A 139,985-nucleotide genomic window follows, 5' to 3' on the forward strand; every position below is an offset into this window, starting at 1 on the left:
GTGACCTAACCCTAACCCTAAGTGGAATTTTCCTCCAATGGGGTTTTCCCATGTATTTTACCAGGAAACATAGATAGGGCAGCCTAGAAAGGTCAGTGCCCTCCTAACCATCCCCAAGCACTCCCGATTTGTTGGCAATGTCCATTTTCCTCTCTGAGTTCATGGTGACCTAACCCTAACCCTAAGTGGAATTTTCCTCCAATGGGATTTTCCCATGTATTTTACCAGGAAACATAGATAGGTCAGCCTAGAAAAGTCAGTGCCCTCCTAACCATATCCAAGCACTCCCAATTTGTTGGCGAGGTCCATTTTGCTCTATGTGTTCATGGTGACCTAACCCTAACCTTAAGTGGAATTTTCCTCCAATGGCGTTTTCCCATGTATTTTACCAGGAAACATAGATAGGTCAGCCTAGAAAAGTCAGTGCCTTCCTAAGCATATCCAAGCACTCCCAATTTGTTGGCGAGGTCCATTTTGCTCTATGTCAGTGGTTCTCAACCTGTGGCGAGGTCCATTTTGCTCTATGTGTTCATGGTGATCTAACCCTAATCCTAAGTCAGTGGTTCTTAACCTTTCTAATGCCGCGACCCCATAATATAGTTCCCCATGTTGTGGTGACCCCCAACCACTTATACATCACCGGGTGCCAGGGGCATGGCCAAAGAAAAGGGGGAAAAAAATGGCGGACAGCCTTGTTTGGCGACCGCCATGAAATGGTCGTTCGACCCCAAATGGGGTCCCGACCCACAGGTTGAGAACCACTGACATAGAGCAAAATGGACCTCGCCACAGGTTGAGAACCACTGACATAGAGCAAAATGGACCTCGCCAACAAATTGGGAGTGCTTGGATATGGTTAGGAGGGCACTGACTTTTCTAGGCTGACCTGTCTATGTTTCCTGGTAAAATACATGGGAAAACGCCATTGGAGGAAAATTCCACTTAGGGTTAGGGTTAAGTCACCATGAACACATAGAGCAAAATGGACCTCGCCAACAAATTGGGAGTGCTTGGATATGGTTAGGAGGGCACTGACTTTTCTAGACTGCCCTATCTATGTTTCCTGGTAAAATACATGGGAAAATGCCATTGGAGGAAAATTCCACTGATAGAGGTATGGGTAGATGGAATAGGTAAGAAAAGAGATGGATAGATTAGATAGATGGAGTAGATGATTTTCGTGCCTATGGTGTGACTAGAACTCACCGTCTCCTGCTGATTGGTCCAAAGTCACCCAGCCGGCTTTCATGCCTAAGGCGGGATTAGAACTCACCGTCTCCTGCTGATTGGTCCAAAGTCACCCAGCTGGCTTTCATGCCTAAGGCAGGACTAGAACTCACCATCTCCTGGTGATTGGCTCAAACTCACCCAGTTGGGTTTTATGCCTAAAGTGAGATTAGATCTCGTGGCTTCTAGCCCAATATGCCTTAACCACTAGACCAAACTTTACGAACAGTCCTCATATTCACAAATTTTGCAGCTCCGTCCAGCAAAAAGAACTTGGAAGTCAAATCATAAGCACAGTTGTGGTTTCACTTTAGCCACTTGCTTCGCTCGACAACCAAGTTGCCAGTCCCAATTGTGGCTGCTAATTGAAGACTCCCCGTATAAACTAAATACGGCAAATAAACAAAAACAAACCAGCCACCCACCTAGCCGTAAGATAAACAAACGCAGTATGAGGTCAGCCACGCGTGAGAGCCGTTGGCACACATCCACGGCAGCTTCACAGCAACACTACGGGTAAATAACACATTTCCCAAAGATTGATTTTAGAGCCGGTGGATGCTTTCACAAAAGATACAGAGATGATCTGATGCTGCCTATTTTGGTCCCACACGTCTCTCTAACTGCAGTTTAGTGAAGAAGTCTAGTTGTTGGTGTTTTCACACATGGCAGGTTGCATCGTAACTTGGGAGGTGTTGGTGTGCATTGCCTGAATGAAAAAAACAAAAAACCCTGCAGACAACGAGTTGGGGTGGAGCAGACTGCTGCCCTCCAGGCCGAGGTGGGACAAAACAGTTCCCGGAAGCCACAGCTACAACTTTGGCATTTAGAAGAGCACCAACTTTAACGGGAAGAGGTGGTGAGAAAACCATGAGAACGGTATGGAGATTCTCAATCACCCAAGTTACGTTGGGTTTTTTGTTTTGAAAAAACAACTGGGCTTCCTAAGAGGGTTTTTTCCTCTTTGAAAACGTCGTTTTTTTTTCCTTTGAAAACATTTCGCTTCTCATCCAAGAAGAAGTTAGAACCGAAGAAGCTTCTTGGATGAGAAGCAAACTGTTGTAAAAGGCGAAAAAAAAAGTCTAGCTGCCTTTTGAAAAAAATTATATCCCATCTTTGGGACACAAAAGCACCAGGAAGGGTCCAGCCACATCTCCTTTTGCAATGGAGACCATTGGGATTAGTTGACGGTGGGCACCAGCCTGCCCAGGTGGGTTGCTTGGTGCTTCTCTCTGGTGGAGGAGGAGAAGAGGAGAAGAGGAAGAGGGGGAGGAGAAAAGGAGGAGAAGAAAAGGAAAGAAAAAGAAAGACAAAAGAGAGAGGGAAGGAAGGAAAAGACAGAAAAGAAGTGAAAGAAGAGGGGGGAAAAAAGAAAGAAAGAGAAAGAAAGAAAAAGAAAGAAAGAAAGAAAAAGGAAGAAAGAAAGAAAGAAAGAAAGAAAGAAAGAAAGAAAGAAAGAAAGAAAGAAAGAAAGAAAAAGAGGAAGAAAAAACTACTGCAGAACAAAGTCTGGACTTTAGCATCATCCTGGGAAGATGCGAAGAGCATTTGGCAGGGCGGTGGGGGGGGGATGTCAGAGGCCCCTCACCCATTTTGCCAGGACCCCCTTCCCCTCCTCTCCCCCTCCCAGCAGAGGGGCCTTTGCCCCTTCCCCATCTCCCCCCCCCTCCCGCTCCCCTTTCCTTAAAAGACGGGGCAAAAAGGCGTCCGCAAGGCCGGCTCAGGGACTATTTCTTCCTCGGAGGACCCCCTTCGCTTCTCGCGGGCAGGTTGGGCGGAGGGATCTTCTTCCGCACGGGGGCTGAAGCCTTGAAAAAGGGGAGGGGGGAGAGAGAGAGCGCGAGCGAGTGTGAGAGCTCCGCGCCTGCGCAGTGCCGTCCTCGGCGGAGAGCGGCTCCCCACCCCTCCCTGCCGGGCGCGCGTGAGGGGCAGCGAAGCGGCGGCCGTTCCCGGAGCCCCCCCCACCCAAAACCCGGTCTCTCGGCCCAGGAGCAGCCCTTTCTGCCCCCCCCGCCCGCCCCCTCCCGCTTCTCAGACTCGGGGGGCGCAGAGGGCCGCCCCGTCGCCCCCCACCATGGCTCAAATCCTCCCCATAAGGTTCCAGGAGCATTTTCAGGTGAGATGGGGGGGGGCGGGTGGGGGAGGGGGTGAGAATGAGAAGCATAGGGATGGGGGGGCTTCCTCTGTTCTTTGCCTGAAAGCCCCCCTCCTTTGGGGGGGGATGAAAATAGGGGAAAGTTGGAGGGGGGCTGCGGCCTAGTAGGGGCAAGAGGGGGGGGTTGGAAAGACCCCTCTTTGGGGTCCCATGGGGGGGCTGATCCCCTCTTCTTGCAAAGGGGGGGTCAGTCTCTTGGGGGGGCGATGCAAAGGAGGGGGAAGCACCCCTCCTTGGTCTGGAGGAGAGGCATTGCTCCTTGGGAAGGGGGGGCTTTTTGGGGTCTCCCCCCCTCTGCGGCCCCTTTTTTTTGCATTGCTTCAAGAGGGGGGAGCAGAGAGGGACGGGGGTGGGAGGTGTAAATTCTTTTATAGCCATGCACCCCCCCTCTTTACCCATCTGCAAAGGGGGGGGGAAGAAGAGAAGGACTTGGGGACCCTTTTTTTTAAAAAAAAATTATGGCTTCTCCTGCTGCGGGGGGGGGCAAGCTGAGGGAGGGGGAGAAAGTCTGCTGCCGCCCTGAAGGTGAGGAGTTGATGGGGGGGGGAGAAATTCCTTTATAGTTTGGATTGCAGAGATTTGTGCAGAGTCACTGGATGACTGGATCCCTCCCTCCCCCTCCTCCTCCCCCCCCCTCTTTTTTGGGTGTGGAGGGGGGAGGAGAGCAGCTCTGGCCTGCATTACTACACCATCAAGAATGAAGGCGCGGTGGGGGGGAGTGTGATGTAGAAGAGACAGAAGCTGGGGTTCAGCCTGCTTGCCCCCATCAGTGTCCTCCTGGGTTTTTTGGGATCTGCAAAGTTGGGGGGGGGGGTGCAGCAGCTTTAGCTCCTGGACTTTCCATTTACCCCCCCTCCACCCCGAATCAGCAAGACCCGGCTACTGCCCAGCTCAGTTAATTCCCCCCCTTGGTGTCCCTCTTTTTTTCAGGGCATCGTCCCATGATGGGGCTTTAGCAGAGGAGGGGGCAGATTATAAAGACCCCCCCCCTTTCCCCTTAAGTGGGGAGGGTCTCCGTTATATTAAAGAGCTGGTGTGTCGAAAGAGGGCAGAAGAGCCCAGCCGGGCAGACCCAGGTTGAAAGAGGAAAGGGGTGGAAAAAAAAAAAAAACCAAAATAGAGTTTGTGGCAGGAGTTAAAAGAATTGGCTAAATGAACAAGGGAACCGGAAGTGGATTTCCCAATTATTTTCCGTCTGCCCCTCCCTTGGCCACTGAGTCCATCCATTTCCAATTCCCCCCCCCCCGTCCCCTGTTATTGTCTCATGTTTAGGACATTTTTTTCTGCTGGACCCTGGCGAGTTTTATTTCAGCAGGTTTAGGGGGTCCCGTAATGAGATGTAGCATCAGCAGATGGGGGGGGGGGCATCCAGGCACAGGGAGGGGGTCTGGGGATTGCTCTGGTTGAGAAGCAGCGTATTTTAAACCTTTCAAGGTGAAAAATGTAAGGTGTGATGCACGATTCCAAACTGTTTTTCCATCCTGAGTCTAAAACGTATTGATTTGGAGATAGGTCCTACCGGATTCACAAAACGTATTCGCCTTGCAGCCCTAATTCATTTTTATTTATTATTTGTCTTGCAAATGTCTACAGCGCCTAATTTACACACATGGGTGATTCTGGGTGCCGTACAAAATGTAAAGTTTTGCATTTTCAGCGGCTTGAAAGCATAAACCAACAATTCTAGGAATGTTGCCTTGTTCTGGGTTTCTTTCCAGTCTAAAATTCTTGTCGATTATGGAGCATATGATCTTTTGGGATGAAAGCACAAACCCAAAGTAGTTTTTTTTTTTTTTTTTAAAGAAACGCGACAAGTTTAATTTAGAGTTTATCCCATGTTTTCTTTTTTGGAATGTTTGGGTTCTGCGTCATTTACTCCGTCTCTGCTCCTAAACATTTCCGACTCTGCCAGTTCGTTTCTTTTTCCTAAAATCTGTTTGTGATTTGCCTCCTCCCTTGTTTCCACGATAACACAGGGAGGATGGATCCCAAATTTATCTGAATGGAGATTTGAGCTTGTTTCTCCTTACTCTTAATTTGTTAAGGATGTGCAGAATGATGTCCTTTAAGAGTGGTGATCTTGATCAATTTAGCTAGGGCAGCGGGGCATTTATGTACTGTATAAAATAATTGCCATGTTGTTGCCATATTATGGTTTTTTTTTTGGGGGGGGTGCCACGTTAACTACTGCTCTGTGATCACTGTTTTGCCCTGCCTGCAAAATATTTTCTGCAATCTCTTGCAATTTCTTTCCTGTTTTACCTCACGGTATAACAGTAGCCAAACTGTCAGTCAGTTACAGAGTCTGGATTAAAAAACAGCTTAGTATTCCTTGAGCAACTCAATATTCCAGAGCATCCCTTATTTTTTACAGAGGGAGAGCCAAAGTAATGAGTGCTCATTTATACTGATTTAAAATGATCACAAATAGTTCTGATTTAATTCGAGGGATGTGACCTGAACATAAATCAGAAAAAGCTCTGGGAGGAAGCCTAAATATGGAAAACTAAAATTCATGCTTCTAGTGAACAAGCTTGTCGATGTGAGAAATAATCACTGTTGTAACTGAATATTAAGGCCAATACTATATAGTAAGAACTCCTGGTTGGCTTGATGTTCCATAATGCAGTCTGGGCTTTTTTTTTTTTTTTGGCCTTTTTTTCTCTTCTTAGCAATTGACAGCTACTTACAAATAGATTACTAGGCGCAATTATTAAGCAGCCTCCACGAAACATCTTTAATATTAAGAGAGCAAAATGAATGTACATTTGGAAAGTCGGCCTCTAGTTTTTCTCCCCCCCCCCCCGTCAGATACTAGATAGTTCCGTTCTGCCCTTTACTGCATTCCTGTCCTGTACAAATCTTTTAGTGACTAATTCAGAAGTTCACAAACACAACACGTCCCTTCATTTGTCCTCTGTATGCTTTTTGGTAAATCATTGGGTATTTACAGAGCATTGAAGTCACTGGAGAAAGAATGAACTCCTGAAGACCTTCTGCAAGGCGTGCTTTCTGAATTCGGTACCTCCCTGGAACATCTGCATTTAAATCTCCCAGAATTCCCATCTAGCTTCCTCCCCCCCCCCCCGGTTTGGAATTCTAGGAGGTGACATCACATTTGGTGGAGACCCAGTTTGAAATTCCTGTCCATTAGAACTCAAGAGGCTTGTTTTTCTTCTTCTCCACCCTCCAAAAACGAGCTCAAGAGATGACTGGACAGAGGAAGCCTTTTGGACTAAACGGTTCTTGTTGCTGTTGTTTTTTTTTCTAGCTCCAAAATCTTGGAATTAACCCAGCCAACATCGGGTTCAGCACCCTGACGATGGAATCGGACAAATTCATCTGCATCCGAGAAAAAGTTGGGGAGCAAGCCCAGGTGGTGATTGTGGACTTGAGCGATCCGACGACGCCCATCCGGCGCCCCATCTCCGCGGAAAGCGCCATTATGAACCCTGCTTCCAAAGTCATCGCTCTGAAAGGTACGTCGGCCGACCGGTTCTCGCCCGAGATGGAACCGCGGGACAAGAGTAACACGAAAGGGAAACTTAGCCCTGTTCATTTTTGTATGGTTCATTTTTTAATAAAAAAAATTATTCACCGCGTTATTTCTTCGCCTCCTTTTGGGGAGTTTTGTACAGGCAGTTCTTGACTTATAATACAGTTGAGCCTCAGCCGTTCTCCTACTAAGCGAGACATTGGTTAAGTGCCGGTTGACCCGCTTTATGACCTTTCTTGCCACGGTTGTTAAGTAAATCGCTGCAGCTGTTAAGCTACTGACACGGTTGTTAAGTGAATCCGGCTTCCCCATTTTCTTTGCGGGTCAGGGGGTTGTAAAAGGAGATTGTAGGACCTCCCCGGGACACTGCCACCGTCATAAATACGAGCCAGTTGCCAAACGCCTGAATTTTGGTCATGTGACCGTGGGGATGCTGCAACGGTCGTAAGTGTGAAACATGATCATAAGTCAGTTTTTTCAGTGCCGTTGTCACTTTGGGCAGTCACTAAACGAACCGGATGTAAGCTGAGGACCATCTGTACAAACTCCCCCCCCCCAAAAAGGAGAAGAAAAATAAGAACAGAACAACAAAAGAAGACATGTTTTTTTTTAAAAAAAAGTGCATAGGAAAAAAAAAACATACGCATAAAAGGCTTTTTTTTAAAATGAAACTTAGCCTGTTAATTGTGGACAGTAAGTTGAGAGACTGGAAATGGCAGTTGTGGAATTGGTTTGTGAGGAAGGGATTGGGGGCAGCCTGCTCAAAATTCCCAAAGGGAATGATTCAAAATTAACCTGAAGGTTAGAAAAATGGATATTCCAGGCCCCCCGAGGATTTCAGAGGCTGCCATTTCCAAGTTTCCAGAAAGTTTTGCTCAGCCAAGAACCACTTCTGTGGGTTAGTTTGGTTCAGAATGACGAATTTAACATTTGGTTAATGAAAGCGTACTTGGTTTTTTTTTTTTTTTTTTTTAAAAAAAGCTTAGATTATGCATCCGTTCTAGCTATATAGCAAATCAAAGTGACATCTGTTGCTTCTGTGAGAGCTCAATTTTGGCTTGCACAGTAATCCGTAATCCAGATGCTACCTGATCCGCACTTTAAAAATGTCCCTCTGCAAGTAGGCACACAATCTCTTTTAGATATAAAATCATTTCACTGCCAACTGATTGTGTACTTTTCTTCCTGCATTCTTAATACAGACGGTGAGTTCATTTTACAATGGCAAACTTTTATGTTTTTAACAGTATGGAACGGTCTAATCTCATAAAAAGTACTGAAATCTGGAAGAGGGAAAAAAATAAGCAATTGGGCATCTCCGTGGCGGAATTAATTGGGAATCTAGATGCGACGGCTCGAATTTGCGGGGGGAAAATTTGTTACCTTCCTTTGGGATATATACCGCTTGCTGGTTATAACTGTACCAAGGAATGGGTCTGTGCACATCCATCCCATCGTCGTACAGTTAATGAATAGCAAGGAATTGAGTCACAAATATTTTTATGAGAGACCTTTGCTAGCATGGTGTCTTGTGTGCTAGTCATCTACTTGATTCTAAATGTGGTTTTGGGTCCCAGGGATTCGGGGCAAAACTCGCAGAGGTCCACGATTTTATAGATAATCAATTATATTGGAAATTTATCAGCCTGAGCTATGTAATAGGTGTGGGCAACTGTTAATTTGCGAGCTTGCTAAAAATTGCCTAGGGTTATAAATGAATACGCAGCAAAGGGAAATAGCCCTACTAAAAACAGTAATCAAAGATTCAGCATTCATAATGCTTCAATTCCAATTATCGTGGCCCTCTGCGAATCGGTCCATTGACCAGGAAAGCTAATACTTATTGAAGACCCAGAGGTCTTCAAACTTGGCCCTTTTATGACTTGTGGACTTCAACTCCCAGAATTGCTCAGTCCACAAGTCATACAAGGACCAAGTTTGAAGACCACTGAACTAACATGTTAGTTTGTAGGTACACAGAAGTAACTAAGTGGAGAAATATACGATCACTCAAAGCCGGAGTCTCCAACCTTGGCAACTTTGAAGATTTTTGGACTTCAGCTCCCAGAATTCCCCAGCCAGCATGGGTTTTTAGACTGACTGAGGAATTCTGGAAGTCCACAAGGCTTAAAATTGCCAAGTTTGGAGACCCCCTTGACTTAGAGTACCATCAGATTTATCAGGGTGTTTGTTTTGTTTTGTTTTGTTTTGCCTCTTTTCTTAAATAGGGGAAACCCTGGGAAATAGGTATGGTAGATTCTTTCCCTCGGTAGCTGCAGAATTGTAGTCTGTCCCAAACCATTAAAGGCTGAAAGACCCACGGATCAAGGTCTGTTCTAATGAACTGCAGATGTTCTGGGCCGATAGAGACGGTGGTGAACCCACATCGTATGTTTTGCTTGAAGCTTGTTTTTCCATGGCACAAGCAACGAACGTAATAACGCCAGCCTTTCAGAAATGTAACGTCTTCTCTGAATGGTGGTTAAGAGTGTGGTTGTGTGCCTACCGATTGCATTCCCGGACTGCATGTGGCATTTCCCAGTGATTGGCGCATTCTTGTCCTCGTATTCATGTCACCTACGTTGTGCCGTGACCCCAACAGCACTTTCTGTTTGCACCAGCACTTTCTGTTTGCACCGTCTCATAAAAGGCGCCTCCGTGTTAAACAAAACAGGGAAATGCAGCACCTCATTTCCATACACTCGCATGGGAATGCAGAAACCACACTTTTTGTGCTCTTTGTCGCACAGATGTAAAGCTTTTCTTGCCCCCCACTTCCTTGGATGTGACCCACCTATTCAGGCTGGTCTATGTTTGTGTCGGTGTTTCGTTTTTGTTTTTTTTTAAGTTCACCTGAATAGAGAACAGATGCCTGCCTCCCCGAGATAAGCAATGTCATTCAATTGTGGTACTTTGCAGCTTTAGATTAATCCTTGTTAGAGGCTAGATTCTATTGTGGTTAAGTTTGATACAATGGCCACTTGCAGCACAATCAGCTGGAAGGCACCTGGCCGAAAGGCTGGATGAAATTGTCTCGCTTTGCTGATCCTTAAATTCTGTGGGCCCACTCTGGTCCTTAACGTAATCAAATCTTAGGGCTCCCTTGCTGGTGGGGAACCTCTCTGTTGCTACCCCAAAAGTTGAACAGGTGACTGGTACACATACAGTCACTTTTTTTTCAATGTAATTTGGCCTCTGCCTGCTGTTTATTCCCCAGTACCAATATCCATCCATCCATCCATCTCTCTCTCTCTCTCTCTCTCTCTCTCTCCTCTATCTATCTATCTATCTATCTATCTATCTATCTATCTATCTATCTATCTATCTCTATCTCTATCTGTATCTACCTACCTCTATCTATCTATCTATCTATCTATCTATCTATCTATCTATCTATCTATCTATCTATCTATCTATCTATCTATCTAACCAACTATCTAACTATCTCTATCTCTAATTTTATCTATTATCCATCCCTCTCTATCCCCATCCATCCATCTAATTTATATAGCTGCCCAATTCATTTTGTGTTTTTTGTGGAGCAAAAATATTTAAAAAGCAAAGGTTAAAAAGGGTGTGAAGGTTCCCCCCCCCCAATTGATCATCGGGGTGGAGGTTTCCACTTAAAATCTTTTCTCCTCAATAAAGCCTTCTAAGCTTCTTGGACTTGCAGCTTCTCCTGTTATTTTTCTCTTAAGAAAGCCCAGTTAATTTTACAAGAGGCCATTTTTCCATCTGGGTCTGGTTTACTCGCTGCCTCTTGTAAATAACCCAGTGCAGAAGTGGATGGGGATTTGAAATTCACTCGTAACTGCTTCGTTTATGGGTTAAGGCCTTGGGGAATAGCTTTTCACCAGACCTTTATTTTTTTGGGGAGCCTTTATGCTTCTTTCTCCGGCTGTCCCAGTCCTTCCATTGCTTTGCAGTCATAACTGAGAGAAAACCAACAGAGGCAGAGAGCTTATAGATTGGAGGAATTATTTCATTTGGCTCCCTTTTTCTTACGGAAGTGACACATTTTCCCGCAAAGCTGTTTCCCTTAGAAGTGGTCGTGCAACACCGGCCACAAGACTGAATCAAAACACCATTCGTGAACTTCGTTCTTGCAGTATGCAGACAAAATAGGGTATTTTATAACCTGATGGCTAATTTAAACACTTTTGAGATGATTTATGGATGTTGCTTAATAAGTGCATTCCATTTGGGGTAGGGTGGGTGGGGTTACAGCTAGAGAGAAATGGAAGAAAACCCGAGGTGCAAAGAGGCATTTTAACATTATTGGAAGAAATCTATTTTAAGCTACTGATACATTACCAAAACATTTCCCCCCCCCCTCCTTAGTGTTCGTTCCTCATAAGGCTTTGCAAAAAAAAAGGGCAGAGTTGGTTACTTAAAGAGGCCAATTGTCTGTAGATTATAGAATTATAGGATAACAGAGTTGGATGGGACCTTGGAGGTCTTCTAGTCCATCCCCCTGCTCAAGCAGGAGAACCTATAGCTTTCTGGACAAATGGCTGACCAATCTCTTCTTAAAAACCTCCAATGATGGAGCACCTACAGCTTGTGGAGGCAAGTCGTTCCGCTGATTGAGTGATTGATTGATCCCACTGTCAGGAAATTTCTCCTTCATTCTAAATTGGATTTCTCCTTGATAATCTTTCCTCTGTTACTTCTTGTCCTGTCTGTTTGGAGAATAGGTTACCCTCCACCCCCCTTCCCCTTGACCGCCCTTCAAATATTAGATTGGATATTGGAAATACTGGATGATTGTTTGTATATCCCTCTTCACCAGCTATCCTTTTTGAGCTCTGAATATGTCTGCTTAAGGATCAATAGTTAAGCCTTCGGCTCCATACGCAGCGAGGTGAAAGCACTGAAGTAGATGATCCTGGGGTTGAAGTGTTTTCCCATTAGATAAGAGCGGGTCATCCAAATTCATGCTTTGAATCCTGAGTGCTGCGCATTGCGTAGCTCGAGATGGTAAGATGAACGGATCCCTTTCAGCCTGTCCTGAGACAGCTTTCAACCTTGTTTTAAGCCGCTGTCTGAAGTGAGTGACTTCCTTTTTCTTAGTATGTCACTTTTCCTGCATCTGTTGCCAAGGAGCAGTCTTAACCCTCTTGAGAAGGGAGCGCTCTTTAGATGGTCCAAAGAGGGCAGAGAGGAGAATTAAATCTGGGTGGAATGTTTGGGAGATCCGTGATTCTTTTTATTTTATTTTATTTTGTCTTCCGGTCTTGTCGCCCACCAGCGGGGAAAACCCTCCAGATCTTTAACATAGAGATGAAGAGTAAAATGAAAGCGCACACGATGGCCGAAGAAGTGATTTTCTGGAAGTGGATCTCGGTGAACACGGTGGCTTTAGTGACCGAGACGGCAGTCTATCACTGGAGCATGGAAGGCGATTCTTTGCCGCAAAAAATGTTTGACCGGCACGCCAGTCTTGCGGGCTGCCAAATCATCAACTACAGGACGGATGAGAATCAAAAGTGGTTACTCTTAATCGGCATCTCGGCTCAGGTAGGCACACCTCTGGGAGTTTGTTTTATTTACCCAATTTTTATCCCACCTGCCTTACTTTATAAGTAACTTGGGGAGAGGGTGAACATACACGATAAGCCTTCCTCCTCCTATGTTCTTCAGAAAAACAACCCTGTGAGGTGGGTTGGGTTGAGAGAGAGAGAGAGAGAGAGAGAATGAGAGAAGAGAATCAGAGAGAATGAGAGAGAGAATGAGAGAGAGACTCAGAGACAATCAGACAGAGAGAGAGAATGAGACCAAGAGAAAGAGAGAGAGAGAGAGAGAGAATCAGAGATACAGAGAAAGAGGGGGGGGGGACTGGCCCAAAGTCACCCTGTTAGTTTTCATGCATAAGGCAGGACTAGAATTCACCATCTCCGGGTGATTGACTCAAAATCACCCAGCTGGCTTTCATGCCTAAGGTGGGACTAGAATTCACTCTCTCCTGGTGATTGTCCCAAAGTCATCTAGCCACCTTCCATGGCTAAGGTGGAACTAGAACTTGCCGTCTCCTGGTGATTGGCCCAGCGTCACTAAAGTGTCACTAGAATTCACAGTCACCTGGATAGTTTTCACGCCTAAGGCCAATACCAGGACTTAGTCACCCGGTTAAGATGCCTTAACCACTCGCCGATTGCTTTAACAATACGTTAATCACTGAAGCATCTTCATTGAACAAAATGAAAGAATTCATTTTTGAATCACTGAGGCGAGGAATCTTTGGCAACGGGAAGGGCATGGGACGCATTGACGGGTTTTGCAGCCCTTTGTGGTAACACCTTTTGGCTTTGTCCTAGCAAAACCGCGTGGTGGGCGCCATGCAGCTCTATTCCGTGGACCGCAAGGTCTCCCAGCCCATCGAGGGGCACGCGGCCGCCTTTGCTGAATTCAAAGTCGAAGGAAACGCCAAACCTTCCACCCTCTTCTGCTTTGCGGTCCGTAGCCCTGCAGGAGGCAAGGTAACAAAATGGGACTTTGCGTAAACTTTGGCCTCCCCCCCCCCGGGGTAAGTTGCCGTTCAGCTTTCCCCCTATTTGGATTGTCCTTCCATGGTTTTTTCCAGCTTCACATCATCGAAGTGGGCCAGCCCGCCACGGGAAACCAGCCCTTTGTCAAAAAAGCAGTCGATGTCTTTTTCCCTCCCGAGGCTCAGACCGACTTCCCGGTTGCCATGCAGGTAAATGAAAGGGGAAGCAGGTTTGAAATCCTCTCCAGCCCTTTATAACCTCCCTTCCTCCCCCGGGCAGGTATTTAACAGCTAACCAGTTTATGCAATGTAAGATGTAATGATGGGAATGCCTCAGCAAGCTCTGTGTCTCTTTAAGAGCCTTTGTGTAAAGGGAAGGCTCTGCTGATGTGTTCTCTCCCTTCCATTTCCTGCTGTAATTGTGGTTTGTTGGATCCTGCTGTATGAGCACATGTACGTGTATTGTTCCTGGTGTTGTAGATCAAGGGGTCTTCAAACATGGCCCTTTTATGACTTGTGGACTTCAACTCCCAGAATGCCTCAGCCAGGCACGCTGGCTGAGGAATTCTGGAAGTTAAAGTCCACAAGTCATAAAAGGGCCACGTTTGAAGACCCCTGTTGTAGATAGTGTAAGATAAATCACCATTTAATACAAGCTACTGTTTGCTGCGTTGACTCCTGGGTTATCTCAGCGCAATAAGACTGTGCTGAATTAAAATGTACAACATGCGAAATCTATATATTTGCTTGAGATATAATGTTGCTGGTATCCTCTGCTAAAGAAACAGTCTCTTTTCAGACCTGACCTTCTCACTTGGAAAGCTGTGAGTCTTTAGGGCTTAAGGCGCAGTCTTTCCGGACGAGAGATAATAGCGTCCCCTTCTCCGTCATTTAACAGATTGGGACAAAGCACGGCGTGATCTACCTGATCACCAAATACGGCTACATACACATGTACGATTTGGAATCCGGGGTCTGCATCTACATGAACCGAATCAGCGCTGAAACGATATTTGTGACATCGCCTCACGAACCGACCTCTGGAATTATTGGGGTGAATAAAAAGGGACAGGTAAGATGGTTGCTGGAAGGCTAGAAATGGATGGGTCTCCCAAGGAGGGCCATCTAGCGCAGGGGTGTCAAACTCGCAGCGTCACGTGACGTGCCACTACGTATCGAGAGTTTTCTCCCATTGCCGGAGCTGGGGTTGGGTGTGGTTTCGGTGTGACGCATCTGGCCCGTGGGCCGGCAGTTTGACACCCCTGAACTAGTGGGATCCAGAAGAAGGGCCTTCTTTGTGGAGGCTCCCTCCCTGTGGAACATCATCCCTGCAGAAATAAGGTTGGCTCCTATTTTGACGCAAAACCTGAAGACCTGGTTTTGCTGAGGGACCTGGGGGCTCCAGAGTGGGATGAAGCCCATTAATTGATTGTTGTCAGTAGGGAGTGGTTGTGTGTTACTGCCTTTTTACTGTTCTTGTATTGAGCTTTTATCCTTGTAAGCTGCCTGGAGTCACTGAGAGCAAGTTGGGCAGCCAAATAATTTTTCATGACAGACAGATAGCAGATGGCAGATAGGAGAGAGAGAGAGAGAGAGAGAGAGAGAGAGAGAGAGAGAGAGAGAGAGAGAGAGAGAGAGAGAGCAGAGAGATAGCAGAAAGAGAGAGAGCGAGAGAGCAGAAAGAGAGAGAGAGAGAGAGAAATAGCAGAGAGATAGCAGAAAGAGAGAGAAATAGCAGAAAGAGAGATAGCAGAAAGAAATAGAGAGAGAGATAAAAGAAAGAGAGAACTAGCAGAGAGAGACAGAATAGGTGGATAGGTAGGTAGATAGGTAGATTAGAGAGAGAAAGATGGGCCAAGATGGTATAAGATCTCCTGCCTTGAGTAGGGGGCTGGACTAGAAGATCTCCAAGGTCCCTTTCAGCCCTATGATTCTATCACCCAAGGCACAGGATTCCCTAGCCCGGCAAATCAAAAACGGCAAAGCAATATATACTTGCAACGCCTATTTTTTTTTTGAAGGTGTTATAATTCTGGATAGTTTTCTCATTATCTTGGCTGTAGTTGTCACGTTTCCTCACCTGCTCTCTCTTGATAGGTCCTTTCTGTTTGTGTGGAAGAAGACAATATTGTCAACTACGCCACCAACGTCCTTCAGAATCCTGATTTGGGCCTGCGGATGGCTATCCGAAGCAACTTAGCCGGAGCAGAAGAACTCTTTGCCAGAAAATTTAATACTCTTTTTGCGCAGGGCAGCTACGCGGAGGCAGCTAAGGTAGCCGCGTCCGCACCCAAGGTAAATAATTTTTGAAGCGATCTGCGTCTTCAAAACATTATCTACTTCAGGGGTCTTCAAACTTGGCCCTTTGATTGACGCGTGCCTGGCTGAGGCATTCTGGGCGTTGAAGTCCACAAGTCATCAAAGGGCCACGTTTGAAGACCCCTGATCTACTTAATTCCTGCGAGTTGATGGCCTTAATTCCACTCTCTTGTTGCTTTTGGCATTCAAAAATGGGTTGATGGATTGCTCTTGGTTTCCTCTCTTGGAACAACCCATAAATCCCATTAACCATCCAACTTCAACCTTAGGGCATCTTGCGCACCAGCGACACCATCCGGAAATTTCAGAGCGTCCCAGCTCAAGCCGGACAAGCTTCGCCCTTACTACAGTACTTCGGGATCCTCCTTGACCAAGGACAGCTCAACAAATTTGAGTCTCTGGAGCTCTGCCGTCCCGTCCTTCAGCAAGGCCGCAAGCAGCTGCTTGAAAAATGGCTGAAGGAAGACAAGGTAAGCCAGCACCGTTTGTTAGTGTGGTTCTGTAAACTGTAAGCCACAAACAAGGATGCATCACTAGGCCTAACCATGACATGTGGTGAAGTTCTCTAGACAGCCCATTGGACAGATTCATGCTTCTCTCACTTCAGATGTTATAATAATAATAATAATAATAATAATAATAATAATAATAATAATGAGAGCTATGCTAGAGGTTCAACCATACTGGACAGGTCTCATCAGAGGAGTCAGACAAAGAGTGTCTCTCCCATAAAAAATATGGTGAGACGTAAATTTCAGAATGCCATACCGGCTCGGACGTCGCCCGGGTTAACAAGGTCCGCACTAGATATTGGAGTTCCTGGATATCTGGTGAAAAATGGGTTACAGGACTCAGGACTGTTGGCTGAGCAACCAGGGCCAGCAGCTGCAGAACTACTGGAAGAAAAGGTGTTTACCCGTCGCAGATACACAGTGATGGAAAACAAAGAAATAATGATCTGTTACTACAGATCAAGTCCAACAAGAAGAGGATATCTAAAACGAATGCACCAGTTCTGGAAAGAACAACATCCAGAATCAGAAATAACAGAACAGAGACTAGCAGATCAACGCCGATTTATAACACGAAATAAAGTATTTACAGAAACAGAATTGGACGAACTGCAAAGGTTTACCCAGGGCAAAGAAATCAAAGCCTTACCAGAAGTAATTCAGAATGTAGAGGCAAACCAGGGGGAGTTGGCAGTGAAGGAATCTAGCAGAGATATACAACTGTTCTCATTTGGAAACCAGGCACCTCTACCTCAGGAAGAACAAAACCCTCTAACTAAAGAAATAAAAGAATTGAAACAAAGAATAACTGAGCATCTAGAACAGCACAAAAACAACAGAATAAGGCTACCTGCATTGAAGCTTGTTCCAAAGAAACAGCTAGCACAAGCATTAAAAGATGCAAATATTGCAATATCAAGTATAAGCACCAATTCATTGCAAGAAACAAACCAACTAATGTACAGCACAGCTGCAGTTATAACAGAATACCTGGGATGCAAAATCAACAAAGAAGAAAAACAAACAAACAGTGCACCAGAAAAAAAATGGAAGGTTAGACTAGAAAATAAGATCAGCAAGTTAAGATCACATGCAAGCAAGCTAGAACAGATGAAAGAAAAGAAGCTGAAGAACAAGAAGACCAAAGAATACCTAATCAAGAAATACCACTTAGAAACAAGGAAGATCAAGGAAGCACTGGAAATAATAAAGCAACAAATAACAGCTATAGCCAGGAAAATCAGTAGATATGAAGCTCGAATTGCAAACTATAGGCAGAACCTCCAATTTCAATCCAATCAGAAACGTTTCTACCAATCCATCAATGGAGAAACTGCAAGGAATCAGTCAGTACCTGACAAGGAAGAAACAGTGCAGTTCTGGAAGCAGATATGGGATAACCCAAAGAAATACAACAAGGATGCGGCTTGGTTAAAAGAGGTGGATGCAAATAAAACAGAAGTTGAAATGAAAGAACTAGTAATAACAACAAAAATGGTAGAAAAAAGAGCAAGGAAAATCAAAAATTGGTCAGCACCAGGTGAAGATGAACTGCATGGGTTTTGGTTGAAACATCTAACTGTTATACACCCACTCATTGCCAAACAGTTCAACAATATACTACAAGGAGGAGAAATTGAAAAGTGGCTAACAACTGGGAAAACCTACCTAATAATGAAAAATCCAGCAAAAGGGGCAACACCAGGTAACTACAGGCCAATTACCTGCTTACCAACAACTTTCAAATTACTAACTGGTGTAGTAGCTGATGCAGTGCAACAGCATCTAGTTGAAAACAATCTCTTTCCACCTGAGCAGAAAGGAAACCGCCCCAACAGCAGAGGAACAAAAGATCAACTCCTAATAGACAAAATGATCTTGGAAAACTGCAAGAGAAGGAAGACCAACCTGAATGTGGCATGGATTGACTACAAAAAAGGCATTTGACTCTCTGCCACATGATTGGATAATAAAGTGCCTAGAAATAACAGGAGTCAGTAGAAACATCAGAAAATTTGTGCAAAGATCGATGGCACAATGGAAGACACAGTTGCAGATCAATGGTGAGAGAGCTGGGAGAGGTTAATATCAAGAGAGGAATATTTCAAGGAGATTCATTATCACCATTACTATTTGTTATTGCACTGTTTCCTCTGTCAACAATACTGAATAACTCAGGACATGGCTATCAAACATCAAAAACATCTGCCAGACTATCCCACCTCCTTTATATGGATGATCTGAAGCTGTATGGAAAAACATCATCTGAAATAGAATCGCTGCTCAACACTGTCCGTATATATAGCCAAGATATTGTAATGGAGTTTGGCTTGGACAAATGTGCCACACTTACTATCAAACAAGGAAAAATAATGAAAACTGAAGGAATCAAGATGCCCCACGAAAATAACATTAAGAGTCTGGATGAGGAAGAGTACTACAAATACTTGGGTATCCTTCAAGCTGACAACATCAAGCACACTGAAGTCAAGCAAAAGATTAGAGGTGAATACATCAAGAGAGTGAAGAAGATCTTAAAATCCAAACTCAAGGGAGGAAATACCATAAAGGCAATCAACACCTGGGCAATCCCAGTCATTAGGTACACAGCTGGAATAGTGGACTGGACTCAAGCAGAACTAAAAGCAATGGATAGGCAGACCAGAAAAAATAATGACAATGAATCATGCCCTTCATCCACGCAGTGACATTGATAGACTTTATCTACCAAGGCAAATAGGTGGGCTTGGAATGCTACAAGTACATCAGATGGTTGAAGAAGAAAAAATGGCTTTGGAAGAATATCTGGAGAACAATGATGAAGATGCACTGAAATTAGTATTATCAGGAAGGCTTACTAAACTACGAGAGACCCAAACTGGCCTTCAAGAAAGACCAAATGAAGAACAGAATAGAGGCTATGGGAAGACAAAGCACTACAATGGCCAATACATGAAAAAAATAGCTGGAAAAGCAGATAATACCAAGACCTGGCAATGGCTAAGAGCAGGAAAATTGAAGAAAGAGACCGAGGGACTAATTCTGGCTGCACAAGACCAAGCCTTAAGGACAAATGAATACAAAGTCAAAATTGAGAAGACAGCAACAGACAGTAAGTGCCGCCTATGCAAAGAAGCTGAAGAAACAGTGGACCACTTGGTAAGCTGTTGCAAGAAGATTGCACAAACTGATTACACGCAGCGGCATGACAAAGTAGCAACAATGGTGCATTGGAAGATCTGCAAAAAAATATCATTTGCCTGTAAGCAAAAACTGGTGGGATCATAAAATAGAGAAAGTCATAGAAAATAATAAAATTAAACTGCTCTGGGACTTCAGAATTCAAACAGACAAGCACCTGCAACATAACACCCCAGACTTAACAATTGTCGATAAGAAAGACAAAAACGTCTGGATAGTGGATGTGGCAGTGCCTGGAGATAGCAGAATAGAAGAGAAAGAACTGGAGAAGATAACAAAATACAAAGACCTACAAATAGAAATAGAAGACTGTGGCAAAAGCAAGCAAGGGTAGTACCAATAGTCATAGGCTCCTTGGGTGCAATCCCAAAACAACTGGAGCACCACTTGAACACCATTGGCATTGACAACTTCGCTATTAGTCAATTGCAAAAGGCGGCCTTATTAGGAACTGCTTCCATCCTGCGACGATACCTGTAATACCATCAATCATCCACATCTGCCTATCCCAGGTCCTGGGTAAGGACTCGATAGGTAGACAAAATGCCAAATCCAGTCTGAACATCTGGCTGACTGTGCGATGATCGATAATAATAATAATAATAAGGCGGCCTTATTAGGAACTGCTTCCATCCTGCGACGATATCTGTAATACCATCAAACATCCACATCTGCCTACCCCAGGTCCTGGGTAAGGACTCGATAGGTAGACAAAATGCCAAATCCAGTCTGAACATCTGGCTGACTGTGCGATGATCGATAATAATAATAATAATAATAATAATAATAATAATAATAATAATAATAATAATAAGCACAAGACCAAGCCTTAAGGACAAATGCATACAAAGTCAAAATTGAGAAGACAGCAACAGACAGTAAGTGCCGCCTATGCAAAGAAGCTGAAGAAACAGTGGACCACTTGGTAAGCTGTTGCAAGAAGATTGCACAGACTGATTACAAGCAGCGGCATGACAAAGTAGCAACAATGGTGCATTGGAAGATCTGCAAAAAATATCATTTGCCTGTAAGCAAAAACTGGTGGGATCATAAAATAGAGAAAGTCATAGAAAATGATAAAATTAAACTGCTCTGGGACTTCAGAATTCAAACAGACAAGCACCTGCAACATAACACCCCAGACTTAACAATTGTCGATAAGAAAGACAAAAAAGTCTGGATAGTGGACGTGGCAGTGCCTGGAGATAGCAGAATAGACGAGAAAGAACTGGAGAAGATAACAAAATACAAAGACCTACAAATAGAAATAGAAAGACTGTGGCAAAAGCAAGCAAGGGTAGTACAATAGTCATAGGCTCCTTGGGTGCAATCCCAAAACAACTGGAGCACCACTTGAACACCATTGGCATTGACAAATTCGCTATTAGTCAATTGCAAAAGGCGGCCTTACTAGGAACTGCTTCCATCCTGCGACGATATCTGTAATACCATCAAACATCCACATCTGCCTATCCCAGGTCCTGGGTAAGGACTCGATAGGTAGACAAAATGCCAAATCCAGTCTGAACATCTGGCTGACTGTGCGATGATCGATAATAATAATAGTTGGAAGAGACAAGGAAGGGAAGGAAAGAAGGAAGGAAGGAAGGAAGGAAGGAAGGAAGGAAGGAAGGAAGGAAGGAAGGAAGGAAAAAAAACAGCAATACCACTTCACAGTGCTTTACAGCCCTCTCTAAGCAGTTTACAGAGCCAGCACATTGTCCCCAACAATCTTGAGTCCTCATTTTACCGACCTCAAAAGGATAGAAGGCTGAATCAACCTTGAACCGGTCGGGATCGAACTCCTGACAATGGGCAGAATCATCCTGCCATACCGCACTCTAACCACTGCGCCACCACGGCTCTTGATAACTTGCCTCCTTGCGCAGCAGAGTTGCCCACTGAAATGCAAACAACAGTTTGCCAACAGCAACAGTTGTGGTTGTTGGGACATGGCGGGAGTGTGAAAGTATTTTCGGAGGCTGGCCCGATGTCAATAACTTGGAAAGGCCGATTCCGTTGGCCTCGTGTGCCAAGCCGGCCTGCCGTTTTTCAACCTTGGACGGGCGTTGATTTCTGGCATCTTTTTATTTCAGCTGGAGTGCTCGGAAGAGCTGGGAGACTTGGTGAAGGCTGCGGATCCAACCCTCGCCCTGAGTGTTTACCTCCGCGCGAACGTCCCAAACAAAGTCATCCAGTGTTTTGCGGAAACCAGCCAGTTCCAGAAAATCGTCCTTTATGCCAAAAAGGTAAAATTTATCTTCTCTTTCGGTCTGAAAGCGCCAGCTTGTGCAATGAGCTCACCTTGCAAGTCAACACATTTTTTTTCTTTTTTTAATTTTATCTTTCCTGAGATAAGACAAAAGTCTCCGAACATTCCAATAGGTTAGAAGCACGAGGTGTAACCGTCTCAACTTGCTGAGTTTCTGTTTGGGTTGCAGGCTCAGACATGACTTATTTTGACATATAGGGCGTGCTTGACTTAACGGTTGCAGTGGAGCAAAAATTTCGGCTACTAAGCAAGACAGTTAAGTCCCTTTTGCCTCGGTTTACGTCCTTTCTTGAATCACTGCTTTGTTCAGTTAAGTAACCTGGTTGTTAAGTGAATCTGGCTTCCCCACTACTTAGTTTGTCAGAAAGTCACAAAAGGGGATCACATGATCCCAGCACGGTGCAACCGTCGTAAATATGACCCAGTTGCCAAGCCATCTGAATGATCCCATGACAGTGGGGACGCTGCAATGGTTGTAAGTATGAAAAACGGTCGTAAGTCACTTTGTGCAAGGCTGTGGTTACTTTGAACGGTCACTAAATGAATGATTGTAAACCGAGGACTACCTGTACCTAGCAAAATGCCCAATAGCCCAGTAACTGAAGTCACACAGGTCATTAAACCCATAAATCGTGATTTAGAGGCCACAGCAGTTTTGGCCTGCTCCTTATATAAACTAGATAAGCCAGGTTATGGTTTAATGCAAGAGTTTTCAAATTTTTTTCATTAAGTGGCAAATCTCTGAGCTGCAAATCCTTGGGCCAGTGGAATCTTTCACAAAGTTTCAGATTGCTCATTGACCCCCAAACATTTATTGTATAAAAATAATTTAAAATCGTGACTTTTAACTAATAGTTGAGAACAATAAAGTCATCTGGTCAGCATTTGTGACCTTCCTATCTTCCAAACAGTAAAGTTAGTGGTAGAAACTGAATTTGCTGAATGATTGCATGATTAGCAACTTAACAACGGTGGCAAAAATTGGTTGTAAAATCGGGCTTAACTCAGTATTTTTCTTCCTTAGCAGTGGAAATTTTGGGCCCTATTGTGGTCAATTATCTGTAAGACGTTCTTGAATTTCTCTTTTGTGGACGTCTCGGTCACCGTTGGTCCAAATCAACTAACGTGATCTCTTATTTTAAAGGTTGGCTATACCCCTGATTGGATTTTCCTGTTGAGAAGTGTAATGAGAGTCAATCCAGATCAAGGACTTCAGTTTGCTCAAATGTTGGTCCAGGATGAAGAGCCTTTGGCCAACATCAATCAGGTAAAGAGCACTTCCAGACTCTGGTGGTTCTAGAACAGGGGTTTCCAAACTTGGCACCTTTAAGCCTGGTGGACTTCAGCTCCCAGAATGGCTCAACACAGCTGGGGAATTCTGGGAGTTGAAGTCCACCAGTCTTAAAAGTTGCCTAGTTTGAAGAGCCCTGTTGAAGAAGATAATTTGAAATCTATTATGGTGTTGAATTTACTTCGACTTTGTGTATCTCGTCGTCTCTGAAGCAAACAAACTTGGAGTCTTCTCTCATCCTTGTTATGAATGGGTAGATATTTTGTGGAAAGTGCAGGGAAGCAATAAAGATGCCTGCGCTTTCATAGGACCATCTGATCTCAGAGATCTAACTCTGAAAGGAATGAGAATTGTTTCGTCAGCTTTCCTTCCGACAATGGAAGCTGGGCCATTTCCAGGGTGCAGAAAGCTGAAAGTAATGTAATTATAACCTTTTGTGGTGTGATGGTTGACACAACAGAAAGATAGGTGTTATGTGGGTAGAAGGCAGTATTGAAGGCTGACTCTGCCCACTGCCGGGAGTTCGATTCTCACCGGATCAAGGTTGACTCAACCTTCTATCCTTCCGAGGTCGGTAAAAGGGGAGCCCAGACTGTTGGGGGCAAAAGGCTGCCTCTGTAAACCGCTTAGAGAGGGCTGTAAAGCATTGTGAAGCAGAATATAAATCTAAGTGCTGTTGCTATTGCTGTGTCCTTCCGCAGATTGTCGATGTGTTCATGGAGAACAGTTTAATTCAGCAGTGCACTTCCTTCTTGCTGGATGCGTTGAAGAACAATCGTCCTGCTGAAGGCCACCTCCAGACCCGTCTCCTTGAGATGAATCTCATTCATGCTCCGCAGGTAACTGCTTCCCCCTCCTGCAACAGGATATGACATCATCTCGTTTCCTCTTGAGCAGGACAGTTGACCCTCTTCTAGATATAGCTTCAGCTTTACACAGGTGGTCCAAAATTGGACAACTGGCCGCCGGACAGTTCTACGTGGGATCTAACCCGGTGCGAAAAACATTGCCCGCCAGTTCCTTCGACATTATTTCCCATTGATAAAAACGGAAATAATGTTGGAAGAAGCAGTGGCAAATAATATGGATTGTCCAGTCTCTTCTTAAAAACTTCCAGTGTTGGAGCATTCACCGCTTCTGGAGGCAGGTTGTTCCACTGGTTCATTGTTCTAACTGTCAGGAAGTTTCTCCTTAGTTCCAGGTTGCTTCTCTCCTTGGTTAGTTTCCATCTGTTGCTTCTTGTCCTGCCTTCAGGCGCTTTGGAGAATAGCTTGATTCCCTCTTCTTTATGGCAGCCCCTGAGATATTGGAACGCTGCTATCCTGTCCCCCCTCGTCCTTCTCTTCCCGTGTGGAATTGTCCCACAGCGAGTTGGTCATAGCGAGTTAATCACGACCCGGGCTAGTCAGTTGGCTTTTTTATGGTGGCTTTTTTTTTTTTACATTCCACATAGGATTCGTCTACGTATAAATGCTATTGGTGTGCTTCTTCGGTTCTCTTCTTTTAGGTTGCCGATGCCATTTTGGGAAACCAGATGTTCACACATTACGACCGAGCCCACATTGCCCAGCTGTGCGAAAAGGCTGGCTTGCTGCAGAGAGCTTTGGAACACTACACGGATCTTTACGATATCAAGCGTGCCGTGGTGCACACACACCTCCTGAATCCAGAGGTAAAATATATAAAAATAAATGTAATAAAGCAAATGCCTTTTTTTTTTTTTGGCTTAATATCCTGTGAATCCATCTAGGGCAGAGGTTCCCAACCTTTTGGGCGCCAGGGACGGTTCCAGGGAGAGAGGTTTTTCTGCGGACCCGAGGGTGTGTGGTTTTGTGTGCTGCCTGCATCTCGCGGATGGGGCTTTGCTTGGTTGCTGGCATGCCGCGGCTGGTACTGGTCAACGGACCGGGCGTTGGGGACCCCTGATCTAGGGTATTGTCTAATTGAATGGTTCTGAAATATTCAACCTGAGATAACAGATCTTAGTTCTTTAATTAGTACTTGTTCCTAATGTAGTAGAAATCCTCGATATATATTCAGAAGACAAGATCACGAAGGGTTGGAGAAACAGGTTTATTTGCACAAAAGTTCAGAGCATTAGCATGACAAATTCTCAACCCCGGGCTACTATACCCTTATGAGCTATAGCAGGAGGTGGGAGAAAGAGAAGTTTATGTAATTGGCTATCATACTATATTTCTCTATAAGGATATTATCTTACACCAGTGTTTCCCAAACTTGACAATTTTAAGGCATGTGGACTTCAACTCCCAGAATTCCACAGCCAGAGTTGCTGGCTGTGGAATTCTGGGAGTTGAAGTCCTCATGCCTTAAAATTGTCAAGTTTGGGAAACACTGTCTTACACCATCTGTGACTTTCAGTATCTTTCTTACGATATGTTCCGTTACAGTAAATAACTAGCACACAGGTCACACAGCTAATTGTTACGTGAAGGAAAGTTCCTTTTTTCCTCAAGCTTACAACATCAGAGCAAGGAAGTGTCTCCTAATATGTTCAGCTACTATTGAGTATGTATTTTCCATTACTATGAGTGTGTTTTTTCCATTCTGCCTCACTAAGGCAGGTGTTTGGGTTGCGTGTTCTAGGTTATACATGCATCTCTTTTACATATTTAACTTTGGAGAGGTTTTTTTTCTCTCTCTCCCTCCTCCCCCCCCCAGTGGCTGGTGAATTTCTTTGGCTCCTTGTCCGTTGAAGACTCCGTCGAGTGCCTCCGCGCCATGTTGTCCGCCAACATCCGACAAAATTTGCAGCTCTGTGTCCAGGTGGCTTCAAAGTACCACGAACAGTTGGGCACCCAGTCTCTTGTGGAACTCTTTGAGTCCTTCAAAAGCTATGAAGGTACATCTGAGACAGGGGTCCCCAACACACGCACACCCCCTGATCCTTTATCACTGTTAATTGGAGGAAGGAATTGTGCTTTGAGGGGAGGGGAATCCAGCTTTTGGCTTCAATTGTGTTAGTGCCGACGCTATGCTTCTCAAATAAAGATTCTTTAAGGTAAACCGTGCCTCGAAGTTGTTTGAAGAGTTTCATTCGTCGGAACCACGACCTTAACACTAAATGCCAGAGACATTCACATAATGAGTTCAGCCTCTCTGGCATGTCAGAATGTAAAGCAACTGAGTGGAAAACTGGCGTGACAGATTAAAGAGGATCACTAGAAGATCAGGATTAGCCTGATAAGATTAATTGACTCAGTATTACAAGAAGAGCAGTATCCTATACTTGGTTTAAAGGAACCAAAACAAAAGTGTGTGTTTTAAGCTGTAGTCAAACTGCTGAAATGCCTACGTGAGTTTGGGAAATATTTTCAACCTGTTTGGCTTGTTTTTATAGCCCAAATTAAAGCCAAAAGACCTGGTGCAAGCATATTCAATTAAACTGGTTCCTGAAAATTTTCTGACTTGTGCCAAGAAAAAAAAAGGGGGGGGGACTTTAATTCTTTGAACTTACTCATCTCTGCATCTCCGCTAACGACTTGTTTCTCTGCCCGTCTAGGACTCTTTTATTTCTTGGGCTCTATTGTCAACTTCAGCCAGGACCCAGATGTCCATTTTAAATACATCCAGGCTGCCTGCAAGACAGGCCAAATCAAAGAAGTTGAAAGGATCTGCCGTGAAAGCAACTGTTACAATCCAGAACGAGTGAAAAATTTCCTGAAGGTAAAATTCTGGGCACGGCAGCTTCGGCAACTTTTAAGATGGGTGGACTTCGACTCCCAGAATTCCTGGGATGCTGGCTGGAGAATTCTGGGAGTTGAAGTCCACCCATCAAATTGCTGAGGTTGAGAAACAATCTTTTAGGCTGTTTGTTTGCTTGTTTGTATCCCATCCTTACTATTTTTATAAATAAGTCAAAGCAGTGAATGTATCCAACATATCTTCCTCCTCCTACTTTTCCCCCAAAACAACGACCCTGTGAGGTGGGATCTATCTCTCTTAACAGTCTCTGATTTATGTCTTGTGTGTTTCTTTTGCTGCCCATCTAGGAAGCCAAGCTTACCGACCAGCTTCCCTTGATCATCGTCTGCGACAGATTTGACTTTGTTCACGACTTGGTCCTTTACTTGTATCGCAACAACTTACAGAAGTATATTGAGATATATGTTCAGAAGGTACGGTTCACTTCCTCTGGGTTTGAACTGAAGACTCTTGATCGTGTGATCGTGGGGAGGCTGCAGTGCTTCTGAGTGTGAAAAAGCAGTCATTTAGACCGACTCGTCAGAGGGTGGGATTGCAAGCCTCGAAACTAAACAATCGGTCCCGCTTTAGGTGAACCCAAGTCGCATTCCCGCGGTCGTGGGAGGACTCCTGGACGTGGATTGCTCCGAAGATGTGATCAAGAACTTGATCATGGTGGTGAGAGGTCAGTTTTCGACGGACGAATTGGTGGCCGAAGTGGAGAAAAGAAACAGGTGAGAGCCAGAGGGATCTTCAGAATATTTTATTTCCCAAGAGCGATTAAATTAGCTTCCCTGATACCAGAGGTCCCCAACCTTTTGGACATCAGGGACCGGTTCCGTGGAGAGAGATTTTTTCCGTGGATCGGAGAGGGGTGTGGTTCCATGTACTTCCAGCATCCCACGGATGGGGCTTTGCTTATTTGCACGGACCGGTTTTAGGCATGTCACAGCCCGGAGTTGGGGACCCCTGCACTATACAACCTCAGGGCACATATAGGTCGTGCTTGACCTGACAACCTTTCGTTTAGTGACTGTTTGAAGTTACAGCGGCAGTGAAAAAAAGTGACTTATGACCATTTTTTACACTGAACGATGTCAAGAGTGAAAATCTGGCAGCTACATGACTCTCTGTTTTCATCTTGCCATCAGTGTAAGGGCAGATGGGAGGCGTTGCTTTCGAATGGGTTAGTTTGAGAAACGAAATCTCTCCAGTTTTACGGAAGAGTCCGCAGTCTGGAAACCTTTCAAGGACATTCTAGCAGGCGTGAAGAAGATAGCAGAGGGTTCCCATAACAAAGAAGATAGGTTTACATGAGATAGGTGGACATCTGGGGGTGGTTTGTCTGGGAAAGTCTGATGCCTTGGGATTTTAGAGTTTTACCTCGCTTGCACCACGTCACCTATTCAATAAACAGGAAGCATTTCAGAAATGAAAATAATCCTGGACTTTTATTTGGCTGCTCGAGGTGGAGATTTGACGTAAGACCATTGCAGCCGCTCCATGGTCACGTGATCAAAATTCAAATGCTTGGCAACTGGCCTGTACTTACGACGGTTGCAGTGTCCCCGGGATCACGTGATCCCCTTCTGAGAAGCAAAATCAAAATGGGGGAAGCCAGATTGACTTAAAAGCCGTGTTACCAACTGGTAGCAAGAAAGATCATCAAACGGGGCAGAAGTCACTGAACCACGGTCTCCCTTAGCAACAGAAAGGTTGGGCTCTGTTGTAAGTCGAGGACCTCCTGTACCTGCTTTTTAAAACCAGCAGGTAAACCACAGCAGTTGTTCCAGGCACTGGGGGGGAAAGGATGTGTTGCTTCCTGCCTTGAAGATGTTTAGACTGATGTGGGTTTAGGCTGGAGCTGCTTCTCTGTAAGAGGGTGTCCTCTTCTTGAGAAAGACTTTGCAGAAAGATAAACCAGGATCAATTGTTTAAAAGCTGGCTAGGACCAGCGACAGAGCGAACTAAGGATCCCTGTTCTTCTCCAAAGGCTGAAATTGCTCCTGCCTTGGCTGGAATCTCGGATTCACGAAGGCTGCGAAGAGCCGGCAACTCACAACGCCCTGGCTAAAATCTACATCGACAGCAACAACAACCCCGAGCGCTTCCTGCGGGAGAATCCCTTCTACGACAGCCGCGTGGTCGGAAAATACTGTGAGAAGAGAGACCCTCACCTGGCCTGTGTGGCTTATGAAAGGGGGGAGTGTGACCTCGAGCTCATCAAGGTGAGCATGGTCGTTGGAGACGAAGCAGCAGAAGGCTGTAGTGTAGAGGCTAATATGAATAAAAAGGGTTTTTTAAAATAATAATAATCCACCATGTTGTTTATGGAGATTCTCAGTCCTCCAGGTCACGGTTGTCCCAAAAGTGCTTCCCCCCCCCCCCCCAGGAAACAGCTGGACTTCCTTCTTTTTCTTGGAAGACATTTCGCTTCTCATCCCAGAAGCTTCTTCAGTTCTGACAAGATGGTGGGGAAACTTTCCTTCCCCACCATCCATTCAGAGCTGAAGAAGCTTCTTAAATGAGAAGAGAAATGTCTTCAAAGAAAAACAAGAAAATCCAGTTGCCTGGTGAAAAAAAAAACATCTTTGGGATAATCCTCCATGTTTGCAACGTGGCTGCTGCCAACCTTGAAGTTGGAAAGTGTCCGTTTAAACCTGCTCCTTTTTTAAACAAAAGCCTCTTCCTTTCCTATCGCTCCCTTTTTCAGGTGTGCAACGAGAATTCTCTGTTTAAGAGTGAAGCGCGTTACTTGGTGCGAAGGAAAGATCCAGAATTGTGGGTCAGTGTGTTGGAGGAAAACAACCCCTTCAGAAGACCCCTCATTGATCAGGTAAAGTGTGTTTCTGGTTTTTTTTCCCCTTAACTAGGCCAGGATTGTGCTGAATGATTGTTCAATGGCATTGTGATTTCCCAATGCCAGGTGGTCCAGACGGCGTTATCAGAAACTCAAGATCCAGAAGAGGTTTCTGTGACGGTTAAAGCCTTCATGACGGCTGATCTGCCCAACGAACTGATTGAGCTGCTTGAAAAGATCGTCCTGGATAATTCAGTCTTCAGCGAGCACAGGTAGGGAAGACCGGTTTTTTGTAACCTTCCAAAGGTCACCTTTCTACGACATTAATCGATATTTAATTTCTCGTGAACGCATTTGTACGGCGCTATCTGCAAGGCCTCTTAAGTAACAGCAACCCTTACTACAAGCGGTCCTTGACTTACCACCCCAGTTGAGCCCCAAATGCCCATTTTCTAAGCAAGACAATGTTAAGAAACTTTTTTTGGCCCATTTTACGACCTTTCTTGCCACGGTCGTGAAGTGAACCTCTGCAGTGGTGAAGTTAGTAACACCCTTGTTAAGTGAATCCGGCTTCCCCATTGGCGTTGCTGATCAGTCGCATGTGGTGATCACATGGCCCTGGGACAGTACAACCGTCATAAAGAAGAGACTAGACACTCGCCTGTCTGAGATGGTATAGGTTCTCCTGCTTGAGCAGGGGGCTGGACTAGAAGACCTCCAAGGTCCCTTCCAACTCCTGTTCTATTCTATTCTATTCTATTCTATTCTATTCTACTCCATATTTATTCTATTTATTCTATTCTGTTCTATTCTATTCTATTCTACATATTCTATTTTACGTATTCTATTTTACGTATTCTATTCTAATTCTATTCTGCTCTATTCTACTCTACTCTATATTTCTATTCTATTTATTCTATTCTACTCCATATTCATTCTATTCTACTCTATTCTATTCTATTTTACATATTCTATTCTAATTCTATTCTACTCTACTCTATATTTCTATTCTATTCTACTCCATATTTATTCTATTCTACTCTATTCTATTCTATTTTACATATTCTATTCTATTCTAATCCTATTCTACTCTACTCTATATTTCTATTCTATTCTATTCTCTCTTAGTCTATTTTATTCTGTTCTGTTCTGCTCTCTTCTATTCTATCTATTCTAATTCTATTCTATTCTATTCTCCTATTTTCTTAGTTTTATTCTATTTATTCTGTTCTGCTCTGCTCTATCTATTCTACTCTTCTATCCTATCCTATTCTATCCTATCCTATCCTATCCTAAATACATGCCAGTTGCCAAGCATCCAAATTTTGATCACACAACCGTTAGGGATGGTGCAACGGTTATAAGAGTAAACAACGGCCCTAAGTCCCTTTTCTTTCCGTGCCGTTGTAATTTTAATCAGTCACTTCATAACAGGCTTGTAAGTTGAGAGCTGCCTGTACTGCTGGAATCTGCCGGCTTAACCGTTTGCTTGTGCGCGCTCGCCAGGAATCTGCAGAACCTCTTGATCCTGACGGCCATCAAAGCCGACCGCACCCGGGTGATGGAGTACATCAATCGGCTGGATAACTACGACGCTCCGGATATCGCCAACATCGCCATCAGCAATGAGCTGTACGAAGAAGCCTTTGCCATCTTTAGGAAGTTTGACGTCAACACGTCTGCCATTCAGGTGAGGCTGCCCTTGGCAGCTTGCCAGCCTCCGAAGATCTCTCCCCCAGGTGCTTTTTTTTTTCCCCAGGAGGCAACTGGACTTTCTTGTTTTTCCTTTGAAGAAGTTTCGCTTCTCCTCTGAAGAAGCTTCTTCTGCTCTGACTGGATGGTGGGGAGTGGACGGATGTATACACCTTGCAGACCGCTGGCCATTTGCATCCTTTTAGAGAGTGGTTGAGGCCACCGGGAGGTTTACCTGTGTCCTCAGGGTCACCTGAGTGTGGAGCCTTCCTGGCTGCAGGATGGGTCTCTTCCCTGTTGAAAAGAGGCACGGGCAGTTGGGGATGAGTCTGTGTGGCCTGCCTCTCAAACTGAAGCCCAAATGGTTCCTGTCGTTTGCAATGAGTTCTGGAAATCCGTTCAGACTCCCACACCATTCGAAGGGGGTCCATCCCCAAGTGCATGGCTAAATGGAGATTCTCAGTCCTCCAAGTCAGGGTTGTCCCAAAGGTGCATTTTCAGGAGGCAACTGGACTTTATTAGTTTTCCTTGAAGACGTTTTGCTTCTCCTTCAAGAAGCTTCCTCCGCTCTGACTGGATGGTGGGGAGTGGAAGGATTTATACTCCTTGCAGACCGCCGGTCCTTTGCGTCCTTTTAGAGAGCTGTGGAGGCCACCTGGAGGTTTACCTGTGTCCTCAGGGTCACCTGAGTGGTGCAAATGGGTGGGGAGCCTTCTTGGAACAGCCAAACCTTGGATGAGAGAGCGAAACGTCTTCAAAGAAAAAGAAGAAAGTCCAGCTGACTCGTGAAAAAGCACCTTTGGGATAACTATGACCTGGAATGACTGAGAATCTCCACAGACTTCAAAGAGCTCCATTTTTCTCCTTTTCTTCCTAGTGTTGGCTTAGTTCTGGGTTCTCCAAAGTTGGCAACTTTATCACTCGTTGACCGCTTCAAAACCTGGAGAAGAGCTGGAGAAGCGAAGCGTCTTCCAAGAAAAACGAGGCAGTCCGATTTTGCCTCCTGGAAAAAAAAAAGCACCTTTGGTTTAAGACTTTGTGGTTTTTCAACTCCCAGAATTCCTCAGTCAGGAATTCTGGGAGTTGAAGTCCACAAAGTCTTGAAGTGGCCAACTTCGGAGACCCCCCCTCCCCGTTTAGATCTTTGACCTGCTCCTCCCTTTAAAAACCTGGACCAGTTCTCTCCCTTCTGTTTTCTAAGAGAGGGGGTTCTGAAATCTCACTTTGCACCCTTTTATAGGTGTTGATAGAACACATTGGCAATTTGGACCGTGCCTATGAATTTGCCGAGAGGTGTAATGAGCCGGCCGTCTGGAGCCAGCTGGGCAGAGCACAGCTTCAGAAGGACTTGGTTAAGGAAGCGATAGATTCCTACATAAAAGCCGATGATCCATCTGCCTACATGGAGGTTGTGCAGGCAGCCAACAGAAACGGTGAGCCATTTTTTTTTTAATTTCCACCTGAATGTCAGAAAATGTTTTGCCCTTTTTTCGGTCAGCCGGCATTTGATAGTAATGGATTCTAATCGCTCCAGTCTCCTGTTTTTCCAAACCTCCGTGTTAAGAATATACATTACTTTTTATTCTCTCTGCACATACAGCGTGCATATTACCTCAGCGTCCATATTTTTTTTTTATTATAATTTTTGCAATTTTACAATAAAAACCCCTTTCCCAATCCTTCCCCAAAACCCTCCCCCGTTCTTCCCAGAGCTAGATACAGAGTTAACTAAAACTTAGTAGAAAAAGCTTATAAACTCAAATAAACCACAAACAAATATGATTATATTCAATGAACAAATTGTTAAATACATTAACTCCATTATATATAAAAAAAACAGAAAAAGAAGAAAAGAAAGAAAATTAAAAAAATAATAAAAGGGAAAAAAAGGAGAAAAACTAAACTATTCTACACTTCTAAATAATATCTTAAACTTTAAATATAAATTATTCAAAAGCTAAATAATATTTTCTAATATCATACCTATATTGTATAAAATTTATCCATCTTTTCCACACCAAGAGCGTCCATATTTTGATAGGTATATCTATTTAAAATACACAGCTTGGCATATGGAAAGCTGGGAGTCTGCTTATAATTCAGAAATGCAAAACATTTTTAACGTGCATATTAGTTTAAGTTAGTTGCATTGGTTTGGTTAAAACTGTGATCATGTAGAACAGTGGCTCCCAACCTTTTCTGTACCCCGCACCCCTACAACGCTTCTGATATATTCTCGCACCCCTTACAAAAGTTCAAAATAATGGCAACAAATGGTGCATATACACTATAATTTTGAAAACCCAAGTTTTTGCACCCCCTGGAATATCGTCTCGCACCCCCAGTTGGGAACCCCTGATGTAGAAGCTGGCCAGAAAAATCTCTGCGTGACTCTCTAAATCTGTAAGTCTGTCATTCTACGTGGCGATGTACACAATTGTTTAAATTAGCTTAAAACAGAAAGATACCAAAGAAATAAGTTTCCTAAAATATTTTTCTGTATGCGATCAGTTTGTCAGTATACTAGTAAGCCTCCCGTGGCTATGTACAGTATTCTTCCGTTCATTCCACTGCTGCTTTTTGCAAATGCCTGACATCCTGAAAATGTCATCGTAAAATAAATTATTTGTTCTCTCTTTTTGCGTCCCTTCAAGATAACTGGGAGGACCTGGTCAAATTCTTACAGATGGCTCAGAAGAAAGCCAGAGAGTCTTACGTTGAGACCGAGCTGATTTTTGCCTTAGCCAAAACAAACCGACTTTCGGAGCTAGAAGAATTTGTCAGCGGCCCTAACAACGCACACATACAACAGGTATTTTTATGTATTTATTTACTTATCCATTCTTACCGCAGGTTAACGAGGCGGCTTGCAATATTAAATTTTATTTGGAGGTTAAAACCTTTAGCCCAGTTAAATTAAACATAATTCCTAAGAAATGACATAGTGTAGTGATTAATAAGGATGATAATTTGATTAAGTGCATCAGTCCTCTTGATTCCCAGAGAGTCCGGGCAATTTGCAGATGGTTAAAAACATTTAACAACTAGGAAACCACAGAAACGCAAAACTGAACAAAACTCGGGTTGCACCGGTAGGTTTTCCTGTGTGAGCTAGACAAGTGCAAGGCCAAGCCAGCAGACTTTGTCACTAGGTGGGGCCAACCCTGAGAAGAACAGCAAAAACTAACTCTAAATCATGGTTTGTTGCTTAGCACACCGATGCTGGCATTCACGTTCTGTTGCTTTGTCATTGGCCAGTTTTGTCCTCTCGTCTCTTTTCAGGTTGGTGATCGCTGCTACGAGGAAGGGATGTATGATGCGGCCAAGCTACTCTACAATAACGTGTCGAACTTTGCACGCCTGGCCTCCACCTTGGTGCACCTGGGGGAGTACCAAGTAGCTGTGGATAGCGCGCGCAAAGCTAACAGCACCAGGACGTGGAAAGAGGTGAGTTGCTTGGCATTCTTCACGGGGAAAGATATTTTGACTTAAGATTGTAATTGAGCCTGGGATCAAGTTGTTTAAACGGATCATCGTCACCCGATTTTACGATCCCAGTTGTGGCAGTCGATAAGCAGTTACAGTAATCGTAAAGCAAATCCCTTGTCCGCAATGGGTGGTGGGGGGTTTTGGGCCAGAAAACAGAAAGAAATGCAGTTTTCTGGAACAGCTGACATCTTGCAACCTGTAACACCATCAAACATCCACCTGTGTTTATCCCAAGTCTTTGGGAAGGACTGGTTAGATGGGGGGAAATGCCAAATCCTGTTTGAACATCTGGATGATTGCAATGAGCCCTTATTGTTGACATTGACGAAATCTCCATCGGTCAATTGCAAAAGGCAGCTTTACTTGGAACGGCTGACATCCTGCGAGGAGACCTGTAACACCGTCAAACAATATCTGCGTGTCCCAGATCCTTGGATAAGGGGACAGAAATGCCAAATCCAGCCTGAACATTGGGATGACATCTGTGCAAATCAACGGATTCGATTGTTCCCTTTTGCTAAGTGTGTCTTTTGTTGCAGGTGTGTTTTGCCTGTGTGAACGGAAAGGAATTCCGGCTTGCGCAGATATGCGGCTTGCACATCGTAATCCACGCAGATGAACTTGAAGAACTGATAAGCTACTATCAGGTTGGATTCCTTTAACTTTGATGGCATAAAAGTTACCGAAGATATTTCTGTCCCACTTCCTCCCATTGAACTGCTAATGTTAAAAACAGCTGTAGTATTTGTGGGTCAAATGAACCCACACACTAGCATCCTTTTAGACAATAGCCTTTAAAAAAATAATAATAATCCCACCAAACCCTAGAAACTGAGAACAGTTCCTGGAGGATACATACATTTAGCTGAAATTTTATTTAAATTTTAGGATGAAATCTGACATATCATAATCAGTTTTTAATCTCCGTGATGAATAAGCCTCTATTGCTCATTTTTAGTTCGGTCCAAATACAATTAGTTTTCATTGTTTACGTCTGCACACAACCACTTTAAACTTAATACAAATCCAGTTCTAAACTCGTTTGCAAAAAAAATTTGATTTTTGTAACAGAGTTCTCAAAGTTTGGAATATCTGACCTGATTCAGTTGTCTCTGCCATTAACTTTCGCAGTTTTCATTCTAACTTAAACTCTGTGGACCTAAATTCCATATTTAAGAGGTCCCTAAGTGGGCATGTGTAAATGCACTAAAGGGCCTATTGTGACACTTTAATTTTCTAACTTTGTTTGTTGGAATTTATATTTTTTGCCTGATGGATTAAATTTTAAAAAATGTTTGGAACCTCTCCTCTTTAATCAGAGTTGCCCCTTAAGCAGTTTCCTTCCGAAGTTGTAAGAACACAGACATTTTTGAAATAATAGAAAATATTTGCAATTCCAGTTTTAGATTTTGGCTGTGGTTTGCTCTCCAAATTAGTTTTCAGAACATTTCGTTACCAGGCTAGATAACCTTAACAGCAGGATTTTCTTCTCCTATTCCTCTTGAGTTTATATAAGGCTTGTGTGCTAGGAGGTCTGTGACGGGTTGTTCGTTTGGGGCTATATTAAATTTAAATTCGGAGCAGCTCACTGGTTTTCTCGTTGATTGGTTAATTCGGATGGTCTGGATTCTTACATATTCATAGGCTGGAATGGAAGTTCATGGGATTATCTGCTGATCTTGTTCCGCTGCACAGGTGGTCTAAGCTGCTTTAACCTGCTTGTGCTCTCGACTTGCAGGGCCGTGGTTACTTCGAGGAACTGATCGGTCTCTTGGAAGCAGCTCTGGGTCTGGAACGGGCCCACATGGGGATGTTCACCGAGCTTGCTATTTTATATTCCAAATACAAGCCCCAGAAGATGAGAGAACACCTGGAGCTCTTTTGGTCCAGAGTCAATATCCCAAAGGTATCTGATATTCCTGAAGTCAAGTAAATAACTGAAATTGTTCCGTTTTCCAGCTAGCTTCGTAAAATACACAAAAAGTCAAATGGTTTGGGAACCAGTAACTTTATCGTGCCTTGGACTCTTGTCTTCCTTTTCACTGTTGGCTTTCAAACCCTCCTGTGTCTTCAAGGTCCTCCGAGCTGCAGAACACGCCCACCTGTGGGGAGAGCTTGTCTTCCTCTATGATAAATACGAAGAATATGACAATGCAATAATCACCATGATGAACCATCCGACGGATGCTTGGAAGGAAGGACAGTTCAAGGACATCATTGCCAAGGTGAACGGCTATAAAGGGAATAGGAATAGAATAGAATAGAATAGAATAGAATAGAATAGAATAGAATAGAATAGAATAGAATAGAATAGAATAGAATTTAGTACCATAGTTCCCTGAATATAAGTCCTAACAGAAAAATAAGCCCTAATGCGTCTTTCGGAGCAAAAATTAACATAAGACCCGGTCTTATTTTCAGGGGAACACGGTATCCCTCCTGTTCGTTCCTCACGGTTGAGTCTTTGAAATAGATCTTCAATTTTGGATAATTAAATTTAATGTACCATTTTCTTAACCCATTCGTATCCTCCAGGTTGCCAACGTAGAGTTGTATTACAGAGCCTTGCAATTTTATTTGGATTACAAACCGTTGCTGATCAACGATCTCCTCCTCGTATTATCTCCACGGCTGGATCACACCAGGACAGTCAGCTTTTTCTCCAAGGTAACTTAAACCCACTTCTGGAAAGAACTGGCCAATACCGGGTTCAGATGGGATGGTCTAAGGCAGCGGTCCCCCCCCCACATTTTTGGCACCAGGGACCGGCTTCATGGGAGACAATTTTTCCAAGGACTGGTGGAAGGGGGGAAGCCTCTCTCTCTCTCTCTCTCTCTCTCTCTCTCTCTCTCTCTCTCTCTCTCTCTCTCTCTCTCTCTCTCTTTCTCTTAAATGTTTGCTTTCTCCCGTAGGTTAATCAGCTACCTCTTGTGAAACCTTATTTGCGCTCAGTCCAGAATCACAACAACAAAGGGGTCAACGAGGCACTGAACAATCTTCTCACAGAGGAGGAAGACTACCAAGTGAGTTTTGGAAGTCGATTTGCACACCTAACAACAGTGTGAATACAATATGGGCGTCGCGTGATTTGCAGCTCGCTCCAGCATACGTGATGATTCAGTATAAGAAATAGCTCCCCTGAGTTCTCGTGGGTGGACCCCATCGATGTGTCAACACTTCCTTAATCAATAGCAGCCGTCTAAAAATGTTGGAATTACCGTTTGTAGAATTCACAGTTCCGTTCTGCATGGAATACCAATAGCAACAACACTTAGATTTATATTCCGCTTCATAGGGCTTTACAGCCCTCTCTAAGTGGTTTACAGAGTCGGCGTCTTGCCCCCCCCCCAACAATCTAGATCCTCATTTTACCCATCTCAGAAGGATGGAAGGCTGAGTCAACCTTGAGCTGGTCAGGATCGAACTGATGGCTGAGGGCAGTGAGTTAGCCACTGTGCAGGAGGGAGGGAGGGAGGGAGGGAAGGAAGGAAGGAAGGAAGGAAGGAAGGAAGGAAGGAAGGAAGGAAGGAAGGAAGGAAGGAAGGAAGGAAGGAAGGAGGATTAGCACTTATATACCGCTTCACAGTGCTTTACACCCCCCTCTAAGCGGTTTACAGAGTCAGCACATTGCCTCCCAAAATCTGGGTCGTCATTTTGCCGACCTTGGAAAGTTGAGTCAACTCCTGGCAGTGAGCAGTGACTTAGCCTGCAAAACTGCTTTCTAATTGCTGAGCACCATAGAATTCTGGAAACTGTCATTTCAGCAGCCCCAGAAGGCATCAATTAAAACTGTTTTGGGCCAAATCTGTCTTTCCCCAAAGAACGAGGGTCAGATGCATAGAAACAGACCTACTTCTGAACAGTTTTGAGCAGAAGTGTCTAGGGAGATGCTCCATCATCCCACAGGTGCATTTTCAAGAGGCAACTGGACTTCCTTGTTGTTGTTGTTGTTGTTTTGCCTTGAAGATGTTTCGCTTCTCATCCCAGAAGCTTCTTCAGCTTGGCATGAGCACTTCCCCGTCATCCAGTCAGAGCTGGAGAAGCTTCTGGGATTTCTTTTCAGCCAGGGTCCCTAACACCTGCCTGGGCCTTTTCCTGTCTTCCCAACAGGGCTTACGAGCATCGATTGATGCTTACGATAACTTTGATAATATCACCTTGGCTCAGCGTCTGGAAAAGCACAAGTTAATTGAGTTCAGGCGGATCGCCGCTTACTTGTACAAAGGCAATAATCGGTGGAAACAGAGTGTGGAGCTGTGCAAGAAAGACCGGCTTTATAAGGTCAGTTCACGTCTTTTGCAAACTGGGTGGGAGGGTGCTTTGATCCCAAGGCGTAAGTGCCTTTTATTTAGGATCCGTCCCACCTTTTTAACGGTCGCTAAAAGACCTGTTGTAAATCAAGGACTCGCCCCAAGCACCTGAGGGCAGAGCAGGAAGCAACGGATGGAAACTAAACAAAGAGAGAAGCAACCTAGAACTAAGGAGAAGCTTCCTGACAGTGAGAACAATTAACCAGTGGAATAACTTGCCTCCAGAAGTTGTGAGTGCACCGACACTGGAATGGAATAGAACAGAATACAATAGAGTAACAGAGTTGGAAGGGACTTTGGAGATCATCTAGTCCAACCCCCTGCTCAGGCAGGAAGCCCTACACCATTTCAGACAAATGGTTGTCCAATCTCTTCTTTAAAGCCTCCAGTGTTGGAGCATTCACAACTTCTGGAAGCAGTTGTTCCACTGATTAATTGTTCTCGCTGTCAGGAGATTTCTCCTTAGTTCTAAATTGCTTCTCTCCTGGCTTTGCTTTCCACTGGGCCTGTATGGATCTGTCAGTAAAGTTACACTCTTGGTAAAATTAGGTCCCAGGAGTTTCTTCTCCTGCCTGTGCCCATGGGATGGTTGACAGCTATTTCATAATAAAAATAGCAAACATCCATTCTAAGTGCCGCGCCTTGCTTTTTCCTTAGGATGCCATGCAGTACGCGGCCGAATCCAAAGAGGCCGAACTGGCAGAGAAACTCCTTCAGTGGTTCCTGGAGGAAGACAAGAAAGAGTGTTTTGCAGCTTCTCTCTTCACCTGTTACGACTTGCTGCATCCCGACGTGGTCCTGGAGCTGGCGTGGCGACACAACATTATGGACTTTGCGATGCCTTACTTCATTCAGGTGATGCGGGAGTACCTTACCAAAGTAAGTACAGCGTCTTTGCCAAAAGGGGTCTTGCTCTGCTCCAAGCAAATTGGGGAAAGAAAAAAAAAAAACTCTGTCAAAAACTTGCTGAATGACTTAAAAGCATCTTGAGTGCCAAGGGAACATCTGTACCAGTGGCATCATTTGCTTAAAGCTATTGATTGATGTTTAAGTGGCACCGCTCTTTGGAGACGTGGATTGGTTAATGCCTGTAATTCAGTATTGATCGCAGCCTGGCAGGTGTTACTTTAACAGCAACTAGGCTGGCTGCCTTAGTTGAGCTGGGACCTATGAGGTTTATTTTGTAAAAATGAAAATAAAAAATGGAGAAGCTCTCTATGGCTTAGAAATACAGGTAGTCCTCAGCTTATGACTGCAATAGAGCCCAAACTGCCCAAAGACAGTTGTTAAGTGAATCTGGCTTCCCCTTGGACTTGACTTGTCTGTCGGTCGCCAGAGGGGGACCACATGACCCCTCAGCCTCTGCAGCCGTCGTAAATATGAGTCAGTTGCCAAGCATCTGAATTTTGAACCGTGCAACGGTTGTAAGTGTGAAAAATGGTCAAAAGTCATTTTTTTCCAGTGCCCTTGTAACTTCAGTCACTAAGCAAACTGTTGTAAGTTGAGGATTATCTGTAGCAATGTTGCATCTCAGTCCAGAAATGCAGCATTTACATCTGCAATAAGCCTCAACGTTATTCCAAAACGCGGTTGCATCGTCACAGCGAGCTCATTTTTCCTAATTTCATCCCCATTTCGACTGCTCTGTTGTTGTAATTTTCAGATTGGTTAGTACAGCTGAAGCATTTTGAATTGCCAAAGCACAGAAGCATTTTAATCCACTGTCCACCCATATAAATCAGATTATTATCATCATCATCATCATCATGTCTATAAATCGACATTCAACGTTGAGTAAAATGCAGAGCCTCTGATACTGTTCTCTTTCTGCTTCTCTTTCCTAACTCCATGGCATTTTTCCGTTTCTCCCCCAATGTTACCTTTTCTTTTGCATTTGTCTTGAACTTGATTTTGTGACCTTTTTTAATTTTATTTTAAATATTCCCCTCTTTTTAATGTCCTTTACAGGTTGATGGTCTGTTTAATAAGGTGATGCTCTCTCTAGTTTTACGCTCTTGTGTTGTTTTTAATTGATGTCGTTAAAAATTAGATCTAAAGATACAGCCGTCTCGCTATAGTTTGCACCGAAAATCAGAATAATCTAGCTTCATCTAACTAATGTCATAGTTACATATCACTTCATAAAGAACTTGGAAAAATCCAGCCGGACTTGTATCTGCCTCAGGAAGGAAAACCCAAAATGTTTTTCTTATTTGTAAGAACGTTTAGTTTCCACAGAAGATTAACAAAAACGTTCAGCAATATAGTACATGTTTAATATATATCTGATAGACTGGATCTTTCTTGAAGGATTCTTAATGCAGCGGTCAGCTTTTCTATCCTAAAGTACTCCTGGCTATTAGGAAAAAAAAAAAACCTATTTATTCTATGGAAAGTACTACAAGAAAATAGTGCGGAATAAATGGAATACAGGTAGTCCTTGACTTAGGATCGCAGTTGAGCCCAAATTTTTTGTCGCTAAGCGAGACAGATGTTAAGTGGGTTTTGACCCATTTTATGACCTCCCTGGCCATGGCTGTTAGTAGCAAGGTGGTCAAGTGGATCTGGGATCCCCATGGATTTTGCTTGTCAGATGCTTGCAAAAAGCGTTCACATGAGCAGCTGTCATAAATACGAACCAGTTGCCAAGCTTCTGAAGTCTGATCATGTGACCACGGGGAGGCTGCCACGGTCGTATGTGTGAAAAACGGGTCAAAAGTCGCTTTTTCGCAGTGCCGTTGTAACTTCAAACGGTCACTAAATGAAACAACACTCGAGGACTATCTATATAGCCAGCCAATCTGTTCACAAGTTTCCCTTGTGGGGTCCTTTCCAGGTTGAAGTCCGGTTGGATTTTGCAAGTGATAAGTGTCTACTAAGCCGTCAAGTCTTCAAGAAACAGCATGCGCCATCAGTTCTGGTATTAAAACAAGAACTAATTTAGCACACGGGAACTCGTAATAAACTTCCCCTCCTTTTACTGCAAGTTCTTTTAACTTCCATCCCTCGAGCATCTACCTAACAACCTAGATCCCAAAAGACCTCCTTCCTATTAACAAAGCCTGGAACGCTTTTGGCCATACAGTGAGAACGCCTGCCTAAAAGGGTCAGTGGCATTCAAGAGAGATTAGACCGTTTGTGAGAACGTCGTGATTCTAGGCTGATGACTCTCTCGACTCCGTCCCTGGTTCTGCCTGCTCTTCTCCTGCATCCCAGATTCTTTCCTCACCAACCTGCGCTCTTCCCACGAGGAAGGGCTCAAGAGGAAAGCTTGCCACGTTCCACGTTGATCAGTGATTGGTTTGGGATCAGCCGCAGACATCACACCATCAGATTGGCCCCTAGAAGCAGGTTTCATCTGCCCACCTGCCGTTGAAGCGTGAGCAGCCACCATCATCAGCTCTCCACCTTATAAAGGTGCTCCCTCACACACACACACACACACACACACACACACACACACACACACACACACCCTACCACCTAAATTTTTCCTCTGGCAGGACTAGGATGATACCTGCGGTTCATATCTTGGGATCCGCTGAAAGCTTTGAAAGCGAATCAAAGCCGCCGCCCTCTTTGGTTAATCCTGCCCCCTTGGCGATCCCATCCTTGTTGGCCCCAGCCAGTCAAGATCGTAAGCCAGCGACACCTCTTCGCAGTTGCCTTCCAAATGGGCCACGGGTTCAACCAAGTTGTCCCAATCCCAGGGACCTCTAAAACAGAAGCAGCAGGCAGGCGGCCACGGACATGGAATCTGCCGTAGAGTTGGGAACTTAACCTGGAGAAAGGTAAGGTAAAGGATGGCAACCAAACTCAGGGTCTGCCGCAGGCTCTTTCTTGAACGTATCCCGTTTCCTTTTGTAAACTCAGGTGGATAAACTCGATGCTTCCGAAAGCCTAAGGAAAGAAGAGGCGCAAGTAGCAGAACCGACTCCTATAGTATATGGTAGGTGGAAATATACTTTTTTTTTAAAAAAAATTGTTTCCAGGGCCTTCCGTGAATTTAGCTGACTTCTTTTAATCTTAAACTCTTCTTACCTCTCGCGCTCCCTTCTCCTAATTCCTACGTGGTGTGGGATTACAAATAAGCATTCTAGAATAAAATTTAGCTAGCTTGGTTTAGGTTTCCTCTAAAGTTTTAAGCACAGTCCTGGCTTGCTCCGAACAAGTCTTGCAACGTTTCTTGGGCTTTACAACCTCAAAAGAGTTTTTTTTTGAATATGTTCCCTGGCCTTTGTCCTTTGTCCTCTGCCCACCGATCTTTTTCTGTGCAAGAAACATCTTGTAATTCAGGTTGAGAGAGAACATCCGGTCCGTATATTACGTAGGGAGCTGCCATGTTTGAAGGTGGACAAGATTTGAGGTCTCGCTGCTCTTAATTCAGCACCTTCACAACACTAAAGTGGGTCTCATGAATTGGGTGGGGAGGGAACTTACTCCAGGAGTAAGAAGTTGGAAAATGAAATCTGGGTCGGTGGATGGGGGGGGGGGGGAGAGATATTTGCTTGAGGACATAAAACCGTGTTTCTCACCAACCTCAAATCGATCTGGCAGAAGGTAGATTTTACCGACCCGTTGCCTTCTAGGTCTCCATTAAAGGAAGCTCCTGGTGGTGAGGTCAGTCTGCCTGCGGGCATGATCTTTACACGGGGATTCCCTGCATGAGGCATGTGTCCTGTTAACCCTCCCCCCCATATGTGTTTGACGTGTGGCAAAATTAATTCTCCGCTTAGGCTGGGGACAAAGAACTAACCGATCTAACTGCAGTTTGATCCAGCGTTGTTCCTGCAGACGTTCTGTATTTTACCTTCACATTAAAAGATTGCCTTAATGTAGATTTCTGTCTGTGGTAGATGTCACCTTAGGCGCCTGAAGCGAACCTTACTTGCTACTAGGCTAACTGCAAAGAAGTAGGTTCTGGAACTTCAGAGTAGTTTCCCCATGCTTCTATAGTCATTGCAATAACTCTGCTTTAAAGAGTTTAGCCGGGGCTTTGGTTTGGGGGGGGGGGGATCAAAACTGGAACGTTTCATTCCCCTTCAGTTTCTGTCTGGGCCACCCCCTGCAAAACACACACCTAGAATCTATAATGGGCTTGTTTCCAATAGTTCAGCTAGATTCCTTTAGTTAGCCTCTCTTGGAATACATAGAACCTGGAACCATAGGGCTGGAACGGACCTTGAAGGTCTTCTAGTCCAACCCTCTGCTCCAGATCGTAGGGGCCTTATACCCTCCCGGTCAAATGGTTGTCCCATTTTTGAAAGCCTCCAGTGATGGATCAGCCACAGTCCCGAGAGGCAAGTTATTCCACTGATCGATTGTTCTCACTGTCCAGAAAATTGCTCCTTAGTTCTAGATTGGGTGTCTCTTTAACAAGCTTCCACCCGTTGCCTCTGGTCCTACCTTCTGTTGCTTTGGAGAATGGGTCGCTCCTCTCTTCTCTGGGACAGCCCCTCAAGTATTAGAAGACAGTTATGAAGTTTCTCCCCCATCCCCACCCCAATCCTTCTCTTCAATAATCTAGACATGCCTAGCTCCCTCAGCCTATGATTTAGCCTCCAGACCCCACACACGCAACGGTCTGTCCAGCTGAGACGGCTTTTCATTGTCTAATCAACCTTTCTGCCTCCTTACAGGCCAGCAGCTGATGCTCACAGCCGGCCCCAACGCCGTTCCTCCCCAGGCCAATTTTCCCTACGGATACCCAACGGCACCAGGATTTGGCCAGCCGCCGGTTTATGGATACAACATGTAACTTGCACTGCGACCGACTTTTTTCGCTGGTCACCTCTTCTTCTCTTTCCGTCCCATCTTCCTCTTTTTTTCTTTTTTGTCTCAGAAGGCACCAGACACAACTTCCTCCGTTGGCTTTGTACCGCCTTCCTGTGCCCTCCGAGGCTCAGAGACCTCTAAAGGATGCTGTTATTTATTGCTAAGTCCTGTTACATTTCAATTTCCACGAGGCAGCTCCCCTGTCCTTCTCATTTTATTTTTGGTCCCCACCACCTGAACGCGCTCTCCAAAACCTTAACCGCCGCATCTCTGCTCCGTTAGGATAGCAATAACTTCTTCAGGCCAGGAGAGATTTGGGGGTAGGGCTGGGAACGGAGAGAAGAGGTCCAGGAGATGAAGAAGGACATTGCTGTCGCTTTTCTGGTTTCTTCCGCCAAATCTGTTGTTGTTTTTTGGTTTGGTTTTGCTAATCCAGTTGTTTCTGGACGGCATCCAAGGGTCAGTGCTTAAAAAGATACCCTAACAAACGATGCAGCCCTGCGAATAAGGCAGAATTAGCTTTGGGAACTTCCTGGGGGGGGGGGGAGGGACGTGTTTTTAAAATCATACGTAACTCTTCCTCCTTTCCTTCAGTTTGTTTGTAATACCTGCCCCCCCTAAAAAAGGGGAATTTAAATATGTAGAATTGGGAAAGAGTCATAGATTTGATAGAAGGCCACCGAGAGAGAAAGAGGGGAATTTGCTTCTTGAAGTAGTTTTCGAAACTCTAGATTGGAGAATAAATTGGATCCTATCTCGGCGCAGATTATTTCCCCGATGTTTTTTTCTGTAGTAATGTAGGGCGGGCACAACAAACGTATTGACTGGTATTTAAAAGGGAAAAAAAAAAAACCACGAATGCAGCTACCTAAGTTTGCAAGCCAACATCAGTGTATCCATGTTCCCGGGGGAGCCATAAACATTGGGAAAACACATGGTTCAGCCAAGATCACACCGACACTAAGGAAAATCGTAAGATTTTGCTTATTCGTATCGCAACCCTGAAAGCTTCTCTTTTAGTTGTATTTGAACGGAGTCTCTTAAGTCTGCCGGATATCCTGAACTGACCCCCTAGTGGGTCATTTCCCCCCCTTTTTTTTCTCGGCTTTGCCAGAATTCTGTCCGATGAAGCCAGCGGCATTCTTGCATTCTTCTCCCCGATAGAGAACGGCGACCGAACCCTGCTACTTTGGTGCCACTTCTTCAGAGAACTTATATCGTTAACATTTTATGTACTTAAAAAAAAAAAAAAACCAAATTAGATAACCATGTATAATTTACGGCTATGGATCTTGTGCTAATCATGAATATTATGGAAGTTCAATTATAAAGATAAACCAAACCGGTGTCTTGCTGTGTGTGGTTCACAATGGTAGGACCGCAAGGGACCAGCAGCCTGCAAGATAATGAATCTAGCAACCACCTTAAGGGGCAATACAATTGTAGTTTGTCCTAAGAAGAAGGAGGGGGGAAAAATGCTTCCCCCCCCCAATGTAGCATTTACCAATCTTGGACTAGTCGTGGATCCTAGCTTCTTATAGCTGTGGAAAACGTCAGATGCCATGAAAACAGACTGCTTGAATTTCTTATATTTCACAAAGAATCGGGACTAGTACACCTTAAGTTACTGCTTTCTTGTTCGGGAGCAGGTGCCCTGTAATTAAAAGCTTCCTGTTTGAAAACCACAAAGTAAAGCAGTGTTTGCATTTGGCAAAACTCACATCAAATCTCTGGAAACCCCATTTGGCTGTGATAGCAGAGGCTCTGGATAGGCCAGCTATCTCTTTTCTTGTTCTAACTAGAGCCAGTTTAATGATTTAAGACATCAAGCTAAAAATCAGGAGACCCTGAGTTCTAATGCTGCTTTAGGCACGAAGCCAACTGGCTGACCTTGGGGCTTCGGAAATTTTGCCAAGAAAATGAGAGAATGAGTTAGCTGGATGTAATTTCTTTTTCTGCGGCTTTTTTTTTTAAAGGACAAGGCGGTTCTTAAATTGTGCTAATGTGGCATAGGACCAAGCTGAAAAGCCGTGTCTGCATGAGCCTCCTGCTGCAAGCAAGCTGTTTTTGCAACGGAAAAAAAAACCGGTTTGGTTGCAGTTCCAACATTGGTTCCAGAGCCGAGAAGACCTGTGCCAGCCAGTGAACCAACATCAGGAACTCCATTCCATGCAAAAAACTGGAAAAGAAGATGGTGCATGCAGAGTAGACCAAACCCGGGCAAAGTTGAACAATGCGAGGTTAAAGAAAGTAACCTCTTTAAAAACTCTTCTCTCTCCCCCTTTTCAGTGTGGGCAGTCCTTGATTTACGACCGTAGCGGAGATCAAAAGTTCCATCACTAAGCAAGACGTTAACTGAGTTTTGCCCCATCTTACGACTTTTCTTGCACAGCTGTTCATTGATTGATTGTCAGGAGGTCACAAAAAAGTGGTCAGATGACCCCGGGCACTGCAACCATCATAAATAGTCCTCAAAATAAGAGTCCAAAATTTACGTTGTTAAGCGAGACGTTTGTTAAGTGACTTTTGCCGTTTTTTACAACTTGTCTTGGCCACATTTGTTAAGCGAAACACTGCAGTTATATTAGCAACACAGTTGTGAAGTGAATCAATGGGGGTCACATGACACCCACCCCCCCCCCGGACATGGCAACTGTCATAAAAATGTGGGTGATTTGTCAAGCATCTGTAAATCACGTGAGCACGGGGATGCTACAGCGGTCATAAGTGTGAAAGACGGTCGTTAAGTCACTTTTCAGTGCCGCAGTAACTTTGGACGGTCACTAAATGAACTCTTTTTAATCAAATCAAATCAACCTTTATTGTCAAAGTACAATATGTGTACGATGAAATTGGCTAAGCCAGCTAAGTTGAAAATTACCTGTACATGCCAGCTGCCGGACATCCAAATTTTTAATCACCTGGCGGTGAGGTTTTTTTGCAAAAGTCTTAAGTGTGAAAAACAAACGTATCCCTTTTTTCCAGTGCCGTTGTTAACTTTGAACTAAAATGGATGTAAATCAAGGACTACCTGTAGACTTTCCTGGGAGAAGAGGGGAACTTTTGTAGGGCTGATCTTCTGACAAGTGTCAGATGCAGCAAACCAACATCCACGTAGAGAAGGGGTCTTCCAACTTGGCCCTTTGACGACTTAACGACTTCAACTCCCTGAATTCCTCAGCCAGCCTGGTCCTTCAGGTTTTCCAACGGTGCCCACAACATCACAATACCCTTACTTCTGGTCCTCCTCTTCTTCAGTTTCCTTCCCCCCTTTTCCAGCATTGTGGACTTCTCAAGCTTTCTATTGATCAATCAATCGTGTGTCTTCAAGCGTTAACTCTTAGCACCTTGCATATATGGGTTTTCTCCATCTGGTGATCAGTCCTTCCAGCCTTACAAAGTCCTTATACCTTTCTTAGCATCAGAGGCTTCCCCAGAGATCTGGTCTTCCCCCAGCCCAACAGGTAAACACCCTCAGGTGAACAGCAAAGGTGGTTGGTGCCGTTCTCATTTGAACCGTTAGGGGGCTGCACGCCTTGAAACGTCAGCCCTGAAATCCCCTTCCTCACCACCAGGGGATGCACCTGTCCCACGCACAGGTACAGAATCCGCCCTCCTTCCTTTTAACCCCTTGTTTACCTCCCCCCCAACAACCCCATTTGGTAGTCTGGGATGCAAAGAGACCTTGCCCACGTAAGAGCTTGCCCGGACGCGAGAAAGCCCAGACAAAGCCGAGAACAGGCTGGTGTCCACGCCACCATCTTTCCCGTTCGTGCAAAGCACGAGGGGGATCGTGTGAATGCAACCCCGCCACCCTCCAGCAGGCTGTGCAAAGCGGGGATCGGGTGAATGCAACCTCGCCACCCCCCTTTGCAGGCTGTGGAAAGCGGGGATCGTGTAAATGTAACCCCGCCACCCTCCAGCAGGCTGTGCAAAGCGGGGATCGTGTGAATGCAACCCCGCCACCATCCAGCAGGCTGTGCAAAGCGGGGGAATCGTGTGAATGCAACCCCGCCACCCACCAGCAGGCTGTGCAAAGCGGGGATCGTGTGAATGCAACCCCCCGCCACTCCCGTGCACGCTGCCAAGGGGGGGGGCGGCGCCCATTCAGCCAGCCGGTCCCACCTCCTCTCTCCGCCCCCCCCCGGCTGCCCCCCCGCCTCCCAGGCCACGCAGAGCCCCGCCTGCCCGTGGGGCGGGAGGAAAGGGGGCGGCGGCCGGCGGGAGGGAGGGAAGGAGGGCTGGCTGGCTGGCTGGCGGCGATCACGCCCCCGGAGGGCTTATACCCGAGCCGCGGGCCGCTTCGTTGGCACCAGCCGCTGCCGCCTCGCCCCGCGATGTCTTCCGCCCCACCGGCCGCGGGCTTCGTCAGCTCCTTCGCCAGACCCCGCTGCCTGGCCGCCGCAGCCCCGGCCGGCAAAGCCAAGCTGACGCACCCGGGCAAAGCGATCCTGGCAGGTGAGGATTGCATTGCGCGGCCGCCTTTGCGCGGCTCGCTTTGCCGAACAAAAAGGCTGCGGGTTGCAGGCAGGCAGGCATGCATGCATGCATGCGTGGGTGCAGGCGGGCATGCATGCACGGCCAGGCGTGGCGCATGGCTGCTGCTTTGCTGCTTCTCCCCCCTCTCTCTGTGCACCGGGGTGGAAGTTTTCTGATTGCAAAAAAAAAAAAAAAAAAAAACCACGCGTGGAAACTCCTGGCTGGTGCCACCTTTGATTGACTCAGCCTTGGCGTTTCGCTGGAGAGAGGGAAAATCCTTCAACCAGCGCCTTCTCCCCCCCCCCCCATCTGCCCATGTAAAGCGCTACTTCCGCCCCAGTCCCTTTTATTTTTTCCTCCTTCCCTTTCTCTTCTTTCTCCTTCCTTTTGCAACCGGTAGTAAGCTGCAAAGCGAGCGATTCGGCAACTCCGCCCTTTCGCCTCTCGCCACCGGCTGCTGCCGCTGCCGCTTTGGGATTGGTGGGGCTGGCATCGGCCCTCCTTTTGTGGTCGGAGATCATTGGCTTGTAAACGAAGAGTTCAAGTTCCTAGTCCCTGGGGTTTGTCGTCAGAAAGCGGCGGGGGCGGGGAGGCTGTTTTGAGAGAGCGAAGCCGGACGCTGCTTCTCCGGAGACTCCTTTAAATCGACTTGTAGTGCTAGAATGATTCGTTTAGTGCCATAGTAATGTTGGCACTATTTGCATTGGAAATGAGGGGCTGGCCTTTAATGAGGGTGGATTAAAGTGGTCACAAAGATGGAAAAAAAAGAGACGTTGAGACTCTGGAAAGAGTGCAGAGGAGAGCAACAAAGATGATTAAGGGGCTGGAGGCTAAAACATAGGAAGAACGGCTGCTGGAATTGAGTATGTCTAGTTTAATGAAGAGAAGGACGAGGGGGGACATGATAGCAGTGTCCAATATCTCAGGGGCTGCCCCAAAGAAGAGGGAGTCAAGCTATTCTCCAAAGCGCCTGAAGGCAGGACAAGAAGCAACGGGTGGAAACTGATCAAGGAGAGAAGCAACCTAGAACTAAGGAGAAACTTCCTGACAGCTAGAACAATTAACCAGTGGAACAACCTGCCTCCAGATGTTGTGGGTGCTCCATCACTGGAGGTTTTTAAGAAGAGATTGGACAGCCCCTGGAGTTGGATGGTATGAGGTCTCCTGCCTTTATGGCAGTGTTAGCAAGGAAGGAATAAATTTTGAATCCCCACGTTCTTAACTTTTTTGTTTTATTTTATTTTTTGGGAAGAATTGCGGGATTCTGCAGCGTTGGGCCTTAGATTCTAGCAAAATCAGATCAACAGGCAACCGAGCCTGTCGTGGCTCCTGTCTTGCCTGTTGTGTTTTCTCTCTTGCCTGTAGCAAAAAGTATCTTGCAAAGTTGGTTTGGACAGGAATGTTATGAATAAAGACTTTGTTTTTGCAGATAGCGAATAACAAAAAAAAAGGAGGGGGGAAGGAAATGAGTTAAATCTCCAGAACAGGCCTGGTTAGCATCTTCCCCTGACCTTAATTGCATTAAAGAAATGGATTTTGTACGCATCTTTAATAAGCAGCCATTTTGGTAGCCCGGAGTCATCAATCCCCTTAGACAGATTTCTTCCAGAACAAAGGCTTCTTGATACTTTAAAATACGTGGTGTAATTTATTTCCCTGGCCTTGGTCTAAGGCAGTGGTTCTCAACCTTTTTAATGCTGCGACCCCCAACCGGTCGTAAGTCGAGGACTACTCAACTGGTGCAGCACCGTTTGCAGAATGGGACTTTTGGCGGGCTCAGCAGGGCAGAGACAGCCTGGACAATTCCTATTGGCTTTTGAAAGCCAATAGAATTAGACTCTATTCAAGAGAGTCTATTCTATTGGCTTTCAAAAGCCAATAGAATAAAAGGGAGTAGCACAGCTAAGGAAAAGGGGGAAAAAAATGGCGGACTGCGTTGTTTGGCGACCCCCGTGAAATGGTCGTTCGACCCCAAATGGGGTCCCGACCCACAGGTTGAGAACCACTGGTCTAAGGGGAACTGAGTTTTGCAAGCTAGACTGTGTCGTTATTTTATTGTTCCCTGGATTTTGTAAGCCCAGAAAATTAGATCAAGCCCGTCAGCCAGGGTTGAGTTGACCCTGGTAAGTATTCGCTGGAAACACACCATAGCCTGGGGGATCTTTGGTACTCTCTGAGCTTGGTTGCTTTCTTGCAGACATTTCACTACCCAGCTATGTAACATCATCAGTATAGGGTTTGCAAAGAGGAAGAGGAGGACTGTAGGGTCCTTGGTGCTCTCTGAGCTTGGTGGTTTTCTTGCAGACATTTCACCACCTGACTAGGTAACATTGGACCACAGATATGGGGACAAAGATAACTGGATCATCCAGTTTTGGTTACCACGTTATAAAAAAAGGTCTTGAGTCTTTGGAAAACGCAGAGAAGAGCAACAAAGATGATTAGGGGACTGGAGGCTAAAACCTATGAAGAACAGTTGTAGGAACTGGGCATGGCTAGTCTAGTGAAGAGAAGGAGCAGGGGAGAGTCCATAGCAGCGTTCCAATATCTGAGGGTCTGTCATGGAGAGGAGGGGGTCAGCCTCTTCTCCAGAGCCCCTGGAGGCAGGACAAGAAGCAAAGGATGGAAGCTAACCAAGGAGAAAAGCAACCTGGAACTAAGGAGAAATTTCCTGACCGAATAATTAATCATTGGAACGGCTTGCCTTTGGAAGTTGTGGGTGCTTCATCACTGAAGGCTTTTAAAAAGGGACTGGACAACCATCTGTCTGGAATGGTATAGAGTCTCCTGCTTCAGGAGGGGGTTGGACTAGAAGACCTCCAAGGTCCCTTCCATATCTGTCATTCTGTTATTCATTGTCTCAGGAATCAGCCCTTTTTCTCCCTCTGGACTCTGGCTGGTACATTATTCTTGTCGTGAGCTGTTCTCCTCCAGTGCACTTGCTCTCTGGGAACCTCATGCTGACAGCTGGCTGATGTTACAAGCGCACTTCGTTTTTCCTCCCACTGATAGGTCTTGTGCTGTGAATGTTAAAAAGGAGGCTGGTTTTCAGATGATAAATCAGCTTTGCCTTCCCCCAAATCCTTGGGTTCCATCCAGTCTTCCCTAGAATAGTTGGAAGGCTGGGAACCCACCTCCAAGCATCACAGAGAACTAGATGTAGGTAGGACATCATGCCCTTAAAAGCAGTGTTGAAATGAGTCTTGCATTCTAGTTACTCGTTCCTTTTTTTCCTTTAAGTTTGGTCCGTCTCCAAACTTGGTCTTCTCCAAGCGTGTTGGATTTCCGTTCTGGTCAGGAGGGGTCCTGGGTGAGCTGGGTGGTTTTCTGGCAGACCTTTCATGACCCAACTAGGGAACATCATCAGAGCTAGAAGGGAGTGGGGTTTGTGGAGAGGAGGAGGAGGAGGAGGAGGAGGAAGAAGAAGAAGAAGAAGAAGAAGAAGAAGAAGAAGAAGAAGAAGAAGAAGAAGAAGAAGAAGAAGAAGAAGAAGAAGAAGAAGAAGAAGACAGGAGGATGTGGAGGAGGAGGAGGAGGAGGAGAAGAATAATGGTGGTTTCCTTGCAGACGTTTCATTACCCAAACTAGGTAACCTCATCAGTGGGGTTTGCTTTCAGTTCATATTGGGGGCAGAGTTAAAAGGGGGATCAGCCTAGAATCCCTATGTAGCCACAAGCAGAACCTCCAAGACCCCACCCATCAACGCTGACAAGGCAAGCTACTAGAGTATAAATTAATAAACCCCACTCCCTTCTAGTTCTGAGGATTTTGGGGGTAATGACACATCTGCAAGAAAATAACCAAGCTCAGACAGCATCAAGGACCTCACAGTCCACCTTTTCCTTTCCTCCTCCTCCTCTCCGCAAACCCCACTCCCTTCTAGCACTGATAACGTTACCTAGTTTGGGTCATGAAAGGTCTGCAAGAAAACCACCAGGCTGAGAGAGCACCAAGGACCCCACACTTCAACCCTGAGCTAGAAATATTATCTTCTAAATGAGGAATTAGCAAGACACGCCTTTTCAGCAGATTGGATTCGCCTGTGTGCGCCTCTGTTAAAAATGGCTCCAGCTCTGCTTTCTTGAACAAGACTTAATTGTTAGTTCATCTGTCATTGTAAGCTGTAAACCACTGTTTACAGACTATGGTAGTCACGTGGAGACATCATCCGAAGCAGGAACCACAAAGAACATCACGAATGGACTCTTCCTACCGGCGCATGTTACGAACTTTGACCTGTGGCAGAGAAGATGATCTGAATAACCATCATCAACAGCTTTCTACCCAAGCCACAAGATCTTTACTCCCAGTTCGTTGCGTTGCAATGGAAAGAGAGAAGATTTTGCAATCCCCTGTAAAATTTCAGATTTCTGCCAAGCCATTTCCCTCTCGAGTGGATGGAGACCCTTGCTCTGAAGATGCGCTGTCAGCCTTGACTCGGTTACCCTTGAAGGAACACCTAGTCATGCTCCAAAAGCAGATTGTTATTTTATTTTTATTTTTTGGGGGTGCTGACGCTGTAGGGTTGTGAAAGACCTGTGTGGGAACCTGTTCTTGCAAAATGAAGGACAGCGTGTTGCTTCACCCTCTTCATTCAGCTTTCATCTGCAACTGTTGTTGACATACACTGTTTACCGGCCTGACGACATCGCTCCGCAGGCTCAAAGCTTTCCCGTTTGCTCTCGTTTAAGCATCAAATGGAGGAGTGGGAGGCTCTTTTATCCTTCAGAAAATATGATTTTATGGGCCCAAAGCAGCCATAGTCAGCGAGGAGAGACGTGAAGATAAAAATCATGGAGCATTGAATTTCTGTCCTCTAAGTAATGGAGGCAGCTGGTTAGACCGAAACTTGGTCTCTCCGTAGGAAAAATAAGAGAATTAGAGAGTTGGAAGGAGCCTAGTCTAATCCCTTCTCAAACAGGAGGTCCTACGCCAGTCTGGGCAAAAGGCTGTCCTGTCTCTTCTTGGAAAACTTCCAGTGATGGAACACCCACAACTTCTGGAGGCAAGCTGTTCCACTGATTAATTGTTCTCACTGACGGGAAATTTCTCCTTAATTCTAGGTTGCTTCTCTCCAGTGATAAGTTTCCATCCATCCTTGTTGTCCTGCCTTCAGGTGCTTTGGAGAAGAGGTTGACCCCACTCTTCTCAATGGCAGCCCCCCCCCCAAGTACTGGAAGACTGCTAATTGTGTCACCTTAGTCCAGTGATGGCAAACCTTTTAGAGACCGAGTGCCCAAACTGCAACCCAAAACCCACTTGTACATCGTCGGGTGCCGGGTGGGTGTGGCCCATTGGGTAGGTGTGGCCCATTGGGTAGGTGTGGCCCATGGGGTGGGCATGGCTGTGGTGGTAACGGCAGACTGGGTGGGACTAAAAAGTTCAATCAATCAATTCCAACTTTGCAAGATCTTTTTTTTCCCACGAAAAGTTGAAATTGATTGATTGAACCTTTTTTTTTTTTTTTTTGCACACGGCGGCGGAGGCCTAAAGCAAAAAGGTTTTATAAAACCCAGCTGAAGGCTTAGGACTGGGGTGACGGCGCGCGTGCCCGCAGAGAGGGCTCTGAGTGCCGCCTTTGGCACCCGTGCCATAGGTTCGCCACTACTGCCTTAGTCCTCCCTTTCATTAAACTTTGACCCTTAGTTTTGGAAGCTTTCATTTAGAGCCAGCTTCCAGCACCAAACATTAGTTTGAAGATACGGTTGAGCGATCTTAAAATGGGGCTTGATGAGCCTCAAAAGGTTGTGAACCAACCTGTTGACGCAGCGCAGAAGCCCTCTTACTACAAGGACTTTAAACCCATAAAATCATATATTCCCCCCCCCCCCCGCTGCCCTCTGGCCCTCCCAGATTAAAACCCTCCTCTGCAGTTAGGAGGAAAAGTGTGACGTTTATATCTGGCATTTTCAAGCTTGAATCTCTGCCAGGGGCGAGCTGGCAAACTTCCCTTGCTCAAGGTCATTGACCACCGTCTCTCTTGGAAGCAGGAGAAGTGTCCTCTTAATTCCCCTTTGCCCTACCTGGCAAGTCAGGTGTCTACCTTTGGAGGGGCTGGCGGGGTTTTGCTTAGCTCAACACAACTCTGCCGAATTGCGCTCCTCCTACCTTTTTTGGCACATGGTGTCCTAGACTAATCTGATTTCCACACCGCTGGGTGGTTCTGGGTCTGAATTCTCACATTGCACAAAGCCATGGCTTGTTTCACCATTGCAGGGGGGGGGAAGGTTGAACAAGCCACGGTTGGGCCAGGAAATGGAGCCAAACGTCACAGCCCGCAAAAGCCCGGAGGTGGATTTGCAGGGCATGTTCAGCCAAGCGTTTTGGGGAGAGACGGAGTTGTTTCATCATTCCAGGAGTGGATTTTATTCTGGTTTATAAGCTGCATGAACACTCTTAAGTGATGCTTCTCAAACCTAGCAACTTTAAGGGGGGTGAGCTTCATCTCCCAGAATCCCCCAGCTAGCATATTTTACGATGGGTAGATTTTTAACTCCCAGCCTTCCCCAGCTTCTTCCCTGCCTTAGGATGGGTAGGCGTCAACTCCCAGAATTCCCCAGCCAGTATGCTTTAAGATGGGTAGATTATAACTCCCAGAATTCCCCAGCCAGATTAAATCTAGCCAGATTCCAACTCTTAACTCGGTTAAGTTGCTAGTCCTTAGGAGCCCTCATGGTGAAGGACAAAGGGGGAAGCTGGGTTTTCTGCTGGAAGATTTGCAAACGTGCTCAGAAGTTTAATGGTGGGGTTTGCTGTGTCTTTTTTTCCCAAGCTGAATAGTTCAAGCTGTCTCTTTGAGTTTGCTAAATAGCGGGCTCCGTGCCAAAGCTGGCACGCTTGTCCAGTCGGATGGGACGAGGCGCAGCTTAATGTACATTTTGTGCATTCTGTCTTTTCGCCTATCAGATGGAGTCCGCAAGGGAGCTTTTAGCTTCAATTGCTTTAGATCTTTTTTCCCCATTTTCTGCAGTGGCAGCCTCCGAGAGCTTCTTGCTTCGTCCTTTCTTGAAATAGATATATATATTTTTCCTTCAAAGCATATATTGTTGTCTTGTTTGTGGCTTCTGCTTGCTTAAACAAAGAGAAATGGGTCAGGGATGATTCAATTCCCTCCATCCTTCGCTGCTGTAAGGACAGATGTATGCTTCTTTCTTTGTTTGTTTACCCCGTAAATGCATTTCTGTCTTGCCGCAGTCATCAATCAACTCTCTGGCGATTCCCAGAATGGGATAGAAAAGGCACAGTCGTCCTCACACTTCCCATCCATAGGGGATGCTGAGCTACGCTGTGTTTAATCCACGTGGAATAAAGTCACAGTGAGCCGAAACTGTGCAGCGGGCTAAGCAACCAAAGGTGGTTTGGAGAGCAGAACAGCTGAGTTCCTTGAATGTGTAGTTAGTCCTTGATTTTCAACCGTTTGTTTAGTGGCCATTCAAAGTTGCGACGCTGCTAAAAAAAAAAAAAAAAGTGACTTCCTCCTGGAATAACAATCTCGAGAACCGAAGCCTCTGGAAGACGGATTTTTAAAAAGGTTACTGAATATAAAATACAACATTCGCAATATTGATATAAAATAGGTGGGATGTATATAGAATACAGGCAGTGCCATTTGTTTAGCGGCTCTTCAGAGTTACCACGGCAGTGAAAATGGGACTTGCAAAATGGGGCAAAATTCCCTTATCCAATGTCTCGCGAAGCAGCGGAAACTTGGGGCTTAAATTGTCGTAAGTCGGGGACTACCTTGGCTGCATTTTGCATCTGCTCGGAGCGTTTGAGAGCCTCCTCCTTATTTATTTATTTATTTATTTATTTATTTATTTATTTATTTATTTATGAGACTTATATACCGCTTTAAGTGCAAGCACTCTCTAAGCGGTGTACACCAGTAAGCAATGTATATATATATATTTACATTGCCCCCAACAATCTGGGTCTTCTTCCTAAGGCATCTTGTCTTCTCCGCAATGGTCTCCGAGCAATGCAGCTCCGAAGACAGATCCCTAATCTTCCGGTGTCAGATTGGTGAAATATGGCATAGATAAAACACCCCAGCTGTCACCTTTGAGTCACAGGGAGAAAATTTGGCGCTCTCTATTTTCTGGTGCCGGAGCCAAGTTATTTTAAGGGGGTGTCGTTCGGTTCCTCCCTGCCCCCTTGTAAAAACAGGGCACTTTTCCTTTCCTTCTTTTAAATATAATTTTACCGAGGAAGAACGTTAGAATGGATTTTTTTAAAATATACGAAACGGGAAAGAAAAAAGGAGATGAAAGCTGGCCGCGAAGGTCACAAACGGCAATCTTGCAGTCCCAAGATGCCACAATTGTCATCAATCCACCGTGGTTTCCAAACGCCCAAATTTGGATCCTGCGGGGATGGTGCAACAGTTTATATGTCTCTTTTTTTGAGTGCCGTTGGGGTAACTTCGAACGGTCCCTAAATGAAAGGTTGTGACTAAACTCCACTTAGCAACCATTTTTTTTTGTCTCCCCTTATCTCATGCCTTGAATTTCTCTAACTTGACCTCTTTCACTCTATTCCTGCGTGGAAAAAAGTTGCTTATCTTGAGTATAGAGTTATTTATTTATTTACATCCTGCCTTTATTATTTTTACAAGTAACTCAAGGCACTGGAGTTACTTGTAAAAGTAACTTTTACAAGTAACTTTTACACCTTTCTCCTCTTATTTTCCCAACAACAACAGTCCTGTGAGGTGGGCTGGGCTGAGAGAGAAGGACTGGATCAAAGTCAGCCAGCTGTTTTTCATGCCTAAGGCGGGACTAGAACCCACTGTCTTCTGGTGATCGGACCAAAGTCACCTACCTGGCTTTCCTTTCTAAAGCAGAACTAGAACTTACCATCTCCTGGTGATTGGCCCAAAGTCACCCAGCTGGATTTCGTGCTTAAGGCAGAAGTAGAACTCACAGTCTCCTGCTGATTGTCCCAGAATCACCCAGCTTAGTTTTCGTACCTAAAGCGGATCTAGAACTCACCATCTCCTGGTGATTGACCCAAAGTCACCCAGCTGGATTTCGTGCTTAAGGCAGAACTAGAACTCACAGTCTCCTGCTGATTGTCCCAGAATCACCCAGCTTGGTTTTCGTGCCCAAAGTGGATCTAGAACTCACCATCTCTTGGGGACTGGCCCAAAGTCACCCAGCTGGATTTCGTCCCTAAGGCAGAACTAGAACTCACAGTCTCCCACTTTCTAACTTGGTGCCCTAACCACTAGACTAAATTGTCTCTTGGTGTACAATCTGTGTCCAGAACGTAAGCAGCCACTTTTTCCAAGGGTGCAGAATTTTTTTTCTCTTTTTCAAAATGCTTTAGCTTCCCCTCCTTAAACAACAACAATAACAACAACAACAAAATGTGAAGTGGCAGCTTTTGTTATGATGTCTGCAGGAGGCCAATCAGAGCAAAAATAATCTACTTTGTTGAATGCTGAATAGGTCATTTTTCATTCCTGGGGGAGGAAAGAAAACCTCCCCCCCCCCTTTCACCATCTACTTTGTCATGGTGAGGTTGCTGCTGTCAGAATCCAGATTTAGCTTCCTTGTAAATCCTCGGTGTGGGTGTTCCTTGGGTTGTGTCTCCGGCCAGCCAATGACACCCAGTGTGTGTTTCCTTTGCACAGTCATGCTGAGTTGCCGCTTCGTGAAGATAGCAGGAAGAAAACAGCTTGTCTCATTGTTGGGCTGAGAATGTGAAATCAGCTCACGGGTTCCTTTTTAGCTTGATGGAGAAGATCTGAAGGACTTTTGGGGAGGCAGGCAGCCCAATGAAATGCCTCTCGGTAGCCCAAAACTCAAGCCTGCCAACCCTCGGCTTCTGCAGAAAAATAAGTTGCAGAATGGGGTTTTTGGAACATAGAATCATAGGGCTAATCAAGGAGAGAATCAACCTAGAACTAAGGAGACATTTCCTGACAGTTAGAACAATTAACCAGTGGAACAACTTGCCTCCAGAAGTTGTGAATGCTCCAACACTGGAAGTTTTTAAGAAGAAACTGGACAGCCATTTGTCTGAAATGATGTAGGGTTTCCTGCCTGAGCAGGGGGTTGGAGTTGATGACCTCCAAGGTCCCTTCCAACTCTGTTATTCTATTCTGTTCTGTTCTGTTCTATTCTATATTCTGTTCTATTTCTATATTCTGTTCTATTCTATATTCTGTTCTATTTCTGTATTCTGTTCTATTCTATTCTATTCTATTCTATATTCTGTTCTATTTCTGTATTCTGTTCTATTCTATTCTATTCTATATTCTGTTCTATTTCTGTATTCTGTTCTATTCTATTGTACTCTGTATTCTATTCTGTTCTATTCTCTTTTCTCTATTCTACTCTATTCTACTCTACTCTGCGGATAGATTCATCCTCCTCTTCTCGTTTACTTTTCCAGGTGGCCTCGCCGGAGGTCTTGAAATCTGTATCACATTCCCCACCGAATACGTGAAAACGCAGCTGCAGCTGGACGAAAAAGCCAACCCACCACGCTATAAAGGCATCGGTAAGACCGGGCCGTTCCGAATTTACATCAAGCCACCAAACCGTATTTTGATGTTTCGGTTCCCCGGTTTGGAGCTGGTTGCTTTTTATTAATATGGGTATATATATATTTCTGTTCTTTTCTTTATGCGCAGTGGATTGCGTTCGAGTGACAGTCCGGGACCATGGGATCAAAGGGCTTTACCGAGGTCTCAGCTCGCTGGTGTATGGTTCCATACCAAAGGCTGCTGTCAGGTAAACTACTGGACACATGGGGGGGGGTCAGGTGTGACCTGAGGACACAGGTGGGTGATGTGTGCAAGGAGGGTGCAAAATCTTTGGAGCTGAAAATATTCCAAGCGTGAGATGCAGTCCTCTTGCTTCTAGATATGCGTCGGTTCTAGGTTTATCAAGATTTCTTTCCTACAAAAGAACCAATAAGCCAGCTCATAAAAAGTAGCCACGTTTTGAAATGATAAACAATCGGGGTATTTTTGTTTTTGTTTTTTTAATAATTTTTTATTTTTCCAAACTCTCCCCCATACATACACCGTAATATTTATCAGATGTTAACATACATTCTTTTTACATTCATATATAAGATACTTTTCATAAAATGAAATAAATACATACCCATGACTTTTGGTGTTGCTCGCCCATTTCCCCTTTCACCGTATCCACACTCCTTCTTCTCTACCTTCTTTCTCCCTTTCTTCTCTTCCCTACTTCACGATTGGGGTATTTTGAATATGGATGGGAAATCAAAATTGAAAAAGCGAAAATAGGATAGTGACTGAATAAATGGATATTGAGTGCAAATGTTTTGGTTAGAAAAGATATTTTAAACTGTTGAATCCAGCAGATCCAGGCTTAAGCAAATCTTAACTTTGCTCAGGGATCCGCCATATTTTAATGGCCAAGGCTGAACAAACCAAGATGGGGTGATCCAGCTTGAATCTTGGTTTAGCAGTGGCTGTTTTCACTCATTTTTTTTTTCCTAGAGGGAACAAATAATAGCTCTTACTGGCACTTTGTAACCTGCCTCTGTCTTTTACCTCTTTCTCTGCTCAAAGTTCAAACACACCAGATTTTCTATGTGTACCTCGGGATGGGGGGGGGTGTCTAGAAGAGACAATCAGGTTGTGTAAAGAGGATTTATTTGAATAAAGTCAGGAGGGAAGAGAGCTGGAGATAAGTCAGGAATATTTAGAAATGGGATATATTTGGGGTTTATTTTGGGGGAAGGGGCGGATTTCATGCCTGTATTCTCAAATGGAGAGAGTGGGATTTTGTCCCCAAATTTAAGGGGACAAAAAAGAGACACAATTTGGCCCCAGATTGTAGTTGGGAGGGAGGGAAATTGGTCCCCATATTCTCAGGTAGTTGGGAATGGAATTCATCCCCCAGATGTTTGGGTGGGGGACGGAATTTGGCCCCAGATTCTAGGTGGGGCAGATGGGAATTGGTCTCTGAACTCAAGAAGGGGAGATGGGATTTCTTCCCCCAAATTTTGGGGTCGTGGGGAGAGAATTTGACCCCTTCATTCATGGAGGGGGAGGCGACAGAATTTAATCCTGACGAAGGGTTTCTCTCCATTTGATGGCAGTAAGTAAGCAATAGAAGTACTTGAGTTTAGTCAACTCTTTCCTGGATCTCTGATGACCTCAGTGTGATTCTGGGTATCTCAAACCTGATAAACCTAGATCTACAATAGTGATGTTGCTCAGGACTTGCTCCTGTGGTCCATATTTGTTCTCCTTGGGAAAACAGGACAGGTCAGCCAGGGTTTGGGGTTCTCTGTCTCTCCATCCCAACCTTACTTTTTGCAGCCCTCAGAATGGTGTGGCTGAAGCCCGTTTATTCCGACGGCTCCATCAGCTTGCTTGAAACTTTTCAGCAAAAAGGGAGAGCTTTGATTGCTTTGAAATGTTCATGGAAAACTCGCTCTTTGAAGCTCAGGGGTGACTTAAAAACAGGAGGAAGCGAGGGATCCTTGGTGGACTGTGAGTTTGGTGGTTTTCTTGCAGATGTTTCATGACCCAAGTAGGTAATGGTCAAGTTGTGCACTGAAAATGGTATCTAGTTGGGTCATGAAATGTTATAGAGGACCTTCCTTGTTCTACCCCGGGCCCACCGGCCTCCTCTTTTCCCCTGACTAGGTTTGGCATGTTTGAGTTCCTGAGCAACCACATGAGAGATGCCGATGGAAAATTGGACAGCACCCGTGGCCTTCTTGCCGGTTTGGGGGCTGGTGTGGCCGAAGCCGTGGTGGTGGTCTGCCCCATGGAAACCATCAAGGTAAAAAAAAAACCTTGAAAGAAAGAGGACATGTGTCTGTTGTGGAGAGGAACCTTCTTTGCAAATCTGGGGTGCCAAGAATCGTCTCAAACCCTTCTCTGGAGTAACGCTTCTTGTCGTCTCCTCTGCTGCACTTCTTCTGCAGGTGAAGTTCATCCATGACCAATGTTCTCCCAACCCAAAATACCGAGGTTTTTTTCATGGCGTGCGGGAGATCGTTCGGGAACAAGGTGAGAAACGTGGATCTGTGGCAGGGAGACAATATCTTTCTCCTTCTTCTATCTGCAGAATTGGAAATCGGCGGGGTTTAAATATTGGTGAAGCTGGTTGATTTAGTCTTATTTAGAAGAAGCTGAATGTAATATAGAAAGTACAGGCAGTCTATCATGGTTCCGACAGATGAAACTCTTCAAAGAACTTCGAGGCATGGTTTACCTTAAAGAATCTTTATTTGACTAGCATAACATTGGCACAAACATAATCGAAACCAAAAACTGAATTCCCCTCCCCTGAGCACATAGTATCAAAACACAATTCCCTCCCCCAGTTAACAGTCATAAATCACATCCCCCAATTAGTTTGAAGGGCCAATTCTTTATCATCTCTTATTTCAACACCCTTGGTTCTCACACTAGGTTCAGTGTTGTTATGTCTAGCTAGACTCTCGTGCACATCCTCTCCTCGCCAGCATCATCTAACTCTAAAAGCAAAAAGAAGAAAATGGCTGCATTTCCATCTGTTGTCAATGCAAAAACTTCCGATGTTAGCAGGGTTGACACAGTCCTTCACTTATGACCACAGTTAAGTCTTCCCTCATCTCCTGTCTTGTAGGGTTGAAAGGAACCTATCAAGGTTTAACTGCCACAGTCCTCAAACAAGGATCTAACCAAGCCATCCGTTTCTTCGTCATGACAGCTCTGAGGAACTGGTACAAAGGTGAGTCACATCCCTCTTTTAAAAACTTAATTTCTGTCCCTTTTCCTCTGAGATTCTTCTAATTGGCTCTCTTTAAGTCCTGAGCAATGTACAGTTTTAACTTTGGAACACATTTTCTGGGGCCCAGCCATGAATCCCGACACACCCAAACAGGACTTTGGATGTTTCTGTTCCTAAAAGTCAACAAGAGCTTTTCTGCTATAGCTGTAGGGAGTTATGTTTTAGATGGGAGTGTGAAAGGCCTATGAAATCTTTCTCCTTGGGGGAGCTGATCTCACACAGAGAAGGCGAGAAGAAAATTCTGGAATGGTGTGGAGATTCATTCAGTCCATCTTCACAAAACCTGGGGGAGAAGAGACCGTAAAGAGGTGGAATGAAACACCCCTGAAAAGTTGGTGCTAATTGTATTTCTCGAGTAAAGATGTGCTTAATAATAATAATAGTAAAGTTGGAAGGGACCTTGGAGGTCATCTAGTCCAACTCCCTGCTCAGGCAGGAAAACCCTACACCATTTCAGACAGATGGCTGTCCGGTCTCTTCTTAAAAACTTCCAGTGTTGGAGCATGCTTTTATTCCTTATAGATTGGTCTTTCCCGTGCATCATATGGATTTTTTTGGGGCTTGTTGACCATGGTAATGGTATGTGGGAATGACCTTGGGAGATGGAAGAAAAGACCTGCTTAGGGAACAATCAGATAAGAGACGATGTAGCCCACAGCTCACAATGGGCAGAGAAAGAAACTCAATAAAGGAGAATATTTGTAGCTCAGGGTTGGAATGAGGGCCCTTGGTGCTCTCTGAACTTGATAGCTCATTTGATTGTGTTTCCTCTCTGTTCTACTTGGGAAGAACTGAGAGCCGTCAATCAGTGCAAATATAATTTAATGAAGAAAGCCGGATTTGTATTGAAAGAATAGCCCCTCCCCTCCTTCCTTCCTTCCTTCCTTCCTTCCTTCCTTCCTTCCTTCCTTCCTTCCTTCCTTCCTTCCTTCCTTTCTTTCTTTCTTTCTTTCTTATCTATGTTTATTTCCTTTCAGGGGACAATCCCAACAAAGAGATTAACCCACTTGTGACGGGAATATTTGGGGCGTTCGCTGGGGCTGCCAGCGTCTTTGGTAACACCCCGTTAGATGTTGTGAAGACGAGGATGCAGGTAGGCTGGGGTTTTAACCACTCTTAGCTATGGGTTCCCAATCTGGTGGCTCATGGCGTGGATTTTAGAGCTGAGCCGCACTTCTAGGGATCGGAAGAATGCAGAGAGTCGATCTTTGGTGGTCTCTGTGTCTTTGACTAGGTCCCACAATGAGGAGAAGGTCAAACTCCAAACCTCTCTTGATTAGCTAAGCTGTTTTTCAGCAAACGTGAGCCTTTTGCCTCGTTTGGAGTGCATGCCTGGGAGAGCCTTGCTGAATTCTTGTTTTCATTCTATTTCGTTCATTTAAAGTAGAAAGCATAGACCCAAAGGGCTGGAAACGACCTCAGAGGTCTTTTCATCCAACCCTTTGCTCAAGGCAGGTGACCTGGTTGCATTTTGGACAAGTGGGGCTGTCCAATCTTTTCTTCCTCCAGCGATGGAGCACCCACAACTACAGGAGGCAAGCTGCTCCACTGATTAATTGTTCTCACGGTCAGGGAATTTCTCATTAGTTCCTGCATAATGGGTAGGCTAAGAAGCTCAGAAGGGATCCTCCCTAGTTTCTCAAGCAGTATAGGAGGGGGCTATAACGGTATGTGGGAAAGACTTTGGGAGATTGGGCAAAGAGATGCTTCCAAGGGAATGGTCAGATAAGGGACTGCTTACCCCACAGCTGGACAATGGGTGGGGCAAGAGACACAGCAAGGGACCCTCCCTAGTTTCTCAGGCTGTAAAGCAGGCGGCCATAACAATATGTGGGAAGACCTTGAAAGATGGGGCAGAAAAAGAAAGAAGGGAGCAGTCAGATAAGAGACAGCATAGCCCACAGCTGTATAATGGGTGGGCCAAGAGACTCAGCAAGGAACCCTCCCTAGTTTCTCAAGCAGTATAGGAGGGGGTCTACAATGGTATGTGGGAAAGACTTTGGGAGACTGGGCAAAGAGATGCTTCCAAGGGAACGGTCAGATAAGGGACCGCTTACCCCACAGCTGGACAATGGGTGGGGCAAGAAACTCAACAAGGGACCCTCCCCAGTTTCTCAGGCTGTAAAGGAGACAGTGGGAGATTTGTACATTCAGACTTGCAAGATTCTGTTAACGTAGCCTTACCGTAAAGTAGAACTAGCTCACCTGGTCATGTTTCTTGTCTGTTCTACCTGGGAAAGCTGTCAGCAAAGAGAGGAGGGTGGTTGAGTTGTTCAACTCAATCCGTTGTGATTCTCACTGAATTTAAACTGGAATCAGAAACGAAATGGGTGTGATCAGCTGGAGCCCAAGTGAGATAAGTTGTTAGGTTGTGTAGTGCTCCACTTCTTCTTGCTATTGCTAATCCAGCCTCCCCTCTCTTTCCCTTGTCTTTCTGCTTCCAGGGACTTGAAGCGCATAAGTATAAGAGCACCTTGAATTGCGCCTACCAAATTATGAAATACGAAGGACTTCTAGCGTGAGTTTGGCACGGCCTGGAAAGATACGAGGGTGGGGGAGGGTGTCATGGTCCGCTGGGATGCTTACCTCTCCGAGGGTGAGCATCCCACAATCCCCCTGACTTTTCTTGGGTTCCTGGTTGATCTGTCTCTGCTTCCTCTTCCTGCATAGGTTTTACAAGGGGACCATTCCTCGTCTGGGAAGAGTCTGCTTAGACGTAGCCATTGTGTTCATCATCTACGATGAAGTGGTCAAGCTACTCAACAAAGTCTGGAAAACGGACTGAGAGCTCACCGCCGTGAGCCGGGTGGTCATCTGTCCACCTTGTCAGGCAACAGCTGGGAAAAAAAAGGTGTGACCAACTGCAGAAAACATTTGAAAGGGTGGTGTGCTTCTTCATTCTTCTTTCTTCTCACTGGGCGCAGTGCACGGGTGCAAAGAGGACACGATTCCAGTCCCCCAAATCAGTCACGTTTTATGATACTTATTTATCGGAACGACGCGCGGATGGATCTTCTCTCTGTAGGTTTCATTGTAGTAGTCAATTGTGTGAGACTACAACTGGGAGATCAGCAGGACAGGGTCATGGAAATGAATCCATGGGTCACACTATCAAATAGTTTTCTTCTGGTAGAGGGTCAGAGAATGACCAGTTGGTTGGGGTAGGGTGGTTTTCCTTGATTTTCTTGAAAATACACATTCTTATTGGCTTTCTCACTTGTTCACTCTTAGAAGACAAGTTCAAGACACAAAGTCTTTCCTTTTCCAAAAAAAAAAAAAAAACAGATTGAAGATGGTGCAGGTAGCTGGGATTGGGGTGTGCGTGTGTGTGTGTTTGTGTAAGTGCTGATTTGTTTTTCTAGTGCCATTTTTATTTGATGCTTTTCCACCAAAGAGCACTTTGGAAAGACAGAGGTGGAACATAAAGAGGTCTTCAGCAAGAAAAGGGATCTCAAGCTGACTTAAGGTGATGCACAAGGTGGTCTAAAGGATCTTTCCCAACCTGATGCTTCCCAGGTCCGTAGAACTGCTGGATCTGCTAGGATCCCTGGGTTTTGTGGTCCAACACTCTTTCAGGGCGTTAGGTTGGGGAAGACAATATCCCGAGACTTACGGAAGACTCCATACAAAGTTATCTCCACCCAAAGGAGATAGACGTGGTCCATATCTTTCTTTGCATCCCACTGCTCTGGTGGTATCCATTCACTTCTGGACTTCAAGAAATAGTAACCAAAACACTGAACACATTCCAAAAATGATCCTTTCCATGGTTTTCTTTTGGCAACTTGCAGTTCTTCATGATCAAGTCTACCCCTCCGAGCCCCTGGGACATCCTAGGCTTCTGGTATAGACAGGTCTCCCCAGAGCAGGATAAACATTCTCCATGTAGGCCTTCTAGATCCATTCACATAACCCAAATGCAGGCAAGATACCTGGACATTCATGTATCTTCTCCCTAGAGAAATAGTAGTGACCGCTGATCTTTTACAATGGAGATGCTAAGCCTTGGCAAGTAGGATCAGCTCATCTGGAAATTGCAGTCTTCTTCTCGCTCCCAAACTTTGGATTTTATGTGCCTCCCCACCCTTTGTGCTTGTCACTTTGGGTTTTATGTTCAGATGAATGTATTGTTTTTTTTTTTTAATATATATATTGGGGACTTCTTTTCCCCTTGGTCTCTATCTGGAACCTACAGGAACGTTCCCTTCACGCTGGCCGGACAGAATCTGCCTTACTGTGCCCATTGACTCATTCCGTAGACTTGATGGATCTGCGTTCTTCATTGTTCTGGGCGAAAGGGAGCCATTGACACGATTCTTCTTTCAGACCATGCTCCTTGGGACATCTGGTGGAGAGAAGACCTCCCCAGTCATCCTTTTCAAAGGGTTTTTGTTCTCCTCCTTAGACACTACCTTAGTTTGAGAACCAAACTTCTTTGAACAAGGATCTGGTGAAGGCCACACTGGTTGACCGATTCTTGTACTGTATTAAGAAGGGGAAGGCAGCCCCGTTGTCTCTTCTGCCTTGGTGCCAAGTCGGGACATTTCCACTAATCAGTGCCAAAGTTTTTTTGCATCTTGTGTCTCTTTCCTTCTCGGGGACGGTCTTCTCCTGCCCTGTCCACTCACCTGCTTCCCCAAATTATCACCTGCCTGCTGCAGGTTGGCTAAATACAACCTGTGCTTTGTGGTGGGGATTAGAGGATGGACAAAGTCAAGGCACACCCGGTTGGGTGCTGCTGCTGCTGGTTGGTCCAGAAGAATTTTGGTGCAGACACTTGGAGGTAGCACTAAGGGAGAACTCGTATTTGTGGTCCAGATGGAGACGATAACTACTCTTCCTTTCTCCTTTCCTGAATGTCCGTGTAAATGAACTTCTCTTCCTGTGAGCTGTTAATTCTCGAAATTCCTTCGTACACTGTCTATATCGGGGGGATCCAACCTTAACAAATTTAAGACCTGTGGACTTCATCTCCCAGAATTTCTCAGTTAGCCATGCTGGGAGTTGACGTCCACAGGTTGTCTTAAAATGGCCACGGTTGGAAACCCCTGATCTGTAGGATAAAATTAATGCAGAGGTGGCCAGGGTAGGGGATTGTTGCTTGCGTTTTTACAGGATCCGGTGTTTCCTTAGATGGAGGATTTAAATTAAATGTTTTCAATGTCTCGCTGTGTGTGCCCTGGCAGCCAAAGACTAGTCTGGTTTTGGAATTCCTCAGCTCTCCGGCCTGGATGCTGACAATAAAACCAACGTTGCCTGCTTATTAAGTCACTTGTCTCTTGGCTTCATTTAAACCACGCCAATTTTTGAACTTTTGATCATTTCAGACCAGTGGTTGTCCAATCTCCTTTTTGAAAAACCTCCAGTGATGGAGCGCCCACAAGTTCTGGAGGCAAGCTGTTCCACTGGTTAATTGTTCTCGCTGTCTAGAAATTCCTCCTCAATTCTAGGCTAGGTGTCTCTTTGATTAGTTTCCATCCATTGTTTTTTGAGAAGAGGAGGATGGCCAATAATAAGATGGACTCAGCTACAATACAAAGTTGGTCGATGCACCGTTGGAAGAGCTGAAGGACCAGACTAGGGATGTGGAGAAAATCTATGCGATCACTAAATCAGCAACAACTTGATGGCACCTAGAATCAACCAATGTAGCTTAGATTTTTGTGGAAGGAAGGCCTTCCTGGTGATCATCCACAGCGGTGGATTACCTCTGGAGGTTGACGGTCTTCCGTGTCTGGATATTTTGGGGGGGAAAGGCTAGATGGCTACCTCATGAATGCATAGTATGGAGGGTTAGGTTCCATGATTTTTTTATTTCATTTTATATGCCTCCCTTTAAAAAACAAAACAAAAAAATCCTAGCCACCTCTGTCAGCAGTAACAAAAGCCAGTTTCGAAATAAAGCTATTATCTCCTTCAAATCATTCAGCTCAGCAAGAGAACACAGGTTGAGAGCAAATGGAAAACTAATCAAGGCGATGTAGACTCCACAGCAGGACTAAAGTGCTGTTTATTTGTTCCAGTGGGCAAGCCTAATTTTTTTGCTGTTTATTTAGTTGACAGTATAGTTTCTCTCCAAAAACTCTCCCCCCCCCTCCCAGGAGTGAGTCATTCCTGATTTTGAGACCTTTGCTGCAGTCATTAATCAAATCCCCCCCCCCCCATTAACCTCTTGCAGCCCCCTGGGAAGGTTGCAGATGGCAGTCACGAGACCCCAATATGCTGCATCTGTCGTTAAATGATGAAGGGTCTCCTACTTGGGGGGGGGGAATTGAACTAGATGGACTAGAATAGAATAACAAGAGTTACTCTCTTGTTATTCTCCGACTCCAAATTTTAATCCTATGACCGCAGAGACACGGTCATAACTGCAAGGACCGGTCGCAAGTCACTATTCCAGGGCTGTCTTAATTTTGAACGGTTATTAAATGTTATAAAATGAGGACTATCACATGGTAGTTCTCCTGCCTGAGCAGGGGGTTGGACTAGAAGACCTCCAAGGTCCCTTTCAACTCTTGTTGTTCTGCTATTCCTATAAGGAATGGATTAATTTGGGGATGTACCCATGACTTTCTTTTTTTAAAAAAAAAAAAGTTTTATTAAAAGTCCTTTAGGCGTAACTAGTGTCCTGTGGTCCTGCTTGCTGTTGTTCCATCTTAAGCATAATAGCTATTCCACGCTGATGGAGCAGGTCCTGTAAGGACTGGATGGTGCAACTCAGCTCCTGGGAAGAGATGCTAATTCCTGGGATGTGACTGGGTTGCCTCCCAGTTTCCAAGTTCTTTAAGACGTGGGCCACAAGAATACCTTTAACCAGCAGTGCTGTGATAGCAGAATGTACCTTAGGACAGGACAGGGCTTTCAGATGCAGGCAAGGGATGTCCTCTGAAACACACAAATAGAATAGAATTCTTTATTGGCCAAGTGTGATTGAACACACAAGGAGTTCGTCTCCGGCTTGTGATGAGATCCAGAAAGTTTAGGTGAGCAGGGAGGCCACCATCTTGACCAGATCTTTGCACACCACGTATAAATGGGTCAGTTCAAGGTCCCTGGCTGTGTTTGCCCAACACACTAAAGCAGGGGTCTTCAAACTTGGCCCTTGTATGACTGGTGGATTTCAACTCCCAGAATGCCAGGCTGAGGAATTCTGGGAGTTGAAGTCCACAAGTCATAAAGAGGCCAAGTTTGAAGGCCCCCCCCCACACACTAAACCTTGGTCAGATAATCAGGATACCTTTTTTAAAAAAAGTTTATTTATATCCTGCCTTTATTATTTTTTACAAATGAGGTGGTGAATGTAGCCAACACCTTCATCCTGTTTTCCCCCCAGCAGCAACCCTATGAGGTGAAAGAGAAGTACTAATCTGAAGTCCTTCAGATGGCTTTGCTGCCCAAGATGGGACTAGAACTCATCTAACTAGTGATTGGCCCAAAGTCACCCAGCCAGCGTAAGGCAGGACTATAACTCACTGTCTCCTGGTGTCTGGCCTGGTGCCTTAACCACAGACCAAATTGGCTCTCTGATCTCACACCCTTCAAATCCCTTCCAAATTGGGCCCTTGTTTTACCCACTTTGGGAGCGTGGTTCTTAAGCTGTAGAATGCACCCCGGTCTTGAAGCCTTGCCCGACCCACCTTGACTCCACCACTGTCTACAGAATTGTATGGCGGAGATGATTCCAGCTCCAGTGGTTTCTAGCCAGAGTTGTATTGACTCCCAAAGTTTTTGAGAGGTGGATGCCTTGTCAACCAGTTGGAGTAGAAAGGGTAATAACGTCTGAGAGAAGACTGCTGGCTCGGTGTAAACGTTGGGTTCGTCCTCTTTGTAGAGGTTGATCACTCTGGGAAGAGAACAATGACATTCACGTAAAATCTGAACCATCAACAGTTAACCACACTTTAGCTTAAACGTGTTGTGTGAACTCAGCCCACATGGGTTAATAAGGAGGCGTGTTGGGCAAACAAAGCCTGAGAGAGAGATTGACCTCGAATGAATTGATCTGCAGCAACATCTCCCAACTCGGAGCCTGTTGGACTCCCAATTCCCATAATTCCTCAGAGAACCAGAATTGGAGGAAAGCTTGATTGCAGTGCTCTAATTAGGACTTCCCAACTAAAGCCTTGTGATGGAACCAGGTTTGAGCTGAAGTTTGATCTGCTTCAAAGCCTGGAGAAGAAGGATCAGTCAGGATTCAGTGACTCAACTAGTTAGACCCACTGGCAGTTTGTTGGGTCTAGCAGATCCCAATGCTCCTAATTGGAGTTGGGGATGTACCCATTTGGCTGGCATCACACTTGGTCAAAAAAGAGTCCCTGCCTTGGTTGCCTATGTTCCTTTCTTCGCTTACCCCTGGCTTTCCAGCTCCATCAAGGTTTCATTGAGTTCTACCATGGGGAGATGGTGCACCAGAGATGCAAAAGTAGAAGGATGGTCTCCAAAGTTTTCGAGCAGGAACTGTAGCAGGCTGAACAGAGCCTTGGAGCTCTGGAGCTGGAAGCAACTGTTGTGAGGTTGAACCTGCTGGATGGGCGGCGGGGTCTGCACCAAACGGCTGACGAAGGAAGCAGCTTCGTGACGCACCTTTTGCTCTTCGTCTTGGAGGAGATGAATTGCTGCCTCGATCAGCCTGAAGAAGGGGTAAGGAGGAAAGAAATTTGAATGAGTTTTGGGGTGTCGGTGGGCAAGAAAGAAAGGCGAAGGTGAGCCCCATAATCCCAGTGTTGTTCATGAGGAAAAAAATAGTGGTGGCACGGAAGAACGTTGAGGTTAAGATGGGATGAGATACCTTTAAATCAAGGACATCATCATAAGGTTGAGTTGTGGTGAAAAACCTCAAAACAATGGGAAAATGCTTAATTTCGCTAGGGAATCTTTGCAATTTCTCTCTTTTCTTTTTAATATTTTGTCTTCAATTTCATTCCTTTCCTGACTTTGATATCACCGCAATAAGCTCACTGAATTGCAAGGAGGAGAGAGGTGACCCTCCATTATTTGAAAAGATAGACTACACAGGGCTCTCCGTCCCTAGTGCCAAATACTCCACGCAGCCCAGGTTGGCAGATTTTAATCCCGCCCCTCTAGTTCTTACTTAGTTACCCATAATGCCCCCAAATGTTTGCAAGTCAGAGCACTGGGGAAAGAATCCAGTCTCCCTAGACTGGTGGGACAATTCAGAAAATGGGAAAAGTGGCAGAATTGCAACTGGTTATATTCTGGTTGCAGAATTTGGGGGGCCCGGCAACTGTTCTGAAGTGCTAGGTGTGAGTGCTGGTGCTGTTTGCAGAAGGACATACCGTAGGACCTGGGAACGAAGGAGTAACTTGGACGATTTCCGGACTCTCCAAATCCGTGCTGGGCCGCCCACTTTGATGGCTTTGGCTGTAGCCATCCTGAGCACCTCGTCTGATAGGGAATCGCTCCACTGCTCTATCGTTGCAATCCATCGTTCCCATAAAGGATCACTTTCGGGGCTGTCCCAAAAGAGAGACAGTTACACTGCAAGAATGGCTGTGCATCTGCTTCTTATCCAACCAGATCCTCTTTTAGTTATAGGAAGGTGTCTCAGATTCAAGTCCTGATGATCCCTTAGACCAGTGGTTCTCAACCTTTTTAATGCCGCGACCCCCCAACCGGTCGTAAGTCGAGGACTACTCAACCGGTCGTAAGTCGTGGACTACTCAACTGGTGCAGCACCGTTGGCAGAATGGGGCTTTTGGCGGGCTCAGCAGGGCAGAGACAGCCTGGACAATTCCTATTGGCTTTTGAAAGCCAATAGAATTAGACTCTATTCAAGAGACTCTATTCTATTGGCTTTCAAAAGCCAATATAATAAAAGGGAGTAGCACAGCTAAGGAAAAGGGGGAAAAAAATGGCGGACTGGCGTTGTTTGGCGACCCCTGTGAAATGGTCGTTCGACCCCAAATGGGGTCCCGACCCACAGGCTGAGAACCACTGCCTTAGACATACCTAGTTCCTTCAATTTCTCATCAATGGTTGGTTCTTGACCTCAAGCTACTACTTACTGTTGACTCAGGAACAATGTGGCTGCACAGAGCGCATGATCACGGAGTCCTGGACCTTCGTGGTCACTCTCTACCATAAAGAACAGGATTTCACCACACTCCGAAGCTAATTTCTCTGGAAAAGGCTGTCTTTGAGCAAGGTCGCCAAACAGGTCAACAAAAACTTGCAGGTACAGCTTCAGGACTGTGGGCTCTCCTGTGTTTCTGAGGACCTCCTTGAATTTTTCCTAAGGCAAAGAAAGGGAAATATATTTTGTGTCCAAAATAAATGCCCATGTAACAGAATTGGGAATATAAAGTGCTCCTCAAAGGGGGAGGAGAAAGAAGGATGTTCTTTGTTTTTACGTTATCATGCTAAGCCATGGTTTGTTGAAGACCTGGTTGACATTTCATACTACCCTATGGCTTGCAAGCCACAATGCCTAGGTTCACACAGAACATCAAACTCTAAACCAAACTGATCACATTATGGCAATGTGGGACCCCATCCATTATGAATGTGGCCCTTTGACTCCTGGAATTTTAAAGGAACCTTGATCAAACTGGTCAATACTGGAACCAGAAGGTCTTCTGGAGAACTTCGGTCTAATCCCTAACACAAGGGTCTTCAAACTTGGCAACTTTAAGATTTGTGGACTTCAACTCCCAGAATTCCTCAGCCAGCCAGTGTCCTGTGGTCCTGCTTGCTGTGGTATTCTGGGAGTTGAAGTCCACAAGTCTTAAAGTTGTCAAGTTTGAAGACCCCTGCCCTAACATTTGAGGATATCAGTTTGACAGTCCTCTCTACATTTCCTTAGAAGACTTCAGGACCTCAGCACTTTGCAGAACATGTATGGATCAATGGTTGAGATACAACAACTCTGATTCCATGTGTCCCTTCTCAGATGAAATCAGATCTCACCACGAATATCAACTGCAGTTCCTTGTTTGACTTCAGACCTTTCCTTTCTTCGTTGTCCCACAACCAAGTTAGAACAGCGGCTTGCACGTCAGGATTTCCCTTTTGCAGAAGCTGGCTAAGATCACCGATTCTTTCAGGAGATTCCTGCCTTGTGGCTTCATAGCAGAGGAAGTTGATGGCCCATTGGCAGAAGATGGAAGAACCAGGCTGGAAGAGGATAAAAAAAAAATCCATTGGTCCGACGACCGTGTCTTTTTTCACAAGCTGATAACCCATCTTCAGCCATTGCTTTACTCCCAAGTTTCTTCTGAACCCACCTTCCTCAACCTGTGACCTTCATCCCCCTCATCCACACTGAGCAAGCTGGATGGGGAGGATGGGAGTTGCGGTCCCACACTTCTCAAGAATGAAAAAGCACATTGAGAGTATTTTCCGTCCCACCCTATTTTTTTTGGGGATTAAAAGCATGGCATTTAGCAAAAGTAGGGACTTTTGTGTTTGATCCATTGTGTTGGCTCTCAGCCCTGACAGTTGTGGATACCTGGACAGGAGAGAAACCAGGTTTAGGACTGGCCAGGTTCCTGTACAACAGCTCCCAGACTTGCTGCACAAAACTTGGAGCACAGCTTCCCAGCAGCAAGCACAAAACTTGAAGATAAATGGCACGGATTAACGGACACTGTTGTGTATCCGTCAGCATCCAGATGTGGCTTTCCATCATACAGGCAATGGACCGCAGCAACTCAGGGTGCAGCCTGAAAATCAGATGTTGAAATATCAGAAGATCAACTTAGTAGGGTAAACTGTGTCTTGCAAAATAAAAGTGTTCTGCAAATCAGAAAAAAAAAATCAAACGTTTTAGCGGTGCACACAGATATTTATTTGTTGACGGCAGTAGAATTCTTTAAAAACGATGCAGACCAAGAGTTTGCATTCGTTTAGTGAGCATTCAAGGTTACAACGGCACTGAAAAAAAAAGGGATTCATGACCATTTTCCCCACTTAATGACCATTGCATCATGGCCAGGGAGATCAAAATTCAGATGCTGCTCAACTGACTTGTACTTATGACGATTGCAGTCACGTGATCCTCTTGTGACAAGCAAAGTCAACGCGGAAGGCAGATTCATTTCACAAGCTCCTGACTAATTTAACAAACTGCCGCAATTGGCCTACCAACTGGGGTCACGAAAGGTAATGGGGCAAACCCAATCAGTGTCTCTCTTGGGCTCCATTGTGGACGTAGGTCAAAGGCTACGTATCACATATTTTTGCACTGTTGGGAAGAAACGTACCGATTCGCGCTCAAAGCTTGATTCAACACAGCCTGGATTTGCAGCAGACACCCGTGCAGTGCATTATGGGACAGACCGGCCTCCGGCTGCGGGAATCTGGACGCCAACCGTAAAAGGATCTTTCCGTAGTCCGTCACCGGAATGAAAGGCACCAAAGCCTTAGCTGCCATCACCCGAACAGCATAAATGGGGTTTCCTGACAGCTGGATCAGGGGCTCCAGGAAGCAGGTCAGAGTGCTGAAGAAAATAAAAGGAGCAAAAGAGGAGGAAAATGATGTTCAGTTTAATGAAGAGAAGGACGAGGGGGGACATGATAGCATTCTTCCAGTATCTCAGGGGCTGCCCCAAAGAAGAGGGAGTCAAGCTATTCTCCAAAGCACCTGAAGGCAGGACAAGAAGCAATGGATGGGAACTAACCAAGGAGAGAAGCAACCTGGAACTAAGGAGAAACTTCCTGACAGTGAGAACAATTAACCAGTGGAACAACCTGCCTCCAGAAGCAGCGAATGCTCCAACAACGGAGGTTTTTAAGAAGAGACTGGACAGCCATTTGTCCGAAATGATATAAGGTTTCCTGCCTGAGCAGGGGGTTGGACTAGATAACCTCCAAGGTCCCTTCCAACTTTATTATTATTATTATTAATCATTTTGGGGTGGAACCTCAGGAGAACAGAGGACCATTGAGAAATTCGAATGACCGTCTTGAGGACAGAAGCCTCTGAAGTCAGACGGGTTTTAAAAAGGTTATTTAATGTGAAATAGATGGGAACGTCACACAGAATACAGAGAGCCCTCCACTTACATCCATTTGTTTGTTCAAAGTTACAACGGCACTGAAAATGCAACTTACAACCGGTCCTCGTGCTTATGACCCTTGCAGCAATCCCCAATGGTCATGTGATTAAAATTCAGGCACTTAGCAACTGGCATGGATTTACAACAGCGTCCCGGAGTCCTTTGATCACCATTTATGACCATCCAGCTAGATTCTGACATGAAGTGGCGATGGGAGAAGGAAAGGGAAGGAGGAGGAGGAGGAGGAGGAGGGGGGGGGAAGAAGGACTGTGAGGTCCTTGGTGCTCTCTTAGCTTGGTTGTTCTCTTCCAGATGTTTCATTACCCAAACTAGGTAACATCATCAGTGATGATGTTAGCTAGCCAGTGCTGATGGTTGAGATGGTTCTCCTGCACACTGAATGGCCTTGAACTCAACAGTCTTCATAGTTTTTCCAACTTTAAATGACTCAATGAGTCCACCTTAGGCATGTCACCTGGGTTTTGAGGACCCACCAAAGAGTCTTCTACCCCTTCTCAACTCACCTGTCCTGGGTGTCTCTGCTGGGCTGCAACTTGGCCAGAAAAGTAAGGACAGCATACAGGGAAGGACAGAGGTGGAATTTCCCTCTTCTTGGTCCTTCGGATATGGACCTTTCCACAGCCAGGGTCAATTCTCTGAGTAGGATGCTTCTCAAATGAACATGTCGGCCAAAAAGAGCTTCAGGGCTTACTCCATCCTTGGCATGGCTATCATCCGGACTCCATTTCTGTCCGAGAAGGCGAACGGTCAAGGCACCTGGAGGGAAAGCAGGATAGGAAGTTAGAAAGAACTGCATTCCAAAAAAACAAATGAATGTACAGGTAACCCTTGTTTAGAGACCACAGTTGAGGACCGGCAACTCGGCCATTAAGCAAAGCAGTTGCTAAATGGAACCGTAATGGTGCTGATGATCTAACTTCAGCTTTCCTCGGCTTTGTGGTCCTGCAAAGGTCATCGATACGAAAATGGGTTGCAAAGTTACTTTTTCCTCCCTGTCATAACTGTGAATGGTCGCTAAACGGGGCAGCTGCTCAATGAGGATTGCCTGTATGCGTAAAGATGCATGTTCAAATATATTGGGGGTGCAAGCAGACCTCTTCCTTGATTCCTGAAAGAGAGATAATAATTCTATTTTGCAATCCTGTTGAGTTTGATCGAGCTACGTCAATAAGTCTGATGAAGATGAGAGCTTCCATTTATCATTTGCACGAGCAAGGTTTTGTTCTTTTCAACAACTGCAGAGCTGGCCCTACAAGTAGTCCTTCAATTACAACAGTCCATTTAGTGACCGTTCAGAGTTACAACGGCAGCGAAAAAAGAGACTGAAGACCATTTTTCACATTTACGACTCTTGCAGCTTCCCTGTGGTCACGTGATCAACATTTGGACACTTGGCAACTGACTCACATATATGACCGTTGCAGCATCCCGGGGTCACGTGATCCCCTTTTTTCAACCTTCTGACGAGCAAAGTCAATGGGGAAGCCAGATTCACTTAACAACCGTGTGACTAATTTAACAACGGCAGCGATTCGCTTAATCTGGGTTGAAGTCATCCTGGCAATCCAACAGATCTAAGATTCGAGGTGGCGCAGCAGTTAGAGTGCAGTACTGCGGGCCACTTTAGCTGATTGTGTTCAGCAGTCAGCGGTTCAAATCTCACCGGCTCAAGGTTGACTCAGCCTTCCATCCTTCCGGGGTAGGTAAAATGAGGACCCAGATTGTTGGGGGCAATGTAAATATATATATATATATACATTGCTTACTGGTGTACACCGCTTAGAGAGTGCTTGCACTTAAAGCGGTATATAAGTCTCATAAATAAATAAATAAAATTCCAAGGGAAGACAATGAATGGATTTACCCAACAGTTGGTTGGCTGCGTTTCTCATCGCCCAACTAGGGGAGTTTAGAGCCTTGAACACCACCATCATCAGAGGTGTGATGTGTTGTTGTAGAGCTGGTCCAAGGTTGGAACCACGGACCAATGTCTGAAGCACGTGGATTGCAGAAACCTAGAGAAGATCAAGGAAAAGAGAGAACTCAAAATTGATAAGAATGTTGGGACTCGGTGTGTACATCACACAAAGTCCTGGCTTGTCTTTTTCAGGGTTCAACGGTTCACATCTTCACTGGGCTGTAGGGTTGATGAACCCCAGTGATTCTGAGTTCACACAACAAAACCTGGTGGCTTAACAGGATGCCTGAAGGCAAAGCTAACAGAACTGTGGGATCCTCGGTGCTCTCTGAGCTTGGTGGTTTTCTTGCAGATGTTTCACTACCCAATTAGGTGACATCATCAGTGCGAGACTACGAAATACCTGTTACTGTTTATTGAATACACTGCCTCGTAATGTCAAAGCAAAACTGACTCTGAGGTTCCCAGACACCCGGTTCATAGAATTAAACAATAATTTCTCTGGCCAAACCCCCGCCCTCTTATGTAGTCCATGTAAACAATTTCACTTTGTTATGGGAACTGTCTGCTTCTCCTCCACACCTGCTGCCGTGTCCTTGGAGAGGTTTCAGGCTCTCACTGTCTTCAGTGAAATCGTAAAGGTTTCATTTCTCCATTTAACCCGTTCTAAAGCAACACCTCCCACCCCCTCCCCTTACTCTAATGGCAAGTTGAAACGAAGAGATACGTAGCTGCCAAAGTTTCCTTCCTGATAGTTACCGACTTTCGTTAATCCCAAGTGACTCTGGTGGCCTTTCATCCAGCGGTGTCCTTACCTGGGGCAAATCCACGGTCTGGTCTGAACTGTGGGAAACGGATTGGTTGGCCAAGGTGAGCAAGGTCTGCATGCAGTGAGTCAGAAGAGGCCGTGACTTGGCGGGATCTTCCCCTGTCACAATGCCTAGGAAAAGCATCGGGAATCCAGCCGCTCTGCGAGTAATGGAGCTTCCTCTGCGGCTGCTTAACAAGGCCAAACCCTTGAAAGAGATTGTAAAAAAAGACAGTTTGGTTTAGTGGTTAAGGAACCGGCTTAGAAAGCAAGGGAACGTGAGTTCAAGTCCTGCCTTAGCCAATTGGAGGAACAATTGTGGCATGTTCCTTTTTTTTTTTTTTTTTTTTTTTGTAAGCTGCTCAGAGTTGCCGAGAGTGAGTGGGTGGCCATATAAATTTCCTCAAATAAATAAATACATGCTGGCAATTGCTAAATGAGATCCTACCTGTCTTAGCATATTCCCTGGGATGTTTTGTAGCTCTGGGCTGGGGTGACTTAGGAGAGTGGTACAAAACTTTGTGAAGCCCACACTGCAGCCTTCCACAGCTCCCTATCAGAAAAGGAAAAAAAAAAGGGGGGGGGGGAGAGTCGGTCAAAGTTCTTGTCAAAGATCAGATTTACGGACACGGGGGAAAATTCCAGTCCCGATTCTGCTCATAAGGCAAGGACTACCTGTAGCTGATTCCATATTTCACCCCACAACCCATTTTGTACTCAGAGAGAAATTGCTGAGAGTGGGAGACTAGCTTTAATCCTCAAGTGATCTTGATAACCAAGTATAAAGATCAGATCCTTCCAGCCCAAGTCTAATTCTCTTCCACCAAATCACGAATCACAGAATAAGAGTTGGAAGGGACCTTGGAGGTCTTCTAGTCCAACCCCCTGCTCAGGCAGGAAACCCTGTACCATTTCAGACAAATGGTTCTCCAGTCTCTTCTTAAAAACCTCCAGTGTTGGAGCATTCACAACTTCTGGAGGCAGGCTGTTCCACTGATTCATTGTTCCCACTGTCAGGAAATTCCTCCTTAGTTCCAGGTTGCTTCTCTCCTTGGTTAGTTTCCACCCATTGCTTGAATCGTGAATCAAACTCAATATTGCACTGATGGCAACCCAGCAACCAGGGTCAAAGTCCCTTCGCTGGCCTGCCTTGGTTTAATGGACAGGGGATCTCTTACCCAGTGCCGGCACTTCAGCAAAATGTCTTGGAATACTTTGGAAGCCACGTTTACAATCTGAAGAGGTAGGAGAGGCTCACATCCTGCCGAGAGGGGCTGAGGTAGTACTTTCTCTGCCAGGCCTCCCAAGAGCAGCCCAATTTCCTTATGAAAAGTAAAGGTGAGAAAAAGTTACATGGAGTAACTAAGGGCGTTCTCCCCTCTTCGATGCTACAGAGGTTTTGGAGGCATCTAGCATTGATGATGTTACCTAGTTGGGTCACGAAATGTCTGCCAGAAAACAAGCAAGCACAGTTTTCCTCCTCCTCCTCCTCCTCCTCCCTGCAAATCCCCCTCCCTTCTAGCCCTGAAGATGTTACCTAGTTGGGTCATAAAATGTCTGCAAAAAAGCCACCATGCTCAAATAAGTGCCCTTTTGACCACAGAAGACCGGATTAAATCTTTCACGCAACAAACTCAAGTAGTAACAAACTACTCACTTTAACTGAGACCCAACAACAGGTCAAAATGAGGCTGTGGTCCTCGGAGAGGAGAATCAAATCCTCCTCCCTCTCCTCCTCCAAGCCTTTTCCTAGCTGGATAAAGCTGCTGATGGCATTTCCCATGTCTGCAAAGGAGGGTGATGCAACTGTCCAAAATAAAATTAAAAAAAATAAGGCGTTTGGCTGGCATAATTCTTTGCCGATTGATTTCAGACGGGCCTCAAGAATTGAGCATGGAGGTAATCCAGAGATGGCCTTATGCTCGTCAACATCAGTTAGAAATGTTCTCCTGATTAATGGTTGATAAGTCATAAGTTGCACATGACCGTTTTGCTTGGCAGGGTCTTATTAGTTAACTCCTGATTCATGCTTCCGGTTGGAACTTTCCAAACAAAACCAGCTAAGAATTTGTTACAAGGAATTCCACATTTGCACTGATGATGTTGCCTAGTCAGGTAATGAGACGTCCGTAAGAAAACCACCAAGCTCAGAGAGCATCAAAAACCCCATAGTCTGTCCGTCTTCCCTCCTCCTCTTCCTCCTCCCCTCTGCAAACCCCTCTCCCTCTTAGCATTGATGATGTTACTTAATTGGTTAATGAGACGTCTGTAAGAAAGCAACTAAGCTCAGAGAGCACCAAGGACCCCACAGTTCAAAGCTGGAGAATTCTGGGAGTTCTTAAACCTGCCAAGGTTGAGAAAAGCTTAAAGGATTCTGATTACAATTTTTTTTGTATGCTGGCTTGGGCTTACCGTGTTGATCTGTGCTTGGCATTTGATTACTCTGCAACACGCTCAAGAGTAAATTGCTGATGTCTCTCATCGTCATCATCAAACGCTGGAAGAATAACCGCCAGTGTGGCGCCTTTTGCCCTTCTAACATAGAAGACACAACGTCCGGTATTTCGAGCAGGCATCTCCGTAACCCCAAAATCACCCCTGCAAGGAAACCAACAGAAGACCTGGAACTATAGTCTCATTCCTGCCTGGCTGCTCAAAATTAGATCATGCAACCTAGATCTGAATGGTGAATTTGATAAGTGCTGGTGCTTAGGTAGCCAAACTGTAGAAGGTCTGGAGAAAAAAACAAGGTACTGACCATGTATTGGGGTAGTGTGAGCTGCCAGCAATAAGTCACGAGACGCCGTGACAAAATGCTTCTGGAGCAGGTTGAGCAAATGTTCAAGAAAAGAGAGGTATTTGCACGGCACAGATCGCTCCTTCTCCGTTTCCAGTGATGACAGCCTCAAGATATGACTATCCAACCTGATGGAGTTAAGCAGAGGTCACGTTGGCCCAACAGACTCAACTTTCAACACAGTAACTATTGGGTTGAGGGAAGAAGTGATGCTCAGTCAAGCAAATGCCCCTGTAATTACAGGTAGTCCTTGATTTATGTCCATAATGGAGCCTGTCTCTTCTGGCGGCTAGTGACGGTTATAAAGCCACATGACCGATCTGAGTCTCGTTTTCGGTTTTCAAGGGTGAAGAACTTTACATTTTATCTTCCCCCATGGTACACGCGCACAGAAAATTCCAAATTCACCTATACATTTAGGGGATCTGAGCCGGTAAATCATTAGGCAGATTTCCTAGAATCTTCCTTTTTTTTTTTTTTTACAAAGTTGGCTTCAAAGGAAATCAACTCTCGTTTTTGATTTGTTTCAGCCACCGGTCTGACAACATGGCTGCCTTCCTATAATTCCTTGAAGATCTGATTAAGTGATGGGCAAGGATGGCGAGCAGGGGGTTCATCTAGAAGATCTCCAAGGTCCCTTCCAAATCTGTTATCCTGACTTGTCTTCCTCCTTCCCTGCCTCCCTCCCTTCTTCCTTCCTTCCCTCCCTCCCTCCTTCCTTCTTTCCTCCCTCCCCTCCTCCCTTCTTCCCTTCCTTCCTTCCTTCCTTCCTTCCTTCCTTCCTTCCTTCCTCCCTCCCTCCCTCCTTTCCTCCCTTCTTTCCTCCCACCCACCCACCTGTCTCTTTATTTCAGCAATGCAACTTAGAGGCCCACAAACGTAGGACGCAAAGCCTTACTTGGGAAGAAGACTCTTCATCACGACTGCTCCTGCTTCACTCTCTTGAACCCGGGGACTGCTGCTTACGGCTTCTAGGGCCCATCCAAAGAGAGCTACAGCAGTGGAGCCTGGCAAAGCTGGTGGAAAGTAAGAGATCACCAACTCTGAAGCCAACTCACGGATCTGCGTGGAGACAGGAGAAGGACTTTATCTAGACTTTGTAGATTGGCTGCTGCAGCTCTGCATGACGTCTCTGAGGTCAGGTCCCAACTACCAAAGAAGGAGAACAGCTAGTGCAGGGGGTCTTCAAACTTGGCCCTTTGATGACTTGTGGACTTCAGCTCCCAGAATTCCTCAGCCAGCGTGCCTGAATTGGTTAGCCTGAGATACATGATGGACATTTGAAGCTACGCTGTAAATTCTTATCTTTGTGGATGGTCAACATTAGCGAAGGCGAGGTGGGCCGCCATACCTCATTTGTGCTATCTTGCAAACAGCTCAACAGTGCCAATGTGTTCCCTGTCGAAAAAAAGTCCCAGTAGCCTTTACTCCTGGACCAGCATAATAAGGTAGCCATGTTGCCTGGAGAGACAGCAAACATAGGTTAGATTTAGAAAGAAGGAAGAAGCAAATCTGGTGAACTAGATCTTACGGGGAGAAGATGGCCAGTCCAATCCTTTTTCAAATTATTCTAGTCCACCTCTTCTGTACATCCCACCCACTCTCCGGTTATCAATCAATCAGAATAGAGCTGGAAGGGTCTTTGGAGGTCTTCCAGTCCAACCCCCTGCTCAAACAGTAGACCCTATACCATTTCAGACAAGTGGCTATCCAGTCTCTTCTTAAAGACCTCCAGTGATGGAGCACCCACAACTTCTGGAGGCAAGTCATTCCCCTGGTTAATGGATCACACCGGTAGGAAATTTCTCCGTAGTTCTAGCTTGTTTCTCTCCTTGGTTAGTTTCCATCCATTGCTTCTTGTCTTGCCTTCTGGTGCTTTGGAAAATAAGTTGATTCCCTCTTCTTTTGGCAGCCCCTCAAATACTGGAATACCCCCCCCCCAGTCCTTCTTTTCCCTAGACTAGCCATATCCAATTCCTGCAATTGCTCTTTGAGCCCTTAACCATCTTAATTGCTCTGCACTATGGTGTCTTCTAACATGGAGGACCATGCATTCTCAATAAACACAGAAAGCCTTAATCAGGTGCGAGCAACTAAAACCACTTACGAACAGTCTCAAGCAGAATCTTTATTGCTACTTGCCTCAGTTACAAGAATCTCACCAGACTGACTGCATTCCCTTGGTAACGGTCAACTACAGCTTCGGGAATTCCTGTGCCGCTTTCTGCAGCGCAAGCACTCTAAGCTTCGTCCCGTCTTAACGCCTCCCTCCAGTTGAGGTGGGGATTCCACCACTGTCTTCACCGGATCCCCAGTTTGGAAGGCTATGCCACCGCAGGGGCTGGTGCTGATTGAGGGAATCTGAGATTTGAAGGCCAACCCTTGTAGACAGCCCTGGGCTGGTTAGGGCGGAATAAAGCCGCTTACGTGGAGGCTGACCCTTCTTTCTCTCGGGTCTCCAAGTGTCTGTGAAGGTCTCCATGATAGCTGCCAGGAGAAGAAGACCTGTCTTCCTTCTTTGGTAGTTGGAACCTGACATCAGAGATGTTGTGCAGAGCTGCAGCAGCCAATCTACAAAACCTAGATAAAGAAAGATACATTTTGCAGGATGCCATGAACCTATATTGCATCATTATTCAATGATGCAATCTTCGATCTCCGGGAAGAGTATACTCCAGTTATTTATTGTTAAAACAATAAATAAATAAACAATACATAAACAGAAAAAAACAGTCAAGAAGTTGAGCTAAACGTTACACTAATCTTCAAATCCCTCCGTCAACCATCTGTTACTATATTTGGAGCACAAAAAGTCCACAACCGGACTAGACAGTTTCTTATAAACCTGTCTAGTCCATTATCTCCAATCAAAGCAGTCAATTCCACCATCTCTGCCAGTTTTGGTCAATTTCAAAATCCAACAGGCAGCATGTGATCTTAATTTGAGGACTACCTAAAGTTGACTCATTATTTTTTGGCACAGCCTCTAAACACAGCTGGGAGATAACTCACCTACAGCTTGTAGGATGCCCCTTTCTCGTTCCTTTCTGACCGAGCTTTCCTTCTGGTTCACCTTCGGTGGCCGAAGCCCAGCAAGAGAACTGTCCCTCATCCTGACCAAAGCCTTCTTCACCATGGCTTGAAGGAGTTGCCGAAAAGACGAGGAGTTGCAACTCAAATTCAGGGGCAGGAATTCTTTTAAGAGTTGGATCTCCCTCTGTGATAAGCCTTGACTAGTCCTGGGAGCTAAGCAGAGGAAGCCCAACGCTGCCAGACGGACGTGTTCTTCTTTGGAGAAGAGGCAGCAGGTGAGTCTCTGAAGAGTCTCCTCATCTGTGAGCAAGTCTCCCGCAATGGTCTTCTGAACGTTCAACAAGGAGACCCATGCTCGGAGCTGAGAGGCTTCCCTGCCGGCAAATCTTGAGGCCAGCAAGGCGTAAGAAGCAGGAAAGACTTTCAAAGTCCACCCGAGAAGGTGGCTGGAGGCGTTGCTCTGAAGGAATGAGTCAGAAGAGGTCAAGGCCCTGGAGAGGGTCGGTAACCAACAACTGGCCCACTTGTGAGCCAGCTGTTCTTCTGAGACCTCATCCTGCAACTCCATCCAGGCTTTGCGCTGCCGCTGTAGGAAAGTTTTGTACAAATCCGAAGCGACTGGGCACAAACGGTTGGTGGACAAGCAGTTGAAGAGATCTTGAGGGAGATCCATGTAGATGTCCAGAACCTTGGCAGGAAGATCCACAAAACAATATCATCAGAACCCATAAAACCATGATTCTTTTACCCGACATATTTAATATCCAGATAGGTTGGGGAGGAACTTCAGGAAAAACAAAGATTTAAGAACGGAATGTACTTGATAACATATGCAGGGAAGTCCTTGACTTACAACGGTAGCTGAACCTACAATTACAGTTACAGGTAGTCCTTCGAAGTATGGCCACAACTGAGCCCCAAATTCCTGTGGCTAAGTGAGACCGTCGTTACGTGAGTTTTGCCCCGTTTTACGACTTTTCTCGCCAAAGTTGTTAAATGAGTCACTACAGTTGTTAAGTTAGCAACCTGGTTGTTAAGTGAATCTGTCTTCCCCCATTGACTTTGCTTGTCAGAAAGTCGCAAAAGGGGATCACATGACCCCTGAGAGACTGCAACCGTCATAAATACAAGTCAGTTGCCAAGCGTCTGAATTTGGACCACCTAACCATGGAGATGCTGCGACGGTCGTGAAGTGTGAAAAACAGCCATAGGTCTCTTTTTTCAGTACTGTTGTAACTTTGAACGGTCACTAAAGGAATGGTTATAAGTCAAGGACTCTCTGTATTACTGTAAGCTGTGCCCGTCATTAAGAGGGTCATTGGGTAACTGCGCATGATTTTAACTACCATGATCAACTATTGTACACCTAGGCAATTCTAAAGATTGGCAGTTAATGCAGACAACACAGTGCTAGGCTGCATTAACAGAGGGATAGAATCAACATCACGTGAAGTGTTAATACCGCTTTACAAGGCCTTGGTAAGGCCACACTTGGAATACGGCATCCAGTTTTGGTCACCACGATGTAAAAAAGATGCTGAGACTCTAGAAAGAGTGCAGAGAAGAGCAACAAAGATGATTAGGGGACTGGAGGCTAAAGCATATAAGGAACGGTTGCTGGAATTGGGTATGTCTAGTTTAATGAAGAGAAGGACGAGGGGGGACAGGATTGCAGTCTTCCAGTATCTCAGGGGCTGCCCCAAAGAAGAGGGAGTCAAGCTATTCTCCAAAGCACTGAAGACAGAACAAGAAGCAACAGATGGAAACTAATCAAGGAGAGAAGCAACCTGGAACTAAGGAGAAATTTCCTAACAGTCAGAACAATTAACCAGTGGAACAACCTGCCTCCAGAAGCAGTGAATGCTCCAACACTGGAGGTTTTTAAAAAGAGACTGGACAACCATTTGTCTGAAATAGTATAGGCTTTCCTGCCTGAGCAGAGGGTTGGACTAGATGACCTCCAAGGTCCCTTCAAACTTTATTATGGATCATCGCACAGTCAGCCAGATGTTCAGACTGGATTTGGCATTTTGTCTACCTATCGAGTCCTTACCCAGGACCCGGGATAGGCAGATGTGGATGTTTGATGGTATTACAGATATTATTATTATTATTATTTCAACAACAACCCAGATGGCCAAATCTGTACTGTAATTATAGTGAAAGAGATACTCACTTGTTGAGGGCCCAAGTAGGGAAGAACGGCAGTGAGTGCGAAATACTTTGCTCTTGCTTCCCAAGGCATGAAAATAACCCTTTGCAAGTACTCTCTAAACAGGGGTCTCTCTGGATCCCCAAAACGATCACCTTCCAGGCTGTAGATCTCTAAGAGAATGCGAAAGGCGCTGTGGACAAAATCGCTCACTCCTTCTGTCTGGACCAGGATGGGAGAGAAGTAGATAAAGAAATGAAAACACGGAAGTTATTCTACATGAAAAGAGACACGAGAGTTTGGGATCAATTAACCATCAAACGTTTTGGGACCTCATCTCCTCTCCCTTATTGTTGTCCAGTCAAGGCTTTTTTTTTTAAATTAGGTTTATTTTTTAGTTGATTCGGCTCGTTATTTGCATCTTCTCCCATGCTATCGCTCTTATATTGTTTATTTACTTTTTGGGGGGTGTTTTGAACTTGACTTCTGGCCTTGATTTCTGGTGTCTGCAGTTTTCGTGGCATGATTTTCAGAAGCATTTTTTTCTTTCCTTCTTTCTGTGATGAGAGAGAGTGACTGGTCCAAGGTCATCCAACTGGCTTTACATCTAAGGCAGGACTAGAATTCCCAGTCACCCACTTTTTAGCATAATGCCTTAACCGGTACACCAAACTGGCTCTCTTGTTTGTATATTATATTATCATGTACAAATGGTTATTTATTTACTTATTTATTGTTTGGCATTGGAAGATCAAAGACACTGTGCACAGGTAAACCACCACAAGGTAGCGACGTTATATAAAACGATGGAATAATAAGCGTCAACTCCTCCCAGATATAAGAATGGCAAAGCTTTTGTGTGGCTCATTACGTTTCACAACGTAAGCTTCACTGGGTGATGTTTGGAGAGCAAAAAGAATGAAACCTTCCCCCCCCATGCATTTAAATAAAATAAATATGGTGCCTTACTGGACTTTCTGCATTGTTCCAAACAATCTTGTTTAGCTTTTGGAGAAGGGCTGAATTGTCACCCAGCAACACGCTCTCCTTGACTTTCCAGAGGTTGTCCAAACATTCTCGGACACGTTGGAGCCACAGAGAAAAAACTGGAAAAGCAGCAAGGAATCCGTTAGGCTATTAAAGGCAATGTGGAAATGATTATTGCATTCTAGTTACTTGTTCCTTTTTTCTTTAAGTTTGGTCCGTCTCCAAACTTGGTCTTCTCCAAGCGTGTTGGATTTCCGTTCTGGTCAGGAGAGGTCCTGGGTGAGCTGGGTGGTTTTCTGGCAGACCTTTCACGACCCAACTAGGGAACATCATCAGAGCTAGAAGGGAGTGGGGTTTGTGGAGAGGAGGAGGAGGAGGAAGAAGGGAAAAGGGAGAAGAAGGGAGAAGAAGAAGGAGGAGGAGGAGGAGGAGAAGGAGAAGAAGAAGAAGAAGAAGAAGAAGAAGAAGAAGAAGAAGAAGAAGAAGAAGAAGAAGAAGAAGAAGAAGAAGAAGAAGAAGGACGAAGAAGAAGAAGAAGAAGAAGAAGAAGAAGAAGAAGAAGAAGAAGAAGAAGAAGAAGAAGAAGAAGAAGAAGACAACTGTGGGGTTCTTGATGCTCTCTGAACTTGGTGGTTTCCTTGCAGATGTTTCATTACCCAAACTAGGTAACCTCATCAGTGGGGTTTGCTTTCAGTTCATATTGGGGGCAGAGTTAAAAGGGGGATCAGCCTAGAATCCCTACGTAGCCACAAGCAGAACCTCCAAGACTGACATCAACACTGACGGGTCTAGCTACTACAGTAGAATATAAACTAGTAAACCCCATTCCCTACTAGCACTTATTTTGTTCCTAACCGTGGTTGTAAGTGGAGGACTGACTGTAGATGATTCTACATGAAGGGAGAAGAGAAGAACAGGATGTTGGCTCGTGGTTCTGCCTACCTTGAAAGGAGTAATAAGGGCAGCTGGTGGGATCCTCCATCACCTCTAAAATAGCTGGAAAGAGGACATCCAGCAACAAGCACGGCTGCAGAGCAAAAAATAGTGAAGTTAAGGAAAAACGGAAAATGCAACCACACACACACGTGTGTGTGTGTGTGTGTAAACAAATCCTTTTAAATTCATATAGAGACAGAGATAGAGATAGGTGTGATAAATAGAGAGAGAGAGAGAATAAAGAGACAGACAGACAGACAGACAGACAGATAGATAGATAGATAAAGAGGGAGATAGAGAGATAGAGATATAGAGACAGAGAGAGAGATAGAGATAGATAGAGATATATATAGAGAGACATATATATATATATATGAGAGAGAGATAGAGGTAGAGATAAATAGATAGATAGATAGATAGATAGATAGATAGATAGATAGATAGGGAGATAGAGATATAGAGACAGATAGAGATAGAGAGATACAGAGATAGAGAAATAGATAGAGATAGAGATATATAGAGAGACATATATATATATATATATATAAGAGAGGTAGAGGTAAATATAGAGATAGAGATAAATAGATAGATAATGAATTTAAGATGATTTGTTTTGTAAACAAGGCAACTTCTTTATGGAAGCGGGGAGTGCCAATCCACAGGACTCAAGTTTAAAAGCAGTTTTTTAAAACTCGAGTCTTGTATATGGAATCTGAAATATATTTATGGAATCTGGACAGAAACGTCAATTGCTCTTCGAGTTAGTGAAGCGGTCATTCAGGATTTTTCTCCCCCCCCCCTTTTTTTTTCTTCCCTCAATTTCCTATTTTTAAATTTCTCTTTGTATTTTATACCTTGATAAAACAATAAATGTTACACACACACACACACACACACACACACACACACACACACACACACATATATATATACACACACACACACACACATGACTTTGGCCCTGATGTTTACCCAGCTTGGGGTAATGGTTTATGTTATGCTGGAATAATTATGTTTCAGGCTTTATTTGAAAAGAAAATGCTGACGGGTACCTTTGGTGGGGCGCCCTCCAGGAGACAGCTCAAGATCTCTTTCTTGCAACACGTTAATAAGCCCCGGGTCAAGACCAGCTTCTCCAGACCACCTGGCCTCAGGATGGAAGTGGGGATCCAAAGGGCCCCAAATTGGCACCCCTCTGGGCAAAAAAATAACATCCAGATATATTATCAATATCAATTCTGTCATTCAGTTGGCTCAGAAGGAGGAGGAGGAAGAGGAGGAGAGAGAAGAGGAGGGGGAGGGGAAAAGATGAGGGAGAGGAAGGAAGACAAGGAGAAGGAAGTTGAGGAAGGGGAAGAAGAGAAGGAGAAGATGAGGAAGAGAAGGAGATGAGGAACAGAAGGAGGGGGAAGAAGAAAGATGAGAAGGAGAAGAGAAGGAGAAGATGAGGAAGAGAAGGAGATGAGAAGCAGCAGGGGGAAGAAGAAAGATGAGGAGAAGATGAGAATGAGATCAGAAAGAGAAGGAGAGGAGGAGCAGGAGGAGGGGGAAGAAGAAAGATGAGAAGGAGAAGAGAAGGAGAAGATGAGGAAGAGAAAGAGATGAGAAGCAGCAGGAGGAGGGGGAAGAAGAAAGATGAGAAGATGAGAATGAGAAGATCAGAAAGAGAAGGAGAGGAGGAGCAAGAGGAGGGGGAAGAAGAAAGATGAGAAGAGAAGGAGAAGGAGAGGAGGAAGAGAAGGAGATGAGCAGGAGGAGAGGGAAGAAGAAAGATGAGGAAGGAGGAGAAGATGAGAAGGAGATGAGGAAGAGATGGAGAAGATGAAGAGAAGGAGATGAGCAGGAAGAGAGGGAAGAAGAAGGATGAGGAAAAGGAGATGAGGAGAAGGAGAAAACTTGCTGATCAGAACCACTTGAGACTTACAGACAATTAGGGGGGAAAAATCTGTGAGTTTTCTCAAAGATGTTTCTCCAAGAGGCATAAGCTGTGCAATATTTGCAATCAAATGGCGCCCCCCCCCAATAAATGAATGGGCCAGAAGCAGAGCTGGAAATGTGCATCCAGAAAAGGGAAACAAATCTGAGCATACCTTTGCGTCCCTCAGTTCTTCGGCCATTGCAATTCATGAGCAGGTAAAACCCCCAGATTGCTTTGGCTCCTGCTTTAAATTCCGGGGCTGTGTTCACCATCATGCTCAGCGTCGTTCCAGCCAGGAGACAATTGTCTTTGCAGGAGGTCTAAAATCAGTAACAAAGAGGTCAACCTAAGCCAAGTTTTTTGTTGGAAGTAGAGATTTGATCTCTAACAAAAGGATGCAGTTCAAATTTCTCTTAGGGTTTAATGCCGGTTCTTCCACCCCACAAGTCTCAGATGTGGCTATTTTGGTGTCCCCCGTAGACTGTCCTCCAGATTTGTAGGTTCTGCAAATCTGGGCATCTCCTAAAAACCTGCAGATCCTGATTTCAATACGGGTGGCTCTCGTTCAGTGGCATAAATGATGCCGCCCACAGCCCCAGAAATAGAAGGACAGAAAGAAAAAGACAAGTTGGGTGGTGTTTTTTTTTTTCCTCATGGAACTCCAAAAATCTTTATTCTTCTTTCATGATCCGAGAAGATGGACTTTTCACTGATGCTGAATGATGGAAGATTCAGGACAGACAAAACAAAAAACACACATCTTCACTCAGTCGGTCAAGAAATTATGGAAGTGCTTAGTCTCACGGGACTAAAAAAAATTCCACTTCTCTTCCCAGGATATTGTGGGAGAAGGAGTGGCAGAACCTGGGGTGGAATTAAAAGAGGCATCAGCCTAGCATCCCTAAATAGCCACAAACAAGTCCGACCTTCCTGGAATTTCATTGACCCCTTTCTCTCTCCTAGCAAGGGCTAACAATTAAATTAGCTGTTTAGCAATCAGTCCGTTGAATTGGACCTTCATGTGTGGACCTGATCTTCCGCCCCGACAGATAACCTCACCTGATCCATGATGGTATGCACCAGGGATCTCAAGATCTTTTGTAGAATTTCTCTGTGATCTGTTTCAGCCCAGACAAGGGGCTGGATTTCCTCCGACAATCCTTTGAAGAGATGCAGGCAAACCTAAAGAAGCGAGGAGGAGATTGTCTGAAATGGTATAGGGTCTCCTGTTTGAGCAAGGGGTTGGACTTAGAAGACCACCAAAGTCCCTTTCAGCCCTTCACCGTTTAACTTGGGGTGGGGCCAAACCACTGCTCCTCCTCCTTTAAAAGAAGACATATTCAAACCAGGTCATAACGTGCCACCTTTTTTTTCACCTTTGTTGTGACGTAATGCCACTCCACCTGACCGGCGTTTGAATCTTGGAGAAGGAAATCAAACGTAGCAGCAATGCTTCTCAAGAGCTTCCTCAAATTCTTTTTCCAGTACTGGTGTCCCAGGGAACTTTCTTCAAGAAAGAGGCTGACTATTCAGGGATGGAACAGAGGACAAAATTGATTGCGCTATTTGGTAGAAGAATTCACACCTTTATGGACAGGAGCTGGCATAGCACGTAGTAGTGCAAGTCAAAGAGGATCTATAGTTGCGTTCCTTTGGAGAAAGAGACTTGCTCTGATTCAGCTTGGGAATGCCAGGCGTAAATTTTGTAACTGCGAAAGAGGGAGAGACTCACCTGTCTGGAGAACTTCCGAAGACGCTGGCTGAAAGGAAGAGAAAATGGATCAGATTTTCAGGTGATTCCATATCACATTATTTCGCACCACAGTTTGGCTTCTGCTCACAATCACAGCCCTGAGCTTCTTGCCAGCTCTGGATAAGGAGAAGATTACTTTGCTATTTCTTTTTCTAAAACAAGAGAACATCAAGGCTAAAATAATCTTGTTGTATCTTTGGTCTCTGCCCCACCCCCTTCTAGCACTGATGATGTTACCTAGTTGGGTAATGAAACGTCTGCCAGAAAACAAGCAAGCTCACCAAGGACCCCACAGTCCTCCTCCTTCTCCTCCCTGCAAAGCCCCCTCCCTTCAGCCTTGAAGAGGTTACCTAGTTGGGTCATAAAATGTCTGCAAGAAAGCCACCATGCTCAGATAGCTCCACAGAACGCAGACACGGAAGATGACAAACCAAGAAACTACATCCTCCAAAGAAAAAGTCCAATGGAAAAGGATCAAAACGCCAGATCCAAGATCCATCACCCATTTTTACCTTTTCATCTTCAATCAGCCCATCCATCAGCCTGGTCAACTCTTCAGAGACCAAGTTTTTGTCCCACTCTGATAGCTTCCCAACAATCTATAGGGAGGAGGAAAAAAAATCTAAGGGCCACAACCTTAGAATACACAGATACACACCTATCATCATTTGGTTAACACACACACACCAGAAGAAGTGCCTCTGTCCCTTTATCAGTGGGGATGGAAAGACTCCCTTTGTTGGGATTGTGGTGCTGATATGCAAACTATTAAATATATTGTGGGAGATTGGCCACAACATGCATTCTCTGGTTCCCTAGATCTGCCTAAAGCAACACCAGAGACGATTGCCTTTGAATGGGACATGCAGTTATGAGGTCACTGCTGTCCCCCCGTAGACATTTTGTACATAATTATGTGGATTGTGTGTATATGTTTACTTCTGTCATGGTCTCATCGTACTAATAGTATGTCACAAAGGGGCTGCCCCAAAGAGGGAGTCAAACTATTCTCCGAAGCACCCGAAGGATGGAAACGGATGGAAACTAACCAAGGAGAGAAGCAACCTAGAACTAAGGAGAAACTTCCTGACACTTAGAACAATTAACCAGTGGAACAACCTGCCTCCAGAAGTGGTGAATGCTCCAATACTGGAAGAGATTGGACAACCACTTGTCTGAAATGGTATAGGATTTTCTGTCTGAGCAGGGGGTTGGACTAGATGACCCCCAAGATCCCTTCTGACTCTGTTATTCTATTCTATTCTATTCTATTCTATTCTATTCTATTCTATTCTATTCTATTCTATTCTATTCTATTCCATATATTCTATTCTATTCTATTCTATTCCATTCTATTCTATATTCAAATTTCTTAGTAAATGTGTTAGCGAGATGGTGAGTATACGGGCACCTTTTCAAGTCGGCAGAACAAGCTGGAGCTGGTTGTGGTCTCCATTTGACACCTGAGCACGCAACGCACCAACGGTAACCTGTTCTCCCGATCCAATTCCCATAATCCTCGGCTCAGTCTTGCCATTAGCTGAGAAGCTTCCTCCAAGCTCTTCTCTTTGCATCGCTTCACAGAGCCTCTAGAAAGGCAGAAAAATGGAGCCGAGCTCAAGAAATGTCCCATTGAGCAACAGAAGTCTGCAGCTCCAATGTGGTCGTAAAACGAGGACTGCCTGCATAGAGCTTGATGTTCTGCTAAATTATCAACCAGGACTTAGTAGAAAGAGATTAAAGAGAACACTCCACGCAGAGGCTCCAAGAATCCTGAAGCGAAATATGTTTAAATCCCACTTTTTAGAAAACGTAACCACCAGCCTCATTCATTGACTTCTCAACTTACTTTGCAAACTGCTGGAGGCTCTGGAGCAAAAGCAGAATTTGACGGCTGGTTTCCTGCAGCTGATCTGTCCCTTCCAGGCTTTGGTAAAAAGCGGTGCATCGTTCCAGTTCCTGCGTGGCGACGTTCATCCTTTGCAAGAGGTGGCCGCTCTCGGATCACCCCAGGAGACACCAGGAGATGTCTAACTTTCTGTAGGAACACAACATGGCCTTACCACCGAGTGCTGCAGGAATCTGAACGAGAAGCAAGGCACACCGGAAAGAGCTGCCTTTCCAGGCACAACAGCTCCAGCTAGTGGGGACGGGGCTTGCCACACACTTTCCATCAATGGTGTGAACAGAACAGAGTAACAGAGCTGGAAGGGATCTTGGAGGTCTTCTAGTCCAGCCCCCTGCTCAAGCAGGAGGCCCCATACCATTCCTGACAAATGGCTGTCCAGACTAGATGACCTCCAAAGTCCCTTCCAACATCATCATCACCATCACCACACAGTCAGCCAGATGTTCAGACTGGATCTGGCATTTTTGTCTACCTATCGAGTCCTTCCCCAGGACCTGGGATAGGCAGATGTGGATGTTTGATGGTATTACAGATCTCGTCGCAGGATGGAAGCAGTTCCTAGTAAGGCCGCCTTTTGCAATTGACTCATGGCGAATTTGTCAATGCCAGTGATGGTGTTCAAGTGGTGCTCCAGTTGTTTTGGGATGGCACCCAAGGCGCCTATGACTACTGGTACTACCCTTGCTTGCCTTTGCCACAGTCTTTCTATTTGTAGGTCTTTGTATTTTGTTATCTTCTCCAGTTCTTTCTTGTCTATTCTGCTGTCTCCAGGCACTGCCACGTCCACTATGCAGACTTTTTTTTTTTTGTCTTTCTTATCGACAATTGTTAAGTCTGGGGTGTTATGTTGCAGCTGCTTGTCTGTTTGAATTCTGAAGTCCCAGAGCAGTTTTACTTTATCATTTCTTCTTCTTCTTCTTCTTCTTCTTCTTCTTCTTCTTCTTCTTCTTCTTCTTCTTCTTCTTCTTCTTCTTCTTCTTCTTCTTCTCCTCCTCCTTCTTCTTCTCTTCTTCTTCATCTTTTCCTTCTTCCTCGTCTTCTTTTCCTTAATTCTTCTTCCCTTCTTCTCTTCTTTCCTCCTCCTCCTCCTCCTCTTCTTTCCTCCTTTCTTCTCTCTTCTTTCTTCTCTTCTTCTTCTTCTTCTCTTCTTCTTCTTCTTCTTCTTCTTCTTCTTCTTTCTTCTTCTTCTTCTTCTTCTTCTTCTTCTTCTTCTTCTTCTTCATTTCTTCTTCTTCTTCCTTCTTCTTCTTCTTCTTCTTCTTCTTCTTCTTCCTTCCTACCTCCTCCTCCTCCTCCTCATTATTATTATTATTATTATTGATCATCGCACAGTCAGCCAGATGTTCAGACTGGATTTGGCATTTTGTCTACCTATCGAGTCCTTACCCAGGACCTGGGATAGGCAGATGTGGATGTTTGATGGTATTACAGGTATCGTCGCAGGATGGAAGCAGTTCCTAATAAGGCCGCCTTTTGCAATTGACTAATAGCGAATTTGTCAATGCCAATGGTGTTCAAGTGGTGCTCCAGTTGTTTTGGGATTGCACCCAAGGAGCCTATTACTATTGGTACTACCCTTGCTTGCTTTTGCCACAGTCTTTCTATTTCTATTTGTAGGTCTTTGTATTTTGTTATCTTCTCCAGTTCTTTCTCTTCTATTCTGCTGTCTCCAGGCACTGCCACGTCCACTATCCAGACTTTTTTGTCTTTCTTATCGACAATTGTTAAGTCTGGGGTGTTATGTTGCAGGTGCTTGTCTGTTTGAATTCTGAAGTCCCAGAGCAGTGTAATTTTATCATTTTCTATGACTTTCTCTATTTTATGATCCCACCAGTTTTTGCTTACAGGCAAATGATATTTTTTGCAGATCTTCCAATGCACCATTGTTGCTACTTTGTCATGTCGCTGCTTGTAATCAGTCTGTGCAATCTTCTTGCAACAGCTTACCAAGTGGTCCACTGTTTTCTTCAGCTTCTTTGCATAGGCGGCACTTACTGTCTGTTGCTGTCTTCTCAATTTTGACTTTGTATGCATTTGTCCTTAAGGCTTGGTCTTGTGCAGCCAGAATTAGTCCCTCGGTCTCTTTCTTCAATTTTCCTGCTCTTAGCCATTGCCAGGTCTTGTTATTATCTGCTTTCCCAGCTATTTTTTTCATGTATTGGCCATGTAGTGCTTTGTCTTCCCATGCCTCTATTCTGTTCTTCATTTGTCTTTCTTGTAGGCCAGTTTGGTCTCTCCAGTAGTCAGTAAGCCTTCCTGATATACTAATTTCAGTGCATCTTCATCATTGTTCTTCAGATATTCTTCCAAAGCCATTTTTTCTTCTTCAACCATCTGATGTACTTGTACATTCCACGCCCATCTATTTGCCTTGGTAGATAAAGTCTGTCAATGTCACTGCGTGGATGAAGGGCATGATTCATTGTCATTATTGTTCTGGTCTTCCTATCCATTGCTTTTAGTTCTGCTTGAGTCCAGTCCACTATTCCAGCTGTGTACCTAATGACTGCAATTGCCCAGTGTTGATTGCCTTTATGGTCTTTCCTCCATTGATTTTTGGATTGTTAAATCTTCTTCACTCTCTGATGTATTCACCTCTAATCTTTTTCTTGACTTTCAGTGTGCTTGATGTTGTCACAGCTTGAAGATACCCAATTTTTGTAGTATTCTTCCTCATCCAACGCTTATGTTATTTTCCGTGGGCATCCTTGATTCCTTCAGTTTTCAACGTACTATTTTTCACTTGTTTGATAGTAAGTGTGGCACAATTTGTCCAAGCCCCCCCCCCCCCCAAAAAAAACCTCCATTACAATATCTTGGCTATATATACGGACAGTGGTGAGCAGCGATTCTATTTCAGATGATGTTTTTCCATACAGCTTCAGATCATCCATATAAAGGAGGTGGGATAGTCTGGCAGATGTTTTTGATGTTTGATAGTCATGTCCTGAGTTATTCAGTATTGTTGACAGAGGAAACAGTGCAACAACAATAGTAATGGTGTGGTGAATCTCCTTAAATATTCCTCTTGGATATTACTCTCCCAGCTTTCACCATTGATCTGCAACTGTGTCTTCCATTGTGCCATCGATCTTTGCACAAATTTTCTGATGTTTCTACTGACTCCTGTTATTTCTAGGCACTTATTATCCAGTCATGTGGCAGAGAGTCAAATGCCTTTTTGTAGTCCATCCATGCCACATTCAGGTTGGTCTTCCTTTCTTGCAGTTTTCCAAGATCATTTTGTGTATTAGGAGTTGATCTTTTGTTCCTCTGCTATTGGGGCGGTTTCCTTTCTGCTCAGGTGGAAAGAGATTGTTTTCAACTAGATGCTGTTGTACTGCATCAGCTACCACACCAGTTAGTAATTTGAAAGTTGTTGGTAAGCAGGTAATTGGCCTGTAGTTACCTGGTGTTGCCCCTTTTGCTGGATTTTTCATTATTAGGTAGGTTTTCCCAGTTGTTAGCCACTTTTCAATTTCTCCTCCTTGTAGTATATTGTTGAACTGCTTGGCAATGAGTGGGTGTATAACAGTTAGATGTTTCAACCAAAACCCATGCAGTTCATCTTCACCTGGTGCTGACCATTTTTGATTTTCTTTGCTCTTTTTTCTACCATTTTTGTTGTTATTACTAGTTCTTTCATTTCAACTTCTGTTTTATTTGCATCCACTTCTTTTAACCAAGCTGCATCCTTGTTGTATTTCTTTGGGTTATCCCATACCTGCTTCCAGAATTGCACTGTTTCTTCCTTGTCAGGTACTGACTGATTCCTTGCAGTTTCTCCATTGATGGATTGGTAGAAACGTTTCTGATTGGATTGAAATTGGAGGTTCTGCCTATAGTTTGCAATTCGAGCTTCATATCTACTGATTTTCCTGGCTATAGCTGTTATTTGTTGCTTTATTATTTCCAGTGCTTCCTTGATCTTCCTTGTTTCTAAGTGGTATTTCTTGATTAGGTATTCTTTGGTCTTCTTGTTCTTCAGCTTCTTTTCTTTCATCTGTTCTAGCTTGCTTGCATGTGATCTTAACTTGCTGATCTTATTTTCTAGTCTAACCTTCCATTTTTCTGGTGCACTGTTTGTTTTTCTTTTTTGTTGATTTTGCATCCCAGGTATTCTGTTATAACTGCAGCTGTGCTGTACATTAGTTGGTTTGTTTCTTGCAGTGAATTGGTGCTTATACTTGCTATTGCAGTATTTGCATCTTTTAATGCTTGTGCTAGCTGTTTCTTTGGAACAAGCTTCAATGCAGGCAGCCTTATTCTGTTGTTTTTGTGCTGTTCTAGATGCTCAGTTATTCTTTGTTTCAATTCTTTTATTTCTTTAGTTAGAGGGTTTTGTTCTTCCTGAGGTAGAGGTGCCTGGTTTCCAAATGAGAAAAGTTGTATATCTCTGCTGGATTCCTTCACTGCCAACTCCCCCTGGTTTGCCTCTACATTCTGAATTACTTCTTGTAAGGCTTTGATTTCTTTGCCCTGGGTAAACCTTTGCAGTTCGTCTAATTCTGTTTCTGTAAATACTTTATTTCGTGTTATAAATCGGCGTTGATCTGCTAGTCTCTGTTCTGTTATTTCTGATTCTGGATGTTGTTCTTTCCAGAATTGGTGCATTCGTTTTAGATATCCTCGTCTTGTTGGACTTGATCTGTAGTAACAGATCATTATTTCTTTGTTTTCCATCACTGTGTATCTGCGACGGGTAAACACCTTTTCTTCCAGTAGTTCTGCAGCTGCTGGCCCTGGTTGCTCAGCCAACAGTCCTGAGTCCTGTAACCCATTTTTCACCAGATATCCAGGAACTCCAATATCTAGCGCGGACCTTGTTAACCCGGGCGACGTCCGAGCCGGTATGGCATTCTGAATTTACGTCTCACCATATTTTTTATGGGAGAGACACTCTTTGTCTGACTCTTCTGATGAGACCTGTCCAGTATGGTTGAACCTCTGGCATAGCTCTCATCTTCCTCAGAGTACACAAGCCCCACAACCACGTCAAGGTAGTGCCTCACTGGGGGTTATTATTATAATTATTATTATTATTATTATTATTATTATTATTATTATTATTATTATTATTATTATTAGACTCCAAGATCCCTCTCACAGGTTTATTGAGAAGATTGGCAGTTTCACCCACTGCACTGAATTGTGGTTGACCAACAAAGAAAGAAAGCCTTGTTAGTTGTATTGTTCAATCACATTAACCTGTAAAACCTTGGTCCCCAGACCTGTGTTTGTGTACTGAGCCATGCCCAAACCACGCAAATCACATTCTAGCCAACCCCTGCGTGGATTCACACCTTCACTCATGTTGCTGTTTTAAGAGTTTGAAGTCCACCCATCCTCCAGTTCTTGAAGTGGCAGAATGCTGCTTTCCAAGGGATGAGCCAGGTCTGTACTGCTGCATTGGATCCCAGTGTCCATCCTTGACAGGGAGGATGGATATTTGTGTCGGATTAAAAAGGAAAACAAGAGCAGCGGGTAAAGGTGGCATTAGCATTGTGGCACTTGTTGGAGGGAGGTGGGAATTCAACCCTCTAAATTCACTTTTCACAAATGAATAGCTAAAACAGATTAACTCGCTGCCTTTCTCTCTCTCTGCGGCTAATCCCCATAATGGTTTTAGAGTCTCTTACCAAACCGATAAAGGCTTTTTTTCAATTCTCTCCCGCCGTATCTCGCCATTGTCTGGCACGTGTCTATACACTCTCCCCTCGCTTCCATTCTCCTTGTTTTTATTCTCCCCTTTCTTCTTGTTCTCCTTTTTATTTTTTATTTACAAAAAAGAAAAAAAAGATGGAAAGGCTCAACGAGATCTTTATCTCCATAAACCCACATCAATACATCCCTCCACCCCACCACCTCGGCGAATCGGGACACAAAGCAGTCCTAGCTGATTTGGATTTGATTACCGGCCCCTTATCGCAACGCCTCTTGTGGAAATCTGGGTCTTAAATCCCATAATTCTTTGATAAAAGAAGCATTACCGGTCTATTTTTCCCCCAAAGTGAAAGCTGTGGGGAAAATCAAAGAAAGCAATCAGACAGGAGACTAAGAGGCTAAATGCACAAGGCCAGATAGGTGGAAGATTTGTTGAATAGGGTCTCGCTCGCCGTCATGGTGACGGGGGGGGGGACAACTGAACAGCCTGAACTTGGAGAAATGCTGCTCTATTTTCCCTCCCTTGTAGCAACTTCTGACGCTCTCGCAGGAGCGTGGAGATGGCGCGGGTTCTGGGAAGCTATCTAGTCTATCCCCCTGGAAGAAAATCGGCTCCCCAAGCATCATAGTAACAGAGTTGGAAAGGACCTTGGAGGTCATCTAGTCCAACCCCGTGCTCAGGCAGGAAACCCTATACCATTTCAGACAAGTGGTTGTCCAGTCTCTTCTTAAAAGCCTCCAGTGATGGAGCGCCCACAACTTTTGGAGGCAAGTCGTTCCACTGGTTAATTGTCCTCACTGTTAGGAAATTTCTCCTTAGTTCTCGTTGCTTCTCTCCTTGGTTAGTTTCCATCCACAGAATTGGAAGGGACCTTAGAGGTCTTCTAGTCCAACTCCCTGCGCAAGCAGAAGACCCTATAGCATTCTGGGCAAACGGCCGTCCAATCTCTTTTTAAAAACCATTGCTCAAACCAATTTGCTTCGGGGTAAGCAGTTAAACCGACCTGGGAGAAAAAAAAAAACTTCTGAGAAGTTTGCTTCCACGGGAAGCGGCTGAGAAGGGTGCTTCTTAAATCTGGGTCTCTGAGGACAGCTTCCCAATTAAGGAAGAACCCCGCCCCCCCAAAAAAAACATTGTGATGATGATGTTGTCCGTTCAGTCATGTCCGACTCTTATGGGCCAGATCTGTCTCCCTCTTCCGATCGGGCAAAACATTGTAAGGAGCCTTTTAATATTGTAAGCCGTCCGGAGTTATCCTGGGATAAGATGGGCAGACAATACATTTGACGAAAAAATAAACAAATAAAAATAAAAAGAGATTTTGTTTGTATGGGATCTGTCTGTCCATCTATTCATCCATGTATACTTTTTCTCTCTCTCTCGTTCTCAGTCATCTTCTATCATCCATCATTCATCATCCATCTTTCATCCACCCATCACCTACTTATCTATCTATCTATCTATCTATCTATCTATCTATCTATCTATCTATCTATCTATCTATCTATCCCTCTATCCACTCTCTCATCCATCACCATTTCTCTCTCCCTCTCTCATCTATTTATCTATATCTTTATCTCTCTATCCCCCTCATCCATCACCATCTCTCTCTCTCTCTCTCTCTCTCTCTATCTATCTATCTATCTATCTATCTTCATCCATTCATCCTTTCTTTTTCTATCTTCCCCTCCCTCTATCTCTCTTAATCTCAACTCTAATCTTGCCCTCTCCCGAAGGATCTTCTTTCTACTCCAAGACCGACACTCCTAGTAGTATAATCTGGAATTCCTAATCAGCCTAATGTCCCTTTAACAGGGCTTCCCATTTATTCTACAAAACAGAGAAAATCAATGGGTTGATGGCCCATCAGAAACACTGATAATATCCAACTTTCGCCTGGGTTCCCAGTCACCAATATGTTGACTTTCAAGAGAAATGTTTTCTATTTTGCAAGGGATCTGGGCTGCTGCTAATATTGTTGGCTTCCTCTTGTAAAAGCTAAATTCATTTACCCCATTCCCCCAACCCCAGCCCCCTTCTCCGTCCTTACATTGTGCAACATGACAGTTGTGCCTTTGGATTAGAAGCCTTTCCTGTGGTCAAAGAAAAAAAAAAGAAGGATAATTTGCTTTTCCTCTTTTTTCTTCTTCTTCTTTTCTTTTTTTCAAGGAGCTAATCCTCCCGGGCCATTTCTGTGCCTGAGAAAACAGCTTTTCTCTCTCTTCCTCTCCCCCTTCCAAAAGACAAGCTTTGCCATACAATGGACATCATAAAACCACCTTCATCCTGCCATTGAGATTGAGAAATCAGATTTCCACCCAGTCATTCCTGCAGGATTAGCTAAATCTTAGATCCACACTAACCCTTCACAAAGCTGTCAAGATTAGCTTGAATTTATTTTATTCCAGCTTTTCAAGGGTGGGTGGGTGGGGGTGGGCTGGTTTCTTTCCAAGAAGGATTAAGGACCGTGGGGGGGGGGAAGGAAATATCTCTGTATATTTGAAATGTCTCTGTATATTTGCGATGCTCTTATAAAGCCACTAACTAGATTACGGGAAGACAGAGACCGGTGGCCAGGAAGGGATGGTTGAAATTCTTCCGAGAGTTGGCCATCGGGCAAAGGGCATCTTCCCCATCTGATGGACATTTACGTCCTGATGATTTACCAACTGATGATAAAGCAGTTTCTCCTTTGGTCTCTCAGGTGTAGCTGAGGTCCCACGGAGAAGGATGTCCACAGAAGCTCCTTCAACTGCTGAGCTGGAGAAGAACAAGAAGCCCTGTGCCTTCACCATTGAGAGCATCCTGTCCGGCTCGGCGGAGAGCAGAGCCCCCGTCCTCTTCCCCTTCTGCTTCCGAGGCATTTGGGACCAAGACCCCAAAGCGCTGTGCTTTTGGGGGAATCTGGGCACTTTCCCGGAGGAGGAGGAAACAGACGAAGTGGAGAGAGTCAGGATGTCGTGCAACTGTTGCTGCTGTTCCAAGGAGGGCATTCGCACGTGGCGAGAAAGCGCAAATTGGCTCGGTGAGGGGTTTCGTTGGGAGGAGGGTGGGGTGCCAAAGACTTGGGGTGGGGTGGGGGGGCTGTGAGGGTGGGGGCTGCCATTGGGGCCCGCTCCCTCCAGCCCAACTTTAAGGAGAATCAGGACTCCAAGGTCAAAATCAGTCTTGGGAGTTTCCTAAAAGTTTTTGCCCGTTCCGTTTCTTTAGTTCATTCAAGTGAATTGACTTGGGGTTTTTTGGTGTGTGTGTGTGTGTGTGTGTGTGAGAGAGAGAGAGAGAGAGAGAAAGAGAGAAAGAGAGAGAGAGAGAGAGAGAGAGAGAGAGAGAGAGATAAACAGGCTTTACTGTGATTCTTCCAAGGTAGGTGTATGTGTGTGTGTGTATCTAAAGAAGAGAGTTGTGTTCAAGTTTCATCTCTTGGCACCCATCTGTAGCCTTTCCTGGTTTCCAGTGGGGAATTTACAAATACGGGGAAATCTAGAAGGATTAATTGGACACAAATTCCAATTTTAAATCTAGAAAGATTCGGGGGGGGGGGAATGATGAGATGGTGAATGAGTTTGAAGGCGGCTTCTGGTTTCCTGTACTGTTTTTAATCAAGTAAAACCTCAGAACTTGCACAGCAATTGATAAGCAGATGGCCCCATCATTCCCACCCTGGAGAACCAACGGATTGGCTCACCGCCTCTCTGGAGACCAACCCAACCGATTGTGCTTTCCTTCCAGGTGACCCCAGGTGTGCGTGGCCCATGAAGCTGTTCTACCCCCTGGCCAGGCCCTGCAGGAACCACCGCGGCAGCCCGAGCGAGCTGCAGACCTTCCACCAGATCCAGAGACGGACTCGGCGACACCGGACCATCTTCACGGAAGACCAGCTCCAGGCCTTAGAGGCTCTTTTCCATAAGAACCAGTACCCAGATGTGATCACCAGAGAGCACTTAGCCAGCCAGATCCACCTGAAGGAAGAGAGAGTTGAGGTAATTTTCGGGGTGTGGATGGGGAGGGGGGACACAGAACGGGCGATAAAGAGCAGGACTGAAGAGGATTGAGAAGTTCATAAGCCTTCCAGAAGATCAAATCAAGGGCTTCCTCCTTATTTTCTGCGCAACGCCCCTGTGAGGTGGCTTGGGCTGAGAGAGAGAGCGACTGGCCCAAAGTCAGCCTTTCATGCTTAGATAGCAATAGCCCTTAGACTTATATGCCGCTTCACGGGGCTTAGTTTACAGCCCTCTCTAAGCGGTTTACAGAGTCAGCCTCTTGCCCCCCCCCCAAGAATCTGGGTCCTCATTTTATTGACCTCGGAAGGATGGAAGACTGAGTCAACTTTGAGCTGGTCAGGATCGAACTGCTGGCAGTGGGCAGAGTTAGCCTGCAATTTTGCATTCTAACTTCTGTGCAGGGAGGGAAGGAAGGAAGGAAGGAAAGAGGGAAGGAAGGAAGGAAGGAAGGAAGGAAGGAAGGAAGGAAGGAAAGAGAGAAGGAAGGAAGGAAGGAAGGAAGGAAGGGCAATAGCAACAGCACTTAGACTTATATACCGCTTTACAGCCCTCTCTGAGCAGTTTAGAGTCAGCCTCTTGCCCCCAACAATCTTAAGTCCTCATTTTACCAACCTCGGAAAGATGGAAGTCCGAGTCAGCCTTAAAGCGGGACTTGAACTCACAGCCTCCTGCTTTCCAGCCTGGTACCTTATCCACCAGACGAAACTGGCTCTTCACGGATGCCATTTCAGGCTCCTGATTCAACGTCAGTCCCTTTTCCTGAGCACCGTTTTCCGTGTCATAACTTCGATTATTAACCGCCATTAAGTGAATATCCACACTTCCAGGGCAACCTGTACTGTACTGGTTCAATATTTACACCCATTATACGATTCTATTTGGCATTTGGGTTTACCCTTTTCGTTTTGGATGTGATTTAACATCTTTTTAAAAAGCACGGTGTCGGACGGTGGGTGGAATAACGTCCTTCTTCTGTTGTAAACAAACAGGTTTGGTTTAAAAACCGCCGAGCCAAATGGAGACATCAGAAAAGAGCTGCAGCGTCGTCACTCATCCTCCCAGTGGCCAAGATGTCTTCCGAAGAGAAGCGTTGACGGGCAGGTCGAGGCCAAGTTAGCCATACAGGGACAAATTATAGGTTAGCCAAGCTGATATCTCCCACGCAGTCTTGTTTTGGTTAACCATGATTGATCCATCAGCACACATCAGGATGTCTCCAGTCACTATACCGAGACCTGATTTACCAGTAATAATTGGGTTCCATGCCATGATAGACAAACATATTACAGGCAGTCCTTGATTTACAACCGTTTGTTTTGTGACCGTTCCAAGTTACGGCGGCACTGGGAAGTGACTTATGACCGTTTTTCACACTTACGACCGTGGCAGCATCTCCACGGTCACATGGTCAAAATTCGGATGCTTGGCAACTGGGCACGTATTTTCCTGTGTCCCGGGATCATTTATGATTCACATTTATGACGGTTGCAGCATCCTGGGGTCATGTGATCCCCTTTTACGACCTTCCAACGAGCAAAGTCAATGGGGAAGCCAGATTCACTTAACAACCGGATTATTAATTGAACAACTGCAGTGTTTCACTTAGCAACTGTGGCAAGTAAGGTCGTAAAATGGGGCAAAACTCACTGAATCACTCTTTTGCTAATTTGGGGTTCAGTTGTGGTCGTAAATCCAGGACTACCTGTATTCCTGAATAAACCAACTCTGGTTTATTCAACCAATGACAGCTGAACTGTCTGTGGCTTAAGCCATGGGCAAACAAGATCAATAATGAGCCAGAAATTCATTGTTTTTGCAAAAGCCTGAATCCTTATTTATTTCTGCTATAGAGGGCAGTTATTGGACGTTAGGCTGAGTGATTAGCATAAACAATGATTAAATTATGATTCACTGCCCTGCTTTTCTGATATACAAGGAGTCCTCGCTTTGGACTCCAGCTGGGATCGGAATTTCCATCACTAAACCAGGTTGCTGTTAAGTGAGTTGAACCTGATTTTACAATCTTTTTGGCCATGGTTGTTAAATGAATCATGCAGCTGTTAAGTGAATCCACCCTCCTGCATTGGCTTTGCTTATTCAGAGCAGGCTGGGAAAGTCATAAACGTGATCCTGGGTCAGTGTAATTGTCATAAATATATGCCAGCATCTGAATAGTGATCATGTGGGGATGCTGCAATGGAGGTCCAGTCATTAAGTCACAAGAGACTGGACAGCCATCTGCCTAAAATGCTATAGGATCTCCTGCTTGAGCGGGGGGTTGGACTAGAAGACCTCCAGGGGTTCCTTCCAACTCTGTTAGCTATTTTTTTTTCAGTGCCATTGTAACTTCGAACGGTCGCTAAAATGAACGGTTGTAACTCGGGGACCCGTACTTGCTTTGCTGGCCAATCCTAAAGCCCAGAGTAGGATTTAAACATGAAACATTTTGCAAAGTCAACATTTCAAGCTAACCTTTCTGGCGAAGCGATATAGCTACAGTTTTATCTGTTTTCAGCCCGGATCTTAAAAAACAAACATTGCCTCGATCATGCAGGCACACCAATAAAAAAATAAAGAAAAAAGAACTTTTGCTTTTGTTTTCCTTTCTTGCCTATATTTGTTGCGGTTTTAAACCATTTAGTCCTGTCTGACTCTTGGCGGCTTCACAGGTAGGCTGCTACCCTGTCCAGCACACCTTTTTTCATTGGCTGGAGGTTCCATTTTGCATCAGATTGGATGCTATTGAGTGACAGAATATTGATATTAATAATACAATGCAATACAATATGCAAAGGAGTAGAGCAAAGGGGCTTGCTGATCCCCGTATCCTAAAAAGGCAAATTTTGCAATGGTAGAAGTAGAAATCTAATCAAATCAAATCAAATGCTCCAACACTGGATGTCTTTAAGAAGCGACTGGACAACCATTTGTCTAAATTGGTATAGGGTTTCCTGCCTGAGCAGGGGGTTGGACTAGATGACCTCCAAGGTCCCTTCCAACTTTATTATGATCAAATCAAATCAAATAATAAAAGAGGTGTACTGGTGGCAGAGGCGCCCATCCCCGCTTTTCACATATCCACTTGGCTTCTGTTTTGGAGGGGGAGGGGGCGGGAATTAGAGGGTCTGAGCCCGCGATCAGCTGAACGACCACCCCGCAGAGTAGACTCGGTCGGTCGCTCCCGAGCCACCCGCAGCTGCCCGCCACGCCACGCTGCAGCTGCGAACCCGAATCGATCGCGCGCCGCCCCTTCGCCTTACCTCTATGTCACGGAGTGGCGTGACGTCCTCCCTCGGGAGGAGGCGGGGGGAGGAGGAGGGACTGCCATGCCTTTCGGGGGCGTGACGTCGGCGCACGCGAGGGCGGCGTAAGGGGAAGCGTTTCCGGGTCTCTCCCCGGAAGTGGCCGTGTTTCCGGAAGTGGGAGCCCGCGTCGGCCCAGGCCTCGCTGCGTTGCCACGGGAGACGCGATGGAGGCTCCGGGGACCCCGGCGGGGTGCGGCGCTTCGGCCCAGGCGATGGTGCCCGTGCAGGCCGAGGCTTCCGCCGTCGCTCTGCCGAAGGAGGCCCCCCAGGAGGCCCCCAAGGGCCGCAAGAGGGTCCTGGACGAGGACGCCTACATCCAGGTGAGCGGACGAGGAGGCCGGGCAGGCCTTCGGGAGACTCGGCTGCCCGTCGCCTCTCGGCCCTCCGGCTTTTTCTGCCGTGGTTGGGGGCCCAGCCCTTCTTTTTCCCTACCCTCCCGGCCTCCCTCGCAGGGTCGTTGTGCGGTGGCGTGGGGGGGGGGTTGCGGAGGAAGAGAAGGGGGAAAAAAGTATTACCCCAAAGTGTCACATTCCGTTCCTTTAATCTCTTTTACTCAATTTATAGTTTTTCTACGGTTGCCAAGGCCGAGCATTACGTATGAGGCTTCCTTCATTAGAAAAGGGATTTCTTAAATAGCTGCAAGAGGCAATGAAAAGTGGCTAGGCTGTTATCAAAGGATTTTGCACTGGCGTCAGAAGCGCTGAGGCGCTTCCAGGTTGGAAAGAGTAGCTGATGGCATCACCATTGCCCTGGGGACGCCCAATTGGGAGCTCCTTTCATGTCCCCAGGAGGAGATGGAGCGAAGGAGCTCAACCCCTGCCCCATGGCAGCTCCCGGGTCTCGAACACGGGGCTTGCCAACCTCCTGCCTTCCACCTCCTCGACCCGCCCTGCTCCTTTTCAAAGGGATAAGGTTTCAGAAAGGGTGTGATCCAAACGCCTCGTGTTTTAAAATATTGATCTGGAAACATCTGAATGCTTTGCAGAGCCTGGAAAAAATCATCCAGAGGGATTTTTTCCCTGATGTGGAGAAGCTGCGGGGTCAGAAGGAATATCTGGAGGCTGAAGAGAGCGGCGATCTGGAGAAGATGAGACAGATAGCCATCAAGTTTGGCTCCTCCTTGGGCAAAGCTGCCAGAGATACACCTGCACCTTGTAAATACGAGTGCCCGATCGGTTGATTGATTCGATGGATTGCGCCATCCAGTCGTTTTGGGTTCCTAGCCACTACATACATGGGCAGATCTGTAGGCGTTGTAACTCCCAGAGTTCTGCCTGGCTGGCTGTTTTAGTTATAATTTCAGAACAGCTGGAAGGTAAAATCACGGGTAACCGATCTAGACCAGTGTTTCTCAATTTCAGGAACTTTAAAATGTGTGGACTTCAACTCCTAGAATTCCCCAGCCAGCATGGAGTTGAAGTCCACCATCTTAAAGTTGCCGAGGTTGAGACACACTGATCTAGACTATCTGGTGTGGCAACTTTAAGAATTCTGGGAGTTGAAGTCCACAAGTCTTAAAGTTGCCAAGGTTGAGAACCCCTGATCTAGATTTAATAGTATAACACTTCACAGTCTGTTTTTCTATTTCAGAATTGCTCGGTCACTACAAATGATGGCCAGTGATAAAGCATAGCTGGGATGTATTTAAAAGGCCCTGATTTAAAGGAGCAAATAATGTCAAATTTAGAAAAATAGAGAAGACAGCTACTGCCATACAGTAGTCAACGTACTGGGCTAAGATTGGAGTTTTAAGTCCAATGCATTTCTTCAGCTCCCTGAAAAATGGCAAAAGATAAATTTAACAAACATCAAACAATCCTGAGTCATGGCGATCCATAGCGTGTCCTATCACAAATCCCATTTTGCACACATAATTTTTCTTTTAAGGGACATTGGCATATGAAGATAACAGTAGATGTATGATTAAGTACCAATTTATTGGGTGGTTGCCTTGATTTTTCACCCCAAAACGAAACGTGGCCTGGTAATTCCTCCACCAGCCTCGGGCCCAAAGCATCATTAGATCAGTTAGTGAGATTGAGTGTTTCAGGATTTTTCAACGGGGATTTGAAGTTTCAGAGCAATCATTTTCTATACTTTGTAAATCTGTATTTTGTGTTCCTTGGGACAGATGTCACCCCGGCAACTTTTGAAACCCCCGAAGTTCACCCCAGTGATTCTTCTGTGCTGAATAAGCCGAAGTTCACCACGAAATCTCTAGATGAAGGTAAGCAACTCGCTGCAAGAATTTTTCTTTCTAGGTTTCTTTGATCTCCTTAAAATTGGAATGGCCAATCTCAGCTCTGCAGGTAGATTACGATTTCGCCACAGCTTAGAACAGTGGTTCTCAATCTTTTTAATGCCGCGACCCCCAACCGGTCGTAAGTCGAGGATTACTCAACCGGTCGTAAGTCGAGGACTACTCAACTGGTGCAGCACCGTTTGCAGAATGGGACTTTTGGCGGGCTCAGCAGGGCAGAGACAGCCTGGACAATTCCTATTGGCTTTTGAAAGCCAATAGAATTAGAGTCTATTCAAGGGAGTCTATTCTATTGGCTTTCAAAAGCCAATAGAATAAAAGGGAGTAGCACAGCTAAGGAAAAGGGGAAAAAAATGGGAGACTGCGTTGTTTGGCGACCCCCGTGAAATGGTCGTTCGACCCCAAATGGGGTCCCGACCCCCAGGTTGAGAACCACTGGCTTAGAACATCTGATCTTTCAAAGAACTGGGGCTCCTTGGTGTGTCTGGATCTTCCTTTTTTTTTTTTTTTCCAAGTGGCGTTTTCTTTTATTTTCAGGAGAAGCCGGGGAAGAAGAAAACAAAGATGCCCTGCCCAGTCTGGATAAATTCTTGGCCAAACACACCAGCGAGGATAATGCTTCCTTCGAGCAGATCATGGAAGTCGCCAAAGAGAAGGAGAAAGTGAAGCATTCGTGGCTTTACGAAGCCGAAGAGGAATTTGCCCAGGTAAGGAGCAGCTTCTCTGTATGGCGGTTTGGAGCCAGGGGTGAAAGGATTGCTCCTCCCTTGGTCAAAGAAAAGAGGCTTTTTTAAAAAAAATATCTTTTAGATTTTTTTTTATTCTGCCTTTATGAAGGTCCCTGAGAGAAAGGGACTGGCCCAAAGCCAACCAGCTGGCTTTCATGCCTAAGATGGGACTAGAACTCACCGTCTCCTGGTGATTGGACCGAAGTCACCCAGCCAGCTTTCATGCCTCAGGCAGGACTAGAACGCACTGTCTCCTGGTTTCTAGTTTAGCGCCTTTACCGCTAGTTGGTCTCTCTAAACTGGTTTTTCTTATATTCCTCACTTTGGAAAGACGACAGTAGTGCTATGCCATTCCTTTTCAAAAGTGGACAGTTTTAAGTTGTAAAAAAATTGATGCAGTCTTATTCTGCACACCAGGCAACCTGTGGTTTCCAGAGGCCTCTTTGGGCAGCTGCCAGCTAACCCTGCTTGCACAACTGAATGCTTTCCAACTAATAAATAACAATTAAAGCTGGAAAAAAAATTCTTTTTTCTTCTAAGACCCTAGACAATTCTCAGCCCAATCCGTGTGCCCAAGAAAGCTACATGCACATTGCATCATCCCTTTTGCTTCGCATGATGAAAACTTTACGGCCCTTGGCCAATCAAAAGGCATGTGCAATTTACCTTTGTGAAATAAACCCACACTGGGGGTAGGAGGCCCTGAAGCTTTACTTGCCTGACCAAATTGCGTTCAGGATATGCAGTTGACTTCTGTGGAGGAAAACCTGAAAGTGCTGAAAACACTAAAATATGAATTTACTCCTAAAAACATTGCAGAGTCATCCGGGGAACATCCTCCCTTCCATCCATGCTTGCAGCTGACTGTGTTTTTCTTTCCCATTTCAGCGGCATCAGGAGCAGCTAGCTCTCCCATCGCTGGAGGAGCAGCAGGCCCTGGGGAGTGGCAAAGCTGGAGTAGAAACATGGGAATACAAGGCAAAGAATTCGCTGATGTATTATCCACCAGGTGAGGCCGCTTGTGCTTCCTCTGACAAGGTCTGTTTGTTGTAAAAAGGAGAGCTGGATAATAATAGGGTCAATCATCATGAAATGGTAAGTTCTAGTCTTGTCTTAGCTATGAAAGCCGGCTGGGTGACTTTGTGCCAATCACCTTGAGACAGTGAGTTCTAGTCTCACATTAGCCATGAAAGCCAGCTGGGTGACTTTTGGCCAATCACCAGGAGATGGTGAGTTCTAGTCCCATCTAAACTATGAAATCCAGCTGGGTGACCTTCGGGCCAGATCCTCCCTCTCTCTCTCTCAGCCCAATCCACCTCACAGTGTTGTTGTTGTGGGGAAAGTAGGAGGAAGGTGTGTTGGATATGTTTGCCGCTTTGAGCAGTTTTGTAAAAACAGCAAAAGCAGAATACAGATCATAAAATAAAATAAATTCACCGGTCCTTGCTTTAGACTTTTCTTAGAAGCAGGATTGTTGGTCAAACGGAGGGCATCCCCTCTTTTCTTTCTCCACTCCATTTGTTTTGATCCTTGGTTTTTTTTTTCATATTTTGAAACGACAAGAAAAACAAACCTCCCTTCTTTTGGATCTTTCTCCTGCACGGGTTGATCGGCCTTGTTTCTCTCGATCTGGGAAGAAGAAGCAATAGAATCAGGATAAGAGAAAAAAAGCTTCATTTGATCCTTTTGCCTTGTGGATGATTGGCTGGAGGTTGTCCTGCCCTTCGCTCACGTCTGCCCTTTCGTTGGAGGAAAGGAGCCAGGAATTGATGCTGTGTTTCCAGGGTTGCGGGTCATAAAGTGCTATGTGTCTTTTCAGGAGTTCCTGAAGAGGAAGATGTGTTTAAGAAGCCACGTGAGGTCGCTCACAGGAACACCCGTTTCTTGAAGGACCCCTTTAGTCAAGCAGTGAGCAAGACCCAGCTTCAGCAAGCAGCAGCCCTCAATGCTCAGGTGAGGGGCGTTACATTTCCCACCTCCGCCTCCTTTATAAGGTGTCTGCTTCTACTCGCCTTGAACTGGCCAGTGAATCATAGCAAATCAAACGAGAAATAATGGCAGAATGGGATGGATGGATGGATGGATGGATGGATGGATGGAAGGAAGGAAGGAAGGAAGGAAGGAAGGAAGGAAGGAAGGAAGGAAGGAAGATGGAGGAGCAGAGGAAAGGGTAAGCAAAGGAGGGAAGCAAGGAAGGGAAGAAGGTGATGGAGGAGAAGAAATGGTAAGCAAAGTAAGGAAGAAGCAAGAAAGGAAGGAGATGAGAGAAGGAGAAGAAGGAGATGGCGAAGCAGAGGAAATGATAAGCAAAAGAAGGAAGCAAGGAAAGGAAGAAGGAAGGAGACAGAGGAGGAAATGGTAAGCAGAGGAAGAAAGGAGAAAAGGAAGGAAGGAAAGGAAGGGGAAAAAAGGAAAGAAGGCAAGAGAAAAAAAAGAAGGGAGGAAGGAAAGAAGAAGAAAGAAGGAGATGGAGAAGCAGAGGAAATGATAAGCAAAAGAAGGAAGCAAGGAAGGGAAGAAGGAAGGAGGCAGAAGAGGAAATGATAAGCAGAGGAAGGAAGGAGAAAAAGAAGGAAGGAAGGAAGGGGAAAAAAGGAAAGAAGGCAAGAGAAAAAAAAGGAGGAGGGAAGGAAAGAAGGAAAGAAGAGTTTCTGAACATTCTAGTTTACCTGGGACAAAAGTTGGTGCCTCTTCTTTAATTCCCTTTTCCAAAATATCTTTCGTTTTTAACACTCTGAGCCGTTTTAGCGTCCCGATTTCTCCGTGCCTTTAAGCTCTCTGTAATTAATGCTAAGCATTCTTCCTTTCTCTGTTAATCCCAGTACAAACAAGGCAAAGTGGGGCCTGATGGGAAGGAACTTATTCCTCAGGAATCTCCCAAGGTAAACGGATACGGCTTCGTGGCCACACCCTCCCCTGCTCCCGGTAAGAAAGAAAATCCTTTTTATCCTGTTATTTTATTATTATTATTATTATTTACAAAAACATACACACAAAAGAGCTATTTAGCTTCCCCCATTGACTTTGCTTACTGTAAGCTGGCTGGGAAGGGTGCAGACGGTGATTCCTGTAATCCTACAACCCGTCAGCTGTTTATTTATTTTATTTTATTTATGAGACTTATATACCGCTTTAAGCGCAAGCACTCTCTAAGCGGTGTACACCAGTAAGCAGTGTGTGTGTGTGTGTGTGTGTGTGTGTGTGTGTGTGTATATTTACATTGCCCCCAACAATCTGGGTCCTCATTTTACCTACCCCGGAAGGATGGAAGGCTGAGTCAACCTTGAGCCGGTGAGATTTGAACCGCTGACCTGCTGAACACAGTCAGCTAAAGTGGCCTGCAGTACTGCACTCTAACTGCTGCGCCACCTCGGCTCTTCTGTTGTAAATACAGGCCAGTTGCCAAGCCCCTGAATTGTGATCCCCTGTTGTGGCAGTGGTAAGTGTGAGAAACAGCACAAGTCCTTTTTTTTTTTTTTCTTCCAGTCACTAAATGAATGAGTGGTAAGTCAAGGACTATTTGTAAATCCTAACCTTTTGATCCATGGGTGTGCTAAATACATACATATATACATACATAAATGACAGGATGTCCTTTGACAGAACTTGTATATAAGCTCTGGTTCTTTCTGTTGTTTTTTTTCCCACCTTCTTTCACATCTATGTAAAAACAAAAGGACTGTACTAATAAAGGAGAACACTTGTAGCTCAGAGATGACATGAGGGGTCCTGGGTGCTCTCTGAGCTTGCTTGTTTTCTTGCAGACGTTTCATTACCGAACTAGGTAACGCCATCAGTGCTAGTGCCGTGAAATGCTAGCACTGATGATGTTACCTAGTTTGGGTAATGAAACGTCTGCAAGAAAACAAGCAAGCTCAGAGAGCACCAAGGACCCTATAGCCCTCCTCCTCCTCCTCCTCCTCCTCCTCCTCCTCTCTACAAACCACACTCCCTTCTAGCACTGATGATGTTACCTAGTTGGGTCATGAAACGTTTGCAAGAAAACAGCCAACTTCAGAGAGCACCAAGGACCCCACAGTCCTCCTCCTTGCAAGCCCCACTCCCTTCTAGCACTGATGATGTTACCCAGTTTGGGTAATGAAATGTCTGCAAGAAAACAAGCAAGCTCAGAGAGCACCCAGGACCCCTCAAAAGGATTGCATTTAATTTTTCAGGATTCAGTCTTTTCTCTTTTGTCCCTTCCGGCTGATTCTCCTGACAGAGATTCCCTCACCCCAAATATGTTGAGTCCAGCACGCTAGCAGGGTTCAGACGGCAAGCCAACAGCTTGCTGTCTTATTCAAGGACGCTGATTGGCCAGTGTGTCTTTCCAGGTGTGAATGAGTCCCCTCTTATGACCTGGGGTGAGATAGAAGGCACCCCTCTGCGATTGGAAGGCTCTGACATGGACCGGACGCCAGGACCGGCTTTCAAGGTATTCAAAGATTTAAAACACCCCGTTTCGGTCCTGTCACTATACAGGTCGTTCTCATCTTACGACCACAAGTTAGCTCAAAATTTCTCTTGCTAAACGAGATACTTGTTAGGTGTCTCTTTGTCCCTATTTTACGATCTTGTTTGCCACAGTTGCTACGTGAATGACTGAGGCTGTTAAATTAGTAACGCTGATGTTAAGTGAATCCGGCTGCCCCATTAACAGGTCGCAAAAGGGGATCACATCACACACACACACACACACACACACACACACACACACAAGGACACCCCAGTTGCCAAGCCTCCGAATTTTGATCGAGTAACCACAGGGATGGTGCAACAGTCAGGATCGTAAGCCACTTTTTTTGAATGCCGTTGTAACTTCAAACGGTCACTAAATGTAAGTCAAGGGTTATCTGCATCCTGTGCAAACAAATTGGACAACTGTGCAGTGAACAATATTATTATTATTACTATTATTATTATTATTTAGCGTATGGCATATTATACCTGGACTTGCAATATATATATATTATCACTTCACCTAGGTTTAAAAAAAACAGAATAAAATATGAATGTTAAAAAGATCTATGTTCAGATAGAACCATTGTCTAGGCCAGGGGTGGGGAATCTTGGCTCTTTTATGACTTGTGGCTCAGGAATTTTGGGAGTTGAAGTCCACAAGTCATAAAAGAGCCAAGGTTCCCCAACCCTGGTGTAGGCTGTGCCACCATTGAAGCTCAGAATCGTTTATATTAAAAAAATAAATCAGATATTGGGCTGGTCTATGCCAGTCCAATATAATATAATCCATGAACCATAATAAATTAATTACAGCCAGAGAACGTGTTTACTATAAGGACTGTAAGCAGCCCAGATACTTTTTTAACTAGAGGGGCAAATTTGTCTTGATAAACTATGAAATAAGTAGTTGAGTCAGGGCTCAACTCTTACTCTTACTTGCCCTGATTTGGATAGCACTTTGTGGAAGAGTTTGGAAAAAAGGTTCTGGAGCTGCCCTAGACATCCTTTTTTTATTTTCTCAGCCAGTGAGAAAAAGGTGAGGAGGATCAAGCTAAGGTTGACGGATCAGACTCCAAAATGCATGGGTAATCTAATCAGAGGATTTTTTCACAGATCCTGGAGCCCGGACGCCGGGAGAGGCTAGGGCTTAAGATGGCCAACGAGGCAGCTGCAAAAAACAGAGCTAAGAAACAAGAAGCCTTGAGGAGAGTCACAGAGAACCTTGCCAGGTGAGTGATCCTTTCAGGTGGCAATGAAATGGGCTGAAGTATTCAAAACTTAAGAAGTATTTCAGTATCTTGTTAGATCAACTTTAAGACTTGCTTTGAGTGCGGTTGGAAATTCAAAAGGAAAAGATAATAGAATAGAATAAGAAATAGAATAGAATAGAATTACAGAATGGAATACGGAATAGAATAGAATAGAATACAATACAATACAATACAATAAGAACAGAATACAATAAGAATAAGAAATAGAATAAGAAATAGAATAAAATAAGAAATAGAATAGAATTACAGAATGGAATAGGGAATAGAATAGAATTAGAATAGAATAGAATAGAATAGAACAGAATAAGGAAGAGGAATAGACAATAGACTGAAAAAGAATGGAATAGGAATAGAATAAGAATAGAATGGAATGGAATAGAATAGAGAATAAAATAGAATAAGGAATAGGAATAGAATAGACAATAGAATGAAAAAGAATGGAATAGGAATAGAATAAGAGTAGAATAGAGAATTAAATAGGAGAATAGAATAAGAATAGAATAGAATAGAATAGAAATAGCATAGCATAGCGTAGCATAGCATAAAACAGCAATAACCCTTAGACTTATATACCGCTTCACAGGGCTTTACAGCCCTCTCTAAGCAGTTTACATAGCCAGCCTCTTGCCCCCAACAATCTGGATCCTCATTTAACTGACCTTGGAAGGATGGAAGGCTGAGTCAATCTTGAGCCCTGTCAGGATCGAACTCCAGGCCGGTGGGCAGGGTTAGCCTGCCATCCTGCATTTTAATCAGTGCACCATCCGACCATCCTAGCTACAGACTGACCAATGCTTACCTGAAGTCCTTGATTTTTCTCTCCCCCCCCCTTCCAGCCTCACTCCGAAAGGCCTCAGCCCTGCCATGTCTCCCGCCTTACAACGCCTCGTGAACCGCACCGCTAGCAAGTTCACTGACAAAGCTCTCCGGGCCAGTTACACCCCTTCCCCTGCACCTGAGAGGACGCCTGGCTACAAGACGCCTTCGGCCGGCCTGCAGACCCCCACGGTCACCCCAACGTCCGGGACACTCTCTCAAACCCCAGTGGCTCAGGATCCCACCTCTATCACGGACAATCTGCTGCAGCTGCCCAAGAGACGTAAAGCATCCGACTTCTTTTGATCCTCTCTTCTTCTTTTTTTGGGGGGGGGGGAAGAACCCAGCAGTGCCCCAATATGCCAATGCTACTGAAGACAACGCCCGCCATCGACCAAAAGCACCAGGAGAGAAGTTTCTGCGGGGTACAGGATCGTTCCTGTCCTGGGTTGACCTCATCCTGGCTAGCCGGCGAGAAGCAGCAGACGGAAAGTAAGGCTTTTGAGTTGAAAAACCCCTCTCGTTAAACCTTGGCACAGGAAGACGGTCGCCAGAACTGCTTGCACGGTGCTGGCCTTTTTAATCTTAATTGATTAAACGCAGGCTTCACCTCCAGATCTGGCAGGAATTGGGATTGTGGTGTGGAAAACTAGGGGGGACAGAGAGAGAGAACGAACTAGTATCCAGATAGGATGTTGTGTGTCCGCGCCTGCTTAATCTTGGAGCAGATCCTCAGCTCAGAGACTGACCAAAGGTATGGTATATTTTTCTTGGCCTGGGAGCCGAGAAAGAATTTGCTTTATAGAAAGAAAATGCAACAAGATTCCTTAAATTCTTCTCCCACAGAGGTCCTGAGAGGCTTGCTTATGGATCGAAAGCTTGGGATAGCTTGGGTTTCCAAACCTTACAGGCGCTAAAACGTGGGTTGGGATCAAGCCGATCCGGTCTAACTCAATCTCGCTTGGAGCAGGATTATCGGTGGCCTCCTGTATTTTGGACCCAGTCCAGTCCAGCCCAAACAAACAAAAGTATTAAGAGCTGGGCAAGGTTTCTGAAAAAAAAAAATTTCAAAGCCAAACTGAGAAACTGAAAACTTGGGCAGCAAAGATATGATTTAATCCAGTGGGGTGGGGGAAACGGGGGAAAAATGTATTTTTTTCGTGACATTAAAAGCTCGTGGCACAGTCGGTGAAAAAGATGGCAAGCTGGAACCTTTCAGCCATCATTGTCATTCAAGGAGACTCAGTTGCTTTGGCTTTGAATAATTTGTTGTAAGCATCTGTTTATCCTCCTTGAAGCTTTTTACATCTGCATCTTACAAATAAGAAATTGAACTTCTTTGGTGGAAGGACCGAAAATAAACACCTTAGGTCTAAAGACCTTAACATACTCAGTTTGCACGCGGCTGATTTTCTAGGGATGAGGGTGACTTGACACTGCACGGAATACACTCCACATTTTAGTTTTTGAGTGGTTGATTTGTGGCGTTTCGCTCTGACGGGCAAAAATCTTGCCGCAGGCCTTTTTGTGGGTTACGGTAGTTATAAGAAAGCAGAAGTGAATTGCCAGCCAGAAAGGGAAGGTAGATTTGATCAGGGCTTGGACAGATATATAACATGAAATATAATATAAATATAGAACCGGCATGCCGCGGCCCGGTACCAGTCTGTGGACCGGGTGTTGGGGGCCTCTGTTCTAGCAGGACGATGAAGCCAAGTGTCGGTGGCTTTTGTGGAGTACCTTCACAACCTTTTAGCTACTGCCGCTGTTTCCTTATCTTACTTAAGGCTTTCCATCCTTTGAGAATCAGGATGGGTTGGTCATCCATTTCCTCAACCTGGAGTTTTTCTAAGTGACACAAGAGTAGTAGACCAGCTTTCCAGTGGTCACTCAGCTTCTACTTACAGCCAGCATAGGCCAGTTTTTTCAGCGGCTGTTAGACTGGATTTTTTTTTGAGGGGGGGAAGATGGTTGAGGGTCCAGGACAACTCGCCGCGAGACACCTCACCATGGACCATTCTTCTCAGGCCAACACGCCAGAGGACAAGAGTCACACTAATATCAAAGAAATTGGTGGAATAGGATCCTTAGAGCTTCCAACTTGGCCCTTTTGTGACTCGTGGACTTCAACTCCCAGAATTCCTCAGCCAGCATTGCTGGCTGAGGAATTCTGGGAATTGAAGTTCACAAGTCATAAAAGGGCCAAGTTGGAAGACCTCTGCTTTAGAGCAAGGATGCCAAAGGAGGGACAAAATGAAATGTGAAATGACAAAAATGTAAAACATTTTTTATTTTATTTTTTTTTTAAAAAAAATTTAAATTGAATTATTGAATTGTTCTATGGCGTGTTGGCCACAGCGAGTTCTCCCATTCCAGTAGGTGAACCCCGTCTTCCTGCCTTCTCCATGCATGGGTAAGATTGACCAGTAGTTGCCAGCTGGAGCCTAGTGTTTTATCCGTTTAAAAAATATTAAATAAAACGGCCTTTGGCCTACAATAACGTGCTGATTCAGAAAGCTGATTCTTTAGTTTCAGATCGCGTCTTCTGCTTAGCTCTCATCTTTATTCCACACACCACGCTCTCCAGCTGGTTACCTGGACTCCCTGTTACGCGACGGTCACGCTAGCTTTGGGGCGAGGGCTTCTGTTGAAGGAACAACGTCAGATATTGTTCTCAAACTCCTCGGCAATCTTCTCCACTCCTTCGTCGTTCTTGTCTCCTTCGGGGACCTCCTCTACTTCTTCGACCGCTTCCAGCCGAGGAGCCATGGTGGAGACCAGGGTTTGTTTGGATTCACTTTTCTGGTTCTTCTCCCGTTCTGATCGGTGCTCCGGTTTTAGCTCAGCCATACTTCGCGAGCTCTCTCCATTTTTCCCGACCGAAGTGGCCGACACAGCTCTGATTTTGCCGGGCTGCATCCATATGTGACTTAAAACCTCTTCGATGCGCAAGCGTCGGGACACGTCGGGTTGAAGCATGCGATAAATCAGATCTTTGCATTCAATGGTTAGGTTTTTGGACTTGGGGAAATGCACCCTATGCTCCTTCTGCAAGCGTAACATTTTCCGGATGTTCGAATCGTCGTAAGGCATCGATCCGCAGACCATGATATAGAGGATAACGCCCAGACTCCACATGTCGTAAATTTTGGGCTCATACGGGATGCCCTGCAAAACCTCGGGGGCTGCGTAAGCAGCAGAACCGCAGAAAGTTTTGCTGTAAATAATTTTGCCATCTTCATCCCGAACCAGGCGCTTGGCAAAGCCGAAGTCCGAAAGCTTAATGTGGTAATCTTTGTCTAGCAGAAGGTTTTCGCATTTCAAATCTCGGTGCACGATGTCGTTGTCGTGACAGTATTTAATAGCGGTGCCCAATTGACGGAACATCTTGCGCGCGATGTCTTCGGGCATCTCCCCTTTCAGCTTGATGAATTCTAACAAGTCGCCCTGAACGCCGAGCTCCATCACAATGTAGACTTTGCCGTTGGACGTTTCGAATATCTCGTAGGTTTTGATGATGGAATGGTGGTTGACTTTGGCTAAGATGTCTATCTCTCTCGGGAGAAATCTTTCCAAGAAATCCGGAGGTGCTTTCTTCCGGTCGATGATTTTGATAGCTACGTCGAACTTCAGCCGTTCCGAGAAGGCCGACTTCACTTTGGCATAGGACCCTTCCCCTAAATTCCCGCCCATGATGTAGCCTCTTTTCTTAAGGATAGCAGCATCATCCATGATGCTGTAGGCCGTGGTGATGAGATGTTTGGTCACATGGTTGACGTATGCATTCAGCCATTTAGTGTCTGTTCCATGGTGTGTGGTCATCAGGAGATAATCCGTTTCCTGCCTTGGAAGCTCTGGGAGGCTGGCTGGAATGGAACCCTGAGCATTGTTGAACGGATGCTGTTTCCATGTGACATCATAAAGCTGACAGAAATACTGGGTGAATTGATCTCCGTTGCTTGGACCCAGCTCACCTCCATGCCAATGGCAAAAGCGTTCTTGCTTGGCCCCATTGGGATGAGGGGGTAGATTTGCAGATGACCCCAAGCAGGCAGGAATAGCCAACACTCCAGAAGATAGGCTTAAGATACAGAAGGATCTTGACAGAAGTGAACATTGGGTGCTATCTAACAAAATGAAATTCGCTATAGAGAAAAATAAGCCTTTACATTTAGGCAAGAAAAACCAAATGTACAGGTACGGTATAGGTGGTACCTTGCTCAATTGTAGTAACTGCAAGAGGGATCTCGGAGTCCTAGTGGACAATCATTTAAATAGGAGCCAGCCGTGTGCTGCAGCTGCCAAAAAAGCCAACACAGTTCTAGGCTTCATTAACAGAAGGACAGAATCAAGATCACGTGAAGTATTAATACCACTTTACAATGCCTTGGTAAGGCCACACGTGGAATACAGCATCCAGTTTTGGTCACCACGATGTAAAAAAAGATGTTGAGACTCTAGAAAGAGTGCAGAGAAGAGCAACAAAGATGATTAGGGGGCTGGAGGCTAAAACATAAAGAACGGTTGCTGGAATTGGGAATGTCTAGTTTAATGAAAAGACATGATAGCAGTCTTTCAATATTTATGGGGCTGCCACCAAGAAGAGGGGGTCCACCTAGTTTCCAAAGCACCAGAAAAGCAAGACAAGAAACAACGGATGGAAATTAATCAAGGAAAGAAGCAACCTGGAATTAAGGAGAAAGTTCCTAATAGCGAGAACAATTAATCAGTGGAACAACCTGCCTCCAGAAGTTGTGGGTATTCCCACACTGGAAGATTTTAAGAAGAGATTGGACAACCACTTGTCGGAAATGGTATAGGGTTTTCTGCCTAAGTGGGAGGTTGGACTAGAAGACCTCCAAGGTCCCTTCCAACTGTTATTCTGTTATAGTCTGTTATAGTTAAAGCTGAGAGAAATACTGGGTGAATTGATCTCCATTGCTTGGACCCAGATAACCTCCCAGCCAATGGCAGGAGCATTCTTGCTCGGCCTCATTGAAATAAACCATATTTAAATGTCCCACAGAGATTTAAAATAAAATCTCATTCCATGCTTTTGCTGGCAATGTCCCCTGTGAAAATACCTCGATATCCTGCAAATTGGCTTTTTTAAGTTTGCTGTTTTCTGGATTGGTTTATAATGATGGGGAGGGGAATTGCCTGCCTGTATTTGCTGAAACTGTGGATTGCCTTCTCCAGATTTAATTTGGCTTGCTTGTAAATTCTGAGAAGAATTGAAGAAATATGTCCAGGATTATCACGGATCTTTCATTGTTAAGTTATTCTGTAGCCATATGCCAGATTTTAAAAGTTCCTCAAATTTGTGACAAACGTTAACAACAGAACAGAATGACAGGTGGAAGGGACCTTAGAAGGCCTTCCAGCCCAGCCCCGTGTTCAAGTAGGGGATAACAAGTGATGAAATGGAATCAACCGTTTCAATCATTTGTTATCTTTAAGCAACCATCGTTCTTTCAGGTGAAGATTCCTTTTCAGTGAAGGGTATATGGTCTCCTTGAGTTATTTTTATTTTCATTAAAACCGCAAAGAAATCAAATCATGCCTGTTTTTTGGGGGGGGGGGAGGGAAGGGAATTGCATGAGCCACAAGCCGGAACACACAAAAGCGTGGAAGGAAATGTTGATTCGCATCGTTGGGACTGCCACCGTGGTAGATGACCCACCAGTTGAGATGGTTTTGGGGGTCAGTCTCCAATGGCCATCAACAGTCATGGCTCTGACCCATTTCCAGGATCGTAAGAGGCATCTTTGAAATACCGAATAACACTGGAAGAGGAAGATTATGAGCTCACAACCCGTGTGAACTTTAATAATGGTGTAAAAAAAGACGTTGCGACTCTTGAAAGAGTGCAGAGAAGAGCAACAAAGAGGATCAGGGGACTGGAGGCTGAAACCTATAAGGAACGGTTGCTGGGATTGGGTATGTCTAGTTTAATGAAGAGAAGGACGAGGGGGGACAGGATAGCTGTGCTCCAATATTTGAGAGGCTGTCACAAAAAAGAGACACAATAACATTCTGGACAAACGGCTGTCCAATCTCTTCTTAAAAACTTCCAGTGATGGAGCACCCACAATTTCTGGAGGCAGGTTGTGCCACTGATTAATCGTTCTCACTGTCAGAAAATTTCTCCGTTGAGGAGGAGGAGGAGGCGAAGGAAGAGAAAGAGAGGAAGAGAAGAAGGAAGAAGAGGAGAAGGACTAACAAGAGAGAGGAGAAAGAGGAGGAGGAGCAATTGTATAATGCCCTGATAATGGAGTTAAAAAAAAAATGAGTAGGGTGCCAAATGTTTTCGGAAATTAGATTGAGACACTGACAATCCATTTGATTATACTTCTCCAGGAGCCAAGCTGCACTCAAGGGAGACGTTACAATTTTATTTGTACGTTTTAAAACGATCACGCCAAGGGAATTTATACACCTCTGGGCTTTTTTTTTTTTTTTTAACAGAAGCTGCTAACTGAAAAGTGTAAAGAACCCAAAGAAAAAGCACAAGATGTCGGTGGATGCTACAACAGACAAGTCTTCAGCCTCTTAGATGTGACATAGTAGATTTTATGGTAGCACAAACACCAGTTACAAAGTTAGAGAGAGATCCTGGTTCAAATCGTCCCATCACCCCCCCCCCCCCTCCAATCAACTGGTCTATAATCTTTCATTTGGAGAAGATTAACTGAGGGAAAACGCTTTCTTTTATTTTGTGCCAATAAGAAATATAGAAATATGGAGACGTTAGAGGTCCCGGATCTTCCAAAATAAGGGGAAAGGGCTTCAGACTTTTCTGTTGCCCCAACCAGCCTTCATCTCTTTTCAATATCTTCCAGAACGGAGCCTTTAAAAGACACAATTGAGTTTTTTGGCATTATTGGGAACCATTTTTTTTTTTTTTTTGGGTGGGGGAGATGTCTTGAGATGACGTCTCTCTCTTTTTCTTTTCAGAGGGAAGTCCTTTCAATCTGGTCAGGGAGATTGTCTAGCTTCTCGAGATCCTCGTGCAGTATTTCTTGTTTCACTTGTTCGCTCTCCGAAAACTCTGGACCGGTTTCCTTCCCAAAGAGGGATCGGATCTGGCTCTGATGATGCGAGCATTCGCCTGACTTGGTCAGCATGGAGTCTGAAGTGGCTTTGGGTTCCTGCATCCAGATGTGCATCAAAACCTCGTCAATGCACAGCCGTCGGGAGACGTCAGGCTGAAGCATATGATAAATGAGGTCCTTGCATTCCACCGAGAGCACTTTGGACCGGGGAAAGTGGACTCGGTGCTCCTTCTGAAGCTTGAGCATTTTTTTAATGTTGGACTCGTCGTAAGGCATGGAGCCACAGACCATGATGAACAACACCACGCCCATACTCCAGATGTCGTAAACCTTGGGCTGGTAGGGGATCCCCTGGAGCACTTCAGGAGCTGCGTAGGCAGCAGACCCGCAGAACGTTTTGCTAAGAATGACCCGCCCGTCCTCGTCACGGGACAGGCGTTTGGAGAAGCCGAAATCTGTCAACTTAATGTTGTATTCTTTGTCCAGAAGCAGGTTCTCACATTTCAAGTCCCGGTGAACAATGTCCAACTCGTGGCAATATTTAATGGCGCTGGCCAATTGGTGGAACATCTTACGAGCAATCTCTTCGGGAATGGCTCCTTTCTTCTTAATAAACTCTAGCAAGTCTCCTTGGATACCGAGTTCGGTGACGATGTACACTTTCCCTTCGGAGGTCTCAAAGATTTCGTAGGTCTTGACAATGGCGTGATGCTTCACCCTCGCCAACATCTCAATCTCTCGAGGGAGAAACCTCTCCAGGAAGTCTCGGGGAGCTTTCTTCTTATCGATGATCTTGACCGCCACATTACACTTCAACCGTTCGGAATAGGCTGATTTCACTTTGGCGTACGAGCCCTCTCCAAGGTTGATGCCCATAATGTAGCCTCTCTTCTTGAGCACCTCGGCGTCATCCATCGTCTCTCGAGGTGACCCGGAACGTCAGGTTGACAGGGCATCACCTACCTCTGTCCAGATTTATGTATGTTTCAGAATGGTGTTTCTCTCCTTAAGTTCAAGGCAGCAGAATTCTTAACATCCTTCCATGATGTCACAAAGCCAAGCCAGTTTTGGTCCTGACTGAAGATGCACTAGATAGCAAACAAGGGAGCCTATATCGTGGTGACATGGTGGATGAACTTCCTAAGTGGATCACTCAACTCTCTTGGACAGAGTATGTATCTACAGACACGGGCTCCTTTTGCTAATCTCTTGTGTTCTGCATACCCATATTTTTGTTTTAGGATTAAGAGCCGTGGTGGCACGGTGGTTAGAAGGCAGTACTGCACGCTACTTCTGCTGACTGCCGGCTACCAGCAGTTGGGCAGTTCGATCCTGACCGGCTCAAGGTTGACTCAGCCTTCCATCTTTCCGAGGTCGGTAAAATGAGGAACCAGACTGTTGGGGGCAAGATGCTGACCCTGTTAGTGCGATTGCTCCTTCCTTCCTTCCTTCCTTCCTTCCTTCCTTCCTTCCTTCCTTCCTTCCTTCCTCCCTCCCTCCCTCCCTCCCTCCCTCCCTCCCTCCCTCCCTCCCTCCTCCTCCTTCCTTCCTTCCTTCCTTCCTTCCTTCCTTCCTTCCTTCCTTCCTTCCTTCCTTTTCTGTGTCTTATTGTGTCTTCTTCTGAGCCCCAGTCTTTCAGAGCTGTAGGCTCAGTTCATTGTGTTTTTTTTTTTTACCATTTGGCTCATTAAAATTCTTTTTTATGGAGGTTGTGCAAATGTTTATGCCATTTACATTTGCATTCTCTTATAAATTACACTGGGAATTTTGCCGAATCAAAGAGCAGAGTTTGAATCCCAAAGAATCGGTAAAACCACCCAGAATTTGCTCTGAAGGGAACTGTCCGTGGTTCTGACTTTGTTTTCTTAACCGGTTTTTATAATAAATCCAGTAAGAATGTATATACCATAACATTCGAATGTATGGATATATCCTAAGGTCAGTCATGACAGGAACTTAACGCTGAGCCAATATTTTACTATCGTGTTTCCCTGAAAGTAAGAGGCTTTTTCCTGAACGGTTGCTAAGTGAGGGACTCTCCGTAGAATGCAGGAACAGAAATTCTGGCCTAATAGTTTTCTTTCCTTAAGGTCCCTCTCAAGGAGAATACATCCAGTTGGAACCAAAGTTGCATACCAATGAGGCACAGCCACCTCCTTGATTAGTACATCAAAGCTTTGATAAACACATCTGTGAGAGGAAGGATTCTTTTTTAAGGAAATCAACCATTCCAGCTCGGAGTGTCTCAAGCAGACACTTGGGAGCAGAGCTTTGAAATGTCCACCATCCTAGATAATGAGGAACATTTGGTGTGTGTCTGCAGGGAGATGCTAAATCTTCCCCGCTAAAGGTGACAGTTCTTCTCCATTAAGTTGTGCAAAATTATTCGGAAGGGACTTTGGTTTAAAGGGAGAGCTGTAATAAACCCAGCTGCAGACGCCCACGCAACCGGAGCGATCTGTCCTGGATCTTTGGGTAGCAACAATATCCAGAGGGGAATCGTAATTCGTGCAATACAGACAAATGCATTCCTTAAGAAGATTCAACTTTGGCCAGGCAAATTTGTCATTCAAATCCTGCCTCGGTTGGCCAAGAGAATAACCTGGGTCTTTTCCCACATTATACCTGATTTTTGAGGGTTGCGGTGAAAATGGAAGTGCTAATGGGTGCCTAAATAAGAGTTCCTTGCGGGATGAGTGAAGAAGAAGGAGACTTTATTAGAACAAACACAATGGGAGCAAATTTGGGTTTACTGTGTTCTTCCTTCAGTTTTGTTGTTCGCGCTCCTGCCAAGCTTCCACCCTTATGGTAGGGATGGAGAGAGATACCACCCAACTCATCAATTTCCATTATGGGCCAGAAAAAGTGTAGAGGTTTGATTTTAGTTTTTCCCCTGAGGGCAACGACTAAGTCGCTAAGGTGATCTCTTGCAATCACTGGGGGGCTTTTAAGAAGAGGCTGGACAGCCATTTGTCTGAAATGGTTTGGGTCTCCAGCTTGAGCAGGGGGTCAGACTAGAAGACCTCCCAGGTCCCTTCCAATTCTGAAGGTGTTCTATATGTTCTGTTCCAAATTAAATGATATACGATAGGTGCATTGGAGAGCAAGGATATTCCAGTGCTTTCAAACGGATGGGTTTATAGTTGGGTGTTGGCAATGTCTTTTCACTGATGACTGAGTTCTAAAGAACTGTCACTTGCCTTCTGTACAGGTAATCCTCAACTTATAATTACTTTTTTATTATATTTATTAAATTGTTAGGCCGCCCATCTCCGCTACAAGGCGACTCTTCATTTAGCGAGCGTTCAAAATTACAGCGGGGCTGAAAGAAGCGAACAAATGGCCGGTCCTCGCACTTAGGACAGTTGCAGCAGCCCCATGGTTACAGGATCAAAATTTGGGTGCTCGGCAACTGACATGCATGGATGATGGTGGCAGCATCCCACGGGAACCCCCCTTGTGATGTTCCCAGATGGCTTCTGTCAAACAAAACCAAAGGGAGGAAAGCCACATCCACTCTACCACCACCTGATCCGCTTAACCTGCAGTTAAGCGGTTAACAAAGAGAGCAAAATTTTGCAAAGAGTGGCCAAAAAAGAGAGCAAAATTGGGTGTGACTCCCTTAATAGCGTAGCAGCTGAAATTCTGGTCCCTGGGACATTGCAACCATCATAAATGGTTGCTGGTGGTTAAGTGCCCGAATTTTAATCACGTGACCGGTTGTAAGTACGAGGACAGGTCCTTTCCCCTCCCCCCCCGGTGCGGTTGTAACTTCAAACAGTCAATAAATGAATGGATGTAAATCAAGAACTACCTGTGTACATGAAATAAATAGAGAAGGGTGCAACAAGGAGAACGCTGCAAAGGGGATGCTGAAGGAAAAGATTTTCAGGTTTACTGCATTTCTGCAAAGCAATAAGTATTCCGGATAACATTTTATGTTTGCACTTTACCATCTGGCTAATCTCGCAGTTTGAAGGACTTGCCTTGCACCCAGGGGTGGTTCAGAACCTCTTCGATCCGTAGCCGGTGAGACACGTCCGGCTGAAGCATGCGGAAAATCAGATCTTTGCATTCCAGGCTCAGAAACTCGGGGAAAAGGATCCGATGCTCCCTCTGCAGGCGAAGCATCCTTTTGACGTTGGAGTCGTCATAAGGCATGAACCCAGACACCATGACGTACAGGATCACCCCTAAGCTCCACATGTCGTACACTTTGGGGTGATAAGGGACCCCCTGGATCACTTCCGGAGCCGCGTAGGCCGCCGAGCCACAAAAAGTCTCGCTGGGTAAGATTTTGCCGTTCCCGTCTCGGAAACACCGCTTGGAAAAGCCAAAATCCGACAGCTTGACGTTCATGTCTTTGTCGAGGAGGATATTGTCGCACTTCAGGTCGCGGTGGACCACGTCCAAATCGTGACAATATTTGACCGCACAACACAGCTGACGGAACATCCGACAGGCCACTTCTTCCGGCAGGCCCCGGTTGCTCTTAATAAACTCCAGTAAGTCCCCCTGGACTCCCAGTTCCATCACAATGTAGACTTTTCCGGCCGTTTCAAATATCTCGTAGATTTTGATGATGGAGCAGTGGTTGACGGTCGACAAAATCTCCAGCTCCCGAGGGAGAAATTTCTCCAGGAACTCGCTGGGCACTTTCCTCCGGTCTGTGATTTTCACCGCCACGTTGATTTTCAGACGCTCCGAGTATGCTGATTTCACTTTGGCAAAGGAACTCTCTCCCAAGGTGCTCCCCAGAACATAACCCTTTTTCTTAAGCACAGCACCATCGTCCATGATGCCAAAGGTGGGGCGTGCCAAGCTCCCATCTGAACTGTCATTTAGTGGCACATTCCTTGAGGTGGGGAGAAGACCATCTAAAGGGGCTCCAGGCTAGACTGGCCTTCGGTCTCCCAGCAGTGTTTTGAAGAGCTGAGGTCACCGGATGACATCACAAGGGCAACACTGGAAGGATGTTGTTAAGGGACTTGGAGAGGAAAATACACACGGCTGGCACACGGTCTTTCATGAAATAAGTGGAACCCGCTGCCTTGCTGGGAGAACAGTTGCTGCAACTGGGTGTGTCTACTTTAACGGAAAGAAGGACCAAGGCTGACATGATAGCAGTCTTCCAATATTTGAGGGACTGCCCCAAAGAAGAAAGGGTCAAATTATTCTCCAAAGCACCAGAGGGCAGGACAAGAAGCAATAGATGGAAACTCATCAAGGAGAGAAGCAATTGGGAATTAATTTGCTAACAGTGAGGACAATGAACCAGTGGAACAGCTTGCCACCAGATGATATGGGTGCTTCATCCCTGGACGTTGTTTTAGATGAGGTAGGCAGTTACTTGTCTGAGATGGTACGATAGGATCTCCTGCTTGAGCAGGGGGCTGGACTAGAAGACCTCCAAGGTGCCTTCCTTCTTCTATGCTGATTCTGCTGAGCGACGGGGAGGAGCCAGAGCGGCTTCGATGGCCCCGCCCCCATTGCCGCCGCCGCTGCTGCTGCTGCGCGCGCCGCCTCCTCCTCCTCCGCCACGCGCCTATGCAAATGAATCCCTCCGCCTGGCTCCTCCCGCGGCTCGCCGATTGGCCGCGCGGCGGAGGGGCGGGGCGCGCCGGCGCGAGCGGCGGGGCAATGCGGCCGCCATCTTGCGAGCGGAGCTGCGGGCGGGCGGACCCCCTCAGCGAGGCAGCGGCGGCGGCGGCGGCGGCTGAGGAGGCGGAGGCGGCGGAGGCCTCGCTGGCTCCCGGAGGCGGCGTGGCGGCGGCGGCGGCGGCGGCCGCCCTCCCCTTTGTCTTCCCCCGCCCCGCGGGGTTGATGTGGCTGCGCTGGCGGAGGATGAACGGAGGATAAATGGTGCCCAAGGCGGACAGCGGCACCTTCCTCCTCCTCTTCCTCCTCGTGCTCAGCATCACCGAGCCGCTGCGGCCAGGTACGGGCGGGGGAGGGAGGGTTCCGGCGCCCCCACGGCCTTCGGAGAGCCGGGACTACACCGCCCATTCTCCCCAGCTCGCAGGGCACGGGAGGGGCTTAGGGAGGGGAGGGGGCCCTTCCCTGAAGGCCCCCTGGATCTGTCCCATCATCCCCAGCGCTCCCCTGGGGGGGCTTTTGATTGCTGGGGGGGCAGATTGTCCTGCCTCCCCCCCACACTTGGTATTACATGGCTCATAAGGCACTCCCTGCCCTTCGGATGGGTCCTGCCTCCTGTCACCTTCTAGAGAGGAAGGACTACATCGCCCATCGTCATCAGGTCGCAGGACACGGGGGAGGGTCTTCCCTGAAGGCCCCATCATCCCCAGCGCTCCCCTGAGGGGTTTCCAGGTGTTGGGGGGGCAGATCCTCTCTCCTCCCCCACCCCACTTGGTATTACATTGCTCATAAGCCACCCCCTGCCCTTCGGATGGGTCCTGGCTCCTGTCACCCTCTAGAGAGGTAGGACTACATTGCCCATGCACCCAAGGTCCTCCAGTTTTGTTGTTCCTTGCTTCCAGTAATCCCCAGCACGCCCCTGGGGGGTTTCCAGGTGTTGGGGGGCCCCAGATCCTCTCTCCTCCCCCACCCCACTTGGTATTACATTGCTCATAAGCCACCCCCTGCCCTTCGGATGGGTCCTGGCTCCTGTCACCCTCTAGAGAGGTAGGACTACATTGCCCATGTGCCCAACGTCCTCCAGCTTCCTTGGTTCTTGCTGGTGCTCCCAGCTTCCATTGATCCCCATTTAGCTTCCCCCCCCCCCTTGGGAAGGATCCCAGGGTCCCACTGGTAGGACTTAGAGACCTTGCTGTCTTCTCCATAGAGACTTCAGGGTGATTGAGGACACATCAGGATGAGAAGATTGAATCCAGGATGGGGACAATGGGTTCTGTAGGCACTTGAGGTTGGAGGACTTCCTTTGGGAGCATTACGGGGGTGACCACTTTTGGGGTGACCACTTGTGGAGGCTCAAGAAGGACCTCTTCTTCCTCTTAGAAGTGAGATGGTGGAGAGAAGTTTATTTCAGCGCCTGGGGTCTTTTTCTATAAGGATAGGATGGATAATTGTCCAGAACTTTTGCAGATTTCCTGGGAACTCTGGTGTTTCCCTAATGTGGTTGGTTCACACAACCTGCTTAAGTTTGGGTTGTTGTTTTTTTGGGTTTTTTTTTTTTTTTGTAGCAAAGCAAGTTGTGTGAAGCCAGATCATTTGGTTAATTTCTGAGGTGGTGTGTTGTGCAATACTAGAAAATGTATTAATTCACTAAGCCGATTAAGGCTATGCAGCCAACCCTGGAGTATTTGGATTAAGGGGCTGTCTTAACTCTTTTCATTGTTTCCCAGCAACTGTTGAAGTAAATTGCAAATATTTGGGTGATGAGGTGGTACCAGTTGGCCGAAGCAGATAGGCTGATTTAAGAATAGGAGCTGTTGTGGCACCCTAGAAATGGCTGAGCATTGGAAGTACTTACTGGAGAGACACAGCTGGATTGTGCATAGGAGCTCTTGCAATGTGGGTGTGTCCGGTGTTATCCAAAACCATATCTAAATCATCTGAGGCATTAGCATGTGTGAATCAGTCCTGCATCAATGGATCTTGCAAATAATTGGGCTTTCCCTTACCGAAACAATGGGATTCGCTTGCCATCTACAATGTTTGCAATTGCAAGCTTTTGACAAAAGCTGGGAAGAAAAGAAAATGTCTCCTTAAAAAAAAAAACTTGGGAAAAGGGGAAAGATTATCTAAGATTTTGAATATGTCAAGATTGGAACATGTACCAAAAAATGTCAACTTTCAACTGCCCATAAAGGAAAGAGTTTCAGAAGTATAAATACTTGGGCCATAAAAATGTGTGAAGGATTTTTATGTAACGTAGAAAAGAGAAGTAATCTGGAAGGTTACAGTTCTTAAGAAAAGGAGAACTAAAATGACATTCAGGAAGAAAGCATAGAGAAGTATTGTAAATTATTGAAGGGACTGTTAAAAAAAACCAAAAACCTCTCTAGAAATGTCCTTGAGTTAGGGAGAGCAAAGCATAACAAGTTGCCTGATTTTTTTGTTGTGATTTCCAAGAACTTGTATGTGTATCTGTTGGTTGCCACAAGTTTCTGAGTGATTTCATTCTGAGAGATTTCTTATTGACTCCTCAGTCAAAAAAAAATAAAATAAAAATTGACCTCACAGGGAGAAATGAGCCATGTGTTTGGTGTGTGTGTGTATGTGTGTGTGAAAGAGAAAGAACAGAGGCCATGATGCATTGGTGCATAATTGCAGGTCCTATTAACCCTCGTGGTAGAAGGTGTGTGTAATGCTGTGTTCTCAAGTTGAGTCTCTCCAGCCACCCATTTGGGTAAGTCTCCGGGTGGCTTATGAGGATTAAAGCAACAATATAAACAGTGTGGAAGAACATATGCAGTGCTGTGCTGATCGTGGGGGGTAGGGGGAATATAATTACAACAGTGGAGACAGGTCCGGTGGTGGCTTCATTTAATGCCCTGTTCCTAGTGCTTAGGAACAGGAAACGGTAGGATCAGGCCTGTATGAATACGGAGAGAAGGATAGCATTGCTCTAGAGCTGGGGTGTCCAACCTTGGCAATTTTAAAACTAGTGGACTTCAATTCCCAGGATTCCCCAGCCATTCTGGGAGTTGGAAGTCCACAGGTCTTAAAGTCGCCGAGGTTGAACAACCCTGTTCTAGAAGGTGGGTAGCACGGCCGAGAACTAATTGACGTGGCCCCTCAAAATATTTGGATCAGACCGTACTGTAAACAGAAAGACTAGAAGTGAAATGCTGCAAATAATGCATGTTGAAAAATAATGCATACATTTTGGGGGCATTGAACGTGATGGATTGTAACCTACAGATTGGTCCAACGTGGGAGTGAGTGGTTAGCGGATGTTTCTCTATGGTTGAGAGTGCTGGACCCAGTATTCTTTCCAGCCAGCTTCTGAACTTAAGGAATAGAACCTCGGTCTTCCTGTTTGGCATCTTCACCACTACACCCTGGGTTTTGGGCTGAGACAGGCTTAGTTATCTACCGCACTTCTAAGAGGATTAGGTCTTCCTGTTCCTAGGTCTTAACGTCATCACTATTGGATCATTCTGTGTCTTGTGTTAAGAGGGACTAGCTCAAGTCATCTAGGGAGGTTGAGAGGGGACTAGAAATTGGACCAAAGTAAAGTTAGACCTTTGCTGTGTATAGTATGTTTTAAATATGGGCTATGTATGTGTACACTTTGAGAGGAGGCAACTAAATTTCATTTTTAATGTGTGCCATTGTGCCCACAGGAAAAGAATGACAATAAAGGTTATCTAAATCTAATATACCCTACTGTCTGCTATCTGCCTGCCCTGCCTTGCCTGTCAGTCTATCCATCCATCTTTATCATCCATCATCATCCATCCATCCATCCATCATCCATTCATACTTTTTCATTCTCTTGCTCTCTCTTGCTCTCTCTCTCTTGTGCTCTCTCTCTCTCTCTCTCTCTCTCTCTCTCTCTCTCTCTCTCTCTCTCTCTCTCTCTCAAACCTTTTTTGTAATTAAATTATCAGTAGCAAATACATTGCAATATGATAGGGCTGTATCATAGATGCATTTTTGGCCTGATCATGAAATAAGGAAGTAGAAGGGAAGAAGAAACTCCCAGAGGTTAAGAAATGATTTTTAAAATTCATCTGTTTTGTGAAACTATTTTTGCCATATATAACCTGGCTGCCAGTTGGATTTAACAGGACTCCAGTGCTCTTGTAAACAAGAATCCTGGATTTGAATAATGTGCTTATACAGAGCAAGTTGGCTCTTGCTGGTTGATGTAATCCTGTGTTTTGTGTAACATTTAAGACCTAATCGTAACATTTAACTTCTTTCGAACATGCCTTAGTTTGTTTTGAAGATTATCTTAGAGGCTGCTGAACTGTTACATTGGTATTTTTTGATATTTTCCTGTTTGTTTTTGTTTGTTTTTGAAAAGTTGATCTTAACAAGAAAAAGCTTGTCTGTACGCAACCTTGTAGCTAGAAACTTTAAGCAGAGCAACCAAAACAAACAACGGAGACCTATTTGAGGACCTGTGATTGCAGCTGGAAAACGGGGTCCTGCAATCCTGATTGAATTTGGGGGGACATCCTTCATCCTACAAGGTTCCCCGTTTTTCACTTTGGGAGAGGCAAGCTGCATTTTCAAATGGGAATCCACTTGCCTCTTTGGCAGGCCCAGCAATGAAAGTGCCAATTCTTAACCCCCCTGCCCAGTTTCTAGGTGTGTTGTACATATATGTAAAGTTGAGAAGATCCTTATCTAACAGCTGAAATTAAATGGAAAATACCAAAGCTTTGAATTTGCTTATGTGCTGGGTTCATGCGACATCATGTTCCACATGGATTTATTTCTCAATTGAGCTTGGAAATTGCTCAAGGGAAGCCCCAGTTAGGTCCAAGAACCAAGTCTTTCCTATACAGATAAATCCTCTACTTAACGACTGCAATTGAGCCCAATTTTTTTTTTTTTTTGCTCAGTGAAAGATTTGTTAAGTGAATTTTGCCCCATTTTACGACCTTTTGTGCCACAGCTATTAAGTAAATCACTGCAGTTATTAAGTTACTAACATAATTGTTAAGCTAGCTTCCCCATTGACTTTGCTTGTAAGAAGGTCACAAAAGGGGATCCCATGACCTGGGACACTGCAGCCGTCATAAATAGGAGTCAGTTGCCAAGCATCTGAATTTTGATCACATGACCATGGGGAGGCTGCAACGATCCGTAAGTGTGAAAAAAAACGGTCATAAGTTATTTTTTTTTCAATGTCGTTGTAACTTTCAACGGGGTCATTACATGAACTGTTGTAAGTCACAGACTACCTGTATTGTGTATTTTTTTAACACAATCCTCTGGAGTTTCTTAAAAAAAAAAAAAAGTTAACTTTTAAACCTGTTCCTCTGTGCCTCTTTTCGAATAGGCGTTGCCCAAGCTTAGTTGGGTTGTAGAAATAGAAAAATGGTTGGCCTCTGATTTCTTGAACCAAACAAGTCTCTTTCTGCTTTATCTCGGGCCGTTCAGAGTAGATATTAATTAACGGTATCCCAAAAGGCTCAAAGCTTTTTTTGTTCTGTGGCAGTTTTCTAACTGAATAGTTTGAAGGACATTTTTTTTTAAAAAAACACGTTATTTGTTCAGTTCATCTTTTGCCTCTGTTCGGATGTTCAAGGCAGCGTACAGAATATTCCACTCTTGATAAGGCCAAGGGAGAGAGACTGGTCCAAGGCCATCAGGAAGATTTTGTGTTTGTGGTAGTGGAGAATCTGGGCCTCTACACTGCCAACCTGTTTCTTTACTACAGCATTAGTAACTTAACAATTGCAGCGATTGACTTAACAACGGTGGCAAGAAAGGCCGTAAAATGGGGTAACACTCAATGATGGTCGTAAGTCGAGGACCACCTGTACTTGGCTTCTGCCCTGCCCTGCTAATTTATTGCCCCAGCCTTTTCTCTCTGCATCCAGATGCCACCCCCCTAGGATGTGATCTCTCGGACCCTGAGAAATACGGCTTGTTCCACGAAGGGCGAGAGACGCGCATCTGCCCAACACAAGGAAATATTTCAGGGTTGAAAGATAAGATCCCCAAGTAAGAGGGAGATTTACCCTCGAATGAGGAATCTTTGAGCTCTCTCCCCGAGTCCCAAAACAATTAGCTTGCTTTTGTGAGTGCCTCCTGGGATGTATATTAAGTGAAAATAACAAATCAAAGCCCAAACTGGGAATACACAAAAAAGCAGATGATATTAAAGCTATGAAGTCTTATATTTTGTTACACTAATAAAAACCAGGCTAGCAGAAGAGAGATTTATACTGTAGGTGTTTCGTTTTTTTTTTTTTAAATTAATGTCTGTCCCTGGATAGCTGTAAATCTACCCAAAGGTGGTTTCTCATCCCTCACTTTTACCCTGGGCGCGTTAGGAATTTGCAGTATTTGGAGGGGTCTGATGGGCATATTTGGGCTCTCACAAATGCCTGCCCTCTTCGTTTGCGAGAAAGCAAAATGCTTCCCGCCATTTCTGTCTCCCAAGGATCCTCTCTGCCGTACATCAGCTTCCTTTCGTGCTTCCCTTTTCCAATTTGAGCGCTCGAGTTGATGCTCAGCCCTGGCATTTTGATTTGACAGATATTTTATTCATTGTGTTTATTGTTCCCTTTGCTATCTACCTGGCGTGGCCTTGCTGACTTTTTCTTCCCTATGTGTTTTTTCCCCCCTAAAACAATTACCTAGCAATGAAGATACTTAGAGGACTGTAATTCCACCCACTTTTTAAACCACGTGTCCCCCACACACAAGGTCAAGCGTGGTCCGTGGCTGACAAGATTGCCCACTTTGTATAACCTGTGACATTCGATGCAGGTGACCCTCAACCGATGACCACAGGTCAGCCCAAAATTTCCATAAGCAAGAGGATTGTTAAGTGGGCTTTGCCCCATTTTACGACCTCCCTTGTCACAGTTGCTTAAGTAAATCACTGTGGTTGTTAATAAGACTTTTTTTTTTTAATGAATCTGGCTTCCCCATTGACTTGGCTTGCCGGAAGATCGCAACCAGGGATCACGTGACCCCTGGACACTGCCACCGTCATGAATATGAGCCAGTTGCCAAGCATCCAAATTTTGACTTCTGCACTGGTCATAAATGTGAAAAACGGTCCTAAGTCCCTTATTTTCAGTGCCATTGTAACTTTGAAAGGTCATTAAACAAAAAACCCCCGAGGATGTTAGGAAAGACTAAAGGCAAAAGGAGAAGGGGACGGCAGAGGATGAGATGGTTGGATAGGGTCGTCAACACAACAAGCATGAATTTGGGCAGACTCAGGGAGACCGTGGAAGACAGCCCCCCCCCCGGCATGCTGGGGTCCACGGGGTCGTGAAAAGTCGGACATGACTTAGAAACTGACCCACAAAGATCTGGATGGACAATCTGGTTGGAACGGTCAGGCTTTGGAGTAATTGCACATTGCATTCTTGGCTGTTGCGTAGGGCAGCTTAATGTATTTTCAACCTCCTTTTCTCACTCCTGATCCCATGAGGATAGAAGATCTAATTGGTCTGGTCTGAAGGCCTCTTAACCTTCTGAGTAACTGCACAAACCACAGCCTTCCTTGTAAATTTCAGAACAGCTCATTAAACGGCTGAGATGTCTGAAGGCTTTTATCGTGGCCGGTCACCTGGTTTAGCTTGTATAGACTGGGGCTTTACGGAGTAACTAACATCCTTCTAGTATATGCTTCATGGCCTCTTGGCCTCACTTTTTAAAGAAGGGATTTTAGTCTCTCCTCATCTTTACCACCCAAAAATAAAAGGCTGATTAAACCTCTGCTCCACATACTCAGCAATCCCACGTTAAACCTTGGTTTCTGCACGTAATCTGAAACCTTGGGAAATTGCTGCTGAAAATGTTGCATGGGAGGAGACCTTGCGCTTTGCAATTTGTAAACAGTTTGTTGAAAAAAATATCAAGGCTGTAGCAAATTTAAAAAGAGTCAGGACTGAACTTGTTATCAGTTGTTACCAGACTCAAATGCTTGGTCAGGTCTGCTTCCATTTATTCGTTTTTTTTTAAACTGATAGTTACATGCTGGTCACTCCACAGAACTCTTTTTTGTTATATCTTTAAAACTATACTTATAAAATATCGATGTGTTATTTTGAATAAACTTTGCTATGGTTTAAGATCAGCAGTATCTTAGGAAAATGTAACTAAAAGAGGACAGTAGACACGGCAGTGTTATAGTAATGAGCTACATTAATCCAATCCCAACCGAGAATGGTTGCAGGAATTGGGTATGTGTAGTCTAGTGAAAAGAAGGACTAGGGGTGACATGATAGCACTCTTCCAATATCTAAGGGGCTGCCACAAAGAAGAGGGGTCAGCCTAATTTCCAAAGCACCTGAAGGCAGGACAAGAAGCAGTGGATGGACACTAATCATGGAGAGAAGCAACCTGGAATTAAGGAGAAACTTCCTAACAGTGAGAACAATTAACCAGTGGAACAGCTTGCCTCCAGAAGTTGTGGGTGCTCCATCACTGGAAGCTTTTAAGAAGAGATTGGACAGTCATTTGTCTGAAATGGTATAGGGTCTCTTACTTAAGCAGTGGGCTGGACTAGAAGACCTTCAAGGTCCCTTCCAATTGTATTATTCCGGTTAAGTTTGCTAGTTCTTTAGGATTACCACAAAATCTGTTTCCACGTTTTGGACATTGTAATATTTGAAACTAACCTGCGTTCCTTAATGCTAATTAACAGTGACTTTCAATGAGAGAGCAATCTATTTTTCTTCTCCACACTTCTTATAGTAAGATTAATAGGACTTGAACATTGTCTTATTTAACGACCAACGTGATCAAGACAGGTCATCTTTCATCCATTGAGTGTGCAGATTTTTCTTTGTTTTTGAAATTATTACTGCCAAGGACATATGCATATTTTACATGTTCCTTTCGAGAACTATTACGGAAGAGTCGGATTTTTTAAAAAATAGGTTAGTTTTGTAAAATATTAATTTACAAGGCACCAGTGCTGGGCCTCTATTGTCTAGGGTCATTGTCCATTTTTAGCAAGTCATACCCATTGCTATTTAATCACATTGCCCCACTGATGCATGGATAATCAAGGTTACCTGAAGGAGGTAATTTAATGTTGTTAAAATCATGTGTCTCAGCTAATACTCATTTGCAGGGCTGGCTGTTGCAGGGATAATTAAAACATTATTTCACCCTTGTTTTCTCATGAATCTTAATATACTTCTGGTTTTATTGCAGCCGTGCAGCATAGGATGCTCACAGTGGCTTGACTGACAGCCAGACTAGTGGCTGGGCCTACAGTTTTCCTGCATCTTTTGATCGGCGGCTGCTGTAGATTATTGCCTGGAGGTGGTAGATGCAAGAAACAGTGGGTGTTTCTGCCATTTGCCTATATATAATGGGCCCTGTGCCTTTTCCCTATGATGCAAAAACAGAAATAGTTTTTATGCACTCCGGAGAAAGATGCCAAAGCATGTGTGTGTCACTTATCAAAGCCACGACAATAAGATCGGCCTTTGAAGGCCAGAACCAAATGCAGTTTCTGCTTAGCACAACGGCTTTAGGTGTTGTGAGGGCAGAAGATATTTCTGTGCCCAAACACTTAAAAAAAAACTGCACGGGGTTCTTGCGTTTTGTAATTGTTGAGTGGCCTTTTTGCAAAAGGCTCGCTCGGTTTGTGGCGCTCCTGAATCCAGCTGGTGGATTGTCTGTTGAAGAATATTCCCAGGAACCAAGCAAAGCCTTGGTTTAAGCAAACTTGGACAATTGCCCAGGACACCCACACAGTCCTCCGTAGACAGGTGTCAATTCAGCCTCTCCCTCTCGCCCCCCCCCTTTTCTTGTGAGCAGAAATCCAGAGTCACACGCTCTCCTGTTTTTGGCAATCTGCCTTTAAAATTAACCATTTTTCCTACCGTCAGATACACTATGGGTTTAGCAAGCAAATGCGAAGCCAGTGGGCTGTCCTAAATAGGGACACAGAACTTTATTGGAGTTGCTGTTGGAGGGGAAGAAAATAGGGCGGGCCAGGAGTAAACTAAATACAGGTAGTCCTCAAACGTACGGCCACAACTGATCCCAACATTTCCGTGGCTAAGTGAGACATGTGTTAAGTGAGTCTCCCCCCCCCCCGGCATTTTGACGAACTCCTTGCCACAGTTGAAAAATGATCATCGGTCACTTTTTTTCCAGTAACTGCGGTCACTAAACCAACTGTTGTAAGTTGAGGACCACCTTGTACATCTGTTTTAGTTTAAATCCAGACAATGAAAGATTCCCCCACAGGATCACGCTTTCTCTGCTCCGATTCCGTTCTTCTGTCCGAAGACCTTCACGGACGCAATTAAGATTTCCAGAGCCCCAAAAATAAAAATAAAAGGCTTCTTTTCATTTTCATCTTCCTATGACAGCATTTCATTCATGAGTTTCCCTCCCACTCCCCTCCTTTGCTGTCTATCCTGTGGCAACGATTTTCTAAGCGGCCGGTTTTGTGAGTTGTGTCAGCCGCTAGGAAACGTGCCAGGATTTTACACGGAGGGGAAAACTAATGTTGATCTTTTTGGGGGGTTCCAGCTTTGCGTAACCTGCGGTTCTATTTAACTGGGACAGTTTGTGAGGTTTGGGCGAAGGTGGAAAGG

At 45.2% G+C, this 139,985-nt stretch overlaps 8 protein-coding genes and 1 long non-coding RNA gene across 16 annotated transcripts in view; 4 read left to right on the forward strand and 5 right to left on the reverse strand.

Annotated features, from left to right (window-relative positions):
* The first annotated feature begins 3,195 nt into the window (after positions 1-3,195).
* On the forward strand, positions 3,196-46,064 carry CLTCL1 (clathrin heavy chain like 1). Of its 6 annotated transcripts, XM_039332575.1 has the most exons (35): positions 3,196-3,343; positions 6,654-6,861; positions 8,081-8,083; positions 12,130-12,398; positions 13,196-13,357; positions 13,462-13,575; positions 14,264-14,437; positions 15,463-15,660; positions 15,954-16,154; positions 21,494-21,646; positions 22,814-22,936; positions 23,662-23,799; positions 24,468-24,632; positions 25,643-25,823; positions 26,484-26,647; positions 26,974-27,099; positions 27,257-27,399; positions 28,659-28,893; positions 29,379-29,501; positions 29,592-29,737; positions 30,972-31,155; positions 32,398-32,590; positions 33,812-33,969; positions 34,440-34,604; positions 35,186-35,293; positions 36,385-36,552; positions 36,722-36,871; positions 37,182-37,313; positions 37,559-37,669; positions 38,757-38,927; positions 39,614-39,835; positions 40,925-40,945; positions 42,830-42,905; positions 43,546-43,576; positions 44,596-46,064. In XM_039332575.1, exons 1-34 carry the CDS (start codon positions 3,302-3,304, stop codon positions 43,554-43,556), a joined length of 4,938 nt encoding a protein of 1,645 aa, XP_039188509.1. In that variant the 5' UTR covers positions 3,196-3,301; the 3' UTR covers positions 43,557-43,576; positions 44,596-46,064. The 6 variants fall into 6 exon arrangements, with proteins under 6 accessions (XP_039188509.1, XP_039188505.1, XP_039188510.1 ...); XM_039332571.1 differs by lacking the exon at positions 43,546-43,576; XM_039332576.1 differs by lacking the exon at positions 40,925-40,945.
* A 2,898-nt stretch (positions 46,065-48,962) lies between these two features.
* Positions 48,963-68,255, forward strand: SLC25A1 (solute carrier family 25 member 1). Of its 2 annotated transcripts, none has more exons than XM_039332534.1 (9): positions 48,963-49,189; positions 59,609-59,716; positions 59,850-59,949; positions 61,854-61,992; positions 62,138-62,222; positions 62,824-62,928; positions 63,966-64,081; positions 65,433-65,506; positions 65,659-68,255. In XM_039332534.1, exons 1-9 carry the CDS (start codon positions 49,069-49,071, stop codon positions 65,771-65,773), a joined length of 963 nt encoding a protein of 320 aa, XP_039188468.1. In that variant the 5' UTR covers positions 48,963-49,068; the 3' UTR covers positions 65,774-68,255. The 2 variants fall into 2 exon arrangements, with proteins under 2 accessions (XP_039188468.1, XP_039188471.1); XM_039332537.1 differs by lacking the exon at positions 48,963-49,189 and adding an exon at positions 59,210-59,242.
* On the reverse strand, positions 67,119-94,381 carry LOC120303212 (thyroid adenoma-associated protein homolog). The gene is made up of 31 exons (XM_039332533.1): positions 94,177-94,381; positions 93,739-93,916; positions 92,840-92,926; positions 92,307-92,334; positions 91,951-92,099; positions 91,634-91,756; positions 90,747-90,894; positions 89,709-89,851; positions 88,663-88,747; positions 87,703-87,839; positions 86,758-86,955; positions 84,561-85,269; positions 83,976-84,128; positions 82,900-83,009; positions 82,447-82,610; positions 81,510-81,676; positions 81,164-81,349; positions 80,409-80,557; positions 79,930-80,073; positions 79,200-79,304; positions 78,759-78,959; positions 77,890-78,040; positions 76,529-76,781; positions 75,210-75,446; positions 74,456-74,669; positions 73,915-74,121; positions 73,014-73,240; positions 72,285-72,461; positions 71,339-71,617; positions 70,626-70,831; positions 67,119-69,873 (listed from the first exon to the last, which is right to left on the reverse strand). The coding sequence occupies exons 1-31, from the start codon at positions 94,302-94,304 to the stop codon at positions 69,599-69,601; spliced, it is 5,718 nt and encodes a 1,905-aa protein (XP_039188467.1). The 5' UTR covers positions 94,305-94,381; the 3' UTR covers positions 67,119-69,598.
* Positions 94,382-103,478: 9,097 nt separating this feature from the next.
* LOC120303266 lies at positions 103,479-107,229 on the reverse strand. The gene is made up of 2 exons (XR_005555391.1): positions 107,163-107,229; positions 103,479-103,860 (listed from the first exon to the last, which is right to left on the reverse strand). It is a non-coding gene; the product is annotated as an uncharacterized LOC120303266 (long non-coding RNA).
* Positions 107,230-107,274: 45 nt separating this feature from the next.
* On the forward strand, positions 107,275-118,132 carry ESS2 (ess-2 splicing factor homolog). The gene is made up of 10 exons (XM_039332643.1): positions 107,275-107,527; positions 108,193-108,361; positions 109,339-109,434; positions 110,005-110,174; positions 111,084-111,204; positions 112,015-112,148; positions 113,018-113,120; positions 114,530-114,630; positions 115,770-115,885; positions 116,764-118,132. The coding sequence occupies exons 1-10, from the start codon at positions 107,372-107,374 to the stop codon at positions 117,047-117,049; spliced, it is 1,452 nt and encodes a 483-aa protein (XP_039188577.1). The 5' UTR covers positions 107,275-107,371; the 3' UTR covers positions 117,050-118,132.
* Positions 117,071-121,009, reverse strand: LOC120303265 (testis-specific serine/threonine-protein kinase 2-like). The gene has a single exon (XM_039332645.1). It carries the CDS (start codon positions 120,563-120,565, stop codon positions 119,405-119,407), a length of 1,161 nt encoding a protein of 386 aa, XP_039188579.1. The 5' UTR covers positions 120,566-121,009; the 3' UTR covers positions 117,071-119,404.
* Positions 121,010-123,636: 2,627 nt separating this feature from the next.
* On the reverse strand, positions 123,637-125,144 carry LOC120303247 (testis-specific serine/threonine-protein kinase 1-like). The gene has a single exon (XM_039332616.1). The coding sequence runs from the start codon at positions 124,711-124,713 to the stop codon at positions 123,697-123,699; it is 1,017 nt and encodes a 338-aa protein (XP_039188550.1). The 5' UTR covers positions 124,714-125,144; the 3' UTR covers positions 123,637-123,696.
* A 2,524-nt stretch (positions 125,145-127,668) lies between these two features.
* On the reverse strand, positions 127,669-128,937 carry LOC120303296 (testis-specific serine/threonine-protein kinase 1-like). The gene has a single exon (XM_039332698.1). The coding sequence runs from the start codon at positions 128,593-128,595 to the stop codon at positions 127,759-127,761; it is 837 nt and encodes a 278-aa protein (XP_039188632.1). The 5' UTR covers positions 128,596-128,937; the 3' UTR covers positions 127,669-127,758.
* A 513-nt stretch (positions 128,938-129,450) lies between these two features.
* Positions 129,451-139,985, forward strand: part of DGCR2 (DiGeorge syndrome critical region gene 2) — a 32,408-nt gene continuing 21,873 nt past the window's right edge. For both annotated transcript variants that reach the window (XM_039332482.1, XM_039332483.1), the window contains exon 1: positions 129,451-129,736. In XM_039332482.1, the coding sequence (XP_039188416.1) occupies positions 129,658-129,736 (79 nt within the window). In that variant the 5' untranslated portion in view covers positions 129,451-129,657. The remainder of the gene's footprint in view (positions 129,737-139,985) is intronic.

The sequence above is a fragment of the Crotalus tigris genome, unplaced genomic scaffold (genome assembly GCF_016545835.1).
Source record: "Crotalus tigris isolate CLP2741 ecotype Arizona unplaced genomic scaffold, ASM1654583v1 scf7180000024461.5605484, whole genome shotgun sequence".
NCBI lineage: Eukaryota > Metazoa > Chordata > Lepidosauria > Squamata > Viperidae > Crotalus > Crotalus tigris.

Excerpts from the sequence above, each read along its gene's own strand:
- CLTCL1 (XM_039332571.1), top strand. The coding sequence starts at position 3,302 with ATGGCTCAAATCCTCCCCATAAGGTTCCAGGAGCATTTTCAG. Across the intron at positions 13,576-14,263 it reads ACTTCCCGGTTGCCATGCAG|ATTGGGACAAAGCACGGCGT; the intron begins GTAAATGAAAGG and ends GTCATTTAACAG. Across the intron at positions 36,872-37,181 it reads TCAAGGACATCATTGCCAAG|GTTGCCAACGTAGAGTTGTA; the intron begins GTGAACGGCTAT and ends CGTATCCTCCAG.
- LOC120303296 (XM_039332698.1), bottom strand. The coding sequence starts at position 128,595 with ATGGACGATGGTGCTGTGCTTAAGAAAAAGGGTTATGTTCTGGGGAGC.
- LOC120303212 (XM_039332533.1), bottom strand. The coding sequence starts at position 94,304 with ATGAACGTCGCCACGCAGGAACTGGAACGATGCACCGCTTTTTACCAA. Across the intron at positions 79,305-79,929 it reads TGCTGAAGTGCCGGCACTGG|GGAGCTGTGGAAGGCTGCAG; the intron begins GTAAGAGATCCC and ends CTTTTCTGATAG. Across the intron at positions 78,041-78,758 it reads AGACCGTGGATTTGCCCCAG|GTTTCTGCAATCCACGTGCT; the intron begins GTAAGGACACCG and ends GATCTTCTCTAG.
- LOC120303247 (XM_039332616.1), bottom strand. The coding sequence starts at position 124,713 with ATGGATGACGCCGAGGTGCTCAAGAAGAGAGGCTACATTATGGGCATC.
- LOC120303265 (XM_039332645.1), bottom strand. The coding sequence starts at position 120,565 with ATGACCACACACCATGGAACAGACACTAAATGGCTGAATGCATACGTC.
- SLC25A1 (XM_039332534.1), top strand. The coding sequence starts at position 49,069 with ATGTCTTCCGCCCCACCGGCCGCGGGCTTCGTCAGCTCCTTCGCCAGA. Across the intron at positions 61,993-62,137 it reads GCCCCATGGAAACCATCAAG|GTGAAGTTCATCCATGACCA; the intron begins GTAAAAAAAAAA and ends CTTCTTCTGCAG. Across the intron at positions 62,929-63,965 it reads TCTGAGGAACTGGTACAAAG|GGGACAATCCCAACAAAGAG; the intron begins GTGAGTCACATC and ends ATTTCCTTTCAG.
- ESS2 (XM_039332643.1), top strand. The coding sequence starts at position 107,372 with ATGGAGGCTCCGGGGACCCCGGCGGGGTGCGGCGCTTCGGCCCAGGCG. Across the intron at positions 108,362-109,338 it reads CAGAGATACACCTGCACCTT|ATGTCACCCCGGCAACTTTT; the intron begins GTAAATACGAGT and ends TCCTTGGGACAG. Across the intron at positions 109,435-110,004 it reads CACGAAATCTCTAGATGAAG|GAGAAGCCGGGGAAGAAGAA; the intron begins GTAAGCAACTCG and ends TTTTATTTTCAG.